The 117,834-nt window shown below is 33.5% G+C and overlaps 4 protein-coding genes and 1 long non-coding RNA gene across 33 annotated transcripts; 2 read left to right on the top strand and 3 right to left on the bottom strand.

Moving 5' to 3' along the window:
• Nucleotides 1-10,459: 10,459 nt before the first annotated feature.
• On the bottom strand, nt 10,460-39,088 carry LOC105331196 (multidrug resistance-associated protein 1). Its single transcript, XM_034449373.2, has 29 exons — nt 38,880-39,088; nt 36,370-36,546; nt 35,492-35,617; nt 34,694-34,822; nt 34,240-34,353; nt 33,597-33,658; nt 30,299-30,436; nt 29,839-30,099; nt 29,267-29,459; nt 28,483-28,803; nt 28,109-28,246; nt 27,642-27,873; nt 27,455-27,521; nt 26,861-26,987; nt 25,945-26,121; nt 25,581-25,748; nt 24,954-25,140; nt 21,631-21,703; nt 21,096-21,237; nt 18,505-18,739; nt 17,856-18,166; nt 17,401-17,600; nt 16,872-16,998; nt 16,564-16,665; nt 14,540-14,686; nt 14,224-14,382; nt 13,780-13,946; nt 13,266-13,460; nt 10,460-12,952 (listed from the first exon to the last, which is right to left on the bottom strand). Exons 1-29 carry the CDS (start codon nt 38,910-38,912, stop codon nt 12,841-12,843), a joined length of 4,620 nt encoding a protein of 1,539 aa, XP_034305264.2. The 5' UTR covers nt 38,913-39,088; the 3' UTR covers nt 10,460-12,840.
• Nucleotides 39,089-46,077: 6,989 nt separating this feature from the next.
• Nucleotides 46,078-46,877, top strand: LOC105344860 (uncharacterized). Its single transcript, XR_902952.4, has 3 exons — nt 46,078-46,211; nt 46,390-46,476; nt 46,658-46,877. It is a non-coding gene; the product is annotated as an uncharacterized lncRNA (long non-coding RNA).
• Nucleotides 46,878-51,880: 5,003 nt separating this feature from the next.
• Nucleotides 51,881-54,803, bottom strand: LOC105344859 (BET1 homolog). Its single transcript, XM_011452768.4, has 4 exons — nt 54,648-54,803; nt 53,718-53,818; nt 53,242-53,298; nt 51,881-53,101 (listed from the first exon to the last, which is right to left on the bottom strand). The coding sequence occupies exons 1-4, from the start codon at nt 54,664-54,666 to the stop codon at nt 52,946-52,948; spliced, it is 333 nt and encodes a 110-aa protein (XP_011451070.1). The 5' UTR covers nt 54,667-54,803; the 3' UTR covers nt 51,881-52,945.
• A 2,132-nt stretch (nt 54,804-56,935) lies between these two features.
• On the top strand, nt 56,936-93,488 carry LOC105344858 (epidermal growth factor receptor kinase substrate 8). 28 transcript variants are annotated; one of them, XM_066085924.1, is made up of 33 exons: nt 56,937-57,257; nt 59,465-59,550; nt 65,293-65,316; nt 65,609-65,686; nt 66,990-67,054; nt 70,258-70,353; nt 70,627-70,760; nt 71,097-71,264; nt 71,850-71,870; nt 72,591-72,652; nt 73,258-73,319; nt 73,658-73,741; nt 74,283-74,384; nt 74,853-74,900; nt 75,606-75,713; nt 77,449-77,561; nt 77,981-78,119; nt 78,272-78,599; nt 79,162-79,339; nt 79,827-80,041; nt 80,320-80,340; nt 80,905-81,000; nt 81,824-81,899; nt 82,120-82,236; nt 83,359-83,379; nt 84,664-84,772; nt 90,578-90,683; nt 91,041-91,294; nt 91,422-91,587; nt 91,678-91,813; nt 91,970-92,084; nt 92,704-92,757; nt 93,285-93,488. In XM_066085924.1, exons 2-32 carry the CDS (start codon nt 59,504-59,506, stop codon nt 92,754-92,756), a joined length of 3,342 nt encoding a protein of 1,113 aa, XP_065941996.1. In that variant the 5' UTR covers nt 56,937-57,257; nt 59,465-59,503; the 3' UTR covers nt 92,757; nt 93,285-93,488. The 28 variants fall into 28 exon arrangements, with proteins under 28 accessions (XP_065941989.1, XP_065942004.1, XP_065941996.1 ...); XM_066085917.1 differs by lacking the exon at nt 92,704-92,757 and having other exon boundaries at nt 56,936-57,257; XM_066085918.1 differs by lacking the exons at nt 56,937-57,257; nt 92,704-92,757 and adding an exon at nt 59,153-59,173.
• A 3,444-nt stretch (nt 93,489-96,932) lies between these two features.
• On the bottom strand, nt 96,933-112,240 carry LOC105319795 (plastin-3). Of its 2 annotated transcripts, none has more exons than XM_066085943.1 (13): nt 112,083-112,240; nt 105,338-105,496; nt 104,195-104,361; nt 103,288-103,383; nt 101,768-101,975; nt 101,377-101,562; nt 101,030-101,107; nt 100,521-100,728; nt 100,061-100,237; nt 99,862-99,963; nt 99,303-99,412; nt 98,858-99,001; nt 96,933-98,140 (listed from the first exon to the last, which is right to left on the bottom strand). In XM_066085943.1, exons 1-13 carry the CDS (start codon nt 112,149-112,151, stop codon nt 97,970-97,972), a joined length of 1,875 nt encoding a protein of 624 aa, XP_065942015.1. In that variant the 5' UTR covers nt 112,152-112,240; the 3' UTR covers nt 96,933-97,969. The 2 variants fall into 2 exon arrangements, with proteins under 2 accessions (XP_065942015.1, XP_065942014.1); XM_066085942.1 differs by lacking the exon at nt 104,195-104,361 and adding an exon at nt 104,411-104,580.
• Nucleotides 112,241-117,834: the final 5,594 nt, after the last annotated feature.

Genomic DNA, 117,834 nt, shown 5'->3' on the forward strand with positions numbered 1-117,834 from the left:
AAATACTCAGCCCTAAATTAGAAAAAAATTAAAACAAAACATGTTTAAAATGAAAAAATGAGATTAAGAGCAATTTATTTTTTATTCTGATATTAACTACTAGTATTGCAAAATGTAGTATATTTGCCGCCTAAAGTACAAATACATGTATGTTCAAGCACTGGTTTTAGGAAGTGGTTCTGTGCTATTTTATAGAATAGAATGTTGACATGAGGTTGCTGTACAGAAAGAGATAGCGGAAGGAGACACTGAATAATTTTCAACCAGAATACGAACCATTACGTTTCAAAACCCTTCTATATACATATTACGATAAAAAAAAATATTATTTTCAAAATATACTAATCAATCTCCCTCTCAAATAATTTGTAGCATGTATTCTCCCACATAACACTATTATACTATTCGATTAATTATATCGGTACTTTCAATTAAACCAACAAAACTATTAAACTTAAACCATCCTTAAGTAAATCAAATCAATTGTTTAATCACAGGGATGTCAGCAGTAGATAATGGTTGTCTAGATCTTATATCACTGCGATATGGTGATGTTTTATTAATTGAACAGTAGATCAAAAGTGAGCGGCTGCTGCCCGAAACAGGCGAGTGCCATTTACTAAACAAGTTCAGTTTTCAAGTGTAGACAATCCTGCAAAAATGATTTGTCCTGAATGGAAAATATTAATCTTGATCTAATAAAAATTCGTTCAGTTAATTTGTTAATTAATTTGTATAGCTTATTTTTAAGATAAAAGTAATACAGAAATTATGATTACAAGTTCTAGGTCTACAGCTGAAATCAAACATGCTATATGGATATAGTACAGTAATATTAGAAAACGCAGCAAAGGTACATTAATAAATGGTGTATGTGTAAAGTATAGATGTTTGTATATAGTCTCAATAAAAACAGAAAGTGACGCAATTCAAATTAAGATAATATTAACTCAACTTGATCAACTTTAAATTCATCGTATAAATCAGAAAACGTTGTTAACTACTATAGTATGTCTCATACTTTGCTCCATATTATCTCAATAATATAATTTGTAATATTTTTGATGTTGGCCATGACTTCTAGTTGGTTTGGCTGATTAATTTGATTTTACAAAAATGCGGTTACCTGCAAAGAGAACCAGTATGCACATAGAATACCTCATCGTCATCATCAGAGGTGATAACAAAATGCTGCTAAAGCGGGGACTATAGATAGATATACATATAGTTATAAAAACAAGGACATAGTATACTGATAAGACATTGCATTGTAAGTCGATCTGCAGTGTCTTACTATTGAATGTTAGGAGTAAAAACAAACCATCATAATTATTGAAAAGAAAAGATATTTATATAGGTACGCAACGAATTTTATATCAAATCATCAATGAGAAATTAAGTTAGGTTATATTCAGGGGTAAATATTTTGTAAATAATTGGTTTTCCTACATTTTTAGCATTGAGAAGTCCCTTTGTATGAATTCTTTGTCTTATAGTTTGTTATTTTTTTGGAGGAGTTGTATGTACAAATTTCGATTACCAAGAAATGCATGTCGTGTAAAAGATTTTTCTTCTATCATTTTTTTCGTGTTCAAAATTGGAGCCTAATTCTTAACAAATCTTTATCTCAATTCGCAAATACTTGTTCATTTCTTGGGGAGGGGATGAATGAGTTTTGCGGTTTTTCTGTTTGTTTATATTTATGTGAAGATATCATTAAGTTTTATTGGGAATTGTTTAATAAACGGGCATCATCATTTAAAAACATTTATTCCACACGAATTAAAAGTTGACACTTAGATATGCAACACCATTCTTTGAACAAATATTAACATCTTGTAAGAAACAAAATGTACAGGCATATGAGTTTTTAGAATAGCTTTACGCAAATCGGGATAAAGGCTCGAATGAACTGCATGCAATCTAAGATTCGTCAAGTTCAGGGCCGTGTTTAATGGGTTATCTACCTGGACATACCTCTAACCTAGAAATGATAAATAGCCCATCTCCTAATTTTCCGTACTTACTTTAAAGTATTCTACTTTTAGAGTTTACGTTTCCAATTTCCATTACGAATATTTAAATGCGCGGTCTCACGATGACATTTTTCATCAGATTCTCAGGTGGCAGGGGATAGTTTTTTTTGGTCGAGGAAATGTGAGGCAGATAGTGCTCATATATTAGATTTAATTTTTCAGTGGGTTTTTAAATTTGCTAAAATTGGTTTGCATGCAGGTGACAAATGGTCCCGACTCTTGAGAATGTTTAAACATTTCAGAATAAAACAAGTACAACTTACATATAGCACTAAAAAGAATAGTCAGGGACGGTCTCAAAATTTTCTGAAAAATTGCACTTTTTTCACATTTTCACGGGTCCAGAACCACGCTCCAGTCCCGAGCAACTGCCATAAACTACAATAGGATTGGTAGCTTAATGTATACCCATGCAAATAATCACCAATTGATGGGGGGTCAATCACCTTCTTTTCGAGTGACATTTCGTGTTCTGAACCCACCCTACTTTTCAAGCACAAAACCGAAAGTGAAAATTTTGGCCACAGTTTCGCATTTTCATTCCATATCTGATGAAAAGTGCTACCAGTATTAAAGTGTCATATATCAATGAAATTGACATGAGCTCCTCTATCCACAAAATGAATGCAATAAATATTCTATCAATTTATACCCCTCAAATAACCAGCCAAACCCCAGGTTCTCCCTTTATTTCAAATTCCTTCGAAACTATCCCCTGCCACCTCATCTTCTGTAGTTACGGAGACAGCTTCTGATTCGCTGTCGACTAAAATCGTACCGAGTCACTACGAAAGTCGGCAGTCAGATTTTCAATCGAATTTCTTACGAAAATCGTAACTTAAATGACTTGACCTGTACAATGTTCATAAATTGTTACAAGTAATAGCTTTCCAAAAAGCTTGCCTGACTATACAAAATTATTCAATGGAAGCATGCATGTATCAATTAGGCTATTTTATCAGAAATTAATTTTAATTTTCGCTGCTGATCATAAATTTATAAATGGAACGTGCACATTTAAGACGAAATGTTAGTCTTTTCTTCAATCTAGAACATGTACACTGTACATATATATCCCTTGAAATTCATTTATTTTATTAATTCAATTTTTAAGGAATGTACACATATCATATAAGTGCATGTAAGCTTGAAAGCTGGAGAGTAAATAGTCGTTTTTTTAAATTGTATTTGTTGTATTAATTGCAAAATCAACTGAAAGGTATTTTTTAAAACTTCCAACCCTATGAAATATGAGAGGGTATACAAACACGTATTGTTTTTTAATGTGTGTGGGCAGCTTTATCAAAATAATCTTGACAAGCAATTATAAAAGGGTGAATTCTCAAATTCATGAAAAAACCCTTACTGTAACTTCAATTCAATTATAATTCCTTATTTGCAGTTTCATTATTGCATGTTCCTACAAAAGTGAAGGGGGGGGGGGGCAAATCCATGATATTTCCATTTATCCTATAAAGTTAAGAAAAGTGCCAGCTGTCAAAAAAGAGGGGAGGGGGAAGCAGCCCCCCTCACCTCAACCCCCGATGCTACGTGCTTGTGATGTAAACACATGGTGTGCTCTGGGGTATTTGCATGATCCCAACGGACTCGTCAACTAATCGGCGCGCAAAAACTATGAATGAGACATTTTGGCGCGAAATCCTGCTTTACCGTTCACGCAACGAATGAACTCATCCATTGGCAGAGATCCAAGGGGGGGGGGTTAGATGAATTTTTTGACATTTGCTTTGTAACAGCTACATACATGTAAATTATACTTTGGATCGGATGTTTTGGAAGAAATCTATCGAATCAAGAAACACACTTGATTAGTAATTGTTAAATGTAGTAATGTACATTTAGTAAGACACGTGGAGTTATGTTCCCTTTTCAAGATCGCCCAACTGAACGAAAATCAGGTCACACTCCGCTTTGGCGATTTACATGTAGTTCCTCCAGTAAACATGTCACTTGTATAAATATATATTTGTTTTAATCCAAATTGATGACTGTCTTGTAATAATGATAATCCAACACTAATTATTACTTACATTGTACCGTAATAGACAATATGTTTCAACTTGTTGCGATGACCCCCTCCCCCTTTTTCACCGTTCAAATATGGTGGAATGCAGATCTATTTTTAAATCAGGATTACACACGTGCTCTGCATGGTGACCGTCCCTTTTACTTGAAAACTCTTGCTCGCTGTTGTTATTACATGCCATATAACATTTTCATCATTTATGAACGTAAATGCTGACATTTTAAACATGCATCGGTTAATCTTTTTTGTGAAATATCATGATATTGCTTGTCCCATTCTCTGCACTGTTTCGGAGATTGTAACTTTTCAACCTTAGATATGCCTGACGTCATGACGTCAGGCAATCAGGCAATAATAAAATCGATTCTTTAATTGTATCGTGTGACCGACTCCAATCAATTTACATGAGTAAAGCGATTGAAAACCAGATGAAAAATCGCATGGTGTGACCTTACGTCGCATATCTATCGAGAAGATTTGGAAACAAGATACATTTAGAATTGAAACGTTGATAGTTACATGTACAAGCTGCAGGTCTGTAGCTCCCGGAACTATAGACCTGAGCCTATCAACACTAAGCAACTTGTGTTGGATTTCTATGCGTACCATCTTGCACCAATGCCCACTTTAATTGAATATGCGTTGAAATGATCATAAATGGCGTACTTTGAAAATTTTGATATAAAAAATGATATTTTGCTTTTTGATAATGACGACGGGGACAATTGAATTGGTCTCATAAAAAATTGAACACTTTATATTTTAACCACGGTAAGTTTTTAGTGTTTTCACACCATATATACGTCAATCCACATTGATTTTAGATTTTCTGAACAGATTCACACGATGGGTTATTAAAATTCTTCAATACATTTAAAAAATTTCTGACAATTTTGAGGTCTGGAAATTAAGTAATTTACCCCAGAAGGAAACAAGATATCTGTGAGCCAATTAATGCTCACTAGTGATACCCCCGCTCTGATGTGAATATGCAAAATAAGCAAAGTTGACAATTAACAGAAAGTTAGCATCTGATTTGTACAAAAATATATCCCACGATAGTGTGTTAAAATGTCAAGCATCTGCGATAAATATTTGCTGAGAAATCTTTCACGGGAACTTGTTTTAAAAGGTCAAGAGCGTACAAGGCCTGACATCCCCCCCCCCGTGCCCAGGATTTTGAAATGGCATATGAACATAAAAAAAAATCTTTACATTTGAAACTGTGCATCAGTACATGTACATGTATAATATAGAACTTCATTCTCTGACAAATAAATAATATATAATAATACATGTACTTGGTACCAGGCTTGGGGCGAATTACATTGTAAAGTAATGCATTACATTACCATTACTTCATGAATTTGAGCATTAAATTACCATTACTTGATTTTCTTAAAGTAATGCATTACATTACCATTACATGAGTAAAGTAATGCATTACCATTACCATTACTTTCAAATTGTTTTAAAAAAGCAAAGCTAATAAAGAGTTTTTGCAAATGTTTCAAATATAAAACACTCTTTAACATATCTACAGGTTCATGCTCAGTATCAGGTTCAAATTCAACGACTATATATGACTATGACTATATAAACAAGAGTCATTCTTTATTTGCTCAATATATAATCATCTTGTGGCATTATGAACAACATGCGTATCAAATAAGTAAAATGATATTTATTGACATTTGGCTTGATACAATGTAGGATACGAAATAGAGACACAGAATTACATGCATAACGAAAAACAATTTATGGAATAATGTTGCGGTTATTAAAAGCTAAATAGGAACATTTCCCCAGATTACACAAATATCTATAATTTTGAACACTTAATTGTATTAATTCATAAACAGATGGTTTTTCCCAGTTATATTTCTTAAGATACAGTGTTTTAATCGTATTTCTTTCTACTGAGGACACTTTAAGACAAAAGATTGCTGTTGCACTTTATGATCGAAGTTTCAAAGGGTTCATCTTTTATTAAACTGCATCCTGTTAGTTTGAAAATCTTCCGAGCTATACTAAATAAATGTTTTACAGGAGCAGTCGAAGCTTGGACTGAAAAGTACTGTTTGACGATCTTTATCTAAGGATAAATTAAGTGCAATAATAGAAAAAATACATGAATCTTGTATTTTCTATCAGTCCAAACTAATGTACAGTGTACTTAAAATTAAGATACAAGAGAGACAGAAGAGAGAGAGAGAGAGAGAGATAATAAGTAAGTAAAATTATTTTCAAACGGGTTATAATATTGGAAGTGATATTTATTTTCATCATGGATGGACATTGCATTTATTTTGCTTTTAAAGGTGCATGTGTCTCCTATTCTATTGGGACATAGCGAAGGGAAGGGGATTGGGGTGTTTAGCACTTCTTATAACAATAGATTGTTTTGATACTTAGATTATCCTGGGGGCATAGTGTGTTGTTGACACATTTCTTATTGAAGTGCAAACTAATTGGAGTAAATTGTTTAAATGAATAAAAACTCTTAATAACAACACTCTTAAAAATGTTATGAAATTGTGCTGTTATATTTAGTAATATTAACAATTCAAATATGAATTTTTTAAAAATCTTTTTTAATAATACCATTAAAACATTTTTATCTCAAGAATTATTTCTTTCTTCATTATAAATAAATTTAATCAAATTCAATTTCAAATATTCATTTTTTCATCACATTTTTAAAAGTGAACATGCATAAATAAGCATAGTAATGCAAAGTAATGCCATGTAATGCCAGCATTACATTAGATTTTGGAAAGTAATTAATTACATTACCATTACTTGTAATGCTAATTTTGTGGCATTACACATTACTAGCATTACTTTGAAAACATGTAATGCATTGCAATGCATTACCATTACATTTAGCATTACCCCAAGCCTGCTTGGTACATATCTCTTAATTTTGTTCTATTTGATGCTTTCTAAGCATTACAGCATGATTTTATATATGTGCTAGAGCTATTTTTATCCTTTATTGTATGTACAGAACATGAACATTACATAATTGTTGTCATTATATAAATGGTATTAGATATTTTTCTCATAATCAATAAAAAAAGTAAAACACGTTTTACTTAAAGGCAAATGAATAAAAAATAAAACGCCGTCTATACGATTCGAACACCCTCTCCTTGGAGAAGCATGGACTTCGAGCCTCCGCCTATCACAGCGAGCTACGTTGACACATTGGAGTGCGAATGAATAAATTTAACTGTTTGACAATAATTAATAAAGTAAAACGTTTTTGGAGAAAATCACAAATTTGACCCATTATGGATCTAGACTCCATTTTAATAAATCAGTAATAAAAATCAAAATCAAAATATTCTTTAAATAAAAGTACTTTTAGGATGGAGTAAGGACCCATTCGTACCTAATTTTGCAATTAAGAACGGCGAATGATCCAAGATTTAGGCAAAAAACGATGTGCAGCTTAATTTGGAAACCAATACCTGTCGTGTTTATAGAATGAACGCACAATATTGACTTTATCATGAAAACAATGCATACAAGTCAAAAATTAATTTCCTAACTTGAATTGAAATTCTTTCGTCTTCATTGCTTCGAGTGGGGGATATGCAACGCCTTGTACGCCCCTGTTCTTTTGGCTAAAAAATAACCAAAGTTGACATTTAACAGGAAGTTGATGTCCCATTGGTACAAAAATATCCCACGATATGGCATGCCTAAACAAATAGTGTGTTAAAATGTCAAGTATCTGCGATGAATTACTGATAAATCTTTGAAAGAAATTTGTGTGAAAATTTAGGCTAAAAATAACCAAAGTCATGATTTAACAGAAAGTTGACGTCCGATTGGTACTATATAAATAGTGCCTGTTTGGGAGGGTAACAGTTGAAATTGACACCCCGAGGAAACCATTGTCAACCGACGCAAAACACCATTATTAAGTGATGCTAATATATAGTTATCAATAATAACACTATGCATAAAGCTTATGACACTTATGGGCTTCCATAGAAATAAAATTTTGCAGCATAACACTTAGAAATAAAGTTAACCACAAATATTAGCTCAAATCTATCAGAAAACATTCAAGATAACATTCAAGATAAACAGTTAAATTTCCAAGGGGTGTCAATTTCAACTTTTACAAAATGTATAAGTTTATGCATGATTCTCAAATTGATGATAATGAAAATATTACATTTTAAAAATTTGTCTTTCCATTTCACTTTTTTTTTATTAAACTGTTAATTTTCATGCATATTTCAAAATCACTGACTGCAGACTCTAAATAATCCATTACATACAAGGTTCTATACATTCATCACTTATTATTGCTAGAAATATCCTGCTTGTTCGCTTTTCTCTGTCCAATTGCTTAAACGCCATAAAAATCTGAAACTTTGTAATATAATAATAAAATTTGAAGTCATATGAAGAGGCAAACTGACGAAATCATATTCCGTGTCATCTCTTCAACAAAACATAAACTATTCTTATATACCTGCAGGCATGTTCACGAAGCTATCTTAGGACTATGGTGCGTCCTAAGTACATCTTAGGACATGACTTAGACTTAAGTCTGTATCTCGAAGCTCTTCTAACTTTAGGAACCGCCGTAACTTTGTCCTAAGACCATCCTAAGGCTGCAAAGTCACGTTTTGGGGGGGAATATTGGGGCAGTTATGAAGATTTTCTTAAGGCCGGTCAAATAAAGTAATATTTTCTACAGTTCCAGCATTTCCGACAAACCTCAAATTCCCGATTCGGGAGGAAGAAGGGGATCAGAGTCATTAATTCTATCTAACAAAATTATGTGGAAAGAGACCCTAACCCCCCCCCCCCTTTCCAGGTTGCTACATGCTACATTTTTTTCGCAAATACTGTCTTTGTTTGGCGAATGAAAATTAGTCACTTATTTTGAATATCTACTGTGTACACTAATTGAGTTACATTCTTTGTTCTGATTACTTTTGGAAATTATTTCAAATGTCCTTTGCTAAAGAGTAAACTTACATTAGTTTATATAGGCCATGCGCGATCATTCCCAATTTTTATCACTTCATTCTAAAACAAATAATCGTTAAAAAATTTGTAATGTTGAATAAACTGTATTAATGTATTTTCAAGATACATCACAACTTATTTCTTATTTAATATGTTCGTGTATTCTATATTTGGCAGATTGAAGGAAAATATTGGTTGTGTTTGTACGCGTGTGTTTTCTACATGTAACGTTAAATTTTAGGGGGGGGAAATAATTTACACTCGAAGAATGCACACGTGTTGTTTAAATTTAGTATTTGTAAATTTTTTAAATTAAATTTACTGGTTTTGGGCATATTGTGTTAACTACCGACACGTACACTTTTCTCTGGCAAACTGTTTAATGATTTATCACCATAAAAGTCTCTCAAAATCGTTATGTATGGATAAATGTGAAAAATAAGAATGGTTGTAAAAGGTCAGGATATTCTAACTTAAGATGTTCATAAGTTACCGTCGAACTACATCTTAAGACGTGTCCTTAGTTGATCTTAGGATGTTCCTAACTTTTTTCCCAGGTGATATCTTAGGAAAGTTTCGTGAACATGCCTGCTGGATCACTTTGAAAAAAGTCGATTCATCTTGAGTCAAATTTAATGCTCACTATTTGAAGTTATTTGAGTTGATTGTTCTTGGTCTTGTTAATTTCTAATTTTTTATAGTATATATTTCTAATTTATTCACGTAATTGTTTCAAAATATACGTATAAATGGCATTTCAACCTTCAAAATTATAACTATTTTTTTTTTTTAAAAAACACGTTTTCTACCAGACAGACAGAATAGGTAAACGTTCATATTTGATATCAAGCTATACAACTTCTAAAAAACAAAAATCTTTATAGAATGTTTAAAATTGTTTCATAATTTGCATATTTCCTGTTATTTCAGTCATTAATCTTTTACCTTTATTTTAAATTTTGACCATAGAAATTTCTACGATCGTGCGAAAATTTTTACTTAAGATTATAGCTTCCAAAAAAGTACAAATTAGCCGTGAAATAGGGTGATACATTAAAATCAAATTCTAGAAGGCACTGTCATCGGATCGCTGTTATCATTGTCGCTCGAATGAATTCAGATCACCGTTATAAAATTTCATTTTAGTTTCAATTTGAAGGAGAAAATCTTTTTTTCTTCAAAATAACTCGGGTGGCGACTGCAGCCCCTGCAAAAATTGTTTTCTTTACTAATTTTTATATTAATCTTTAAAAGATAAATCTTGGTATCTTTAAAATTCTAAACTTTCATTTCGCTTTTACTGAACATTATATTTTGCTATGCTACCTGAAAACCGAAAGAATTCTCTGATGAAAAACAAAATAATGAGAAACATATCTTGATTTTCCATGATTAAAGTTTACTGACAAAAAAAAGTTATAATTGATCAAAATACAGACATGAGACCATGGACGTATATACATGTACGTCCCTGAGGAGATTCAATAATTCTGATCTTGTAACAATATTGTTAGAGAAAATCATTGCTTTAATTCAGTAATGCAAAAGAAAAGCACTAAGATAAATCGTGATATCATTAACATATTTTCAACTCTATGTACACAACAAATGCTTCCGCAGATAAAATAAACCTTTTTACATTATGCTCTATAAAAACCACACGAAAACAAAGAAAATATATACATCCAACAACTTAGCATAAATAATAAAATCACAGGCAAATGACATTTTAAATATTTCTATTTACAGGATAGAAAATCCAGAGCTGGGTTTCACAAAACTATTGAAAGATACATGTATCTTAAGATCTGACTTATGACAATCACAAGATCTATCACTTCCGTTTCACAAAAAAATCTGAAAAGTTAGAAATCTTCTTAAGACAATTCCATATGCTTGCATATACTTTTTTCTGAATTGTAAAAGAGAAGGCTGTTTTCATTTTGCTTATATTATTTTTAATTTTTAGATGGTGTATGTGTTACAAGTTATTATGAGTTATATGCTATGATATAATAATTGATTTTGCACCAATGGACGAGAAAAGGAGAAAGAGCATTACATCGTAGTAACGTCAATTTCAAAAGTTGAAGGGGTGTTGATGTCCTAGACTCAAGCGGTCACAGAAGCACGTACATGTACTTCTTACAAAATCATGAAGTTTTAATACACGTCTCTCTGGACTCCCTGTCAATCAATTATTAGTAAAAATAAATCCACGACCGCCTTCAACATGCGATTGATTCAAACTTTTCTTGGCTTTATGCATAATTTATAATAATTATACTGGAGCACGATGCTGTCTTAAGTGATGTTTCAGTATTTTACCCCACTAATGTCTTAAATCACAATCATTAACACATAGATAATATGAATAATATTGATATTGATTAAAAACACAACTTCACACAAACGACTGCGTGAAAATCAAAGCTTCAGCTTGGTGAATATTGTACTTCTCAGGTACCTAAGTATTGACCTCAAAAATAACAATTTGATAATATTCCTAATGTTAGATGCCTGTGAATGAAATGTATGCATATTCTCTGCTAGCTACATGTATCTACTGTCATCATAAATTACATTCCAGATTCTATACATGTGCATTTCTATAATATGAGAACCCGTAGTGAAATGACTACGGTGTAATATGGCACACCATAAAATAGAGGGAAAAAAATTAATGCACAAATTTTCAAACAAACAAAACTTGGACAACATAAAAAAAGATTTACAAAGAATTTGCAATTAACTGTTATATGTTTCAAATTATCCAAATGGTATTTCTTTGTATATGAAGCAAAAAAATTAACTCTACATGTAACTGTAAACTTATTCCTCAAATTGAAATGATATATAGTATTGCCTGCCTATTAAATGAAAACTTACATAAATATTTTGAAACTTTTACCAAATGCTAAATACTGGTACACATTTGATTAACTTTTAAAGTGTTAAACATCTGTCTATATGCAAACAGAATAAGGCATCTGATTTTCCATCATCTATTTTACTGTACACTGAATAATAAATGCCCTAAAGAATTACTTACTAGACTCAAGTTTTTAAACACACCTCAAATATATAAAATTATATTTGGTAAATGTACCTATGAAATCAATGGATTTTATGTATTCTACAATGTAAACATAAAGATTCATTTAAACAATAAAATGCTTTCTTTGGTGATTCATTCAGGATATGAAGGTAGCGACAGAAAAAATACATGTACAAAACCTGTGTTTGCCGCATATGTAAATTTTTTCTGCAATGATCGCTAGCGTCATAACCCGCATAAATCACCAAAGAAAGCATTTCATTGTTTATATTAACATCTTTCTTTTAACTAATTAATAAATTGATGATGAAAAGTAAGTAAAATTCACTTAATTACTGTTAGCTAAAAGAAACAGCCAAATCATCTCCTGTGAATTTGACATCATTCTGATTATTTCGTGCAGTCTGTGATATTTCTTAGGTCGCAGTAGGTTTTGACCGATCGATAAACAGGGCGTAACAATTTAAGTCCTGTCAGTATCTCGTCAGTTTCAGCCGCTGTAGATTTCGACCAATCGATAAACGGGGGCTTGTAGATTTTAGTCTGGCTGTTCCAATAGAGCTATGAATTAACTGTTTCTGTAATGCTATGAATTAACTGTTTCTGTAAGAAACAGAAGGAATAATCCTTGGTAGATGTAAATATATATGTATGTAGATGGAAGAATGTGTATAGCTTAAGGTATGAAGGGAATGTTGGTTTCATACTATCCCAGCATCCTTTGCTAGCTGATAAAACAAACTATTAGTCCTCTGTAGTAGAACCTGCGGATTGTCAAATTCTTTCACTTCTCCCTGGTCCAAAACCATGATTCTGTAATAAACAGCACATAATCAATGATTGAAAAAGTCTATTAATCTCGTAATACCACCTTTAGTTCCTAACAATCATACAAAAACTACAGAGTACTAAAAATTCCTACTATCTTCTACTAAGATATTTAGGAGAGAATAATAATGATATATCAGTATATATGTAGGTACATGTAATATGCAATTATACAGTTTCTGTTATATTTATCATTTCTTTCTTGCTTTTTTTAATTTTGTTTTGTATGTTTTGATGTTTGAGAACAGAAAAAAACCTTTAAAATAATTTTAAATTGTCTGAAAACCCCTGAGAGTACCTGTCATAGTCTATCACAGTGTTGAGTCGATGGGCAATGGTTAGAACAGTGCAGTCATTGAACTCTTGTTTGATCGTGTTTTGAATGAGCTCATCTGTTTCCATGTCAACAGCTGCAGTGGCTTCATCCAGGATAAGAATTTTGGTTTTTCGAAGAAGTGCTCTCGCCAGACATAGTAACTGCCTCTGTCCCACACTACAATTCAGGAATTATGCAGGTAAAACCTTTGGTAACCTTGCTTTTGAAAATCAAAGTGTTCATAAAAAAAAAAATCAAAATGAAATTAGGCCACTTTCAAAATTATTTTCATCCTTTTGTAGTAAGATAGGAGGAATAAGCAAATAAACAATGAAAATATACCGTGGGACCATATATCGAACCCAGGCATGGGTGGATCAACATTTCTAAATCCACTCATGCCTTGACCCCTGCAACTCTAGACAACAGTTCTATTAGGTACCCAGTCCAATTTTGATGGTCGATATTGCCCTAACTTCTACACATCATTCTGTACCTCAGATTTTGGCCCCCTTCCCCACAGTCATACTCCAGGGCAGAGGGCAGGCCCTCTACAAAGTCCTTGAGGTGGGCGTGCTCCAGGGCCCCCCACAGTGTTTGATCATTGTAGCTATCCATCGGATCCAAGTTCATCCTCAGCGTTCCAGAAAATAGAACTGGGTCCTACAGACAAAACAAGAATGCTACTTTAGGAAAATGCTTACTGACAGGTTATCATCATTTTTCTACAGGAAATGTTTTTCATCATAATTTTGTATTTAGCAATTTTTTCTACATTATTGCATACACATATTCTCAAAGAATACATGTATATATAGTGTAGAACTAAGAATATTTTAATTTTACATGTATTAATCAATACATATTAGAAAAAGACGTATCAAGTACTTGTTTGCTTTAGTTTTTGCTAATACTTGATGTTTTCCAGTTCATGGATTACCTGTGGAAGAATGGTCAGCCTTGACCTTGAATCATGTAGGCCAAGGTGAGACAGGTTTTCATCATCAATTACAATGGACCCAGAGGTCGGTTCAATCAGGCGGAACAATGCCAAGGTCAGTGAAGACTTTCCAGCTCCTGTTCTTCCAACTATACCAACCTTCAGTTCATAAAAGTTTTAAAACAATGATTAAGTCCTTTACAGATTTATCATCTTTTAAATGGGATATTAAAGAAAATTACATTTCAAAGCTTGTGTACATGCATATTCAGTAGAAACATAATATGTTTTACAGTGTGCACACACAATGTATTACCTTTTCAGCTACGTTGACCTTGAAGTTGATATTTTTAAGCACAAGGTCAAGGCCACTCCGATACCTTGTTGAGTAGTTCTTGAATTCAACCACCCCTTTAGAGGGCCAGCCAGGCATTGGGCGTTGAAATTCATTTATAAGGTCAGCCTTAACATACATAGAACAGAAAACAGAAATTTTAAACCTCTAGTATTCACTGTATCCTAAACTCATAGATTTGATAAAGTAAAACAAGAAATCCTTCTTTATATTAAAATGTGACACAATTTCAAATAAAAAAATTATTTTTGATTTTTATGTATTAAATAGTTTACTTTTGTATTTTAAACAATTCACCAAAGTTTGAATGTTAGAAGTTATGTTACAAGTGAGATACAGAGGAAAAAAGTCGTTGTTAAATAAAAAAAAGCTTATATTTGTTTACAAATAATGTAAAGTAAAGAAATTCCCATTTTTTGACAAAATAACTTGTCGAAACAAGATTAATAGAATCATTCATTATTACGAGTGTGGGATAGTGAAATTCTATCGAGGGGACAAGATTCACGGTCTAGGACGATGCTCTGCCAAGTCCTAGACCGTGAATCTTGGCCCCGAGGTAGAATTTCACTATCCCACTCGAGTATATAATGAATGATTATTTTTCTCGCATTATTTTACATAAAAAAAAAACATGTCTGACAACTTTCTGTTATGACGTTATAAGATTACTTTCAGTTTATCCCTCCGCATGCTTCAAATAGGGCAAGTCAAAATGAGAGCACACAGCAGTTTTATCAATAAAAATATGATAAATTGAAATTAACAAAGCAAAACAATTACTTAATGAATAATCTCAATCAATCATTTTGCATTTCCCTACAGCAGATGTTTGTTTTAGTTTTAAAGCGGCTTGGTAATACACAGTGTAAGACAGAAAAATCTCACACTGCTGTCTCACACTGGACAAACCGATCTCACACCAGTGATAATGCGAGAAAAACTGATTCAATGGGTTCATAAAAAAATTTCTCAACATCAAACAGCAACATAAGATTGAGACTTATACCACTACAACACATAGGTAAACATTAACAGAACTTGAGCTTTGCTTACAAAACAAAGAATTCTAACATCTGTAACTCGCTTGTAACTCGATATTTGACTTTCAAATTTTTACAAAGCATTTAAAACGTCTATATTAACAATTCTAGACATAAAAATTGAAAAAATAAAAATAATATTGGAAATATTTGAGCTCAAATCGTGTCTAACTCCCTTTAAGTTAGAAAACTAACTGAATATTGGTCTAAGATTGTTACCTTATAATTTTATTAACTTTTAAAGCTGGTAATATGAAAATGAATCCTAAAAGAATGAGATCAAGATATTTCATCAGACTAGCAATTAAGGTAACTCCGTACCTATAAAATCATGGGTTCAAAGTTAAAAACTTAACTTTTTTTAACTTATTGGACTTGAATTTCATCAAAAAATAAATAAAATATATATGTATCCATACTATTTTAAGATGTAAGGGAATAAAAACCAAAGGCTGAAATTATCATCTTAAAATCACACTTTTTTTTGTTTAAAAATTAAATATAAGTGGATGGATACTTGTTTGTCTATTTAAATATTATTGCTTACTATGCCAGAAAACTAAAATTAATTTAAAAAAAAGAAAAAAATTGTTTACATTGGAAAAATTATAGCATTTAGATATATCACTTAGAGAAAAGTAGAAAAGAGTTATTTCCCTTTGTCATTATTGAATTATGTCGAATATAAGGATGAAAAATGCTTATTAAATATCTCCAAGTAAACAATGATTTGAGCTTTTGATGTGCACCTATGATAACATAGAAATTACAAATCTACTTGAAAGAATTTTAATGAATTCATGGTTTATGTAAATTGTATGACGTCACAGGAGGGTGGATTTACTTTAAGTGGAAAAATTTTAACGATAGCTAACAAAATTTCTAAGTCTAAGATCAAACGGTTGATATCTTGAATTAATTGATTGATATCTAACACCATACCTCAACTGGAGTCTTTGTATACTCAGATACCCTCTCCACAGCTACCACATTGGTCTCCAGTTGGGATATCATCCGCACAAACCAATTCAAGTTCTCTGTGATCTGCAAAAAAAATAAAATATGAGGAGAGTTAACAATTATTCATTACAAATAGGAATATAGTAACACAGTTTAAAAAAAAAACATGACAGATAGATATACATGTGTACATTGATCAAAATAGAAAACAACTTTCTTTACCTTATTAAAATGATGAGAAGTAATAATGCTGTGACAGTAAGGAAACATTCATTTGAAAAAGACTTTACCTGTAAAGCATATGAGATAGAGAGTCCAACGATTCCTCCCTGAATAGAGCCTCTGGCTAAAACAGCAAAAATGGCTGCTGCCAAAACAACAAAGTTTCCTAGGAGTTCCAATCTAAAGCCTAACCACCTACAAATATTCAAATAAATTACTGTCTAGTCTTTATAACAAGTCTTATTTTTTAGAAAAAGGAGTGGTTGATTATAATAGTTACTTTTCTTTTGAATTTTTTTTTTAATCTACAGCATTTATTTCTCTGTTCAGAATTTTGATTTCATTCATTTTTTCCCCAAAATCTTGGCTATTATGGAAATGTACATTATTCCAGCGCTTTTCTACCTTCATAGACAAAAATCGTCCACTTTTGTTAGAGGATAAAAGTTCTTTATAACATGTACACTGTAAAATGAGACTTATCTCACTTTAATAAATTAATGTATCAGAAGGCCAATAAATTTCATATAGCTTTGGAAGGTTTATTTTGCATTTATCTTGGCATGTTCAAGTGAAATGTATTCTCAAATTTGTTACCTATTAGCAGTGTTGCTGGCAAAAGTAAAGACTTGGTTTGTGTCCACTCTTTTCTGAGACTCCAGAATGAACTCTCCCTGTAAACCGAAGGCTCGAATGACACTCGCCCCTGTTACCGTTTCACCAAAATGGCTGTAGATGGGGGAGCGAGTCTTAGACTCAAGCCGCTTGAGTTGTCGAGATGTGGTAATGTAAAATCTCTGAGCAAAATAATTAAGAATATTTTTTACAATAAATCTGGGGGGAAAAAAAAACTTTCTTTGAGATAAATTATCATATTTTTAAATTTTAACAACAGGATTATTGTTTGTGCTTTTTCATTTTTGTAACTTAATTGTCTTTTCATTTAAAGTTCTGAGAGCTAGCATGAATAGATTTTCAAAAACAGGAAAAAAATTAATTTAGATAAATGAAATGAAGGAATTCATATAAATAAGAGACAGAACCATCAATACCTGGACTAAAAAGTAGAGGATCCCGAGCGGTAGAATCACAGTCATAAAAACCGGGGTACTGAATGAGATGACCACTAACGCTCCAATGACCATCAGTAAGCTGTCCATGAACATGAAGAAAGTGTTGGGGAGTTCCCCATCAATGGTGCTGATGTCATCAGAGAATCTGTTCACAATGCGCCCAGTGGGGGTCGTGTCGAAGAATGACATGGGGGAGCGGACAATATTGTGTAGCATTCTCTGGTGAAGCGAGCGGGAGGCTATGATGGTGCGGTACACAAATATCAGCTGTATCAGCACTATCAGGGCAGCTAAAAAAGGTTCCACATCATTTATGTTTCATATCTAACTAAAGTAATAGGAACCCAAACAATCTCAATAAAAATTTGAATGGTAATACAATTAAGTTAAAATAAAAGAATGCCTAGAATTTCACTTAGATAAACTTGAATTGATTAATAAACCTTGGCAGTTTAGCAAAAGACTTTTTAAATAAGATTTTCTACACAATATGTAAAAGATAAAACTCATTTTTCCATATTTCGGCTCATCGTAGATTTTTATTTTAAAGTTTTAAAAGAAATGATACATTGGTGTAAGCTTTGTCAAATGAGTTAAGCTGAGACATTCAATGCCAATAGATACTTGCCTTGAGCTGCACCCAGCCCACCATAAACACCAAAGTAGTAGTCATTCTTCTCCCTCCTGAGTGAACTGTTTCCAAGGACTGTGACATTATTCAAGGTCTGGTCTTCTGTCCAGTAACTTATCCATGTATTGGAGAAAATACTCACACCCATAAACATGATATAAAGTACCATGTAGAGAGCAAAATATGGCATACCAATGGCTCGGGCATAGGTCAAAAACACACCAAGTTTTACCTGCAACATAAAATACACCACACATATACTATTATACATGTATCCTTTTTTAAGCTAAATAAATTCAGATATCAATTCTTATTTTGAAGGGAACATTTAAGTGATTTCCTTAAATACTTTGAGCATTATTCATATATTTTATATGGTTGTAATTTGCAAATCTATTTAACATCAAATCAAACAGTCTCAAATTACATCTTATACATCTTTCATTATACTTTAAAATTGACGTGTTTTACCACCTTCCTTTGCAAAGTTTTAAGCACTTAGCCAAAATAGGGCAAACATACAATATTAAGGATGGTCTTAGCATACTATTTTTCAAAATCAAAAATATTTATGTTTCCATAAAGCTTATGTCCAATATGGTTCATGACAAATATGTGCAACAAAGAGGTACATGTACTCATATAGCTAGCAAATGTCACAAATATTTCACAGACTCAATAAAAAAAGTTTACAGTATCAAATACTAATGGCTTTATTTCAGTGTTTTTAACAAGGACGCTGGATTTAAACATGTTAACAGGAGTCAAGTTCTACTTCATCCTTCATCTATTTAAATTGTTTGTTTAAATAAAGTATGTTTTTCAAATCTAGTGCTCAGCTTGCTCTGATTCCAAGTGTACAAGAAACTTGTCTTGTGGCAATGTCATATTTTAATGACATAGTTTACAAATAAAATATTTGACAATGCTTAATGCACATGTACCGGTACGCCAGGCTTGGGGCGAATTACATTGTAAAGTAATGCATTGCATTACCATTACTTCATGAATTTGGGCATTAAATTACCATTACCATTACTTGATTTTCTTGAAGTAATGCATTACATTACCATTACATGAGTAAAGTAATGCATTACCATTACTTTGTTTTAAAGAAGTAAAGCTAATAAAGAGTTTTTGCAAATGTTTCAAATATAAAACACTCTTTAACATATCTACAGGTTCATGTTCAGTATCAGGTTCAAATTCAATGACTGTACATACAAGAGTCATTCTTTATTTGCTCAATATATAATAATCTTGTGGCATTATGAACAACATATTACATAAGTAAAAAGACATTTGGCATGATACAATGTCAGATATGATATAGAGACACTGAATTCGTGCATAATAGAAACAATTTATGGAATAATGTTGCGGTTATTAAAAAGCTAAATAGAGATATTTCCCCAGATAACACAAATCTTTATAATTTTGGACACTTACCGTAATTGTATTTATTTATAGACAGAGGGTTTTTCACAGTTATATTTCTTATTAATAATATATTTTAATCGAATTCCTTTATGCTGAGGACACTTTAAGACAAAAGATTGCTGTTGCACTTTATGATCAAAGTTTCAAAGGTTTCATCTTTTAACTGCATCCTATTAGTTTGAAAATCTTCCCAGCTATACTAAATAAACGTTATACAGGTGCAGTGGAAGCTGGGACTGAAAGATTGTTTGACAATCTTTATCTTAGGATAAATTAAGTGAAAAGATAGAAAAAATGCATGATTCTTGTATTTTCTGTCAGTCAAAACTAATGTACTTAATATACATGTACAACAGAGAGAGAGAGAGAGAGAGAGAGAGAGAGAGAGAGAGAGAGAGAGAGAGAGAGAGAGAGAGAAATTATTTTCAAATGTGTTATAATATTGGAAGTGATTTTGATTTGCAGTGGACAGTGCATTCATTTTGCCCTTAAAAGTGCATGTCTGTCCCCTATTCTATTGGGACATGGCATAGGGAAGGGGATTGGGGTGTTTAGCACTTCTTATAACAATAGATTGTTTTGATACTTAGGTTATCCTGGGGGCATAGTGTGTTGTTGACACATCTTTATTGAAGTGCAAACTAATTGGGGTAAATTGTTTAAATGATTTAAAACTCTTAAAAACAACACTCATAAAAATGTTATGAAAGTACTGTGTTGTTATATCTAGTAATATAAACAATTAAAAAATGAAATTTTATTTTTAACTTTTATTTTAACTAAAACTTTTTTATTTCAAGAATTATTTCTTTCTTCTTTATAATAAAGTTAATCAAATTCAATTTCAGCTATTCATTTATTCATCACATTTTTTAAAGTGAACATGCATAAATAAGCATAGTAATGCAAAGTAATGCCATGTAATGCCAGCATTACACTAGATTTTTGAAAGTAATTCATTACATTACCATTACTTGTAATGCTAATTTTGTGGCATTACACATTACTAGCATTACTTTGAAAACATGTAATGCATTGCAATGCATTACCATTACATTTAGCATTACCCCAAGCCTGCGGTACGCTGAACAAAATTACAATGGTGATCCTTGAGAACACTTTAATCTGTAGAAACCCAGAAGACTTACATTGCCAATTTCAGCCTTTTCCTCCTCTATCAGCTTATGACTTCCCTTCTGTATTCTGCTTTTATCTTCCGTTTTATCTTCCTTTATTGTAACACTCTTCTGTCGTAGCAATAATCCCTTTTCACTTTCTGATTCAGATATCCTAGTGCGAATAAGAATATTGTTATCATTGCATAGTGAATATAATATACTGTCTAAATAATCTATACACCAGTATGTAAAACACATACCCCTTTCATTTCATCAAGATGTATCATGTATATCTTGAGCAAATAAAGAATGATAAAAAAAAATTAAAATACTCTATTAATAAAAACCATGATTGCATGGGTAAAAATTACAAAGGGAAGAAATCAAACTTTTTAGCCATTGAATACTTAATGTTTAGAGGGGAAATTTAATAATGTAAAATATGTAATACTGAAAATACTTCAAAACGCTTTTATACACCTAGATAAAATTGGCAAAGTTCTGAATTATAATACATGTAAATGCAGTAAACTCCTCAACATTGTGAATACTTTGTGTTTCTAACCTCCTGCCATCCCCGTCCTCATCTGAAGTCACTGACACCAGTCTTTGCAGTATCATTTCTTTGGTTTTTCTCACTTCAAAAAAAAAAAATCTAAGAATCCATGCAAGTACATACTAAAGATCATTATCTGTCCAATTTTAGGAGTGTAAAAGAAAGGGGGATGAAATTTTTCATAAATTCTTAATAAATCTATGAACCTTTCTAAGGGAAAAACAAGAGAATAATCCCCATACAGAATCATACTATTAAAAACTACATTTAAAAAAAAAAAGAAAAGGGATCACATTTAAAAAACATAGGTAATCACAGATTACAAAGCTCACCGAGACGAGACATCACCCTTATGAGACTTCACCTTTATGAGACCACCTTTATCATATTAAATGAAAATCATACTTTATGTTTGATATTCATGGATTCTGTTTTGACACAATATCCTATATCATTAAAAAATTGTATGATAATCATATGTTCATATGTTAATCAATACAATAATATAAAATTAAATATTGCATCCTATCATATCTACAACATATATCATATAAATCAATTAAATACCACAATAAACAATGATGAGATATGATATTGTAACGTATGATATGACATTGTATTGTGTTATACGTTATTGTACATAATACAATATTATAATAAATAAAACAATATAGCATTATATTACAATATCATATTACATAATACATCATAACATTGAAACATATGATATTATATTGTATAATATAGTATGAAAATGTATGATACTGTATCATTTTTGATACATAATATGATATTGTATCATATGATACAATATAATTTGATACAACATTGTATCATATCAAATGATACAATATTATGTGAAAAAGTAAAATATTATATAATACAATATTATATTATACATATTGTATCATATGATACAATAATATACTTTACAATTTCATACAATACAATTTCATGTGATGTGATAATATATCATATTATAAACCAATATCATTTTATACAATATTGTATGATACGATATTATATAATATAACAGTATCATATTATACGATTTCATGTGATATAATTCTATATTACAGAAACTAATATCATATTATACAATATCGTATGATACAATATTATAGAATATACAATATTGTATCATAGGATACAATATAATATTTGGCAATATCTTATGTAATAGTATCATGTGATAAAATAAAAAATTAATAATACAATATAATATCATACAATATTGTATCATAATATACAATACTATACATAACAATATCATGATACAATATCATAACATAAAATATCAAAAAAATTGATACCGTATCATATCGTATCATATAACTTTTTATAATATTACATATGATATTATATTGTATCATATTAAACAATATTGTTTCATACCATACAATACTATATCATAGGAATCATGTTATATTATTTATCAACAAACACATCTAGCTTTCGAGCAGGTTTTTGTGAGGTAGGAGATTTCTTTAGCATCCTTGATAATGGAGATCAGGCTCTGCATCTGAAGCAACCTCTGCATTTCAATTAAATTCTAGTTAAATCAACTATGCAAGCTATCATCTATAAAACATGTGACCTGTTCCAAAAAAACCAAACCTCATTCAGCATCCGAAACCTATGGCTCAGATTCAGCATTCAAGCCTGTCAGGTGCATCAGTATACATGAGACGCATCTCCATGCAAGTTTGGTGAAGTTCAGACCAGTAATAACTAAGATATCATCATCAGAGGGCACTAGCAATTAAAACCTTAACCTGCTCCAGCATCCGCAACCTTTGGCTCAGATTCAACATCCATGCCTGTCAGGTACATCTGTATCATAAGACACACCATCCATTCAAGTTTGGTGAAGTTAGGACCTGTAATAACTAAGATATATATTTTTTAGCATCCTTGATAATGGAGATCAAGCTCTGCATCTGAAGCTTCCTCTGTGATTCATTCATATTACAGTTTAGTCAACTATGCAAGTTTGAAATAGTACTATTATCTATTAAACATGTGACCTGTTCCAAAAAACTTTACCATATCCAGCATCTGAGACCTATGGCTCAGACTCAGCATTCAAGCCTGTCAGGTGCATCAGTATCATAAGACGCACCATCCATGGAAGTCTGGTGAAGTTAGGACAAGTAATAACTAAGATATAATCATCAGAGGGCACCTGTTTCAAAAACTTTATCCAGCTCTAAAAACCTTAACCTCCTCCAGCATCCGAAACCTATGGCTCAGATTCAGCATTCAAGCCTGTCTGGTGCATCAGTATCATAAGACGCACCATCCATGGAAGTCTGGTGAAGTTAGGACAACTAGTAACTAAGATATAATCATCAGAGGGCACCTGCAACAAAAACTTTAACCAGCTCCAAAAACCTTAACCTCCTCCAGCATCCGAAACCTATAGCTCAGATTCAGCACCCATGCCTGCCTGGTGCATCAGTATCATAAGACGCACCATCCATGCAAGTTTGGTGAAGTACGGACCAGCAGTAACTTAGATATTGCTATCAAAGAGCACCTGCAACAAAAACTTTAACCTGCTCCAAAAACCTTAACCTCCTCCAGCATCCGAAACCTATAGCTCAGATTCAGCACTCAAGCCTGTCTGTTCCATCAGTATCATAAGACACACCATCCATGCAAGTTTGGTAAAGTACGGACCTGCAGTAACTTAGATATTGCTATCAAAGGGCACCTGCAACAAAAACTTTAACCTGGTCCAACAACTTTAACCTCCTCCAGCATCTGAAATTTAGGACTCAGATTCAGCATCCAAGTCTTTCAAGTCCATAAGTAGGTCCAGATGCATCATCCATGCAAGTTTGGTGAAGATAGGACAAGTAATAGCTTAGATACAGGACCTGCAACAAAAACTTTAACCAGGTCCGGACACCGACGCCGACGCCGAGGGTATAGCATAAGCTCCCCCTGACTTCGTCTCGGTGAGCTAAAAATTATACTGCATATTCCTAATTAAATGTGAGGAATTAATGTCCATGTAAAATCGCGAGAAGCACGTCACTTCGCAGATTTTAAAATCTAATTTCCATTTTTTTGACAGGTGTGAACTATGTAAAAAGTTAAAACTTTGATCAAATCCTATGTTCAAAATTTTATATTTTTATGTTTTGAAGCAAAACTGTGGAATCTTGGAAATGAGTACTCAAGTAAAATAAGGAATCTAGTCAATCTACTGAAAATGCATTAAATGGAAATAAAAATCAACAGGAGTAATTCATAAAGAGGACATGTATGTCCCAGCCCTCGGAATCAACAGAAGTAATCAGTACAAAGTACAAGTATACCCCTACCTTCAGGGTCCTCATCACTCTCCTCTTTGTCGTTGGTGAGGTATGCGGTCAGGAACTCTGCGAACGGTCCGGCATGATTTAACAGCTCCTCATTAGTCCCCACCTCAGTAATACAGCCATTGGTGAGCACAACAATTTTATCCACTTTTGGTAACCAGTGTATCCCATGAGTGACCAAAACTCTCGTCTACAAATCAAATGTTTTATCAGGCTCGAATTTACCGTAACATGATTTGAAAAGGATGGATTACAAATTTTATTTTTTTGTTCAAGAATTTTTAAAAAATATTTTGTTTTTACTGAAAACTTAAGTCATTGGTTAGAAATACATGTACTGTAAAACTCGTTTAGTATGAACACGGATATTGCGAATTCACGAATATAGCGAAGTCATCTTGGATCCCGGTAGCTATGTAAATTTCATGAATTTCTTATACGGTTATAACGAAATTATGGATATAACGAAGTAATTTCTTAGGTCCCAGTGACTTCGTTATAACCGAGTTTTGCTGTACATGCATAGTATTATTTTTTTCTATTAAAAAGAGGGAGACAACATGAAATGTTTCCTTTCTTTGTTAAAGAAGAGTATACATCTATAAACTACAGCATGCCTAATTAATTTACCTTATTTTTGAGCAGTCCTGTATTTCCTATGACTTGGTCAAACAAATGTTTGCCTACATTAGAATCAACAGCTGACAAAGGATCATCCAAGAGATAAATGTCTGTGTCGTGGTATACAGCTCTGGCTAAACTCACTCTCTGCTTTTGTCCACCACTCAAATTAATGCCCTGCACCCAATGATATACACATTTTAACCAAAAAAAAAATCAAGATTTTAACTCTTAACAATACCAAAATTTACGTTAAAGCATGTCGAACTAAAACTACAGATATCAAGGTTTGTGTCTTCTTTGTAATGGCAGAAAAAAACTCAAGGAAACAAAAATCATGACTCAATATTTCCTGTGATAGATTAAAGCTTACATTTTCTCCTATCTCAGTGGCATCCCCTGACGGCAGCATTTCCAGGTCAGGCTGTAGAGCACAGGCCTTAATGACTTGCTGGTAGTAGTCCGATCGCATTGGTTTGCTGAACAATATATTATTCTGGACGCTGTTGTTCTGTATCCATGCCTGCTGGGGAACATAGGCCACAGAACCCTACACAAAGACAGAGGTCATAATTATACCGTTATACAAAACATGGAAACCCACGGAAGAAAGAGGCTACATGGTGTTCAACACCAAATCACTTCATGATATAAAAACTCTCTTTAAAACAAATTCAAAAAGAGGTGTTTGTAAAACACTTATGCCCTCCCTCAGTTGGAAACATCTGTGTAGAAAATGAACCTAAACTGCAAATAATTGAAATCTCTGCAAAGAAAATGAACGGAAACTGCAAATAATGAAAAAAAAAATTAAGTCAAAGGCACATAACTCTATCAAAAAATGCTTGATTCTTGATTGTACTCAAAATCAAACTTGACTTAGATGTAATTTTGAATAACCTGTATACCAAATTTCATTTCAATATGTGCATCCTCTGCAAAGAAAATGAATGGAAACAGTTGTTTGACCGACAGAGAGACTGACAGACAGCAGCAAAGCAATATGCCCTCTCTTCTTCGAAATATAATGAATTTATAGATATACATATAACATATTAATTTTGTTTCTCATCTCCTTTATGAGATTTTTTAAGGCTTAACAAATTATAGACAATAAAGTAGACAAAAATTATTGTACAGTGTAATCCCAGTATTTCACTACATATATTAATAAGAGTTTACTGTTGATATATGTACTATTTCAGAAAAATATTTACTAAAGCACATGAAGACACAATGAAAGACAACTGGATCATGATATTTAGATGTGCAGGAACAATCAATTTTACCTTGACATTAACTTGACCTTTGACCTTGATCATTTCTCCCAGTATGGCTGACAATATGGAGGATTTCCCTGCCCCCACCTGTCCAACTATAGCCACCAGACTCCCTTCTTCAACTGTCAGGTTGATGCTTCAAATTATAAGGAAATAAAAGTAAATCAATTTGCAAAGCTAGAATTTTTTCAAATGAAACTGATAACTCAGAGAGACTTTTTTAATGAAATAAATACAGGATTTTGAATAAATGACCTCATGTTAACAAGATCATGTCACTTAAACTCTCAGGATATGAACATTTCATACCTTATTGGGTTATATATGAGTAATTTTTTAACCAAGTATGAGCCTAAAATGATTTTTCAACCAGTATGATAAAAATGTTACATGTACTTTGAATGTGCTTTTAGTGAATCTATAGTGAATTTATTATCATTTCCCCAAATCGTAATACCGGTACATCTCATGAACTAATCAGAAGTAATGATTTACGTTTTTGAAGATTATAAATTCTTGTTTGACTTATCACATGCTTTAAGAGTAACTTACAGAAAATATCATTAATTCTTGTGTGCAACAAAATGAAAAAGATGTCCTTACTTTTTCAAACATTCACCAACTTCTGAATCCCACATAAGAGTGCCATCTTTAATGGATATTGTGTCATCTGAAATGAAATGTTTTTTCTTAAAAGTTCATGAATTAGAGGGAAACAAGTAAATCATTCTATATATAGTAAGTTAATACTCTATTTTCAACAAAAGAAAACTTTTGTTATCAAAATTACCTCTTTCAAGATCATGTGATACACAATCCAGATCTATATCATCATTGTTCAGGAATTTATTGAGCCTCTTCAATGACACAAAAGCTTTGACTGCCTCAGACATCATCCATGGCGCCATGTTTACAGCAAAGCGCAGAATATTCAACAAAGAAATTGCAACAAAGGCCACTTCTGGAGAGAGGAAGTGGGTGTCGATCGAATACACGTACACACCGAATGTCAACATTGAGACCTTAAATTAAGAAAACAGAAATTCAACCTATCTAAATCTAAAATGAATCTGTAAAACCTATATCAATAACAATATGGTTAGCTGTAATAACTGAAGTTCAAATTCAAATTTCAAATAGGTAGCTGAAAGTGAGAGCAAAATAAAATATCCTTCAAATTACTAAATCTAAATTGCTTTCATAAACCCGATTTTTTTTATGAATCTTGAATTTTACAAATAAAATCTTTTCAGTTACCATGTATGGTGCTAAAATCCAAGAAAACCAGAAGAATAGGCCAATCATACTTTCTTTCTTTAAAAGACTCAACTCTATGTTGCGAATGGCTTCAATCTTCTCCTTGAAAGACATTTCCCAAGCATACAACTTCAGAATCTGAAAGAAAATGACAAACCCCTATTTACAAAACCTGTTTGCAAAGCAAATTTTTCCAAAACTTAATCATAGGAACACTTAATATTGCCCTCAAATCATCAACAGTTCTAATACTGGCTTAATCACTACATTATCAGCATATGAAGCTTACTCTTAAAGATTGGTCAATACCTTTAAACTGAAAATGCATATATAGCCAATAAACTACCGGTAAATTAAAACAAATGATATAACACCTTGATTCCATTCAGAACTTCTGTTAGCAGTTTTATACGGTTGTCCTTTTCTTTCATCTTGGCTTTTTGTAATTTCTGCATCATATTCATGATCACTCCATTGAATGGAAACAGAAGAATAAGGAACCCAAGTCCAGCAAACATTGCGTATTTGACGGTGTCATACAGGAAGTACAAGCACACCCCTATCTGGAGCACCGAGGACCAGCACGCCCACAGGTAGGGGATCATGTTTTGTATGTTTTCGGTGTCCACCGACATCAGGTTCACTATTTCCCCGACAGTTGCACCTTTTCTTGCTTGGTTGTTCATGGTCAGAGCCTGAAATTGAAAATTAGATAAAAGAGAGTGAAACCATATTAACTCTTTCTGACAAATCCTTCCTAGCTATATCAAGTATCAGTATAAAGTAAGTTTATTTTGGGGGGTGGGGGTGGGTGCGGGGGTCAATGAAAAAAAATTAGAAATTGTTATAACAGCATTATATAAATTCATTTTCTTTTAATTTCCACTATTTAATACAATTTTAATGAGCAATACAAAATTAATTAATTATAGTCTAAACTACAATTATACACAAAATATACAGTATAAACTATTCTACACTTACAATTACATGTTTAAAATACATGTAGAATCTTTTTAAAGTCTCCCTATAACTTTTAGTAATGAAAATAGCACTCTATATGAAATTATTCTGACGCAACAATGTTAACCCCAATAAGATCATGAGAGACTGTTCGATTTCATCACCCTTAACTGCATGTAGTCCATATCTACCCACCTTTTTATACACAGCAGACACCAAGCAGGCCCTGATTCGGAGTCCCACTCCCACCCCCCAGAAGAACAGCTGATGGAAGAAGAAGGACTGGAGTATCACAGTCAGGAAGAAGCCCGCGGCCAGCACATAGCCCTTCCAGTCCTCTCGCCAGGTTGTGTCAGTCGGGTCGTTCTTAGAGAACTGGATCAGGTACCTTAAGGGTTGAACTGTGTGGTTAAATTAACCATTTCATACCACATGTCAATGGTAAAACAGGAAATTTATAGATGATACTTGATCATTTAGCTTAATTTAGATAAATAAATGTACTTAGGGAAGAATTATAACAATAGAAACAAGGTTGAACATTTAGCGCTTCATAAACTGCAAAGAAGTTTATCAAAAGCTTACCAGGTAAACTGCTTCAACCCAGTTTATACATTAACTAAGTGCTCAGTCTTTTTTGCATAATTTTGCCTTTTCTGATGATTGCTTATTTCATGTTAGGTTTGCTTTACTAAAGTAACATGCATATTTTAATGCACATTCCAACTGCCAAAAATTATTACTTTATCAGCAGTAAAAAAACTTACTTGAGAAGCTCCGGAAGAACAAAGACAAGTCCATCATATAAAAGCTTAAAAATCTGAGCATGTAATATCTCCCATCCAAATGTTTTGATGATCACTTTTATCAGGGAAGGTCCGATCACTTCTGGTTCTTTCTCGGACTTCTTAGTTTTATCTCGCTGGAGGAGAGGAGTTTTTTCTGATGTGTCCTCTTGTATACTGGTGTAACAGTTTGGCCGATTCTGATTGGCAGAGCCAGGGGAATCGACCAATACTTTAAGTGACCTACAAGTTATTAGAAAAAAATAGAGAATTAGTCTCTAAACGAAACTGGACCAAAGACCCAAGTTGATCAATTTCTTAATCATGAGCATCAAATTCTGAGGATCATACACTGGCACAAGTTTTCATTTACACTTCCATAATTTAATTGGTGTTAATTGACAAATACATGTACATTAATGAACCCTTCCTTAGAATTCACCTCACTGTCCTATATTTCTCTTTTTCCTTGCTCCAATTAGCTTCAAATCTTGGAATGACTGTTTTGGACTGTTCTCTTGGATTTAATTGGAATATTTCACCTTCTGTCACTGGTTTCTTGTACCCTGAGATCATCAAACTGTAAAGTAATGAAAACATTTTATTAAAGCAATGAAAACATTGTATTAAAGCAATGAGAGCATTGTATTAAGCAATGAGAGCATTAATTGTATTAAAGCAGCGAAAGCATTGTACTAAAGCATCAAAAGCATAGACATAGTACTCATTATTACTGTTTAAAATTTTGAAAACCTAAATTCTCTTATTTCGTATAATTAAGAATGAGCATACAGTTTACTTTCAGGGTTTACTTGGGGTTTACTCTGGGTTTACTTCAATTAAGTTTACAGTTTACTTTCAGGGTTTACTTGGGGTTTACTCCGGGTTTACTTCAATTAGGTTTACTCGTGGTTTGCTTTTGTGAAGCAAACCTCTCTTTTATTCAATTATCTTAATTACTGCCTGTAATTCCCACCCCTCGTATATTCCAAATACACATGTAGCGTCTGCCTCAGGAGTCTACGTCTGATAGGGGTCTACTCTCTGGGTTTACTTGGGGGTTTACTCTGGGTCCACTCTAGAAAACCAGGAGTAAACCCTGAAGTAAACCTGGTGTTTAGACTGGGTTTACTTTCGGTTATGTTGGGTCTGATAGGTAATGTCTTTACTGAAAGAAAATCATTTGTTTCAATAATAATTTAGTTTTCTATAATTACTTTTGGGGCCAAGTGACCATCTTATTATTTATTGCTCACATTGTATCTCTTGAGGGCATTTTATACACCATAATACCACAAAAGTGGGGTTTTTAAAGAACTACAGCCCTGAAATTCTACAGCATGGTAGTGCACCGTCTTACCTACTTGAAAATTTCACACCGAGATCATCTGTATTTTTAAGAAACAAAAGAGCATCTTCAAATGAAGATTTTTTTATTCCTCGAGTCAAGACATGTCAAGCCGACACCTTTTACTATAATGGTATTTCAGACTGGAATTTTTCACCATCACATATTAAATGTACAAATGGAAAGAATGTTTTTAAAACAAAAGTAAAAAGTTTTATTTTACAAAGGGGAATTTTTTTTAACATAATAGTGATATGTTACACTATTACACAAAATATAATTTTACCAAACGCTTATTATCAGTTCAATGTTATCATGTATACTCAGGATGAGTTTATATCGCTGTGTATGGTATAATTAGCACAGTGCCTATATTTTGTACAAACACATATTGTGTTACAGTAAAAACTAAACTAAATAAGTAATGTTTCATATATCATTGAAAGGACCCCATTGGATATATGCTTTCGAGCTTTCATGGGTTACCCTGGTATCATATTTATATGTTTTTCGAACACCACCGTTTGATGAAATTAAAATCATTTAAATACTGAAACATAGTAATATGTACAATACAAGAGGCCCATGGGCCACATCGCTCACCTGAGGAACAATGGGTATGATAAAAGCTTAATGAAGTCATAATACAAACAATCTGGACAATGTACAATAATACATGTAGATCCTGTAAAAATAAAATCCATTTTCCCCCCTGGATATTCTTATGTTTATAATCATTAGTCCCTTTTCTAACAGGATGATTTTATAGTCATATCACATGTTGAGTATTGCAGTCCTCAAAAAGATCCTTTACAATTGTTTATATATGGGATATTAAGCTACATCAAACTCTGAACCTTCTTGTAAGGCCGAAGAATTGTCCTGGAGCCAAAGTCTTAACAATCATAAAGAATCACCTGGCTGATTAGTTTCTGAGAAGAAGATTTTAAAAGATTTACTCTATATATTCCTTTGTAAAACTTTAACACCCAACACCCCCCAATGTGGCCTCACCCTACCCCCAGGGATCATGTTTTCACAACTTTGAATCTACATTACCTGAGGATACTTCAACACAAGTTTCAGCTTTCCTGGCTGATAAGTTTCTGAAAAGAAGATTTCTAAATATTTACTCTATATATTCCTATGTAAAACTTCGACCCCCCATTGTGCCCCACCCTACACCCAGGGATCATGAATTTCACAAATTTGAATCTACACTGCCTGAGGATGCTTCCACACGAGTTTCAGCTTTCCTGGCTGATTAGTTTCTGAGAAGAAGATTTTCAAAGATTTACTCCATATATTCCTATGTAAAACTTCGACCCCCCCCCCATTGTGGCCCCACCCTACCCCTGGGTGTCATGATTTTCACAACTTTGAATCTACACTACCTGAGGATGCTTCCACACAAGTTCCAGCTTTCCTGGCTGATTAGTTTCTGAGAAGAAGATTTTCAAAGATTAACTCTATATTTCTATGTAAAACTTTAACACCCCCCCCCCCAATGTGGCCTCACCCTACATCCAGGGGTCATGAATTTCACAAAATTGAATCTACACTACCTGAGGATGCTTCCACACAAGTTTCAGCTTTCCTGGCTGATTAGTTTCTGAGAAGAAGATTTTTAAAGATTTACTCCATATATTCCTATGTAAAACTTTGACCCCCTATTGTGCCCCGCCCTACCCCTGCGGGTCATGATTTTCACAACTTTGAATCTACACCACCTGAGGATGCTTCCACACGAGTTTCAGCTTTCCTGGCTGATTAGTTTCTGAGAAGAAGATTTTTAAAGATTTACTTGATATATTCCTATGTAAAACATCGACCCCCCATTGTGGCCCCACCCTACCCCGGGGGTCATGAATTTCACAACTTTGAATCTACACTACCTGAGGATACTTCCATACAAGTTTCAGCTTTCCTGGCTTTCTGGTTCTTGAGAAGAAGATTTTTGAAAATTTTCATTAATTTCTAATTATCTCCCCTTGAAAACGAGTGTGGCCCTTTATTTTCACAACTTTGAATCCCCTTTGCCTAAGGATGATTTGTGCCAAGTTTGGTTGAAATTGGCCCAGTAGTTCCTGAGAAGATGTTGAAAATGTGAAAAGTTTACGGACAGACGGACAGATGGACAGACGGACGGACGGACAGACGGACGACAGACAAAATGTGATCAGAATAGCTCACTTGAGCTAATAATTGTTCATATGTATGATCTGACATATGATACCAGAAAATTTATCTACCTATCTTACTTTTAATTATCCTCGGATTACCAAAACATCAACTCAATTCAAATTTACCATACTAAACATTCACTAGCTTGTACACTTTTCTCTCCTCAAAATGATAAAACAGCATTATTATTGAAGAACAATACTGTTACCTGTTCATCCACCAGAAAGTAATTCGAGACAGGAATGAAGCACGCACATCTGGACATTCTTTCTGTTATATAAAATGCAATATACATGAACATATGAATTTTTTTGATTTTTATTATTTTGAAAACAATTGATAATAATTTAGTCATTAAAAAAACCTATATGTTAATTGGACTGGTTGTCTGGCAAGTAATAATTGTCAAGTAATAGATTTGGAAACTACTGTATACAGGGTGATTTTTTCCCCATGTAATTTTCACACTTCAACACTTACAAACAGTGTAGCCGTTTTTGAATTCACACAGACAAAGTTGTGTTTAAGGAAAGATAATTTAAGGCATTGAAATTCAAACAGTCTTAAATTCACCAGCTGTCAATAAGGGTAAAAGGAGCAAAAATATGAGGGGCAAATATTTCCCTGTATACAATAATCAAATACAAACCAATAAAAAAAAATCTGAGATAATTGGAAAGTAATGTTCACCAGGTGAATGTGACATTTTTCTCCCCACAAGTAACACATTTTAAAATCACTCCAATAGTGAATACATGTGATATGGATAGAAATATTTTTGTCATCTACTGCTGAGGTACATGTATAACATCAGTTTTTAACAGGTTAGGACTCATCATAAGAGTTTTTACCTCAATTTCTGGTCTACTAATTTTGTCAGCTGTACAGAAAAGGATCCATTGTATGAGGCAGAGGCCAAAATAGACATTGAAGACAATAAAATTTGGAGGTTTGTCCACATATTCCTAGAAACAAGCGAATGAATTAATAATTAATATAAAGTGGCATAGTTAAATAAAGACTGTGTATTAAATCTTTGTTAATTCACTAAGTGTTCTAAATGATTCCTTAATTTTACATGTTTACGCAAGTATGTTAGGCTTCCCTATTGATTTTACAGCGATGTGTAGAAAGTCACTCGTCTGTATTTGTATGTTGTAATAAATGATTTAAAGAAATAGTCTCTGTCAAAGTATTTTTTCTCTGATTTAAACAATACTGTTCCCCAGCCATATTTTAGCTTTGGGACACCTTAAATATGAACATGCTAAAAAATTTAATTTCATGCAATGACTCTTTAATTACCTTGAGTATAATTTTCCGATAGAATGGAATGATATAAGTAATGTTGGCAATTGTCCAATACATGAATAGAATTCCGGATGTAACAAACCCTTTCTGTCTCTCCAGGAAAATATATACTAAAACAAGCAACTGAAAATAAAGATAATGTGATTAAAAAGTCCAATATGTACTATTATAAAAAAACATCATAATACTTGTCAAACACAAAATCTACATGTTAAACTTTACACTTGCAAACTTTTACACTTATAAATATTACTGTAAATTCCTTAAATTATGTGAGTACTTAAATTCCGCAATTCTGCCGTTTTATATCAAATTGCGATAATATATAATTGTGATCACCAATTCTTTGTTATAATTTTCTATAGTTTAAAACTGTCCGATTTAAAGCCAGATTTTAAAGTTCGCACTGGTTGCTTCTTGCGATTTTACACAGAATTTTATCTCATCGTGTTTGATTAGGAATTATCTACAGTATTTGATCAGAAAATAATGCCTCATCTCATGATCAATGGACATGGGGGTTTTGTTGAAGGAGAAAGGGGAAGGGGTCCTGGGAGGAGAGCTTGATGTCATTGACTTACATTAGCTATTCTCACTGGCTAAACATATCGAATTATCCTGATAACCTTCATTAATCACATAAAACACATTTGACATTTAAGACATTTATTAAACCAGAAGCAATGGTAAATCTTAGACAGGGCAATTCAAGTAATGCAATATTAAAAAAAAAAAGACAAGAGAAGAAATAGTACTCTCGTTTTGAAGTCAAACCATTATACATGTACGTACCAGTGTCAGTGCCTCAATACTTGGACCAATCAACCAGGCTTTCCAGTACGAGTTGATCGCAGACAAATCATGCACAGCTGTCACTATCTCTATGATACATATGGCTAGAAAACACAAGGTCAGCACCTACAGACAAATACAGGCATATCAGCATATTATTTTCAATTTGGAAAAACAAATGGAATAATATTTTATCATAATTCTATCATTGGTCTCTGAATTTATTCCCACTGAATGCTCATGTTCAAGGCATATATGATCTGTATGCACAGGCCATTCTTGCTGATTGAGTAAAATGCAGTGACACCCCTAAGGACTCCAAGACGTCTTTGCAAGCTAGCTCAGTTGACTAGCACTTTGTCCATCCTGAATCATTTTGTAACTAGATTGTGTAAACAGAGATCTTGTGATGCAAAGGCACGAAAAGCGCCGAGCCCTAATGCATCAAATAAAGAAACCATCTTGTTGTGATGACACTATAGGAGACTCTACTGAGCATCTCATGCCATCCTATGGCTCTGGTGAGGAAGTCTAGGTGTTCTATATCTAGGATAATTCGTCTTAACTTTATGTATTTTTTTAATCTAAAAATGGCAATGAATTAACCAGCTATCTCACCTGAATTACCTGTACAATGAAGTGGTTTCTGATAATGGTGAATAGTTATTAACTTACCAAAAGCATTTGAATTGCTCTATACATTAAAAAAAGAAACGGCTGTGGGAAATATGCAGGTGTAGAAAGTCACTTGTCTGTACTTCATACAATATGACATTATAATCAAGGAAATATGCAATGTAACAGCTGACATGAAATATCATATAATACATGTGGTGATAATAACAATTTGTTACAATCACCAAGAAGCTACCACTTACTACTTTGAAGACAAACTTGGTTGTTACGGGGTTGGGGTCATTCCTTTGTCTCATCAGGTATAGCAGATAGAAAGGGGAGGTAACCCAGAGCCAGCCACTTGCCACCCATATAAGAACAGTGTTCTGGAAACATTCTGTAAACTGTGGCCAGCTATTTCTCCAAGTAAGATTGGTATCCTGAAAAATGTACATTTACATATATATGCATTATATTAACTACATGTATATTAACACACACACTCTCTCGTGTGTCATTTTTTGCGATTTAAAAAGTTTCTCATAAAAAATGATACAGTACCGGTATATAATTTCTGCGTATTCAATTATTTGCGATTTAAAGAGATTGCAAAATGAGCAAAATTAGATAATAACGAAAATTTCCGGATATACGGTAAGACCTACCTTGTTCAAAAAAATGTCAAATGAGCAATTTAAGGGAGAAAATGGAGATGGAAAATAAAGAAAATATGGCACACAAAAATGATTCATTCATACGAAGACTTGGAAAGTTATATCTATACAGAAATAAAAAAGAGAGTGAATTCATGTATCAATCTGAGAAAAGCAGGCAATTTTTTTTTCTTTCAAAGTTTCCAGGTCTTCCTAACAGTCATTTTGTGCACAAGAGATGTGGTAGCAAATGGAATGTGTAAAGGGTTGTGCAAAATGCCAGTATGATGACAACCAATGATTCATGACCCCCTGCTCTTTTCAAAAATTCCTGGATTAATATCATTCATGCATCATAACACTTGTCAAAATTAGCAATCAACACCAAAAAACCCCCATAAATTCCTCTTATATCAGCACAATATACAGCAAAATATGATATCTTGAATTTTTTTTTTTATTTACATTCAATCAGCATCTGTTACACAGATTTTATTTTTTTAAATAGCAATATTTAATGTATGGATTTTGAACTTCCAAACAGGAGCCAAGGTCCTAGAATATGGTTGTTAATTATTAAAAGTTTTATTTTGGCAAAATCAGGTGAAACTTCGTTGCAATTTTTTTTTTTCTTTCATCCTTTTTTCAAATTTCTTTTTTTACGACATATGAAGTGTACCAACATGCTTTGATTTTTGTTCTATGATCTATAAATAGTTGTTTTATCATTAGCATACAAATGCATCTGTTATATTCCCATTCTGTTTTCATACTTTAAATTGTTTTGATTTATAAATCAGAAAAAAAGTAAAGAAAATACTATTGTCCACTCAAATTTATTTAAAAAAAATTAGTTTTATTATTTATCAATAATCACTAGCCTATTCATACTTCTTTCATCAGAAATTATATTAAGATGACCTCTGTCTTTTATGATGAGGTATGTGATATTTTCTTATCTGTATAAATACATTAACTACTGTTATAAAAGGTCCAGATATCTACAGGGTTGTCTCTAAAAAAGTGAAGTAGAAGGAAGAAATAAAAAAGTAGAAGGGGGTCTGGGGGTCTAACTTTTAGCTAGATTGTGTTTGAAATGCAAAAATAGCTAGGTAATTACATCAATTAATCAGGGGATTTCCTCCCCCCCCCCCCCCACCCCCCCGAGTCTAAGAGACAACCCTGTATCTACCCTCCCCCCCCCCCCCCCCCCCCCCCACCTCAAATACTCTCTATAGCCATTTAAAAGTTGGCATAAATGCAGGTGTTTCAATTTTTTTTTCAATTAACTCTTGTGACTAATATAAAATAAATGTGTATATAATCTTTTTGGGTTATGCATAATGAAAACCGATTTCACAAAACTTTATCTGGCCATTATCATATCCACAGAGATTCATCATTTATGCATACATCAACCTTTTATAGAGATGTATTAGGTTTCCCACCAAATATCCTAACCTATTTATTGAAGCAAATCCACCAAGCATATCAAAATTTACAAAATTTGTTTAAAGACTAATAACTGTAGTGTCCAATGAAGAGAACCTCAGGGTTCAATGATTGAGGAAACAAGGAATGTAAAATGCATTAGTAATACAAAATGAAATACCACACCAATACATGAAATTACATTTACAGACTTGAATCAAGTAAATCTGATCATGAAATTTATGACTGAATCCAGGTCAATGTTCTCAATATTCAACTACTGTGAGGGTGTAGTTTATACATTGAGCTTGTATAGTTAACTACACTTATGTTGTGTCAATTAAGTTGTGTTTCTCAATATTGTATAGTTTCATATTCCATTAGCAATAGAAACATTTTTTTTCATAATATGAATAATATACATGAATTATAACTGCCCAAGATAAATATATATATTTAATCTGATGCCAACATAATTTGCATTTTTTTTTAAGCTATACACAGACATATATCACGTTGATACCACCAAATAACTCCTTTAAATCAAATTTGATCATTTTTTTTTTTTTTTTGGGGGGGGGGGGGGGGGGTTTACCCTCTACACTTGCTCTATGTTTTACTTCTATTACACGCATAGATTTATGTACATCCGTACTTCGAGAAAAGCTGTGCACCCAATGAAAACTTACCCATACAACTGATCCATTGCAGAAGTCCTCCATTCCGAACCCTCACGGAATTCTGCAGATAATGAAGAATTCAAGTGCCGTCTTTTAAATAACTAGCGTATTGCATAATACAATGTCAATACAAAGGGTTAGAGAACGTGTACTTTTTCCGCTACTTTGCCGACAGTTGTTGCTTCATCGCTAAGAATATACCAAAGAGCGAATTCAGGAAAAGATAACTCTCCCGTACGTTTCCCCCATGTTCCCGTTTTCCAGTCACGTACGTACGTGTACTACATGTACATGGAAACTTAAATCTTTGTGTTACTGTCTGTACATGTATAATACTGATTCAGGCATATATAGTAATCTCTTTTGACAGCTGTTTGAGATGTGGACAGGCATAGTCTAGCATCCACGAATTGGGTGTAGATATCAAACCGGTAATTGTTTTCACTAAAGAGGAAAAAACAGTTTGTATTTACAATTATTGTATCTTAACAATTAAAATATTCGGAGAAAATGATATTTGTCAATATTCTCTTTTGAGAAGTGAACAGGCATGGCCTACATTGTAATGTCCAAACATTTAGAACCGACTCCTGAGATGTGTTTATTTATGTGTTTATATTCAAGCTATTAAGCGCTCTCTGACTGCCCATGTTCTCACGGGTAAATCTATGTACAATCCCGACATCTGTTATCATATGAAATATCACTTCACTTAATAAATAGTTAGCAAACCATACAGACGTGTTTCTTACTCTCTCTCTAATACATTACAATGGCGACGAGGATGCCTTGGTGATACTTGGACATTTAGTACTACCGTGTAGAACACTTGTGGTATATTCATCATGTCATCATTACCAAGTTTCCCACCGTTTTCTGTGCATGAAAATGCACCTGACATTCGTTGGAAAAAGTGGAAGTTAAGACTAGACAATCTTATTCTCGCAATGGGCGTTAAAAACGACAAACCGAGACAAAGAGCGTTACTTCTACACTATGCTGGAGAGGAAGTGAATGAAATTTTTGAAACTCTACCCGACACCGGAGACGACTACGACACCGCTGTAGCCAAACTTACGGAGTACTTTGCGCCAAACAAGAATGCAGAATTCGAAATTTATAAGTTTAGACAGGCGAAACAGGAAGCAGGGGAGAGCATAGATACGTTTCACACTAGGCTTAGGCAATTATCATTAACATGCGAATTCGCCGCAAATGACAAGGAGTTGAAGTCTCAAATCATTCAGGGATGCAACTCAACGAGGTTGAGGAGACGTGCATTAAGGGAAGACATGAGTCTGAACGATTTACTGAAGCTAGCGCGATCTATGGAAATCTCAGACAGACAAGCAAGCGAAATTGAGAAATCGGACAAATCCACAAATGATGTCAATGCGATAAGGAAACGCAGAAACGCACCCAAATTCCTGGAGAAGAAACACAGAACGCCGCATCACAAGGACGCACGACCAAATGACAAGTGCTATTTTTGTGGAGGATCATATCCTCACCGGAATGGAAGATGCCCCGCCCGAGGTAAAACATGCAATTCATGTCATAAGCCTGATCACTATGCTTCAGTGTGTCAATCAAAGAAGAAACCCCATTCTACTTCTAAATCAATCAAACAACTCGATAAAGCCGCCAAGTACAGTGACTCCGAAAGTGAATCTGAAGAATACGTTTTTGGTCTGGGTCAGATTAACTCTGTATATAAGCAACCACAAATAAAAGTTGAAATCAACGGAATCCCCGTGACAGTACTTGTTGACACAGGCTCAAGCATCAACGCAATTGACGAGAAAACATTTGAGAAAATAAGGGGTAAAGTAAAACTGAGGAAAGCCAATAATCCTGTTTTTGCGTATGGATCAAATACAAAGCTTGAAATGATTGGAAAATTCACAGCAACGATTGAAAATGACAAGAAAATCGGAACAGCTGAAGTTTATGTTGCCAAAGGAAATTATGGCTGCATACTAGGATACGATACGTGCATCGAGATGCAGATTGTACCAAGAATTGCGACCACCGTATGCGAAAACAAAATTGAGAAACTGTGTAAAAAGTACCCATCAGTGTTTGATGGAATCGGAAAACTAAAGAATAAACAAATTCAACTCCACATCGACAGAAACATACAACCAGTAACGCAACCTCATAGACGAATACCCTTCCATGTTCGAAAACAGGTAGAACAAGAACTAAAGAAGTTAGAAGCGCTTGACATAATCGAAAAAGTAGAAGGACCAACACCGTGGGTGTCACCAATTGTTGTCGCACCAAAACCCAAAAAGCCTGGTGAAATTAGACTTTGTGTTGACATGCGTAAAGCGAACACAGCCATTCAGCGGGAAAGGCACGTAACCCCAACAATTGACGACATGATCTTGGATCTTAACGGTGCTAAAGTGTTTTCCAAGCTTGATCTTAATGCAGGCTATCATCAACTCGAGTTACATCCGGAATCACGCAATATCACAACATTCTTTACTCATGTAGGATTGCGTCGATACAAGCGACTCAGCTTTGGAATTTCGTCCGCTGCTGAAGTATTTCAGAATACACTCAGTACTGCGTTGGAAGGACTGCGTGGTGTCCGCAACATCAGTGATGATATAATTGTGTTTGGAGAAAATCAGCTCGAGCATGACAAAAACCTGGAAGCTGTATTCAAGAGGCTATCTGAAAGAAATCTAACATTGAATAAGGATAAGTGTGAATTCAACAAGTCACAGCTTGAGTTCTATGGATACGTGTTTAGTGCCAATGGAATATCAGCAGATCCACGGAAGGTTGATGCTATAAAGACAGCGGAAATTCCCAAGAATGTAAGCGAGGTAAGAAGTTTCCTGGGCATGACCAACTATGTCGGGAGATTCATACCAAATTATTCAACCATTACAGCACCATTGAGGGACCTCACCAAAAACAATGTTAATTTTGAGTGGGGAAGGAATCAACAGGAATCGTTTGAGACACTCAAACGTGATCTCACAAGTGACAAAGTAATGGCTTACTTTGATGCAACAAAACAAACTGTAATGATTGTAGACGCTAGTCCCTTAGGATTAGGAGCGTTATTAACTCAAGATGGGAAAGTCATATCATACGGGAGCCGAGCGCTAAATGATGTTGAAACAAGATACTCCCAAACTGAAAGAGAAGCATTAGCTGTTGTTTGGGGCTGTGAACATTTTCATTTATACTTGTTTGGAAACCAATTTAAAATCATTAGTGACCATAAACCGCTAGAGTCCATCTTCAACAACCCAAATTCAAAACCCCCAGCAAGGATCGAACGATGGAGACTAAAGCTTCAACCATACAGCTTTACAGTTCAGTATAAACCGGGGAAATCAAATGCAGCAGATTACATGTCGAGACATCCATGTAAACGATCGACACCAGAACTATCAAGCATTGCAGAAGAGTATGTAAACTACGTTACAGAAAATGCAGTCCCAAAAGCACTCACTTTAGAGAAAATCGCCGAAGAAACACGTAAGGATTCGGCACTTCAACATGTTATTGATGCGATCAAAAATAGAAAACAAATGTCACCATGTTTATTCAAATACAAAGTAATTGACACTTTAATACGCAGAAAAAACGAGATGACCGTTTATCAAGATGGGAACGATTGTGTCCTACTGGTCGAAAACAGGATCATCATCCCAGAAACATTACAACATACCGTAATACAATTAGCGCATGAGGGTCATCAGGGAATCGTGAGAACCAAACAACTCCTCCGCGAAAAGGTTTGGTTTGTCAACATAGACAAAAAGGTTGAAGAATTTTGTAAGCGATGTATCCCGTGCCAAGCATCTGTTCCTGGAAGGCATTGCGAGCCACTGAAAATGTCACCGCTACCAACACGACCATGGTCAGAAGTGAGTATGGACTTCTGTGGACCATTTCCGAATGGATCGTACCTGATGGTTGTGATCGACGATTACTCAAGATATCCTGTCATAGAAATTCTGTCTAAAATCTCTGCAAAAGCAGTGTTACCAAAACTCGATAGCGTATTTGCTTTATTTGGAATCCCAGACGTCGTTAAAACCGACAATGGTCCACCTTTCAATGGATCCGAATTTAAAGAATTTGCTAACCATCTAGGATTCAAGCATCGAAAAATAACCCCGTTGTGGCCTCAAGCGAACGGAGAAGCAGAGAGATTTATGAGGACTATAGGAAAGGCAATAAGAGCAGCACATAGCGAACATCGGAGCTGGAAACAAGAACTTTACAACTTCCTAAGAAATTATAGAGCCACACCTCATTCCACTACCAACGCGACTCCAGCAGAATTGCTGCTAGGACGAAAATTAAAAACTCGTGTTCCAGAGATCATCCCGCCAGCAGTGAATAAGAAAGTAATCCAAGACAATGACTGGAAACGAAAAGAACAAATGAAACAATATGCTGATGAAAAACGAAAGGCAACACAACATAAATTACAGATAGGAGATCAAGTCCTGGTCAAACAACGGAAAACGGATAAATTATCAACTCCGTACAATCCACAGCCGTACACAGTAATTAAACAACATGGGTCCATGATTACTGCGAAAACAGAAGATAAAGAAATAACCAGAGACGCGTCGTTCTATAAGAAGATTAACACGGAATGCGATAAGCCAGCTGAGACCTCAGATGACCTGTGTGAAGACGTCATTAACCCGCAGCCGCCGGCACAGCAGGAACCTAGACGGTCAACACGCGTACGCAAACCACCATCGTACCTAGAAGACTACTTGTGTAAATAGTGCTCTAATAGATGTAAAGGGGCATAATAATCCCCTCAATTATAAACATACTTAGATATGTATTAGTTTTAGTGTAGTATTTAGAAAGGACGGTGATATTCTGAATAAACTTTTGTGTTTCAATCAAACAAGAAAAAATTGCAATACTGAATTAGGTCTAATGAATTTTATTTTAAACATGTGCTCCATTCTGAAGAAAGGGAGGGATGTAATGTCCAAACATTTAGAACCGACTCCTGAGATGTGTTTATTTATGTGTTTATATTCAAGCTATTAAGCGCTCTCTGACTGCCCATGTTCTCACGGGTAAATCTATGTACAATCCCGACATCTGTTATCATATGAAATATCACTTCACTTAATAAATAGTTAGCAAACCATACAGACGTGTTTCTTACTCTCTCTCTAATACATTACATACATCCACGTGGATGTAGGCTATGCCTGTCCACTTCTCAAAAGAGAATAATTTGAAATTGTTACCTATCTCGTCAGCTAACACGTATATATAGGGCATTTTCTCAAAAGTCTCTCCCAAACAGGTTAAATCCATGTGGTTTAACAGACTTGCACACTCCCCACGAAGCTGCTGCATGTGCCATGAAAGAAGTGGTAGAGTGTTCGAACGAAGTAATGTCTGTGGAAAAAGATCATCAGCTAACAATTAGATTACATGAAATGTCCTTCTCAGGGGTACAAAAAAATAAAACTGAGTAAAGGAAAATGTAAAAATGTAGTAAAGAAAAAAAATAATTCTGAAGTATATTCCCCGGGTTTATGTCCGAGAACTACCTGTAGGCTATGCTTGTCCACTTCTCAAAAGAGAATATGGCACATAGCATCGTTTAATTTTGAAAGGGTGAGATAAGATGTCCTCTTTATATATGTTCTGAAAATACGCTTCTTTAAAAAAAAACATACCAATATACTTGTACTATTTCAAACTCAGACATAACTGCAATCTCTTCAGAAGGAATGTGTATCGAGACCTTTATGATTTTTGTTTGTATGTAACAAATATACCTAATGGAGTGTTTTCAAACCCTATATGAACCAAATGTACACATGAAAATTATTATAGACACATAATATTATACTTTTGTGGGGAGATGAATCACTAAATGTCAAACTCAGCAAATGTATCTTTTTATGATTATTATATAAGGGCTGTGGTAGATTTTTTTTAAATACTACTGCCTAGAATTTATAAACTTTTTATTTATACCTGAAATAATTTACTCTAATCCCCCCTTAGAAAGACAACAGTGACCGCATAATGTTTGTCATGATATAGAAATACAGACCGATAAAAATTATGTTAAGAACTATATATGATATATGAGTCCAATTTGGCCTCCATAATTCGCCATTTTTTAAAAAGTGTTTCAGATACAGTAAATTGTTCTGTTACTTTTTAGAAGAGTTGATATAAGATATATTTTTCACCTATTTATTTGATTGATTTGCAGTCACTGGCATTATAATTAGGACGTCAAAAGTTACGTTATTTTCATAATTAAAATCAGTCTAAAATTGACTTTTTTCTTATCTTTTTCGAATGATAAATATGAGCGACATTTTGAGGAAAATTTTTTGGCTACATGTTAGTCTTAGAGAGATACATTTCTGATGAAAAGATTTTGTTTGTTCAAGCATGCTCTCAACGTTTTCTGAAAGAAATACGGCTTGAAAACATGCAAGCTGTTTTATGTTAAAATGGCGGGAAAAGGTTATGACATCATATCTCTAAAATGTGGGCTCTTGAATCAAAATGAAAATTATGAAAAACTTCACACGTATATTTGTACAAAGAATCGCAGTAAAATGATGATGTTCATTTGAAAGGCCATTTAATTTAGGCTCAAATCATAAATATCCCTTTTATGTTACAATTAATTTTAATACATCAAGTTTCTGTAAGTTATTCATGATTTTTTATGAAGCATAAGAGTGCATGGGAGTAGAACTGAAGTTCAAGTATTAATGGTCTCACGTTTCACAATTTAAAAATTATTAAGAATCATAAAAAAATATTCAGCATCTTCTAAAACGTTCTTTAAAGATCTAAATTCAATTTTTTTAATGAAATTCAAAACATTTTAAATCCAGTGAAATATTTTATTCTGCAACTACCTCTTGTATTTTATCCTGCAACTATCCCTTGCATTGACCGAATAAAGGTAACCTAATAAACCAAAGCTATATTCGGTCAATGCTTCGTTATAACCTCGTGCATTTAACCAACGTTTAAATGCCGCATTGTGATGTCATCTTTCTTGCTTCGTTTACGCCATGGCGATATGGTTTCAACTGCAGATATGCAGCGAAATTAGTCGAATAAAGCTCATTTGAGGCGCAAAATGTGATATTATGTTGCAGGATATTTTAATGCCCCAGCCTAGTGTTTATTTAAACTTCACTATTTTACGTCACAATGAGCCCATCGTCGCGACTTTACTGTGACGTCATGTTTTGTCAAACATGTTTAAATACTTATTGTGACGTCACAATTTTTAAGCCGTTATATAAACATTTGATGACAACGTCTTTGGATATTTGTCGATTGGTAAGCCATTACATTTAAATGTTTTATTTGATATTTCATCCATCCTTTTTGAATGTGTTAGATTTATTTTACCCCTTAATTTCTTTCTCTGTACATGTATACCACGGTCTTTACCAAACGAATGCAATTTAAGCTACAAAATATTACAAAATTTCTAATTTGACTTGCGCTTTTTAAGGAGAACTACACAATGATTGGCCTAACACTATTTGTAATGGGGGTCTTTGAGATCTACAGATTGCTGAGTAATTTAAGAGAACTGAAGGTAAATATTAATTTTATTATCGTATGTTAAAAATCATAGACCAGTACAGTCTAACGGATTTTGATAATCATTTACATCTTTATTGTTTTAAGTATTCACTGGTTTTTATATATTGACGATTTTAAATGCACAATGTTTGTAGGAAATTTTTAATTAAAAGCAGTCTTTTATTATTTTCAAGGTAATGAAGTATAAGACTGTGAGATTCCCCCGCAGAAATTAATGTGTCGTCACGTAAATGATGGGCTTGCGACATATGCCAGTTTTTGGGGTTTTTTTTAGACCTACACAGGTTTGAATCTCTCTCGATCGTGATGGCATAAACAACAAGAATAAAATAAATGTACATGGAAAGCGTTCTGAATTAAAATGCATATATAAATAAAATTTTATAAATAATACTAGTTGTCCAATTATTTTCATCTTATTTAATACTGTCTGGATGATTCAAGACATAGAGCAAAATTAATGTGTTTTTTTTTAATGCAGGTTGTTTAGTAAGCATTCGCGAAAATTTGAATTTAAACTTATTTTTACGTATACTTATATACAAGAACCAAATGTCTACCAATATATCCTGCTAATCATCGACAGTAAACGATTTAAGGGTATTTAGTGTAACCTTGACATTCTTTCCACTTAATAATGTTTACTTAGAATGTAAAGAGCATCTAGGATATATTTATATAGAGATGTTTTACATACACTGATGTCCTTTAAAGTATTACTTTAAATTGTTCTAAACATAGATAATACGCTCGTGCGTCGATTAGCTCACTAGTTAATAACGCACCTGTAATTCCAAATCTCAAATTCATTATGCATATATCAAAATGTCTACTCTTGATTGATATGTATTTTGGATGATATTTCCTCGTTAAATAAGTTTTCTGATTCTTTTTTTCCATCATACATACATGTAATTTGCACCTCTCATATTTTCTCTTATTAAAGAGAGGGTTTGTATAAACCTTTTGACTTGTCCCAGTCTAATTGTACACTATGTCAAATATATGTACATGTACCTGCTATTGTGAAATATCAATAAATATTGTTTAAACTAATCTAACTGTTAATTTATTGGACGGTTACACGTAAACTGGAAAAAAAAGAGCAATACATTACAATTACAATGTAGTTTAAAATCTAAGAAATTTGATCTGTATCACAATCCCATACAAAATAAAATGTCACTATCTTATACAATGATGTATTTGATAAGTTTATTTTCATTCTTATACAAGTATCATATCACATAATTAAAATTAATTTCACATAATGTCGTATTATATTTTGATTCAATAACTATCATATACTAGATCTCGTTACGAGTAACGATTAGGTCTTCCGCCCGATTTTATTTTCATATGATACGATGAAATATCGATATTCTCTGCCAAATCTGCTATTTTGGTGAATCTAGGTTTTTTGTCTCGAGACCGAAAACGGACGAACAAAAGAGGTTTATGAAAATAAAAGCTACGTTTTTTTATACATTTGTTTAGTGTACACCACTGTTAATCATGGAAGATGAAACACCAAAGATAATCAGTTAAACTTGTGAAAAAAATAAATTGTTTGAACTCTTCTGGTGAGTACCGGAAGTGACGGTTGACAAAAGAAAACCCGTTAAATATATCTTCAATCGATTGTCTATCATTTATAAAAGTTTGTGTCTCAATCACTTACAGTGACTAAAATCTCGCTGGTATCAATTTTGTAAAAAGGCTAGGTACCAAAGATATTTGAAATCTTGATTGTTTTCAAGTTATCTGTAATACAGTTTACGAGTGTCTTGGTCCCTCATTTAAGGGGCCAGTCCCTTTTTCTTGAGTTCAATCGAAAGGTCTCACGAATACTAACATTTTTTGTTCTTACACCCATCTAAAATTGTTGTTCATTTTTGAGATACAAATGATTGAATATTTTAGGGGCCAGCCCTCTAGATCCTTAATGGGGGCAGACTTTAGAGTTTTGATTAGTGGAATCGATTAGAATCATCAATGCAAACATTTTCTTTTCTACATTGCCTAACAAAATATGTCTCCTTCTCAAGATATATTGCATCAAAGTTTAAGTACTTTGGCCCCTTAAAATCCCTAATTACGTCATAAATGGGTGTGAAAATGATTTTACCTGATAAATATTGCTACAATCAACAACTTTGCTTCTATCTTGCATTACAAAATTTTGATCGTTTTTAAGTTATTTGTAATAGAGTTTACGAGTGTCTTGGCCCCTAATTGAAGGGGCCAGCCCCTTTGTATTGATTTTGTTGGAAAGAACGTTTAATTATCTACTACTTTTGTTATATATGTCTTAACAAAATATCAACTGATAAAAAGATACAGATGAAAACGTATGAAAATTTTGAATGAAAATTCGTACTCAATTTTCGAGCCCAGGCGAGCTCCAAGAAATGGCGCCACTGGCGTAAAACAACATAATAGTGCACAACTTCAAACTATAGACTACCTATCCTGAAAAGTTCATAGTCATATCTCTGATAGTTTCTGAGATCAGCTCTGCACAAAATAGGTCGTGAAAATGTGCAAAATGGCCGATAAATCGGTACCGGAAGTGACGACAGAAAAAATCTCAAAAATGTATGAAGTTTACATCAAGTCCCATCTTCTGTGAAAAAATGATCAAAATCGGTCGAATAGTTTTCGAGAAATCGCGTGCACAAAATTTGTGGAAAAAAATAATAAGAAGAAGAAATCGTACGAAAACTATAAGGTCTTCCGTTGGAAACGGAAGACCTTAATTAATTCATTCATTCATAATTTATTTCCCTCTGTAGAGGATCATGATGAGCAAATTATAACATCACAAACAAAACATCAGTAAATAAATAAATAAATATACGAACATATATATAAAAGAGCATGGGCATGCCAGTAAATAATTCATATTGTCACATACATTGAAATGATAATGCCTTATTGTATAAGGCTACAGTGTTTTTTAGGAGCCTGTAATTCAGCATGCGAAAAGATGTTGCTGCTGAGCTTTCTAGCGGTGTTTCAGTTCGTCGCCCCAAAAGAATAACGAGGAAGTCCGCCGACAGTCTTATGTCATATACATGTAGGTTGATGACCTCCTCCCACCATACATCGCGGATGGTTTCGGTTGCTGCACATGTGCATGAAGCATGCGCAATTAAGTTTTTGAAGGGCCTTTGGCACAGAAGGCAAGTGTATACGTTGATGCACTCTCGGATTTGCATACAAATTTACATAGGTTGATCTCGTAACAGTTTCTGGGTAGTTTCCAGAGTGATGATCGAAGGATCCATGTCGTCGAATATCAGACGATAAGTCAAAAAGTCGAAAGTGATTTTCGAAGCTTCGTTGTTTTTAAAGCCCAAACTGTCCCAAATCATTTTATATTGTATAAAACTAATAAATATTGAATTCATTACTTGTAATTTATTTTTCGTAATTTTTTAGTTGTAGATAAAAACCGTCATTTGTCCTTTACGATGACATCAAATTTTAAAAAATTTAGAAGTAACGTCTTACGGATCGATACGTTTTTGACGTTAAATTAAACAATTTTTAGCCCATCAAAAATCACGTTATAACCAGAATTAAATTATATTGATACAATATAAACTTTTACCAAAGGATTTATGATACAGAATAAAATAATATGATACAATAATGTATTGAATGTTAAATTGCATCATATCGTGAAGCAGTATTATAATGCGGGAAAATTATATGAATCAATTTTGTTTCATTTGATATATTGCATTATATAAAACAGTATCGGTATCATATGATAGTTTTCGAAAATAATAACATATATTATGATGCAATTATATATAAAAACAGGGATCAAATGATATACACGTGTATATCAACAAACATATCCATCAAGCAAGTTTAAAAGAGGTAGAACCAGCTGGGTCCTTGAGTAATGGAGATCAAGTTGTTCATCTGAATCTAACCTTACGTTTCATATCCATTAATTGGTGCATCTGGATAATTAAAATCAAGTTCTGTATCTGAAACTACCTCTATATATTACAAATCAATAGTTTACATATTAACTACATGTGCATGTCTGTATGGGGTGTGGCCACTATTTACTTCAATATAATTTGATATACTCCGATTTTCCCGAAAATCTTTAACCTGTCTAAGCATCTGGATAATCAAGAACACACCCTGTATCTGAAGTTAAATCTGTACTTCATTTACATAATTATAACTCAACAATGCAAGAATGAAAAAGTTTAAGGACCATTATTCACATGGATATGTGACATGTTTCAAACATCTTAACTCCTCAAGCAGCTCCCAAACCTGTGCCTCAGATTCTGCATACATTGAGTCTGTAAAGTGCACTAGTAGCATCAGATGCATCATCCTATGGAGGGTAATCTTGTTAACAAAAATCGAGACATGTAATCTGGTAAATCCGAATATGTAACCGCATTGATGTGTGAGCCTGGGTATGAATGTGTAATTCTGATCGTGTAACTTACAAAACTCGGGAATAACAACCATCCACCTTTGGTGAAGATAGAACAATTAATAACGTCTTAGATATGTTCACCTGCACTGCTTCAAAAACTTTAAGCTGTCCAAAACACCTTATTTTTCCTGGCCTCCAGCATCTAAAACCCATGGCTCAGATTTAGCATCCATACATGTAGTGTACGTCCTTAATTATATCATTATCAACATTATCACCTAAATCCAAATTCAGTAAAGATAGGACCAGTGCATGGTTACTTAGGTATGGTATCAAAGACCATCTGCTCAAAAAACCTTAATCTCCTCTAGCTGGTGGCCCAGATTTAAGCCTGTCAAGTGCATAAGTATCATAAGATGCACCATCCATGAAAGTTTGGTGAAGATAGGGAAATAATTATTAGTAATTAATTTAGATACGTGCATCAAAGGGCACCTGTTCCAAAAATCTTAACCTCCTTTAGCATCCAAAATTTATGGCCCAGATTCAGCATCAAAATCTGTAAAGTCTTTAAATATGCCAAGATGCACTTATCATCCATGCAATTTTGTGAACGTAGAATCAGTGACAACTTAGATATGGGACCTGCTCCAAAAACATTAAGCTGACATTGCAAGTATAGCTTAAGCTCCACCAATTTCTTCTCGGTGAGCTATTAAAAATGCAAAATAAAACAAAGAATTACAGTAAAATGACAATGTTCATTTTAGGGGGCCATTTTAAGCTCAAACCATATATAGTCCTTTAAAAGGTAAAATGTATAAAAATAATAGTTTAGAGCTAAGGGTGGCATTTCCAATGGAATGTGATAGAAAAAAGATGATCTACTAGTGTCATCTATTAATGAAATTTATAAAGTAACCCTGTCACTTGGTCTAAATAAATTTCTGAATGCACCTTGATCTAGTGACTTTGTCTATTTAAATTTCAACTTTATAATGATCATCTCACATTTGATTCTTTGTATTGGTAATACAATATGTTATAATAGAGATCCACTGTATTTAATGACATTACATGTACATTTCACCTGACTAGAGTGTTTTAAACATACACTGGTATACAATGACATGTCAAATGAAAGTACACATCATTTCTTACATGTTGGTGAAAAAGAAATACAAGTGTTCTTCAAGCTTATGAATGTAAACAACTAATAGTTTTTGTTACATTAAAATACTTACATCAAGCAGATTTTTCAGCAAGATATAATTTTTAAAGTTGTTGATCAAAATTCAAATAGTTTTATATACATGTACCTACAATATTAGCAAGCATGCAGTCATGTTACTAATTTAATAAACATTTATCAATGAGAAAAATAAACTTGAAATACATTTACATGTAACTCTAACAATCTTGGCATTGGCTCTATATAGTTTTATCTCTGCTTGGTTATAATTCTGGTAATACAGAATCATTTTACTGATCTCACATAAATCCATGAAACAATTTTGTTTCCCCAATAGCTTATTGATACATCATATGTTACTCTAAAAGCTGATGATATGATAAGAATGAATATGGATTATTAAAATAAAGGAAAACATCAATGAACAGAAAATCAAAAAACCTTCAGAGGCAACTTTTCCTCTCTAATTATTCATACATGACTGTGTATAAAGCAGTATTGGTGAAACAATCAACATCCACAATTTACATATTAATGCACATACAATAAACTAATGGATAAATTTGAAATAAATACATCTACAATATACTATATTGAACCTTTGAATATTGAAAATGCAATGTTCAACTAAATCTCATATCCATATGAGAAATGGCTCAATTCTTAGTACTGATAATAAATAAAATGAAACACCTAAAAAACAACAACCAAAAAATGAATGATTCTGTTCTCTTACAAGATATGGACATGTTAGTGTTTTGTACATCATAAGATGTAAAACTGTTTACACATTTATGTATGTAGATTTGGCAACAATTCTAAACAAGTAACATTATGCTGATGGACTGACTATCATCGAAACCTCACTATCACCCATATCAAGAAGAAGACAAATAAACAAAACAACAGCATGTAACACCAGAGTTTGGGGCCCCCGGACTTTGTGATGGCTTTTAATCGGCCCATTGTGGCCAGCAAAAGATTCCCTGACTTGTCATAATCTTCATCCTACAGGAAATTAAAAATAATATATACATATTTTTTTTAATTTAAAATTTCACTTATATTTTAAAAGAAAAAATAGGATAATTTATATGAAGAATTATCTATTCTATTGATTGTATATAAACATAATAAAATTCAAATACCATTTCACCTAGGAATTTATTTTGCTCTCGCACTTCATTTCCAATGTCAATTGATAACTGAAAAGAAAAAGTTTTCATTGAATTAAATCTTTTTAAAAACAAAACGATTTAAAAATGTTGTAACGGGGTCAAAAATAATTTTCACATACTTACAGTTGTGAAATATTTGTATCTTTTTAATTATAGTATGATTATATATCTTCAAGCACACTCTATCTTTTTATATAAATATCTTGATATATATTAATGCATTTTATTGGGGTTTTTTTTATTACTACTGTAAGTTTTGATAAAATGAATACTGCAGACATTATCTTTAAATAAATGCACAAAATGACATCACAGTTTATTTGATTTTTGCTACTGCATGGCCTTAGCAACTTTTTCTAATACAAATATACAAATATTTACTGATTTGATAGAATTTATAACTTTTCAAACTATTAAATCAAGATGAGGAAGAAGTAGATCATTACAGATTTTAGGGCCTTGACTTTTCCTGATAACTCCTGTTCCATGCGATCATTCTCTGACTCCAGCATCTGTGCAGTGGGTTGGTAATAACCCCCTTCATTGCCTAAAAGATATCAATTTTACATTTTTAAATTACATGATTACGAACAATCACAGCACAAGGGGAGGGGGGGGGGGTAAAAGTTAAAACATTGCTGCACACTGTTAATGAAATAAGAAATTTCTTTATTAACTGTGCACTAAAAATACATAAGTAGGATGACTTCTTATTGCTGTAAATTGTTGCACAGGCACCTGAATTTTTATCAATCAGTCACATAATAAGTCTTATATCGAAAGATTCTACCCCTACTATATATAAATACACAAGGTGTATTTATATATAGTAAGGGAAGAATTTTTCGATATATGACTTATTAAGCGACTGACTGATAAAAATTCATGTGCCTGTGATTGCTGACAAAGAATGAAAGATTATCTTAATTGTTGATCGAGATACATTGTGAACACTTGTAGTAGTCTATTGTAACTGTTAACAACTTTATTGATGAACAAATCTATCAAGCTCTTACATTTTTGTCTGCTAATTCTATCAAAAGACTTCATTTTACTGGGAAATACTATTGATTGCCATATATTTGCAGCTTTATATTCACTCATTGACTTTTCTCAGATTGGCATTGCTTTATATTATTAAAATTCCAAAGGCAGATTTTTTTTGTGTACTCGTGGAATTTTGATTTCTTGGATGCGTCGAGGAGACAAAGTCCAAAAAGGCAAGCCCAGTAACGTTGACATATGTCATCATTTGTGTCAATATGATTGTTGAAAATGAGTTTACGTGCAATATTCAAGGTAAACATAAATATTTTCAAGCTTATATAATGTGAATGAGTCTTTTGTGATTCGCTAAACATTCTAATTATCCTTACCTGCATGTGCTCGTCTCATATTTTCTCTTTTAAGAAAACAAAAATAAATGCCAGACTGTCAAACAAGCATTTCCTGTGTAAAACGTCACGAAACACGTGTAACTAAATCATGGTCACACTGGTGCTTAAAGCTGTTTTAAAAATTTCTAAACGGATATAAACGAACCGACCCCCCACCCCCTCCCCCGCAAAAAACAAAAACCGTGTCAATTTAATCGAAATTCGATCAGTTCTTCAAAGCGTATTATTTTATTTCATATTGAACGGTCATTTATATTCATATGTTAAAATTTAGGTTAAAACTTCATATTCTTTTCTTAAAGTTAAATATGGGCATTCTTTACTAAATAATAGTTAATGAAATCATCTCTAAAGAATGCACTAACTTAAAGACGCTAAGCTATGATGACCAACCGGCACTCTGGTATACCATAAATAAAGAACATGTAATTGTGATACATTTTTTTAAAGACTTACTTAAATGGGGAGCTCTTATCGTGCTCTAAGGAATTCGAGTCGTTTATGATTCATGCCGGTATATATTGTATATACATGTATGTACCTTTCAGTCATGCACAGATCCAGAGAATTCCCCCCCCCCCCCGGGGACAGGGGCCAAGCCCGTTTTAAAATTAATTTCAATGTAACCATGCCGCTCTCGGCGAGGCAGAGCAGCCGTGTACCGCTGGCCGTCCCGAGGTAGCTACGCAGACCCCGCTCCGGCCGAGGCATAGCAGTCGCTTACCGCAGGGAGTCCCGAGGCAGCTACAGAGTCCCCGCTCTCGGCGCATGGTTACATTGAAATTAATGTTAAAACGGGCTTGGTCCCTGTTGGGGGGGGGGGGGGGGGTTCCGATGCCTAATTCGGTAATTACTACATTATCATGTACTGTTTTCCAGGTGGATCTGCGTTAACTGCAATTTTGTATCGTCTCTCGATTTTAATTTATCTTTTTTTTTTGGAGGGGGGGGGGGGGTCAAATTTAAAACAAAAAATCGGAGAGGCCTATATATTAATATAGCTATATCCGCGCATGTGTCAACTGAATATAAATTCAGCTAGGAGAATACGTGTACATGCAATTCTGATGTAAAAGGGAATTATGTAGAAAATAAAACAATATTTTGACATTCTATATTTAATCATGGGAAAAGTAATCCCGATACCTATATTCAATTTGAAATCATTTTATAGAGGAGATCAAGAGCTTGTTTAATGCCCTTTTTGGAGAGACTGTAGGCAGATATATCTAGGTATATTTCATTAGTCAGAAATGAACGAAACTCCGAGAATTTTATCCTTCATATTTTATAGAAAGTGGTTGTTTAAAACATGATTTTTCGTTGTGTTTACCAAAATTTTAAGCCCCGGTACACCCTATGAAACAAAGGTATTGTTATGAAGCATCATTAAAAGAATTTATATCTTGAATTTCATAAACCTGTAGGCACCTTACATTTACTAGATCTTGACCTTAATATGAGATGGTCAATTTTTTTGCAAAATAAGAGGATAAAGAAAGCTAGGGTGAACATGTGTAAAGGTGTTATTCATAAGTAAATAAAAAAATTTAAAGTAATTTTTTAACAGTACAAATGCTAAATTAAGACTGCAAATTTATCACGGAATTAGATGTCGAATACTATATAGAGCTTAATAAACAATGACAATGTGAGATGATGCATGGTTTTAAAATCATACCCTTGTGTAAAGTTACTGACATCTATATATTTTAATGCTATGTATAAATACAATTAAATGAAAAGATATTAAGAATTTAAGAGCTACAAATTAATGATAAAGAATTTTCAAAGCTTTCAATAAGTATATGTTTTCTCTTTCTGTCTCTCAGATAAGACTTGATATATCAGGAATAGTATGACTCTTTATAAAATTCCATTGATATCTTGATACCATATATCAAATAAAAAAAAATGGATTTAGATTTTTTAACTTCATTTATTTAATTAATATTGGGTTAACAAAAAACTACTCTTTTATTGCTTGTTGAAACGTGGAAATCTCTCTCTCTCTCTCTCTCTCTCTCTCTCTCTCTCTCTCTCTCTCTCTCTCTCTCTCTCTCTCTCTCTCTCTCTCTCTCTCTCTCTCTCTCTCTCTCTCTCTGACTTTTCGCCTGAAGTTCGTCTGAAAATTATTTTCAAATGTATATAAACTGATGTTACAAACCACGGTCAGGTATATTATTAAAGTTATAAGGTAAGGGGGAGGAAATGAATGGACGATCACGTGTCCACAGGTAACTTAATTTTTTGGCTGTTCCGATTTGGGAAGGTTGACAGGTGTGGGCCAATAGAAGAAAATAAAAATTCTAATTTTACGTAAACTAATGATCATATTTTGAAATAACGTGCATTTTAAGTTTCACTATGAAGACATTGAATGTTGAATTTCAGCTAAGAAAATCCAAAATTTACAAAAAATAAGCCCTTCAAGGTGAGAAGAGGGCGTGTGTGCATAGATCGGAACAGCGTTAAACAAGCCTCGCCCAAAGCGCATTTAGTTGATCGTGTGTTTTATGTGTACATAACTTTGTGATAATAACTTACTTCACAGAATTTCTGGCGTTGATTAGCACAAGGATATACCGGGTAAGTCGAAAATACAAGGAAGATGGAAAAATTAGCATTTCAACACTTTCGTTTTAGAACCTCGCCCAGGTGCATGATTTGTTTTGGTGTTGGATATGGCGCCATGTTGCATTTTGTATTGACATGTGGGCTCTATATTCGCTGTTTGCATGTGTAAAAACTCGGAATTTGTCGTTGAATTACACACGTTAGGAGTTTTTACAGTAAAAATAGCCTTTTTAGTAAGCAACCGGTGTACACATAACGTCCAAACGTGATTTTTACTACCTGTCAACACTACCTGTACTGTGAAACTATCCCACAAGTCAATGTTACAACTGGTTTTTGTTGTTTGTTTTTTTTAAATATCATAGATTGAAGAAGGAGTTTTTTTTTATGTAAATATCTATCTATTATTCTTAAACTTGCTACAAAGGTGTAAATTAATTGTTATCATTCAAACTGTCATTATTCAAGATGTGCTTTGGGGGCCCCTTCATCCCATCCCACTACCATATAGAATCATGTTACACATGCCCAAGTATACAATCTTAACTATGTTATATAACACCTTAAAAAACTATGCACAACAATTGCAATGGTCACGTGAATTTGCAATTTGCCTTTTCAACCTCAGCAAACTTGCTAAAAACATGTTAAGAACACTTTTAATAGGTTATTATATATCTGACATGGGATATAAGAAAAAAGGGGGAACTTTTGTGCCAAAACTTTTTATTCATGCATAAATCAATTTCAAAAAACATCAAAAGTGACACTTTTGGTAAACAGTTTTCTGTAATCCTACTATTTGGAAGAATGACCTCCCTTAAAACAATGCAGTTGGACAAGTTGGGACATACTACATGTACCCCGAATGGGATATAAATTTAAAGTGCAATCTAGAAAAAAAAATAGTTTACAAATGGTATGGTAAATCCGCATTAGAATAGATACAAAATTTAAGCAAATTTATATCCCATTTGAAGTATTATATCCCAAATTGGCTATATTCCATTTGTATGATTTGTCTCAACCTTTGGGAGATTATGTAAGAAGAGGAAATAAATGTCTCTGCAGCACAAATGTATTCAGTGTGTCACTCAAAGTCTAATGTTAGCAATCAGAATGCATGTGATTTTATGATAATTATTGGAGCAAATTTTTTTATTATAAAAAGTGAGGTTCAAACTTTTATTGGTCTTATAGGATGCAGCTATATTTTTTTTTTCTGATGTTAAAAAGTTAATCTCTAAGTTATACATGTACTTGCATTGAAGCAAAGTGTATACGGTAATATATAACAGATCATGAATACCTACCGGTAATGATAAAATTGATAATTGAGATCTTACTCGTTTTATCTTGAATTTATCAGACAGATACAGACTTTACCACTGAAAATAAGATTACAACATAAATTCAATGATAGTTGTATTGTATCACAGATAACACCCTACATAATTTTTTATGTCTGTTATATATAACGAACATCACTGATGCCAGGTCAGTGTTTTTTCTATGCATACGTATGATAGAATTGTGAAATATTTCTGTCTTAAATTGGTTATGTTTGGGGGTAGGAAATGGTGGCCTTTTAGCTTTCAGCACTTTATGCATCGGTTAGGAAATAACTGATTTACTCAGTCTATAAATCTTATAAGTATATCGGAACATTATAGGAAGGGGTAAGTTAGACACTGACATTCTTGTGTATCTAGAAGTAGTGTAAGCTTCTATGAATTTTGCATGCTCATTTAAAAAACCCATGGTCCTCATGTACTTGTATATATTAAAATATAGATTATTGATTTTCCACTCGTCACCTCTTAGAAATTCTCAAGAATCGAACGAGCCTTTTAACATTGTTGAGTGATTGAGCTGGATTATAATTCACTTCCTGTTTGATGCCGTTACCAATTAGAGAATTTATCTGGGTATATAGTTTCATTCTCAGTATTTTTAAGGTCAGAATGATTGGTTGATTTCTGTTCAAAGTAAATTGTGAGGATCACCATGTATCTTGTGGGTTTGAACTGTTTAAAATGCTCCTCTACTCTTCTGATCCCCACCTATTAACCTATGTGTTCTCCAGAGCAGCTTCATCCGTGAAATTTGATTGAAGAAAATTTCAAACCCAGTTGGACAAGAAATATGAAAGTAGTGCTAACTTATACCCATAGCCAGTATGTTTTTTGGATGCTAAGTTTTATTTGATTAAATTACAGGTGTGTGGAATGCAGTGACTGCATCAAAGAGGCAGGGAAATGAACGGTTACGATCATTACGGACGGAACGGATTTAACCCTGTAAAGTGAGTGTGACACAGGTTTATTAACTCCAAAAATGAATTCTATCGAGTCATGAACACATCAACTAGAGAGTTTTTTTGGTTATTTTAGTTTTAATGTTGATTTGCTTCTTAATCATACAGGAAAGTGAAAGTGAACACCCAAACTAATTGTCTTTGGATGTGATACCTAGTTTAAACAGTCATGCATATCTAAAAACCACACCTGATATTTTTTTTACAAAGAGAGAATCCAAGAATGACACATTAAAAATTTGAGTTACTGGTTGTAGGATTAAGAAATTTAACAAAAGTGATTAAGGTACATGAGCACTTATGGATTTTTTACCAGGGGTCCTGTAATTTGAAACAAAAGTACACACTTTCAATTTGGTACTTAGAGTACAATGTTTTATATTATTGAGATTCAAAACATTAAGTCTATCTCTACCTGTGTATACCTTTGAAGTGGCCTGAAATTAAGTAGGCTGACCTCTCTGTTTGGGATAAACCATATGCATCACAGTGAGATGTTTTGAAGACAAACATTTAAGGATCTAAAGAGAAATGCTGGTGACCTATGAAAGTGATTGAACCCGAGTCCACCTTTCACCTTATAGGAAAATGAGATTTTGGCCCCCTGATTCTTTGTTGGAGTTACTGGCAATGTCTCTTAACACAATTTTATCTGAAATGAGTGCATTATAATATTCACCAACTTTCAAGATTACTGAAATTAAACTCTTGTTTTATATTTTTAAAAAAAATCTATATTGCCATTGCAAATGTATCCAACTGGTCAAAAGAGAGACTTAGATTTTCTTAGAACAAAATTTTTTCCTTTTTATGAAGGGGAAAATGGCAGATATAGCTGACGAATTTAACCATTTTCTTCACAATAATTATCATCTCTTGATGTGGGATGGTTGATGAAAAATTATAGCAACATATTGCTTATTGCCCATAATAAATTGTGATTTATGCTTTTAAATGAATGGAATTCCTTTAATTGTTACCTTAGAAATTGATGTGTCGTAATAAAAAAGGGGGTTTGTTTTCATAGCTGCTTGACAATGCTTGTGTATTCATTACATCCGTCAGTTCAGATGATATGGGAGGTGTTTTCTGGAATGGTTCAACTTAAAACTAGTTTGGTATCACGCATGATTTGCCAAGGGTGACACTTCAGGGATTTAGAGGGATTTAAAGAATGCGAAAGCTCTCCTAGTATACCAAAAGGTCTTGGATGATGATCTGTGATTTGGAACTCTTCGGAAACAGTGCAACTTAGTGCACAAAGAGGAAGTGGTGCATTTGGGAATCAAATTTCACATGTTTTAATTGTATAAAGGATTAATAAGAAGCAAATGCAGTATGAAGTATTACACAGGTGCAGGGCGGTATGTATATAGACATTAAATCTATATTCTACTGACCTAGATTTTTTTCCCTTCAGAAAAGGCTGTCAGTAATTGAAAAGAAAGGTGACACAGGGTGATAGGGGAATGAGAGCTCCAAAGTGGATTTTTCATGCAAATGTGAATTTAATCTGTGGTCAACGAAAGGTGTGTTGACTTTTAAGTTCTGGACAACAAATGAGACCCAAGATAGATTTGAATTTGCTTCCACAGACTGCCTCCACCCATGGGGTTGTGGTCATTCATTTCTAATCCCCAAGGAGAGGTGTAACGAAGGGTTGATATATATAGGGCTTATTTACTGGATCATTAAGCAGCCAAATCTGAGTTCCCATTTCAACATAGGGCTGAGAAATTTTACACCTAGATGGACAATATGAATTTGGAATTAAAATAAATGCTTGCTGATGTGGAAATAAAAACAATCAATAGTGATCGATAGGGAGTGGTTTGCCTCTCGATCATCTTGAAATGGTTTTTAGGAGTGGGTATGAAGGATATCAATTAAAAACAATCCCATGCATTAAATTAGAGAAAACAAAAACAACATCAACACAGCATGCCTTTAATCCCCCCACAAATTTAAACCGCTAAATTGCAATAAATACGGTAAATGTTACATGTATCAGAAATGGTAAAGAAAAATGAAATCTATAACTTCTTGCCAAGGGAGTGGGGGGGGGGGGGGGGGGAATGCCAGACAAGGTATGCACATTAAATGAAGTGAGATGTTTATCGTTCACTATTCAGCGAGTGTGTGACAACATTTGCCCATCGGCAGGGGTGGGAGTCTACAAGAAGGAACACCAAATGTGTAGAATTAAGACGCTTTGTTTCCATAATTAATTATGATGTGTGACAGGGTAATATAATTTGCATGCTATAGAAAGCAATATGAATTCATGCAGCTTTTGGACATCATTTCCATATAAAGTGAGACTAAATGAAAAATATGACTTGTCAATATTTTGATAAAAACATCCTTGAATATTTGCTTATTGCCCTTTCCCGTTTAGGTGTTAAATTTTGGCTCAGTAGGTGGGAGAATTTTTTTTTCATAGTTGTGCAAAATTTAAATTTGAATCCATTTGTTTTGATGAAATGAAAAACTGCTATGCAAAAATTTACTGTATTCAAAATAAAAAGATGATGCTGCTAAAACGCGGAACGGAAAGGAAAGCGGAACGGAATGGAAAATATCATCACGTTTATCGCTTAAAAAGGGTATAGACTGGCCAGAAACGATTTACTTTGTATCTTTTATTTATATCTAATGAATGATTATCAACATGTTGTTATCTTATTAATATTCATATGAATGTCTATCAATTATAGCATTGTATTCATTCGGCTTTAGTTGAGTACGGAAACGGAAAAATCAAATATATACATATTGTGAAACATTAACATGATTAAACGAGCAAATTAGCTATAACTTTTTACTTATTTTTCTTATATGGTATTGCTGGCATATCAGCGTAACATACGCAGTTAGTGAAAGCGTTTTATGCATTTTTTGAGTATTTTTATATTTCAAATATGATGTACATGTATATACTTACATCAAAATTGAATCTTTTATCATACAGACAATACAGTATCATTGAGATGGAAGGAAAAAACCGTAGGACTGATGACATTAAAAATTAAAATACAGTAAACATTAAAATACCCGGTAATTTGTGAAACTAGTAATTTGTGAAACTTGTATTTTTAGCAATGCAATTTTGTTTACGTTTGCATTACTAAGCAGTTGTTTATTCCAGCAGCTATATACATATGATCCGAATAGAGAGCTCTAGACGTTGCCTGGTTTGATTTTCCGATTATATATTGGGACTATAGTCTGTCGATCCCAAAATATTCATGCAGCACATTTTATAATGGAAAATGTTGACATCTTTTCTCCATTTGGAAGTCACTCAGAAGACCTTGCACAATTTTTCAACACTATCACCCGGGTTTGTTGAAATGCAAAACCCCGTAGACATCCTTATTTTTAGCCGTGTATTTATACCGGCTGATAAGCCAGAGAGGACGTTTTAAAGAAAGAATAATGAGAATGTTTAATGCTTCTAAAAGAGAATTGCTTGAACCCTGAGGTATATATAAATATACAGCAAAAAGTGAATCGAGGATATTTTGGGACAAAATATAGTGGTCAATGCATGTACTGTTAATTTTGAGGAAATAAATATTCTTGGATAAATAATCTAATATTGCTAATCTTTCAAAAAAAAATTAAAAAGGTACATAAAGTATATCGTTTTACTTTTAGCATGATTAACAAATCTATGAGGTAAATAACATTAGATAAGATTTTCCGTTTTCCCTTCTGTTCCGCTTTCCGTTCCATTTTCCGTTCCGCGTTTTAGCAACACCCCTTAAAATGTGAGAAAAAGTATTTAAATTGGGTGATTCTTGAAAGGGCAAACTTTCTTTTAAAGATGGCTATTTATTCATTGTTTATATTATATTCAGTGGCCAGGTATCTATACTCTCTATTATAATAATGCTTCCATCTTGATCTAGATGTTTAAATATTAGATAGCTGCTATGTTATGTGAAATTAGGCTTGTTCAGTGATAAAGTTTTGTTTGCATATGGAGTTAACTGACTTCAGTTGGTATGTGATCAGCGATTATTAGATTGATAAAAAAGATATAAGCAAATAAATATTGATATAGATCAGAGAATCAACAACCAGCGAATATGCCGGTTTTCCCCCACGCCCTAATAGAGGAAGTGGACTAGTCTGTCAATTTCTATTATTTTGGGGTGGGAAAAGTGAGCAAGGGAAGGACAGATGTTGAGTTCACTATACATGTAACATGATCAGTTTGAATTAGCTGTATATTTCACATCATATTTCATTAATATTTGAGATTTACTTTGAGTTCTTTTTATGATCAACATTGATACCAGGGGACACATTGATTTCATTATTATTTATTTCCAGAAACAATTTCATGTGTCTGGCTGTATGAGACTGAATGTTGAATGTTGACATGCAGATTGAGTCTGAAAGAGGTTTTAAAATTCACAGTGTCTATTCTTGAACGTATCTTCAATTCTTCATAGTTTTATAGGGGTGGAGGAAATACCTGGCTATAAGAGATGTTTATTCCAATTTATACCTGTGGATACCCTGACCCATATATTTTAAAGACCATGATGAAGATTATTTTTAGGTTTGCAACAATAAAAGAATTTTAATATCAGGCTCTGTAGCTGGCAAAGATTGTGTGATATTTATCTTCAAATGTAGATAATAGTTTAATATGCCCTAAGTTGCTTATTTGGGAGTTTAAAATTCCAATACTTGAAATATATATATTTCAATTTACACAATAAGTTTGAATACATGAATTAATCTAAACTATGTAGGGATATTAATCACTTATAGAACTTTAAATTTGAGTCTTCTGTTTTGGGATATAGAAATCAGGGGTTAATTTCCATAATTACTTGGCTTGGTCAATCAAGTTGAAAGTAGATTATGGTCTGCAAAGACCATTCTTTTTTGTTTGGATTGACTTTCTACTTATGACAGACTGTACCTAATCCTCAATAGAACCATTTTTGTATGGGATTAATTTGCAGATTTTGATGTCACGGATTTGCAAATTGCTATCAAGATTTTTAAACGTTAATTTGGTACATAATGGAGATTGTCCAGAAAGAAGTTGGCAGAGATGTTCATTGATGGTAATACGGGATGGTACTCAAGTACCCGGTATTTATTTATGAGGCTTATTGCTAGGTGGCTAATTGTGGAGATTGGAATTTTTATGAGAATTGCCAATTTCTGCAGACTGCCAGGAGACACAGTGTGAAATGTTGACGATAAGGAAATATAGAGACAGAAAACTGAAGTCAAACTGATGATGGCAATTATTATCAATGAATATAGGTTATATTGCAGTTTATTCTTGCAATTTTTACAAATTGACTAAAAATTATGTTATTAGTACCCAGTAATTTTTTACACCATTATAAACCTGTATAAGCCAATATAGTGTGTTAGGAGGGGATGTTCTTATAAAACTCAAAGAAAATGTGAGCACAATCTTTCAATTAATTTCTCAAGACAGATATCTTGGTTTTTGTTGTAAAAAGCTTTTGAATCAGATTATATCTGAAAGAGATGTAATTGTCCAGGTTAAAGTCTTGATTATGATGATTTACTTGTCAATACCGATTGTATATTGTATTGATAATTAGTTAATTAAGGAATAATTCTTTGTGAACATTTTAACGGGGCTTTTTCTCTTAATGACAGTGCTCTAATGTTTTATGTTACTGCTATATATAAATTTTTATATATATATTTTTTTTCTTTCTTCAGTTCTGTAGATCCGTATAACCACAGGTAAGTTTCTAGTGTGGCACCAACAAGTGCTGCACATCTTTTCTTTCTTGGTTAAAATTTACATAATAGATGTAATATATTAGGTATGTAATCCTTCAAGATATGAGAATGCTTCTTGTATAGAAATCTTTTTGCTGTGCATATACACATTTGTATCTGAAAGTGCATGAACATGTATCAAATATACATCACAAAATTATTGATATGCATGCTTTGTAACCTAATTTGACATGAGTTGGTTTGTGTTTTCTGCATGTCAGTAATGGGAAATTTTATACCGTGTTAACCATAGGGAAATGGACTTTAACAGTCCAAGGCGTTCAATTTATGATGGCTCTGTGTTCGGAATATCCGACATGCCAACCGCAAGGTAAGCTTGGTGACTGGTGAAGGATAACTTCTCAGGTCAAGGTCATTCAGAGACTTTATGCTTGTAGCTTGTGAAATATGAAAACTTGCTAATCAGCTCTTTGGGATTCTATCTAGCTGAAATTCTATGGCCGGGTTGACACTTCTGAATATCAATACACTGTGATCTTAATTTTCTTTCTTTAGAATCATTTACATGCCATTGCATTACTAATTTAAAGGATCTAAGCATTTAAAACATTTATTCAAGTTCAATGATGTTATTGACTTGGAGATTACTGGTTTACTGTATTTGAATTTGCATATGGAAAAAGAATGTAACAGATTTTGTTGTTTATGATATATTATACTATATACACTTGACTGATTTTTCACAATGAATAGAATAATGAACTTTGACACCTTCTACTTTTAGTAATTGTATAGCTCCTATATCCTTATTTTTAGGCAAGAATATGGAATATCTGTTTTCTTTATTCAGTGAAACAGCCTTAAAATCTTTAAAATATGTATATTGACCTGGTTTTTTCCCGCGAGTGAAACATGTATAAGAAAAATGAAAATTTTGCAGTGATTGTGGTGAAATATGAGTGGACTACACCCAAAGTAATTCAAGGGAAAAATCTGATATTCAGGATTACTATTTACATATAATTCTTGAGTATTATATTTCTTGACATTTTTTTTAAAGCCTAGCTCTCACCGAATGCAATAAGTTTTGCTCCATTTCTGTTTGACAATTTGAGTTTTTTCAATGTAATTATTAGGGTCAATAATGTTAAACACATTCCTTTCACAACTTTATCGCTAAAATGACATCTGTGCACGGTATTTGGATGGGAGGCCATTTTCTGAACAACTCTATACCTGTTGCACTAAATCTTTACATTCTCAATTTTTTTGATAAATGTGATAATTTCCTCTTCTGTTACTATTGATATGCAAATTTCAAAAATATAAATATAATTAAAACTTAGTCAGGTTATAAGAAAAAAAAAACAACAGAAAGAGGAATGCAATTCTTGTTGTTTAGAATTGAGGTAGAAAAAAAAAAACCAAAGTCAGTGACAAAGATGTATATTTTTGGTTTTTCTGGGTGTTTTTTTAGGAGGGGGGTAAGGGGTGGGATGGGGGTGAGGTGAGTTGATAAATTTACTTATAATTATGAAATGTCTTGATATTCCATTTAATGATCATGCACAGTATATGTTGGGGAAAAATGTGAAAACACTACCAAATATAAATATATACATACGTGTAATAAAACTGAAGAACGTTATATGCATTTTATTGATATTTTACAGAGATGACTCGTATGAAAGAAATGACTATGGGAGATCGCAGAGGAATGGATTTGGTCACGATTTAGGTAAACAATATATTTCATGGTCAGTTTAACTGCTTTTTCTGTCCTTTTGTTTCTATAGCCAGTAAAGCTTGCATACATTTAGGAGGCTTTCACTTTATGTCCGTACCAATGAGTTAGGTTTCCTATGTCATTTCCTATACTGTGTACAAGGTTATTTTTGCCCCATGTAATTTTTGCCCTTCTACACTTGCAAACAGTTTAGCCGTTTTTGAATTCATCCAGACAAAGTTGTGTTTAAGGAGAGATCATTGGAGACATTGGGATTTACCCAGTCATAAATTGGATTGCTGACAACAGAGGCAAAAGGGGTGAAAATAAAACGTGGGGCAAATATTTCCCTATTTACAACAGTTTTGATATGATGCTGCAGATTTTATAATAACCAGTATATCAGGTAGTACATAGGATCGTTGAAATCGTACAAAATTACAGAACATCGGTGATTTTATTCCAGTTTAAGAAAACTTTTTCTTCTGCACACGAATATACACATTAAGTTTTCTAAAAATTAGAGCAAATTATAATACACATTCCTTAGTGGCAACAAAGATTTATTGGGGGAGAGGGTATCCGATCATTATAGCATTGAACAGAATGGATTGTTCTAGACTTCTGGGTAAGGAGCAGATATCAGAGAAAGAGGTAAAGGTTAGATAGCATTCAGAATAGGAATTTAGATAAGAACTGTCTTATTCTTTAGTTTAATTTGCATATTGCTCAAAAGAACAGAGGAAAGCAAGGAGAGTGCCATGATTCTCATGAATAAGATACAAAATCCACTTTGATAATAGAGTTAGATATTTCAGGAAAGAGGTCAATAAATTATCCTGATCACTTGCAGGGCATTAGTACTACATTAGGTAGGACAGAGGATGTAAAAGTTCAGAAAATATAATGACATTCAAGCAAAAATTGTTAGACTTACAGAATCAGAAATTTAAGAATATTGACACCTATATTTGAGTCACCAAACCTTTTGCTATTAAGTAAATACTTACATGATGATGAGATAGTAATCAAACAAACTTAAGCAATATCTACAGTATTAATACAATTACAAACCATTGGAATAGAAAAGTTTGCAATTAAGTTTTTATTAAAGAGCAAGTTCGCAATTAAGTTTATATAAGTGATGAGCAGACATATTGGGCTGCAGAGTAAAAGGGATATCAATAGGTCCACTGTACTGTGGTTAAGGGATAAGATATATATCCAGGTATGAATGGATAGTATAAATACCCCAAGACTTGCCTACACCAGCGTCAGAAAGACCTTTCTCCATGGGCATGGTAGTGAGAAATGAGGTAAAAGTTCAGTTAGTTAATGGATTTATTTTAGTAATAAGTAGTGTCCTTCTACTGTTGCCCTTATACCAGCAGACTGGGAGAGACTTAATTGATTTCTATTAATATTGTGTCTGTTCCACAGGACATTGGCCACAAGGCCAAGCTAGGGCACCTGCAGGCTTTTGAGATTGTAGAAAAATGATAGGTTTAATATATGTGTAAATTAAGTAAATATTTCTGAAGCTTTCGATGAGTATTGGTTCAAATTTTGTGTCAGAGTAGCGAGTTTTGTGACATAGAATAGCCCCAAAGGTGAGAGAAGGTTTATTGTAATCTTGCAATACCAAACAAGCTGTTTTATAAATGTGTTAAGTAGAGCCCCTGGCAAGTCATTCCAACCTGTGTGTGCGTGTTGTCAAACAACCCTCTCTGACATTCTAATAATTCAGGGACGGCAAAAATTAGATTAATATTTTAAATGAAACAGGATGCAAATGTATGAATAATAAATTATCATGTAGATATTATCATAATGATGTAAAACATTTGCCAAGATTAAAATTGAGGTGCCTACTGTTTTGTTTTAAACAACCGCCAGTATTTTTGTTTTCCTCTTGTATTCGTTCCGTGTGAAATGGCAAATATTTTTATTTGTTTGATTGAAAACATTAATTCATTCAAATGCAGGTTGATATCTCCCTGGGTAAACACTAGATACAGCACTTATATGTTTGTAAACGGACAAGGTTTAAATATTTGGGTCCATGGACATGGTCCACTGACTTATTATCCACAGTTGACTGAGTTCACAAGCCGATTATACTTCCAGCCATTTCGTAATATTGACGTAGCTTTAAATATTTCAAACATTATATGAAGGCTTTCATAGGTCATAGGTGTGTCCAACTACTCCTGCTATTGAAAGAACTCATTCTGTTTTGGTGGTGAATAAAGGAGATGAGTAACAGACAAAAAATACATCCCGCCCCTCGACATGCCACTAGCTAATGTCTACTGACTGGCTTTCATTAATCCGCCCACTATAGTAATACATACTCATGATCATGCACAATTTGATTGAAAAACTCAAAAAGTAAATTTTAATCTCTCTGAGTAACTTATGGTATAGAATTAGACATTGGATATATATGATGTACATGCGTCATATATAAAATCTATTGGTCTTGCTGGTTTAATTGGTTTTGATAGGCCATGTTCTTTTGATTTACAGAAACTGTCCACAAGCAAAAAAAGTACATAATCTCAAATGCATGACAAAACAATGAGAGTGCACTCCTATGAAATTTCAATCATTTTTGGTGACTAGGTTTTTCTATTTTGAGGAGCAATTAAGAATTGATTGGTTACATGTCTGTCTTTTTATGGTCACACAAGTCATCATTGTGCAAGATCAACTTTATCAAAATCAAACATACACTTTAAACAAGTACGCAAATTGGTCTTATTTTGTACCTTAATTCCTGTTCATCATTCCATTTATTGGTGATAGATGAGGATAATTGGGCACCTCTGATTTTTTCATTCAATCCTATATACTTGCTGTCTGTTGTACATTTTATTGTGGAAAATCTTCCATCAAACCTTGAGAAATGCTCAATAATAAATTTTTATTGCAAGCGCAGATCCACATTCAATGGAAGGATAGTAAAACTTTTTAAAGATGCTCAAGTCCACGTTTTCTGTTTTCATTGCATAAATTGTTACTTATTCATGGGAATTTTAAAACCATATACATGCACCTTTATTTCTATTTTGGCAACATACAAACTGAAATAAAGATAAGTGTTTATTACAGTTTGATGTATTCCAGTACTCGGCTGCTTTATCTGTTTATTGTTGTGAAGTACCCTTTTCTTATCACCGTAATTTGATCAACCTGTCAATGACTTTTTGTAGATCGTACAAGCTTTGATGGCCGCTATGATATGAGAGATGATGATCGGAATATACAGTTTGAATTGGACCATCTCGCAACCTTCAGCTCCAGATCAGGTTTCAAATCTAAACATACATCTTTATATAAAATGCAATTCATTGCAAAAACATTGGCGCTTTTTTATTTGTATATTGCACCAATTCTGCTATTTAGAGTTTACTTTTAAAATACATTAGTTTATTGTAAAAGAAGAATAGATCAAATCATTCTCGTCGTCTATAGTAAATATTTGTGCATCATATTATTTTTTAAAAAGATAATTTGGTCCTATTTGTTGGCAACTACTTTCATTGTACCTAGAATGTAATGTTTCCTTCTCTCTCTTTCAGGGACAATGTCCCCGGAGGATGGTTTGCGGAAGCTGCGGCAGATGGAGAGCACCACGGGAATCTGGACCATGCGGTGCACCATGTTTGTGGACAGGGCGTCCAGTAATCTCGTCATAGTAGACAGAAGCAATGGGGTACGTTGATTAAGACGCGATACATATCTTTAGATGTCATTGTTGTTTTGAACAATTTCCTTAATATATCTTTGTTCGTGCATGGGTTTATTTTGAAGAGTGTTAAAAGCTATTTCATCATACATGTATTGGTAATAGACAGGAAACAGGTTATTCTATTAACATGACGTTGATTTGCTAATTATATTTATGAAAGAATGTGCTCTCTGAGTGCACACAAAATATTTTATTAGCTGTCCAAGTACATGTTAAATAGCGTGTATTGATAATTTAAAAACTGAATCAGACAGGCTGATTCACAGAGTGGAAGATGTAAGCTTTTTTTGTTTTATGCAGGATGAACTGGAGAGATTTTCGCTGGACCTTGTTTATGAACCTACAGCCATATTCAAGGATGACAAGAGAGAAATCTACACAAACTTGATCCTGTTCACAGTACTGGACGACCCTCGCAAGAGGAGTGGTCCATCTGACATGCACATCTTCCAGAGCATAGCAAACCCTGTAAGTATTCTAAAGAATGGAGAAGAATCAAAAAGCACTGGACTGACAGAAACAAAGCATCAAGACCTAATATATGCATGGAATCAAGTTAGCTAATTCTCAATATAAGGGATTTATCTGGGTGAATTACTTTAAAATTTTTTAACTGTGAATACTCTCTGTTGATTTTGTAGAGTATGTTTAATTTGAGTATATTTTCATTGTTGCTTTCCGTAGCAAAGAGATTAGTTATTAAACATCTCTAAAATCACCGGTGTTGAAAATATTACCTATCATATAGTCTGCCCTTGATGTATGTGTGTCATAATGGATGTGTAGGCTGGGGACCTGTAGAGAGATAAATCAAGTTCTATGTGGTGTGGGAGAATGAACCAGTATCAGAGAGCTATGTAGATATTAATGAATGAAAAAAGCCCCAGAATTAAGAATGTTTTGGTGAGCGTGATTTACAAATTAACATAGATAATGTGTTAATCACATGCTTAATATGTCTTGAATATGTTAATCACATGCTCATATCTTATTCTTATGGCCGTTTGACTTGTGCCAGTAAGTCTAATTTTCATTGATGCCATTTCATTACAGTTAACTAACCAAGCAACAAAGGCAAGTTTAAAAGGGCTTTTGAAACAAAGTTTTATTTATATCAATATACCGGTAATTTATTTAGAATTTTAAAAAAATAACTTTTATAAAAGAGATAATATTCAGCCTAAAGAAATAACATGAATTATATCACAGTTATCATGAAAAACACAAACAACAAATTGTTTATACCCATCAGCTTTTTTTTACCTCTTCTGCGTCTTTCAAAACCAGTTTACTTTGTTTCTCTGCTTAAGGTTAATTTGCGTATACATTGTTTCATAATTGATGTTTAAGGAAATAAAGTACAGTAATTGAAGAATTTTATTTTTGAGAGGAAAGGTGCTAAATTCCACACATACATTGCATGCTGCATATTATAAAAGCTAAGAAAACATATTGTAAAAAGCTAAGAAAATAACTAATAAGCTAGTCATTATAAATGCATGTTATTTAGCTAGTATCTGAAATCTTCAAAATGATTTAATTTGCGAAGCATTGTTAACTCTTATAAAACTGCATCTCATCTTTGAGGACTCCAAAACAGTAAGCTTGCTAAGTGATGTCCAATGTCTCTTTCAGTAGAGTGCATCCCATCTTAAGGAGCATAAACTGGATCCTCTATCTCAGCTTATGGGTCTCCCAATGCTTTTTTCTCTTGTACCCATGTTCTTAATTACAGAATTGCTTTTTGTGCATGACAGTTGATTTTTTAATTCCACATCTCTATCCATGATTTAGGCACAGGATATTGTGGATGAAATTCAGGCAGCAAAGGAAGGGCGGGGCAGAGCTACTTCAGGGTAAGTAAGCAAGTAATACGCTCACAAGAGTGGAGAGGGTCAGGGAAACCATAATGAAGGTTAATCAGATTCTCGTTTGAGAGTGGAAAGAAGTGGAGAAATTATCATTTGCAAATTTATGTTATTTTTCCAATAAACATGTATCTTTAGAAAAAAACTGAGAGTGCCTTCCTAAAATCTAACAAAAAAGATTACCATTCTCTTTCTAATTGTAAAGTTTCTGAACTGCTCTCCTTCAGAGAGGAGGGTATATTGTTTTACCCTTGTGTGTCTTTTTGTCTGTCAGTTACAAAAATTTGTCGCATTTTTCTCAGCAACTTTTCAATGTAGGTGCTTAAAATTTTAAAACGCTCTTTGTTTAGGCATGCCATATGGTGAGATTTATTTTTGTACCAATCGAACATCAACTTCCGGTTAAATGTCGAGCGGGGTTATTACTATTGAGCGTTGGCTCACAAATATCTTGTTCAAAATACACTGTATTAGCTAGCTTATAAAAAAATGTGTATATAGAAACCTTTTATTTAATGAGATATAATTAACAGGTATTTTGGCATTTAATCTGTTGTTCATGGTTCTAATTTTTCATCATTTGTGATTTACAGACAGAGGATACCTCCTCCACCCTCAGGCCCTGCACCTCAGCCCCCAAGGTTTGGAGATATGGGTAAGAATTTAAAGACAAATATCTTCTACTTTCACAGAGCCCTTAGCTAATTAGTCTTCAGTAGTCTTCTATCTTTGTCATTCTTGATGAGGAAAGTTAATTTTTATAATGACATCACTGACCAGGAGGATTAAGAGAACAATTTTCTCAAGTGCAGTTCAAATTCAAGATGACATCACTGACCAGATCAAACAAGATGATTATGAGGACAATATTCTCATACATAGTTCAATGGTGACATAATTTACAGAGTACAAAATTTTGTTGAAGATCATCATTTCTTTTTTGATAAGGGGACATCATTCATGTACTTGCTTGTATGATCAAAATACTTCTAGGTGTGAACATTATATCACCTGATATAACTGACAGCAATCAAAATATAGAAACTCAGGTCAGAAATCTGGACATTCATGATGCAGGTAAAATCAGAGTTACTTCCCTTTGCACCTGCATCTAGGGGGTAAATCATGGAATGAAACTAACCAATACAGACCAAGTCATCCTCATATTTTTTTTCTAATGTAGTTCAATAATTTTGAAATGCATGTTTCTGAGAGGATTCCATAGATTTTTGACTGCTGAATCATTTGAGGATATAGGTTTTTGTAGAGTTCACACTAGAAATTGACAAAGAATTCAGAGTTATAAAGCATGTTCTAGATTTTGCATGGTCTTGTTTATGAGAATAAACATCTATTCATGATTGACAACTTCTAGCAAATGATCAAGGTATGTTCAATTGTATAGATTATTACTCTGTGTATACCTATGGGACCTTAGTCCAGGGGTTTTCATTTGGTGACATTATGATCAATGACTAGTTTAGGAATTAAATTCCATTTAATGTTCAAGTAACTTTTAAAAAAATGATCACAGGGGGTTTTGACACTAAAAACTTCAAATAAAAAATTACTCAGCCCATTGAATGTGGTGTTTTTTTCTGCTGTTTAATGACTGTAGCCGGTCAATGGTCCTGGCATCCCTCCGTCACACGGCGACAGTTCTCGGCCAGTTCTAGTGATTTTAATCAGGAATTTATCAAATCCAGCCAAAACTACCAAAGTAAGTCAAGAGGCGTACACATTGTAAGTCTGCCTGCCATGTCTCATGTCTGTCAGGATATTCTAACCAAAAGAGACGAGGGTTTCCAAATGTATCATTATACATGTATGGAAGGAAAGGGGTTCTGAATGTTCTCTGTATTTCATATACACATTACATGTATCATATAGTCAAACATATACCACAAAGTTTAGTAATTTTATGGACACGGTTAATTTGATATTTATGATATTCAATTGGTGTTTGGGGTTCAGTTTTAATGTGTAGAATCCTTTGGTTATGGTTTATGGTCATTTAAACTGTTACTTTCTCTGTTGTTTTTTTCAGTGGAATTAATGGAATTAATGAGAAGTCTACTTTTGAAATCTGATTTTTATTATATTCGAATTTTCTTTCTCAAACATGGCCATTTGAGTTGAGAAAATTCTGTTGTCTCCAAATTTACTGGTATTCTCTTTATCCTATCAGCTCTGAACACACCGCTTGACAATTCTGATTCAAGTTTGTTTGACGTGGGTAAGAAAGGCTTCTTCATTGTGAGGGATGATATTCAAACTCTTTCAATTGGTATTAGAAAAGTATGCATGCACTTAGAAACAAAATAACAACAAAATTACTATTCCCTGAAATATTACAAAATAGAACCTACTGTTTATTTATTTCTTGGATTTTCTATATCAAGGTCACCGTACAAAATGACAAACAACATGTTAAAGCATGCCCACGACTCTGATTGGATAAATTGGTGCATGCGTAGATGTAGTGATCTATGTAATAATATTGTGCAGTACTTAGTCTGTCCATACCTGTATAAGTTTATCAATAAAAATTGATGTTATATGAGATTATCAAGTTTAAGGAAAATTGAGTGTCTGGTTTTAAGGCTAATGTGCATGTTTTAGGTAGACAACTTTGAGTGACTCTAGCTATGTAAACTGTATGTAAGGCACATTTGAGCTATTTGCCATGATGTATGAAAGGGGTTTGTATGTAATGTATTAATGTATCATTTAATTTCCCAGTTAATTTGTTAATTTCAATGTGTCAATTAAGCTATGATATCATATCGAGACATGTTAAAATGTTCACAGATATTTCATTTCAGCATTTATTACAAGTTATCGTCTTGACAACTTCTTACAGATGTACAAAGTTTACAGCTATTTCAGACTTTAAAATGGCAGATGCTTGAACCGAGTGTGGAACTTTTGTTATTTCTAGAATCTTACTTGAAAGAGAGTGCAGGTCTGGGTCGCAGTGATTTCTTCACACAGCAGGGCCCTAGAGAACGGGATAATCAGGCCAATAGTATCGTAGATGATGACATTAGTGAGTTTTTCTCTCCCTAGCAGCATGCCATGGCAAATCGCCCTGCCTCACTCTCACCAGCATCGGCAGAGCTAATTTCTTGTGCATGTGTCCTGCGCTTAGATTTTAATAGAATTGATTGCACATTTAATTTTTCAAAATGATTACAGCATGTCATAGAAGGGGTTAAAAATGATTGATACCTTTATTATGGAAATAAATCTTTTATAAATGTATGACAAGAGATTCATTTTAAAAGAATGAAGTATATCAAAGGTTTGAATCGGTAGCTATACAGATCTAAGAATATGAATGGTGTTTGGGGAAAAGGGAAAGTATCAGCATCTCATGATTTAGATGATAGCAGAAAGGGAAAATAGCTTCTATACTAATGCAGAGCTACTAATACAGCTTTAACAGGTAGTTACCTGAGTTTGACTTGTTGCTGTTTGAAAGTCAAGCAAGGTGGCATAGGATTTCCTTGAGAATGAAAGTATGCTTTAAATTTAGCGAATAATATGCATTTAGGTAATTCAAAAGAGACTGCTATTTGATAGTCTTTCAATGAAGATAATTTTTATCAGTACATAGATTGATTCTTACATTTTTTTTAAATATGCACGATTATTTGATATAAGAATTTTAGAGGTTTCAATAAATGCTTCTCTTATCCTTTCATTTGCTTTATCCATAATAATATTACACTATTTTTTTCAAATAAAGCTGCAGTAATGCTCATGTAATGAATTTTGAGAACTAATGAAATTGCAAGTTTGTATTTCTTGACCATCTTTTTTTTTTTTAAGTTTTTTTCTTTGTTAAGAAATTTTATTATCTTGATTAAGTCACATTTTTTAACAATGAGTTGAAATAAAATAGAATTTGAAGAGACGTAGAAATTAGGAGGTAACCTTAGAGAGAACATGGCTCAGTGGTCATGAACCATGGATGAATTTAGTAACTGATACAGTATCCTGGTTCAAACCCTGCATCCTCCATTATTGTGGTGATAAACTTGTTTGACCCGTCTACCCATCTCTGTACCTGGGTATATATGCACTGACTTGGGGTTGGGCTTTTTTAAGGGGAGGGGGGGGGGTCATAATATGTACTGATCTCATCATGGAGAATTGTCCAACGTTTTGCTGCTCAACCACATGCATTAAATAAAAAACTAAACGTCGGTTTTTGAAAACAATGATAGTGCATTTTTATAAGAATATTTATGCTGTAGTATATTTTAGATAAGATTTCTTTTTTATTAACTACAAGGATAAAGTAGAGACAAACCCTGCCTGCAGTAATTATTTGTGAGGTATTGGAGTGTTAAGATAGTATGGTCATGAATTTATAAACTGGAGATAAGTCAACTTATTGCCTTGGTAATGTGTGACTTGATCAGATATCAGTAATGGGCAGGAAATCAAGACCAGTGCAGGCCCCGGGCAAGGTTGTCTTTGTCACCGAAATATTTACCAGGGTAGGTTGGTTTGCTGGTCATCGGCTGAAGTCGAGGAAAAGTATCAGTTGGAAATCCACTATTACTGGATGTACTGCTATACCTTGAATATTTTGGCCAGGAAGTAAATGCAAGAGGATTAATCTGGAAGAATGTTGCACACGTGGTTATAATAAAACATACCCATGGACACATGACAGAGAAATTAATAATTTGTGTGTTTTAGGAAAAATTACCTGCTATGTGTTGGCAATAGGTGGCATTTATTCCAGTGGTTTGTTTGGGGTATACTTTCAGACTACAGACAGAGCCGAGTGGGAGGTCTGGGGGGACTGGGACAAACCAACAGGGCCTCGTACATGCCCACAGAAATGGACAGCCCCCAGAACGAAATTCTAGAGAGGGATGTGGTAAGTTGGTTTCACAAAAGTTGAGAAAGTATTTTAAAAGTTTGCACCTTTTTAAACACATTTCAATGATAGCTATTTAGGCCAGACAGCAAAAATAGCAACTGAAGAGTTAAGAGTCATGTATATTTTAGCTTTTTTTCTTAACAACTTTGCTCAAAAGTGAGAGAAATCTGATTGTTTGAAAGAAAAGATTCAGATAATACAAATTGATATACATGATATGTAGGAATATTAAACAAACATTTCTTCCTTTTTCAATTTTAATATTGCGTTAGTGTTTCCTTATACAAATGATATAAATTTATAGCTGTAAATAACATTGTACAATTAATTTCTTGAAAAATTGAGTATAAGAGCTGAATTGATAAATTTCTGTCTAAAAATACTTATTGAACTTTTTTTATTACCATTTTTTCTAGCAACTGCTAAATGCTTGTTTTGATGACATAGAAAAGTTTGTGTCAAGACTTCAGCAGGCGGCAGAAGCATATAAAGAGTTAGAAAGGCGACGGAAGGACAGGAGCAACAAAAAGTCCAAAAATGGTCGACCCACTGGAGGTATAATAAAATATATAGGGATTCATAACGTAAAATTTCATAAATCAGGGAGAAAGTTGTGTGAAATCATAGGGATGAATGCAGTTGTAGGTAGTGATGATAAATATCTAAAATAAAAGCACTAAATAAAGAAATGATATATTTTCCTACAGATGGGATGCTGAATATGAGAGCAAAGCCCCCACCTGCTGATGATTTCATTGACATTTTTGAAAAGTTCAAATTCGCATTTAACCTATTGGCAAAGCTGAAGGCACACATTCATGATCCTAATGCACCAGAGCTTGTTCACTTCTTGTTCACCCCACTGAGCTTGATATATGAGGCTAGCCGTGACCCAGTGCATGGGGGTCGGGACCTTGCTGAGGGTGCCACAAGGCCAGGCATTACCCAGGATGCTAAGCAATTGTTACTGAACTGTTTAACATCCAAAGAACTTGAACTGTGGCAGTCACTGGGAAAGTCATGGATAAATAGCAGGTACATATGTACTTTCCACTGGGATATCTTATTCATTTACCTTCTTGTTTTGACTTACTCAGGGTAAAAGTCATGAAGGTAAATTTGTTTGTTTATCAAATCTCCAGTTTTTTGTGCTTGAAGTACAAAAACAATATTAAAATTTTGGTAGGAACCTATACTTGGTCTGCCACATGATCATAATCTGTCAGGCCCAAAGGACTTAGATTTTATCATGTACCAACCAGTTTCATGTCTAAAGGAATTATTTAATTTCTTACAAAATGGACTACCACTATATGAATCATGAAACTAAGTTAAACTAATGTTTATTTACATACCATAAATATGAGATAGAATAAACAAACTATTGGCTAATGATCATTTTACTTTTTCATTGGAATCAGATAAAAGGAATATTTGCATTTGTAAATATTCTGGAAATAAATATTTTCTTCTCGTTATATTATACTACATTATAACCAAATTAGTTGATTGAACTGTTTGTATATAAGATACGAGAATTAATTCAGACCTGTAATGGAAAACAGAATCTCATTTAAACTGTGCATGATGTTTACAGAGACAACTATGGAGACACATACATGCCGCGGTTCTACAATGGGTGGGCCCCTGCGATGTCGGCCCCTGCGATGTCGGCCCCAGTAGAAAGGTTAGACAGGACTCGTATTGAGGATGCTCTGATGAACCATGAGAGACAGATTCGGGACCGCAACTATGAGGAGAGAGCAAGGAGAGAGGTAAGGAGCAAAACCATTGGAAAGATGTATTTTTGATAAACCATTCAATGACTGAATATATTTGAACAAATCAAACTATTTAGGCCTTAAAAAGATGTATTTTTGATGGAACAATCAAAGAATCTGAATTTATATGAATGAAACCATTATTCAGAAAATTTTTGAAAGAAAAGTCAAAGAACATCAGCATTTTATATATTATTATACAAGTCATTTCTACTTATTAAAACAACATTTAATGAATTACTGTAGATTCCTTATTTTATGTGTGTACTTCATTCAATAATTCACCTGTTTTCCATCAAATTCCGAGAACATTAAATAGCGAATGCCTATATATGTCCAAAAAATAAATGCGAGATTTTAAAATTCGCAAGATTCACTTCTCACGATTTGAAGTAGATATGAATTCCTTGCGTGTAAATAGGAATCTACAGTAAATAATATTTAGTGTGTAAATATCCGACAATATTTTTATAATTGCCAGGGAGGAGATATGGTGATGCCTTTCCCGTCAGCTCGAGATGACGACAGGAACTACGGTGGGAGATCAACTCGTTACGACCAGTTCAGTAGACCCCCAGAGGAAAATAACTACGCAAGGTCGACCAAGCGTCCCTCCACTCCCCCTCCACAGGGAGTTCCCTATACTAACCCTAGTGTAGCACGGTATCAGGAGCATGTTGAACAGCACATTAATAGGTCTGTTGCACAGACTCTCTCTCATGTCAGCAAACATTCAGTGAATTTCTTTATCATAATCGAAAAAGGCATCAGTAATGAGAACAGTTTGGTGGACAAAGTAGTCTCTTTTGAATGTTATGAATTTTACTGTATGATGTCTTGAACCTAATTGGAATCGATTTCTTTTTGAAATGGGAAAAAATTGCCTTTTATCTGAATGTTTGAGGATTGTTGTGCAATAATTACGTACTCTGTACAATGTCTTACCTGTGATATGTTTTACTGTTTACCTGTAGTGAACGAGACGACATTTACAAGTAATTTACTTTAAAGTGTTTTGTAAGACAATTTTGCATGATGCTAAAAGGTGAAAGGTTAAGTACATCCTCGTCTGAAAACCTCCCAAAACTAACTCGTAACTTGTCAAAAAATGTACCGCTGTCACTAACAGGAATGGCCAATTTTGGTCCATTACAAGGACTTGCATCCATCTGTTCACTACCTTTGTTTCTTCTTAACCCTGTCCTGTGATATCACACTTCAGTTCTTTAATAATAGCAAACTCTGTCAAAGTCTCACTATTTTTAATTCTATTGCTAAAGAACCAAATGAATATTGTAACTATACATTGATTACAATGTTATAGTGCCGGCTTTGTTCTATTGTCAGCTCTGCTAGTTACAGAATATGTCAGTTTTTAAAAATGTTTTACTGGTAACTAAAGGTAAATAACGATGAAATTCAATTTCCCAAGTACATCAAGTTTTGCAAATACTACATTTTTGAAGGATTTTTGTGGGAAAACATGTAATAGAAGTGATTGACTTTGATAAAGAGTTCTGATTTACAATAATGTGTGTGTGTTTATTTGAATTGTTCAGGAACAGGGAAGTTCATGAACCTAGGATGCCAGAGCCCAGAACTAAGCAGGACAAGATAATGGACTTTGTCCAAGAAACTCTGAGGGCTAATGGAAGGTAAGACCAATGATACCTGTACTATTAGTATAGATCTATATCCTATCAGTTTAAATGGAATGTGTTTCTTCCCGTGAAAAATACAGATTTTTTTGTGCATATCAACGTTATTAAAGGCTACTGGTTTATATATGTCATTGTTATATTCAGTAGTATATTCTCACTATATAACTCTATATAGACGAATAGTCAATAATTGTAATATCAGCTCGTCCGAAAAATATTGACCGGTCAATATTTTTTAGATATTGACCGGCTAGGAATAATATCTAGAGAACATTCCCTCTATTTCAAATAATCGCCTCTGATTTGTTGATTCGTAAACGGTGACGTAAATAATTCTTCGCGACTCCAAAACAAGGTGACGTCATAATAGACAGTCAGTCAAGGCCAGTAAACAAAGAACGCGCAATGCAACGGTTTGCTATCATAACGGATATAAGGATTTGCGAATTACTGTGAAGTAAAATCAGGTAGAACACCTGTCTGATAATTCTTACGGTCTGCGGAATATCACAAGTGACCGTTTGATGCTGAGGATATTTTGGAAATGAACTTTGCACAGAATTGAATTCGTGAATTCTTTGATGAGCTGAGAAAATTACGGCGATCTGTTTTCAATTAATTTCTTAAATTTTGGTTTGTTTCTTCATATAACAAAACAAATGTTGACTGTGTTTTCGGGCAACATTGATTATATTAGCCCCCTTGGGACGAAAATATTGCCCTCTGCTTCGCGTCGGGCAATATTTCGTCCCTCGGGGGCTAATATAATCAATGTTGCCCTCAACCCCAGTCAATATTTGTATACTGTCTGTTTCAGAGTGATGGAAGCAGTTCATGATCGCCAGGGAAGAAATGCCAAAGAAATCACTGTGCAGAAAGGGGAACTACTACAGGTCAGAACAAGTCAACATTAAATCAATAAGATACTGTAAATGTACAAGTGTACTGTACATCCTTGTAAAAAGTCAGCATATAGGGGGAAATTTGATCAAAGTTAGCAAGGTTTTGAAAAAAAATATACTTTCCTATTAATAGGGCAGAATTTTATTGGTATTTTTTTCATTTATAATGATATTGTTAACCACGATATCAACAGTAGAAAATTCTTTGCAGGTGTTAGATGATACCAGAAACTGGTGGAAACTGAAGAATCATGAGGGTCACATAGGGTATGCCCCCTACACAATACTTAAGGAGTACGAGGCCAATGGTATGGGAGATTTTGACAAGGTAAATACTCTCGGAACACTCTAAGTGACCTCTGTTGTATTCACACAGGTTAATCTAATCCCCAAAATTGTTCCAGTAGGCAATATTCCCAAAGAACAGCTTGTATTATAACTTAATTAGGTGTCTACTTCTGAAGTCTCTATATAAGCAGCAGAATTTTCTATTGGCACACCTAACAGACTAGATTCACTTCATTATTAAGCTAAAGCTAGTCAAGATTAGATACATGTATTCAGTTTTACTATATGAAGATATTGTTAAAGGGAGTAAAGAATTAGTCTTTTGCACTATTTCATAATGCATGCTTTGAATGATTACTTCAGTAAAGTAGGATAACAGAACATATTTCTTTTACATCTATAAGAGTAAATCTCAAAATGAATTTCGGATGACTATATCTGAATAGAGCATTCGTTCACTCGATGATTTTTTTGCCAGGGGTTGCGATCTAGTAGACAGCATTAAGGGCCGTGTTGGGAGAGTGTTATGAACAGTAAGAATACGTACTACATGTAGTCTATATCGTCACCCAGAGAGTCCATATGTATAACACGCGGCTGTCAGTACCCAGCTTGTCTGATTGACTTCATGTAGTCAGCGGTTGACAATCGCATTATTATTATTATTAACATCTCATTCACTAGATTTATGAGAGTTAGTCGCTTTATTAAAAAAGATTTTCATGTTGTATTCTGTTCTCACAACTGCTCCAATAGACTAACTCAATCACATACATGTAGGAAGTCATTGTTTTTGCACCAGGTTACTAATAGCCATAAATGTATGCTTTTTTGTAAAATTTGGTTTAAAGGTTAAGCATTAGGAGGAAGCTTACTCATGTAAGGAGGTGTAATGTTGGAACTTTGGGGAAGTCACAATAATTCAATGACATGTAACGTTTGCTTGTATATATGAAATCACAAGGTCGATACACAGGGGATTGACCTTCAGCATGAATGTTTAATGAAATCTTAGACCAATCAGTCCATACAGTGTAGTAATTTACCTTGATTTCTCTTACAGTCATAAACCACCTCTGGGTTTGTTTTTTTTTTGGTTTCACCTTTCTTTCAAATCAAAAATTGAAACTTTTTACATTTTAAATTCTTCTTTGACTACCAGAGACCTTGGGAACATTTGATGGTAAATATCACATAGATGTCCATATTTTGCCAGGGTTTTTTTTTGTGTGGACTGTAGTTTTCTATGATTAACAGTTTAGAGATTTGTTGACAATAGATTCTAGTAGTGTTGTTTCTAGGTGAGAAGTATATTTCCTAGCTTATTTTTTTTCAGTTATTTTTAATATTAGAAATGATTTAATTTGTTTTCTGGATTGACACAAAATAACAATGAACTGACATTTTGTTATCTCTCTTTTTCATAGGAAATAAAGTTAACTCTATTCCCTCTTTTAGAATAATTTATTATTACAACCTTTAATTTTATCTCCCTCTTTAACAAAATGTTTTTGTGAAAATGGGAAGACTGGTATTATATATAGCAAGAAGGGGAGTTGATTTCCAATTTTTTGTTTTTCCAGTATTTGCTACCTGTAACCCTTGAGGTTCCTCCTCATTGAAATAGGTCAAGGTGTGATCAAATTAGAACACTTAACTCATGATGTAGCCAGTCTGTTGTATATCAATGCTACGGAGGTCTTGGTTCAGAGCAAAGTACTCCCAAAAGTAGACCTATTTTATCTTCTAGTGTAGACAGTGTACACTACTAAGTATTTATGTATATTTATATATTAATTCGTAAGATGGGACGTAGAAAAAAAAAGCATGTCAACAAATGACATTCATGTATTTTTTTCCTTGAATGAATGTTATTTTGTCTATATTAAAACCTATAAAAAAAACTCTATGGTACTTTCTTATAGATGTGAAATTGGCATATCTTTTGTATTTATACAGAACTTCTTTTAATACTTTTCATATCATAGCTAAGTTTATATTTGATTAAGACAATAGTAATTATCTCATTTAATTCATCCAAATTTGGCTTGTGTGCCTGTTAAGTTAATCCCTGGATATTTGTATTACACAGTAATTTGAATGTATGTAGGAATCTCAATTAGCATAGAGATTTTCAAAACAAATTGCTTAAAACACATACACTTGAAATTTACTTTGTATTCATTCTGGTGTGGAGTTTAATGGCATGTTTTTTCGCTTTGTAAATGGGGTATGCAGTTTTATTACTTTTTAATATAAAAATGTACTGTGTTTTCTTCCAGACATTACTATTATTACTTTATTAAACTGTTTAATACTTTCTGAAATATTTTACGTACTGGTACAAATATATTAAAGTTTTGCCGATTTAACATTTTTGTGATTTAACAACCTATAAATTTCATATTTTGCAATTTTCTTTCCTTTGTTATTGTGATTATTTACAAATTACTTTTGCTCTTTGTAGACGAGGGGTAGAAGATCAAGCGGAGAATACAACAGCCACATTCAGACAAATGGGGCACCTGCCCCACCAGCCCCCCCACCCCCTCCCAACGGGGGCAGTCGTCGCCAAGGTGATTTCAGATACTTTTAATTCTTTGACCTCCTTTTTTTATCATTATCAAGGATATTTCATTTACCCTGCTTAAAAAGAAGCAATACTGTCGAGGATTTTTCAAATTTTTTCATGGCCAAAACCACATTCCATGTAATTGACAACTGCTGAAAAAAAGTTATTTTTAAATATTAAACTTTTTTGTGTCGTTAAGTGCTACGCTAGCTGGGAAATTTGTTTGTCAATGAAGAATAGTTATTAGCTGAATAATAGACTCAAGTTGTTTTAGTTGTTGATTTAAAGTGTATCTGTGATATAGAGTTTATGTTGCTTTTTTTCCAAGAATTTAGATTCCCTTGTGGCTATTGCTTTTGAATTATTTTCCACTGAATCAGACATTTCTTGTTATACGTAGGACAATTTCAACATCATAAAAATCTTTCACAATACCAATCAATCACATTTCCAATTCCATTGACATAATAGTATATTATATTGATTAGTTATTTGTATATGGCTTTATTTATCAAAAGCATTTATAGAAAAAAAGCGTGAATGCATAATCAAGTAGCACCTTACACATGATATTATTATATGTATGGATAGGTGTCGATTTAAATCAAAGTTCTCTGGGACAAGAAGTATGGTCTGTTAAGGGTCCAGAGCTTGCTCTCTTATGATTCATGTTGCCCCCTGCATCCCATACTCATTGATGTTAGAGCCAGAAGTCAAAGAGAAATATATATCACATTTATATGTATACATTTCATAGGTTTTATAAATAGATATATATATATATATATATATGTATATTAAGGTTGTATTAAGCATATTCTCATTTATAAATATCCATATATCATTTTATAATTTTTTGTTGTTGAATGAACTTATTACTTTTCATGTTATATATTTCTTTGATTATTCAGATCTTGATCTGAGGTGTGTTTGGGGAATTAGAATGAACTTTAAAAATTATGCACAAATTATTTGTTTTCTAAAACTTCTTACTATATATCATGATAATTTATAAGGTTTAACATTCTGTAATTTCATAGTGTAAGGGACTGGGTGTTGGTGATATGCAGTTCTTAATTTTGAATATAATGAGACAATATTCAAAATGTATGTTATCTGTTGGTTGTTTTTGTCGTTATGATTTTCTGTCGCCTGATTTCTTGTAATTAGTCTCACCATATGAGGTCATTGCATACAGAGATTTGCAACATTTTCCATTGCAACGAATATGTTAATACAGAACTGTACAAAAGAGAGGTACACAGGAGGGGGCAGGGATTTCCCAGAAGCTGTGCTAATATGTGGGGCCAGTTTGTGGGGCTTTATAGGTGGACATCCAGGGCTGTGTTTGTGTTGCTTTCTCATTGTGTGTGATTTTATTTCCACCATTAACTGTTGACTTGTATAATCTCACCACCCTTAGAAATCAGTGTTACTGGTAGAAATGGTTTAGTCTATGCACCATCTCTTTGAATCAAAGCACCAAACTGACTCTGATGTAGAGAAATTTACATCTGGAATATTTACCATCTGTATTTAATCCTACTAATGAGATGCACAGAATTGAGATCTATAATTAGTCTTTTGTTAAATAACAACTGCACAAGTTTAACATTGTTTGGACGAATGAAGTTTGCATGATTTCAAATAATATCATATATGAAATCTACCATGGAATTTTGGCTCATACTTGCATTCATTTACAGCAATATAATCACCATTGTCATGTAATAAACATATGTGTGACACTGCGCTTTACTAACAACTTACAAGCTGCTTGCATGGCTTTCTAGATTTTTCATGTTTCACTTTCCTCTTAACTTTCACTGCACACGTAATACCTGCATGTTTCTTAGTTTGAAAAGCACAGAAGGTAGTATTTAATTTAGAAATAACAGTTTTCCTGATGAATACCTTTTAGATTTAGAAAGTTTTTCAATTGCTTTTGGTGATGGTAAAGTGCACTTGTTTAACTAATCCATTGTTGTTTTTTTTCTTAAATTTGAATAACATTTAATTTTAAGAAGATAGTGTGTAATTATAGATTTCAATTAGATAACTCGGCCATGGATGTTTACGCCAAAAAAATGCATGCATCAAGATAGTTTTCTTGCTAAAGGTCAAAGTGAAAGAAAAAAAAATGAAAAATTGTGGATGAATAGAAGTTTTTCAGGTGTAAGTTCAAAGACCCTTGCATCAAAGTACTGAAAGCATGTCAGATTATTGCTGGCTTGAATTTAGCGCTACAACTCTGGGTTCCATTCTCACTTCCTGTGCACCTTTCTTTATTTTATCACTATGTTGCTGTAAATGGTTGTGATGTACAATAATGTAAAAAGAAGATGAACACTATGAAATAAACAATGTTTATGTTTATATATTCTAACATGACAATAAAGATACCTGTACCAAAAAAACTTTTTCTATGTGATTTTTATGTGCATGCTCATTCGTTAGATATACAGGTAGGTAAATGGAAATGGTGAACTCCAGCTTTTACAATGACAAAGAAAAAGTCAACCACATTGAAAGAAAAATGAAGTGATGCAAGTTCAAGGGCATTATACATTGTGGTTTATTTTTTGATAAACAAAAATTACATACCTCCACGACCATTTGGAATTGAGATTGAGTACTGAACCAGTTTGGTTTTTGGGTTCCGTCTATTGTTTGCTCACTATTTCATAGTTTCAGTAATATTAATGGAAGTCTTTTTAGTTGATTTACCTGGTAGAGAAATCAATTATGAGAGAATAATTACAGTAATTTGTGGATCAACCAACAACGAAATCACGAAAATGAATGCTTTATGATAATAAAACGAAATACTGTGATTACTGGAATGGTCAGTAAAGGTCATTTTTCTTATTTTTAGGTCAAGGTCACTAGATAATAATTTTTAAATGTGTGTTATATTTCACGAATTACTACAAATCTTTTTCATGACGACTTTTCGTATTAGCTGGTTGCCACTTTGTAATTGAATTTCTTTCTTTTCTCTCAGTTCCCGAAGAGAGCTTTTAGCTTTATGTTGGTTGTGGTTGGTTTGAAGGTTGAGCCATAGTGGTATTATCGCGGAAGTTAGGTCGCTTGTTGCATTACCATTTCTCTTGCAGATATGTGTAATATAAACTGAGATTAAGTTCTTGTTTATTAAAACTAAATTCTCGATAATCTATCCACAAAGAAACATATAGTTTTCAACTGTTCCATTATCGTTCCTTTGTAAAACTTGTACAGTCAGAAAGGAAAGTGAAATGTATTAGTGTTGACAAGTTTCTTGTGAACATGTCTGCAAGGATAGAGATAAAGACAATGTCTCCTCACTTCCAACTGTCATATGTCAAGATTTAAGTTTTTAACCCTGAAAATGTAAACGTTTAGAGCCAGTTGATTATTGTATTTTATTAGTAATAACGAAAGTCAGAATAATCCATTTTTATAGAAGGTTTAATCTTCAAAACGTGATAATTACCTCTAACCTGTCTATGTATCTAGTTGATATCTTTCTTGCGAGTTTGTTTTCTCACTTTAAGGAGGCTGTATTGTCAACAAAATAACGTAGGAGATACCGGTAGATTATAACGTCAATTAATTTCTTAATATTGATTGGCGCAACACTCTTTGTCGGAGACATTCAAATGTTGCGACTTGTATGCACACGTATTTTGTTGGCAAAGTAAGAACTATATATGTAGTAGTAGTTCGTTCGATCATGATTTGTTTTAGATTTTGAGTCACATGAATGGAAAATCCATTCGAATCATTCTATGCATGTTCAACAGTGTTCCTGAAAAGACAGACTAATGTAACTAATCATATGTTTCTATGTGTGTATGAAACATGTTCAGTTAAATTGGAACAATTTATCATTTGCTTGCTATGAGTTGCAAGAACAAAGATGGTATAGAAAGTTTTCAATTTTATTTGCAGACCTATGGGATTTTTGTTCTATATGTTTTACAACCGCGCTAGTCGTTCCAATAGTTTAATGATTATATTATTTCGGACTGAATGCTATTGCTTCCATCAAATTATGAAAGCGTAAATGGAAATGCAAATACAATGTGTGATCATGTAATCATGGTATAACGCACTACAATTGTTCTACTTGTACATTTACCCTGTCAACAGAGCAATTGCGATTGCAAATACTATACGACATATCCGTTGCAATATTTGCAATACACTTTGTTTGAAGATTATGCACGAGATTAATTGATCCGTAATTTATTTAATTGATAAACATATTTCACAAATCAATGGGTGTTTTTAAATCTTACATTGCTTGTACTGAGAAGTCACCAAAGTTTTTTATTTTAAATACTTATAATGCTATATGACGTTTCTGTTACGATTAGGTATCATTAAGTAGTTCTAAATTGTCCATGGATTCTGGCTGCCTCCTTGTTAGTATCATTTATGTGGAAAAAATTCAGAAAGCACGTAACCAAATAAATAAAACTGGTAGACACACAGTAGTATAATGGTAAATAGACTGATGGAGGACACACGTATGACTCATGGCGGTTTACAAACTTGGTTCATTGAGATAAAAACACCAACAGACAATCCTCCTATACTAGTACAAAGATTTAAGCCATTAACGGGCTACTTGAAGGTACACAAAACCTCTCAACATTTTAAAACCAGGTGGCATTTTTGGCGTTTGCCTTAAATGTACTAACACTTTAAAGATCAGCTTGAGTTTAGCCCTAGATTTCTTCCCAACCTTCAACTGTCAACAATTTCTGGAATGGGACTTGTTAAAATTGTCAAGCAATGAAATTGAACAAATATGTGTTTCTATATATGTACAGTGAATTCCGGGAAGTTAATGAATGTTTATGAGGTATAAAGATAATCTGAGTCTTTTTTTTTTTACACATGAAACAATTTGTCAGCAAACACCATGTTTCCTCGCCGTATCAAATCTTGAAAATTTATGTCCGGGCTATAAGAACTTGACTTTTCATTTATGGAAGATGTATCTCGTACCATCTGTCTGTGCAATGCTGATGTTTTGATTGTGAAAAAAAATCTAATCGTCAGTTAATCCAGTTGTTGTGTCTTATATATAGGATAATCCAGTTGTATTACAGACAGGGCACTCCTTCTGTGTCTAAGATGGGACAGTAAAGTTCTGGGGATCCAGTTTTGTCAATGACAGGGCCATCCATTAATTTCATGTAAGGGCGATCCCGTTGTGTCATTTATATATAGAGCGAAATTCTTATATTGTAGATGGAGCCATCTGTTTGTATTACATATATATCGGTCCATCCAAGAACGCCAATCATTGCAAGGGTCACCCAGTTGTGTCAGATAGGTCGATCAAATTGACTCATAGATACTAAGAATAGGTTCATCCATTTTTCTCAGAGATGTCCATCCAGTCATAGATAGGTCGATCTAATTGACTCATAGATAGGTTCATCCAGTTTCCTCATAGATATGTCCATCCAGTCATAGATAGGGCGATCCAGTTGTGCCACAGAACGGTCGATCTAATTGACTTGTAAATTGGTCTATTCAATTTCATTATTTGTGTCATAGATAGGGCGATTTAGTTGTGTTTTAGATAGGGCGATATAGCTGTGTCATAAATGGGCCAATCCAAGTGCGTCTTAGCAAGGGCGACCCACTTGTGTCATAGATAGGGCGATCTAGTTGTGTAATAGAAAGGGTGATTCAGTTGTGTCCAAGAACGATCGTGTCATCTAGATTAACCAGTATAGTTGTTTAAGGCTTCATAAAACATGGATTTAAGAATAATCATATAAACTGTGTGCATTGAAAATGTCTCCAGACGACCGTGATGACAGAAAGCAGCGGAAACCTAGCAACAGACGCCGTAACTATAGCGACGACTACAGCAGCGGGAGTGCCAGTGACGAAGACCGACGATCCTATGGGTGGGTTCAACAAGTTCACACATTATTCATTAAAGTACAGGAACATGTTCAACAGTAGTATAAATGAAAACTAAACATTTATGAAAATACAATTGTGCACAAGAATTATATTTTCAAAACAACCTGTTATTAATCCAACATGTGAACATTATTTAAATAAGCCAAACAGGTCTGTACATTTATGAAGTGCAAACTGTCTTTATACAAATGGTTCAAGATCTCTATAGTATGGTAGGGAAACCTACCCTTGTTTATTCATTGAATCATCATAAATCGATGGGGTATAACGGGACATTCATTTTTCATAGAGTTACTGTATAGAAGATAAGTAAAAGAAAGTTGTGATGTTTTCAACAGACGCAGCAGTGATAGACGGAACAGTCCGCGCAGTCCTCGAGACGATAGTGACGGCTGGAGTCGAGACAGTAGTGACAGGGAAAGGTCAAGGTCAAATCGACAGAAAAGACGAAATTCCCCGCCACCGAAACGTAGTGACCCTCCAGCACCACGCTACGACGACCCGCCATCAAGATACAGCAATAAGTCACCACGGCAGAGAGAACCACCCCCGGTCCCTGCTACAAAACCCCCGCCACTCCGGGGACAAAAAGGTGTGTGTGAGAGAGAGAAAGAGAGAGAGAGAGACACACACACACACACACACACAAACAGGAAAGATGGGACATGGTCAAAAGTATTGAGATATTGACGATGATTTAAGAACCTTATTTGATACAGATAAGAAAAGAGATGACCTTCACGACGAACTCCAACAACGCATGAACATAGGTCCAAAGTCAGGTCAGAAACCACAGAGAGAACGCCAACAGGTCAGGGTCATTACTGCAAGGTCATCCGTGGACGAGGTCGCAGACTGGTTGGATACCAAAGGGTTTTCTGAAAAGTACGCATAAAAGGATGATAAAACAAGATGACTTCATCTTTTCTCTCTTTTAATACTTTTGTGTTTGAGTGTTTTTTCTTTACAATCTAGTTGTATACGAGTGTTTCGGGGTTACAATGGAGAGGATATGTTCCGTCTGAAGAAGAAAGAGATGGATCGGCTTATTGGTCAGCAAGAGGCACAGAGGCTTGAGAGCCAAATATTGGTCCAGAAAAACAAAGAAGGGGTAATTTCAAATCAAGCTGAAATGATGATAGACGCATGTACTTTCGAAATTTACAATTATTTGCGTTGCAGAAGAAAGAAACCATCAAATATAACGATTCAGAAATTTAGAAATGAGATTCCGGAAGATTTTCAAATAATAATTTTTTTTTTTCAGTATAAGACAGCACGCAGTGGCGGGAAGGAGTTACAGGCGATTCTGCACAAAAGGAAAGAAATGGCCGACCGTAAAGACGACTCAGTAGAAGTGGCCGACTACTCCGACTCGGAGAGTAAGTGGTTGATAAAGTATAATCCCATGTAGGGTGCACGCTTCTCTGCTTCTTTAGCATTTGCTATACAAATAAATATAAGAACCAGAGAAAATAACTTGTTACTTGGTTATATCTCAGAATCCCGTCCACTCGTAGCCGTAGAGCCAAACGCCGGTTTGTTTTTCAGCTTTCAGATTGAATTTCAGCAGTTTCTCCCCAGAGTGTCGATCTTTATTACAGTTTACATGTATTTTCATTTCTGTAATAGGTAATGAAGATTACTATTTAAATTAGAGAACGAATTTTTTTTAATCGTCCCATCTGCTAATAACAATTTGTTGATCAAACTGAATGAACTTTACGCGAGAACTTTTTTGTGTGAAGACCTACTATAGTAAACAATCCAAATCGCTTAACAAAATCTCTATTTACCTCGAGAACTATATTGCAATTGAAAAAAAGTATTAGCGCTTCTTCAGAAGACCAAATAATAAATTGGGTTGCTGTGAATGATGCGCGTCGAAATGACATTCATATCCCTCCATATGTCACTAGGGGTCTGTCCAGATTTGGTCTGTTACTAAGATGCTGATTTTGGATTTTGTTGTAATACATGCTGATTCCTGTCCTTTTCCAGTTGTGCAGGAGATCACAGACGCCTTTAATGACATGCTGGAACCATACGAATAAGGTGATATTTTCGCCCTTCATGTATTCAATATTTCAGGGAGTTTTCGTTGAAAATTTTATAGTAAAAAAGTATTTAACATTAATAAGAAAACAAAAATTGTAATTTTTGCTATTTGCTATTACCACGCAGTACTAAGACCCTAAAAAGGTGCAACTACTTTCCTGTTCTTTTTGGCCTGCTTAGCCTGTTTCAATAGCCCAAACACGAGTCTCTTATTGCAGTATTGCATTGTTTTTCTGATGATGCATGCAAGTTATATTTATCTACACTTCTATATTTTAGTGCTAGTGAAAAAGTACCCTCTATTTATTTGAAAATTCTTTTGCAGCCTCATTTTAGAAACACCAATCGGTGTAGAATATTACAATGTACTATTTTATTCTAGCTGCCTTTGTAGTTTGTACTTCTTTGTACAGTAGTTCTATTAGACAACAATATTAAAAAGCTGATGATGTAGAATTATGTCAGAAAATACATACATGCGAACAGTGTTACTCGGTTTCTGTATAAGTTGTGACTTCTTTCAGGTGACGCATCCGATAATTTTGAAAACGCCGGGAAGACGTTGAGAGCAATGTTACGTCATCAGCGGAAGCGGATTTCGAACACCACTTACCGTGATTAACAAGAACAACTCATTACAAGATTCGGATCAAACAGACAGAACAAAACTTCTTGTTTATCTTCTTCATATTCAGTCAAATATCCAGATATGTTTAATGTGTGATTACTCTCAAATAATCAGCTAAAAATGTGATTTCCATTTCTATTTTTTTTTCAACTGTTATTCGGAAGAACATATAATGCAAAAGGTTCTGTGATACTTGCAAATTGTAGGGACATTGAAAACAATCTGCTTTCTTACTAAAAATATAGCAAAGCAGAGCAGAGAATCAAAAGTCACTCGAGATGAAACTGACTTCCATTTACTATAGTGTAGAACTATGTGTTGTCTGTTCCAACACTGTGTAATCGGCTTTTGCAAATGTATTCGTTAATCTTGCCGTTTTGTGTGAAACTTAATCCATGCGCAAATACAATTGATAAGACATGTAGATACATATTCTTATAGATTAAGTTATATTTAAATATATTTACGTGCCATATAGTATTTTAGTATGTGATTTTAACTGGCGTAAAGTTTATTTCATGGTTGTGGGAAATACCAAAGGAGGGTTTAGACTATTTAATAATCATACAATTATATGTCCGAATTTAACAAACTTGGTAGTCTTATAAATGACTCGTGCAATTTAATCTCTAAATCAAAATCATTACTAGTATTTTTTTGGCCACATCTTGCCTATTTATCATGTGCATATATCACTCTTTGTGTAACCAATTTGATTAATACTTTTGTTTGTTGTTTTAATGTTGCTGACCCTAAAAACCCAATAATCTTTTATGTAATCATATATCAATGTAAAATTAATCGTCAAGAAAATGTTTGTCTTTTTCACGTGTGCATTTATATGTAGACTAGTTCTCCGTTAAATCCATTCATTACTTTCCAAATGAAAGCTGAATACTATGATACTAGTAAATAACAACACATTGTGTGGAATTAGCAACGACACGCTGCAGCTATTTAATATTTGGCATATTAAATGTACAGACACATAATTATGGCATAAAGTTGGATCACATGATTTATCTATTTAATAAAACAAATATGAAAATTTAAACTTTCCGCTGTACGTGTCGTCCTAAACTGGTATTTAACACCTGAGCAATTCTTTATATAGCCTTGCTAAGAAACCGGTTCTTAAGAACCAGGTGACACAAACAGGTATTCGAATGAAAACCTTATATATCCGGATAATTAATTCATTATTATACCAAGTAGAAATTGATTTCTGTCTAATTCGTCCCTCAAACGAAAGAAATCATATGTACCTATCTCCTTCCCGGGAAGCCGTATTCTTCAAAGGGACCCGATAGCTCCGCTAAGAAAGGGCGGATAAATCCTTATCTTGTTAGAGTAATTTTTAAGTTATTACTTCATATGATTCCTTAAAATCCAAGCAACACATTTTAATGAAAACTGTAAAAGTAAAAATCAAAAAGGATCCGTTGTTTAAAAATATTAAAACACACAAAGTGCTTCCTATTTTCAATGACTTAATTTGACCAACTTTATTATTCTCTCTGTTATTTTTTTTATGTAGATGACTACAAATCCAATATGGATTATTCATGTATTCTCCATTAATATGCGTGCCAATGTAACCCGTGTGCCATCATACCATGCAATACCCACATGTATATTGTATTACCAAGAAAGATTCATGCATTTCTTTTCTTTTTTGTCAAAACTTGCTTTATACCATTTTTACATACAAAGACAAAGCAGTTCAGCTTTTATATACGCAATTCAAATAACCATATCAGAATTAGCTATATGGAACATATGTTACTCATTAGTCCATGATGTTATCAGAAAATTGTGGTTGATAAATATTCGCAAGAAACTTATTTCTTTGTGAATATTGTCGCGCACTAGAAATGTTAAGATATATAGTATGCATGTAGTATAAAACCATTTGTTTTGTTCATAATAAAATATCATTTTTAATTTTTCCTTTTTTTTTAAATTTTACTTGGTGTGGTGTTGGGGTTTTCATTGATATTTTTATACTTGAAAATGTTATTACAGCTTCAGAATATACAAGTTAACAACATATACATCGGAGAAATTAATGATTTTGTTCATTTATAAGTGAGACTTTGTTTAAAAAGAACCAATTAATGTACATTTTAGTTAATGACGATACATTTATCTGAACAATCACAAAAGCAACATTAAATCCTCAACAACTTGTTCTTTTTATTGGGGGAAACCAAAAAAAAGAAGAAAAAACTGTCGGTAGAAAATGGAGTTCGAGATGTATTTTTTCCTCTGATACATTCAATGTGAGTAGGCCTACTGCTGTGGTCTGCTCAGCTAGATGCGGTTATGTTGATGAGTTCTCCCCATCATAAAATTATATAGTGTCGTTTATTCAGGGATAAAATGTTAGATAAATCTTACAAAAATTATTTTTTAAGCATCCATGGCATCGTTGGATAAATAAATGAAGTTGTCGGAAACTACCTTTCCGGTGTATAATATAGACCAGCAGGCATGTTCAGAAATCTTCACTGAGATGAACTTTAATTTCGTTTCTAAGATTTCACTTAAGAAATTAAAAAAGTTGGGAATAGCTTGATGTAGCTCGACGGTAACTAAGGAACATCTTAAATTAGGATATCCTTACCTACAAAAACATTCTTATTTTTCACATATATTCATATATATACAGATCGAATTAATTTGAGACACTTGTGCAGGGATAAATCCTTAAACATTTTGCCAGAAAAAATTATACGTGTCGGTAGTTAACACGACATGCCTATTAAAAACACACACACACACACACACACAATTTTAGTTTAAAAACCAAAAGAAACAAAACCAGAAATCCAAATAACTGCTATTTTGTGTAAAGAAAATACGTTACAGGACAGCATTGGCTTACAAGCAAATAATTATTTTAAAAACACGTGTGTATTCTTTGAGTGTAAATTAGCGTTTGATAATCTTGTCATTGAAGTACATATATAACATAAACAGGCGAATTTCTTAGAGTTTAAAGTTACATGTACAAACAGAACCAATTTCCCTTTAATCTGCAACTTACAGAATACACGTTCGGTAATATAGCTGTATTGTATCTCAAAATTACATAAATACAGTTTAATCAACATTGCGAATTTTTTTAATTTAAGATTCTTTTCTCAGAATGGGGTGAAAAATATTAAGAATGATCACGCATGGGTCATCTAATGCGATGTAGATTTATTACTTAACCAAGGTCATTCGAATAATATTTTGGCTAAAAGTAGTAATTAAAACAATGAATGTAACTCGAAATTTTACAACTTGAGATGGTCTTGAGACAAGGTACATGTATGTGATGTCCTAAAGTTATAACGGTTCCTAAATTTCCTTTAGTAATTAAAGTATAGCGTTACATTTCAAATTATTGTTTTTCAGTTGAATGAAGGAATAAAACCTATAATATTTAAGAATAGTAGAACTTCCTTTGACTTTGGGGCCCTGTTGAATCAAAGTCAAGCAAAACTAGCTCTTTCTTTCAGAAAAAGTTTTATTATAAATCTAGAATGTACAAATGTTATATTTTTTCAAATATTTATTCATTTATTCAAGCATAATGTAAATAACAGCATTTGTTTAAACAGATAAAAAATATTTGATGGTTTAAAATGAATACTTCATATAAATGATATAAATGAATAGATTCACACATACATTTTTTTTTATTTGTACACAGTAGCATGCCAAACCCTCTGAACATGGTTCAATCAAGCAGTGTCAAAAAATGTCCCAAAAAATATCTCAAGAAGACATCTATTTTCCCAAACTTAACAAATGAATAACATTTCCAACTCTAACAGGAATGTAAATTGGAAGCATTACCATCTGGAACAATCCATTCTGGTGTATCCATTCAGATGTAAATAACTCAGATCTAATCAACAAGTATCTCTACGGGTATACGGCTTTATCTAAACTACAGAGACAGGTATATGCATCACAAAATCTCTCTCTATGATTGCTTTAATATGTCATGATAATTCAGTAATAAAAGAAGGTGATGAAAAATCACAGATAATATTGTACCATAAGTATACCAAGTGTATACTTTCTATTGTTCACACATCGAAACAGAATTATTAACAATTCAAAGAAGTCTGCTTCCCTTAAAGATGTCTATTCAAGCAGTTATGTAGCTGTGAAGATGGTCCCTTTTGCATAGCTTGGGTCATTTTGGTCCACATTTCCCATCATACAACACACCTCCAACAATTAAGTACATGAGCATGTGCTTTTTATTTAGTTTATTGCTAAGATGAATAATTTGCATAAATTAAAAAAAAAGTAGAAAAGAAAAAAAAAATTGATACATGTTCAGTACATAACAGATAAACTAGAACAAAATAATGTCACATGCATGTCCTGTGATAATTCCTCTGGTTTTGTATGATTAACAAACCACCATTCTAAAAAAACTCTCTAGCATTTCCAGATGCATGTATATATCACCTTCCAGAAATCTACTGATTTGAGAGAGAAAAAAAATCTGAAGCTATTTTTTGATGTCTTTTGTACAATCATAAAAATGTGAGTTGATCTTGGGGTGTTAGGTTTCTACGACGTCTCGCCATTCTGTTGACTTCTCATATCCCGAGCCATAAGACAGGCAAATATGGTCATTATCATTTTTTGTTTAACATCAACAATGTCCTCTGGTAGTGCATACACCTTAGCTCCTGCTTTTCTGGCCATGGAGATGGCATACTTGGCATTGGACATCTTCTCCTAAAAATAAATGGAAACGTTGATAATTTTTATTTAAGGCTCATTTGAACGTTCTCATTAAGTTGCAGCACCTTAAGAAGAGAAAAGTGCAAAATAATCACACAGATGGAGTTTCAAACTCCAGGCTGTATTGTTACATATTGTATAACCATGATTTTAAGGAAATCATTTATCACAGTTTCAGGAAATATATGTGATTTGCATAAATTAATACCAAGTAATCTGGAAAATTCTATCGTAGAATTTCTTTTGTAATGTGTAAAAACCCAAAAATGTTAATCAGCTTAATTACAATTTTTTTAAGGAATAAGAAATTCTTCTTTGAGTATTATGATGCGATAATTTTATAAGGGGCGTGATAAAATCCAATAAAGCCCAAAGGACTTTATAGTCGATTTGATCATGCCCCGACCAAAATTATCACCTCATAATATTCAAGGAATGATTCCTTATATTTATATAATTTCTAGCAATTCTACAATTAAATATTTGATTATGAATAAGCAATCCCCACTTGTGTCCCAATTATACATTATTTGAATTTTTTGGACTGTATATTACAAAATCGATACGTGGTGTTATCACAGGCAAAGACACTGAAAAATGTAAATGTTATGCAACATTTTCATTGCACTTTTACAAGATGAATGTGTCTTTTGCATTAGAGAATGATAAATCTTGTGGTTAGTGAACACCTGACTGATCAGACAGACTCACCTCCTCTGATGCCCCATCCTTCACAAGGTCGTAGTTGATCATTCCTCGCCTGATGCAGTCAATCAGATCAATGATGGTTCTGCCGTCAGACAAGGTGCTGTCATTAAATCCACTGAAACTGCTCTTTTTACCTCCCTCTTTTAACTGGAAAATTTTAATTTTAAAACATTTATTACTTACTGAAGTTTTAACTTCCAATGATTTTATACCCTTACTTGACATGTACATTACAAAAACCAATTTTCATAATTCGATACCTGATTACAATCATTGATTTTCATAATTTCCAAAAGAAAAGAAATAAAGACATATACATGTATCTGCAATATGATGAAGAAACAATCAAAGAAAAGAGTGTTATTTCTGAATTGTCTCAGAGAGAGAGAGAGAGAGAGAGAGGAAGAGAAAGAGGAAAAGAGAGAGAGAGAGTGACGTGTTGGTTTACCTTGGCATTGGCCCATTCAATGATAGCTGCATCATTGATCAGGGAGTCGCCTCCAGCCAGCTGTCTCAGGATACTCAGTGTGTAGGCCCTCATCAGCTGCCATACCAACCCTGTAAAAGGAAGAGTCAAACTCAAGCTCCATACAACAAACCCATCAACCATGTATTGGGAAAAGCAACACTGACACTGATTACGTAACAATCTCACAGCTCTACATCACAAGCCCACTAACACTTATCATAACAAGCTATTCTGTTCAAAATATTAAGTGCAATGAGGAAAAGCCCCTTTTTGATAATGAAAACAACTTTATGGTATAGAAGGATTTTAATATGCATTTCATTTTATTTCCCTTATTCATGAAAGACCGCAAGAGCAATACCTGTACAAGGAAATGGTAGGCATCCCTCTTTAACACAAGTATCGGAACATATGTACTTTTGTAAAGCACTTCTCAAAGACTTTAAATTCTCACTTTTTTTCACTCATTTTTCTGACTAAATGATGGATTTTTATCATCACTGGTTTCAAAGCATTAAGCATTAGTACATATACTTACCCAGTGTAAGGGTGGGGTTTCCCTCATTAATATCAGCTCCACTGATTCCGACCAAGGAAAATTTGCATTCTTTTCCTAAGGCTACCACATAATTACAGTTTTCTGCAAACGAACAGTAATATCATATTTACAAGTCTGTTGATGAAATTTTCAATATTTTCATTCCAATGTAAATATCAATTTGGAGATATTTGATTACCTAATTTTTCAAAGTTGATTTTTAATTTGTTGAACTTCTGGATGACTTTCTTCCAGTTGACTACCCCAGGTCTGATTATGTCGTATAATTTAAAGTAGACCAGACCATCTTGTAGGTCGGAGTACAGGTAATGCACATATGGTTGTACCCCCAAACTGTTCATCCAGTTCCTGTATGCTAAATACAATGAAAAAAAATATTTCAAAACATCTCATAGTATATCTGCCTGCAGGCAATAACAGAAAATTCACAAAACTTTCCCAACACTTCATTATCTCCAAGTATGAGGAAGAACCTTATAACTCATCAATAACCTTTTTACCAAAGACTAATTTCAATGTTCATCATAATAAATTGACCCAAAGATACACAATTCAAAATTCAATTACTGCTCAAAAATGATGGAAGTACAACCAATAGGAAGTAACAATGACAGTTGTTTGTCATCCTGAATTTTTACTTTTTTCCTCCCGAGTTTCCTCCACTACATCCATTTCCATATCCTCTGGGGGCTCCAGGGCTGGGTACTGGTTAAATAGGTTAGCCACAAAGGCCATGTTGAGCTTGTAGTTCCCAGATGTGACGTCCTTTGGCGAGACAAAGCTGCGACATCCGATTTTGTCAGCTTCTTGCAACATAAGTTCGGCTCTCTGCTCCAGGTTATGTTCCTGTAAGATAACATTGTATCCATAAACCACTACTAGTACTAAGAATGGATCTGTTAATCTTTTTTTAAAACATCACTTTTTGTCTTCCTGATTTGTTTGCATTAAAATCATGTATCTGTAATATCATTTTATAAGATGTATGTAAGGCTGTTTTTATTTTTAATTCCATTCTTTCTTACACACATCTATTAACATAAATTTAAATTAAAGATTTTGCACAAAAAAATTTGGGTATTGTTCCTCTGTTGGATTTTGACAGTATGCAATGTGTACATTTGATTATATTTTAATCCAAACTTACAGACAGGGGTGGGCCAGACATCACACCATTCTCTCTTGGAGCAATTTGCTCCAATAAGTAGCAGTAAGCCTCAGAGTCCTGAAATAGAAAGTAAAAGTAGTGTGCATAAACTATATCCTGATGGACATTGATCAATTTTAACACCACTTTACCTCAAAAAAGGACTGAAAACTGAAGTCATCCAGATTTTATTATCCTAAAGACAGGTTAAACGATAACTTATATCTGAGCACATCCAAATTTAAAAATTGAATTTTGGTGTATATGTTACTCAAATTCAACAGTTTATTATTGTTGAGCAGGATCACATACAAGAATATTACAAATTTAACCAATTTGAGCAATACCTTGATGTCTTCCTGGAAATTCCTAATTCTGCGATCCACGCCTGCATTACGGAGATGATAGTTGACCCATCGGATCAGGATCTGTTCAGGGGACAGCTTCTTCAGATCCTCGGGGGTTTCTCCATCCTCCAAGAGATTGATGAGACCAGGGTGGTTGGCAAGGTTGATATCGCTCAACAGACCAATCTACCAAACAAGTCATTTCAATCTTACTTTATATCATCAAAAAAGCTTAAAGCAAATACTCTTTGCATCGAAACTTTAGCGACTATTTTTGATTGCAATAAATCCACAAAACAAAACCTTTTAAAAGGAACTGTATTTTTTTAACACATGCCATTACAAGCTTTCCACTTTAGATTTAAGACAATGCATTATCTAGGACACATACCCTGATGACCTGCCATAAAAGTCCCAGGACAAGATGGGGTTTACATTTCTCTAAGTCATCGTCTCCAATGTTGACAATGTTGCAGCCAATAGACTGTGCTGACATCAGAGCCAGATTGTGGTTTTCCGCCCTACGATAAATGCTGAGGTTTGTCTTGTTGATGGCTCGCTCATCAATGGTGTCTGGTACAGATTTGTTGATAAGTTTACTGCAAAAAAATGCCCAAGATCTTTAGTGTGTGTTTGTGTGTGTGAAGGAAAATAAAAAATGGACATCTTGGGTAGCTTGTTTTATAGATAAATTCTGCATCATATTTGTAAGGTGCATTATACAATGATAACTTAGTCGTATTTATGAAGTAAGTTTTTCTATTTTACAGATTTTCCATTTAAAGCCACAGTTGTAGGAGTTCATTCATTGACAAATACTATGGCTGCCATAACACAAAATGTTACCCAACCTCAAACATGGCAAACTGGCCTACAAGCTGACCTGAGGTTTTGTCAAACACAATGGAGCCCAATAGATTTTGTTTCTGGTTACATCTGTTCATTGTTGGGGCTCACAACTCGAATCAATTACCAACAGATGGTTGTACAAGTGTTTTTTTAAGATACCACATGTACTAATATAGGACCAGTACTACAGTATCTGTCCTTTGAGTGTCCCTTTCTTTTTAAGTGCCAAGGACCTTTTTTAGAAAAAAATAAAAATAAAAAGGCCGTACTCAACGTTGGTACATGTATTAGATTCCTTGAAACATGGTGTCTTTAGTTTACCAACAAAAGTATCAGATAACCTTCCTCTTTATGGAATTTTCTATGGCTCTGGGAAGCTCAATCAAAAAAATACAGTTTTTATTTTTTTTAAAGCCCTGCAGATTATGTAATTTATTTGTGACACATGTTGTGTAAGGTGGTGTAAAATGTAATACTTGAGTGAGACTTGAGTGATTAATTAGATTATGTTAATTTAAGACAAATCTCCTTTCCAAAGAATCAACAATTGCATAATATGCATCTATTCACATTTTTATTATGCAACTTTTTCTTCCTTTAAATGCAAGAAAAATATTCTTAAACAAATGGTCCCCCAATGACTGTAAATTTATCTGTTATGATATGAGTATAAAAGGAAAGAGAGCATTTTCCTCATCGAGAGAGTACAACAGTACATTGCAGGAAGAAACCCTGCATGCATAAAATATATGTGCATTGTCTAGATACAAAACTTCCCTTTTAAGGTCAGTTAATGAAAAATGTACATTTCATAAAATCAATGCCACACTGTGTTTCCAGCAGGAAGTATATGCCATTGGTAGCATCTCAAGTCAGTTTTAACTTAATGGAGACAACAACCAATTGTTTTCCTACTTGATAAAATACTTAAAATACAACATCTGCCCTCCTAAGCAATAGAGACATTCAATAATAACATTATAATAGCCAGTGAATGTGGATTTCTTGTGTATCCAATAGCTTTGTTGCTAACATGTCATTTATTAAGCCACTTCTACTCACCACAGAAGGATGCCGTCCTGGGTGTTCTTGTAGAGATCTTCCCCGCTGGAGGATAGGGGGAGATACTTGGCACAGTCTGGGTCATCCGCCAAAGCCCTGACCAAAAAGCCAATCAAAAGCATGAGAATCAACCCAAAATATAAATTTGTTTTGATAAAAAAAAAAACAATTTACAATATTATGAAATTATGTGGTTTAAAATAAGTCCGTCAACAACAATATTCATGATCAGATATTGCTTGCAAAAATCCAATTAAATCATTTTGTGAATATAAATCAGTTTGTGAATATCTACCACACATCTTATTATAAAGCATAATATGGACATTACCCTTTACATTTGTTACTATTCTAATGTTCATTTTTTATCATTATTGCAATATGTATCAAATTTAGCAGCTCTAATTATTCCATGGTCTTTGGCTTGCGTCTGAATTTCCAACATGTCATTTCAAACAGGATAGCTTACAACAATGTGCACTTACCTATTACATCTTAATTTTAATGCACATTAAAAAAATTACCTTGTTGAAGAGATTATAAGTCAAGTTCAAGAGGTAAAATATTTATGAGGCATCTAACGTAAGCTAGAGATGAATCATATGGTCTAGTCTAGCAAAATGTAAACTTGTCATAATTTGACGGACAAAATACTGAACCCATGAATAATGAAAACAAAAACACACAAAGTTATTAATTTGTTCAGGAGCAACACACACTGTGCACAAACCATAAAATACAAAGTGCACTTAAAATATAGTCAACTTTAGTATGGAAAAGGAATAAACAATTTTTAAAATCTAAATATTAAAAGGAGAAAGTTAGCAAGCTGGTGACAAGTTGACGTAGCACAAACAAGAAATCTTTAATGCATGTAGCACAGCACACTGGCACACTCGTGTGCTACCTATTTATCCAGTCCGCAAATGCTAATTGATCTTCTTTTTTTACACTATGTGTGGTGCCCTCTACGGAAGCCTGAGAAAGTCCCCCTAGAGATTCGACATTTTTCCGCGATTTGATCACAGTTTTCCAGTGAATACCGTGATCTGTGCTCTTCAGGTCGGCGTAGATCTGCAAAAGTGGTTTCGGCCATTATTAGACAATTTTTACATTACTCTACCTGTTGATCCAATCAGCGAAGGCCTTCTGTTCTTCCTTGCGCACAGTGTGGGTGGTGCCCTCAACTGAGGCCTGGGAACTCCCCCCCATGGTCTCCACATCTTTTCGCGTTTGAACTTGTTTCTTAAATGTTATTCCAATATCCCTTTCCTCTTTCAAGTCAGCATACATCTATTGTCAGTGCAATACAGCAAGAATTGTCAACAGGTTAGTATAAATGCAAAAATGTCACACATATTGGGTATCAAACAAAACATTTTTGAACACAGAAATGTTCATGCTACAAAATTCAGATGGCAACCCTTCCCTGTTTCCCATATCAAATGAAATGATATATTCGTTTTTACTGTATAACATTAATCTAACTATATGTGATTCATTGAAGGAAAAAAATGTGTTGTGAAATGCAATGTCAATATACTTAAGCAGGACCGAAATAAACTGCCAATGGTGCATAATGGTCATGACATAATTCATAGCCAGATTACAAAAATATTAAGACATTTAAGTTGTGTCAGCTACCAAGAGTGAAAGAAAATTTAAAATTCCTCAGGGTCTGAAATTCTTTATCACTGATGTAGATGAGTGCACATTCATTGTTGAGGACAATAGTATTGATAAGCCTTTATGTCAACAACCAGTGCTTAATTTCATCACATTATGTTACATGTAATTCAAAAAATGCCTGACAAAAATCATAATTTTAAGAGGCTCGACTCGAATGCACAAAATGCATGTGGTGATAGGTAGATAACAGACGTGTGCCTAATCTACCAGTTATCAAGATTACTCTGTTGTAGCCTCTGGGGATAAACAGGCACTGGTTCATGTACAGAATAAATCTTTTCACTCAGCAAATCATCTACATACAGAAGTCACTATCCAGGCTTAATGCATGCATACAAATTACCTAGCTAGATGCTTATACCTGTTTGAATTCTTCGATGTCAATTTGGCCGTCCTTGACCTTCGAGTCATACTTTGCGATGAGGTCACGGACTTGGTAGTTGGGTATTTTGAGCCCACAGAGCTCCAGTGCCTGCTGTAGTTCTGATACATCTATAGTGCCACTGCCATCTTTGTCAATCTGAGAAAGTCAACATCACATAGATAAGTCAACATCACATAGATAAGTCAACATCACTATCATATCAAACATAAACTCTCAATGTTTAACATTGAAAATAAAGAAATCCTAATTTTGTGTAGAGCGTTTAAAGTGTAGAAATTGATGTAATGTTAAAATAAAGCATCTTGTTCTGTCCTAGCTCTTTCAATCATCCAGCTCTTTCCCTCTTGTATATGTTTATTGAATGTTTTATGTACATTGGATGTTGTATGTACAGTCTTCACGTTGCCCCTTGAGGGCCCTTAATTGGTTAATAAAGAAATTGAAATTGAATTGAAATTATATGGCTCAGAGAACAAATTAGGTACAAGTAAATAACATTAATCTATATAGGTACATATATACATATATACATGTACTCATGTTACATGTAATCTAATATAGGTACATATATAATATAGGTACATATATACATGTACTCATGTTACATGTAATCTAATATAGGTACATATATACATGTACTAATGTTACATTTAATCTAATGTTTGTCAGACAACATAAACTGCTGAGTTTACAACATATACATAATTGTCAGGCTAATGGAAGGGAAGTTAAGGCACAGGAAAAACCTGTTTTTGTGACAAAAAAAAATATTAATGAGACCACTTATTAACCAGGATTTACACAAATAGATAATCTAGCTAGAAACTGCTCAAAAACCAATACACATACATATTCTGATATGTAAATGTATATAATTACTGCAGCTTTATTCTATTTTATTTCACTTATCTATTTTTTGTTTTCATCAAAAAAAGCCATTGTTAGGACAGATTTTCCCCTAGTCTAAAACATTCCTGTGGAGCTAGAGAAAGGGGTTCTCAATTCTATACTGGAACATTTTTTCCCCAGCACAGCATTCTTCTCTTATCAGGACCTGAACACCTCAACACAGCTGTCTGTCTACATCTGTCAGTCAAAGTCAAGTTTAAAATGAATAATTTGAGATGACTCACTGGGCCCAGCATCAGGAGCACTGACTCAAGACTTTAAGACATTCACCCCTCATTTGAAAGGACATTAAAAGCCAATTCTTTAATTCAATAGAGCATTAAAACGCTCCTCAGAAACAATTCTTTGCTCTCTAGTTTCAATCTGTCAAATCAGTGTACATGATGTGGAAGTGGATCCTTATGCCTCCACTTGTGAGTCAAATATCTGTCACTTAGCAGCAGCCCCTTCACCAGCTATCTTTTCTTCTTCATACCACTTACATCGTCATTTATGGGTGATCAGCTAGATCCCTGTCCACTTCCCTTCAAGAACAAAGGGCGGCCACTATATACATGGACCAAGCATGCCCCCAGACGATTTTGTTTACAATATGTTTATAGCTACAATACCAATTAGGATACACCATAACTCATAAAGTTAGCCCCCTCTGGCTACAGACATGTGCGTTTATATGATGATGACACTAAAAATGCTGGATAAAACATCTTGAGGACTTCTTGGCTAATAAAAAGGCCCATTTAGAGCTAGTTATGAACATCTGAGGCGAGACCAATATAGTCTTTAGCATGTAATCCAAGCTTTAAAAAGATCATACAGACAAATTAGAGCAATAAGCATCCGTCTTGTCAGAATAAATGTGGTAAATATTGGTGAATTCTCAAATATCTGCAAATCTTGGCTGATTAAGGCACACAACTATATCTTTTGAGATAGTGGACAGGCATAGCCTACATCCAGACTGTCAGTTATGCCCGTCCACTTCTCAAAAAAGAATAGGCACACAACCAGAATGTTTAAAATCAGTAATAGTCGGGTGAAATATTTGAAGTTAGTTTCTCCACTTTTGTGTCTGATAATCTGTTACTGGACAACACAAGGGCCAGTCTTTCTGTGTATTTGCTTAGGTAATTCTTCCATGAATAGAGAGATTAAATGCAGAAGTCCTCTCCTATGTTGACAGCTCTGTAATAGATTGGAGGTTGATCAGTTCTACAAAGTAAACAAGTTTCCCCCAAAATAAACAATGATCTACTATGTGTCTTACGCCAGCCTGCCAACATGCGGTCCTTATGTCCTTTATACAACAAAAGTTTTGTCCTTCGACCCCCCCCCCCCACCCTTTCCGTCCATACTAACTACTTTATAATCGACTCCATTAGATGCGCAATTTCTATAATTAGAATTTTCTCTCTGACCTTGCTAGCTAAACAAACTTACACAAATTGAACACAATATTTTTTTTATTTGCAATGTCAATTTAACACACATTCAATATGTACTAAAAAATATAAAGATTTCCATGATTTGATGGTGATTTTTATACACAAGGGCATCATTCACTTATCTTCATACACTTAGATTATTACCAGTCTTTGAAAAAAGTCGACAAATAAAACTACACCACAAAAGCTAGGTTCTTAGGTTAGTAACCTGAAATGTTTGTAAGGTGCTACCCTCAATTATTCATGAACCTTAAACCTCCCTATTATCACTTGCAAATTCAGCAGTATGGTGCGTTATGGTCTAGGTTTTTAGTACTACGGCAATCAATGAGCTAAAACCTATAACTTAAGATTTACATATCAGCAATCTAGATCTGTTTACTTATTATTTACAATCTTTATGTTGACACATTATCATTCGCCCTGTGCCTAATCCCATACAACCCTCTGTTCATAACTTGCTGGTGTTAAAGTCTAATCAGGGTTATGCATGCAATCTTACGTATGTGTCCTACTTTTCAGCTCAAATAGACAAATCAAAACCAGTTTGACAACTTTTTAAACCTTCAATGGCATCCACACACTATTACACACGGAACACCTTTCCTTCCAAAATATTTTCAAAGCTCAGACTGGTTATGCTACGACAGACTTAATACAAGGTGTAAACTCCTCTGACCTCATAATGTAAATAACAGGGACTTTTGAGGAGTGACAGATGCATAAAACTGTGTTAAGTATTGTAAAACAACTTGTTATACTCTTTCTTATGGAGTTTATCCCCACACTTTTATAAGCTCTTTTACAACAGAGGACCCCATTCCTGATATTTAAATGATATGCTGATTACACCTCCAATACCTGAATGAGCAGGATTACAATTGTCGAGGCTATTTTACTACAGATCTAGCTTACAAGCAATAAACTAAAGGTTGAACCCAGGAACGGCAGTAATGCATGAAGAATGCAGGTGGGGTCCAAATTTTGGGATCAATACAGGGAGATGTGCTTATGAGAAGAAATCAAAGTTATCTCTTATTATAAATTCTCACAATAATCAATCTTATCTGATATGTCATTCGTCAAGGCATGCACACACCTACGTACCACTTTGGTACCTGTTTTACTTGTGTAATACACATGCCTTCCTCACCACATTGTAACTGGAGTTTATATAAAAAAAAGAACTCTGACCAACGCCCAAAATCAACTGACATACAAATGATGCCCTCCATTTTAATCACAGTTCTAAACTATTTACTATACCGTACATGTATTGGGTTTGGCTCACACTAAATCTCTACCCAGTGCTAGGAAATTCCTAAATAAATATCTAATATAACCTGATAAGACTATTCATAAACTCTCAAGTTCAAGTGTCAATATCAGCCGATTTCCACTATTAAAATATGATCTTTGAATTCACACGTGTTTGTCATTTTTCTCCCTTTTACGTAAATCATTGATATTATCATCAACTTTTCCAACCTTTTATTCCTAACTCTTGCTATATATAGAGAGATTCCTTGACTGGCCTAAAAAATGCTAAAAGGGCAAAAAAATTATCTCAATTTGTCATTATATGAAAATAAACCTGATTTGAAAATTTCAAAGTTAATAGACCTCTTATTTTAGTTTTAAATAAATTATCTATCCTTTGAATCTTTCTAAACTTCACAAAAAAAACCATCAACTTAAAAGGAAGTTGCTGTGTGTGGATACAAGGAAAAATCACAGGAGACAACTCAGACCCTTGATAGTCGATAGAAGACAAGCGTATATACATCATCCTTATTTAGCCACTTGACCAGAATAGCGTCAGCGGAAAACCATCAATTGTATAATCTTCCTGTGTCATGTCCTATTGAAGGGTTCCTGATGCTGCATCATGTTCCGCTCAAACTAAATTAGCATTACTAACATGAATTAGGTGAAACAACTATGCTGCACCAGGCATTTTCTACCTAATTTTAAACACTGTTAGTAAAAAAAAATGCACGTTTGGGGATTTAATGCATTAACTAAGTTTGTTACAGATTCAATGTTTTCCATAACTCATCTTCCTTAATATCATAGGACATTTAAAAAAAATAAAAAAAGATACAAATATATCATTCATTAAAATATTTATTTTTCTATGGGAATGTTAAAAACTACATGTATTTTTTCACAGTGCAACTGCCAGAATAGCATCTATTTGTGATCCTGATGTATTTTACCCAGTAAATCTTTTTGCCGTGGACAAATGTCCCACCCTCACTTGAATATCTCCTACTTCCAATACATTCCCTTCAAAAAGCCTCATCTCCCCCGTCACACTACATGTGGATTAACTCCTACACGTAGGAATTTGCCGATTCTCTACAGACAAACACTACAAACCTACAACTCTTTAATGGCCACCAAACCAAACAGATACATTGACTCAGACATCCTCGCTCTTCCCTTCAGTGTATCTAGCCATTGTTTTGTTACAAGGTGTCCGACTACCTGTCGGGCCTCAGACTGCCCCTATATACAGATAACCCTCTCTACCTTGTGTCAATGTTTTTTACTACTTGGAGACCCATATTTGCTGACTGTCTTTTTTCTCTGAGAGCACTTATTCCACCTCACAAGAGTAAAGCTGGAATGATTTATCATATTTTGAGGTTTGAATGAACTTCTGTTCACACCAGATATGCTATAAAAGATATGAGAACTTGCATGGGGCACAATATCTTTTTATTGTTTGATATTTAGTGATCATAAAGATTACATGGACCTCTTAAACAATCCTCTCATATAAGTGATATAGAATCAGATATAGTATGTATCATATTTGAGATATTTGTCGACAAGGTCATGAGAACTTTTATATCAAATTATGAATCCTTTCTGTGAAATATGGTCTTTGCTTAATCTATATGGCTATAGAAGGAAACATTAAAAGATGTAACAAGTAAAAATTGTCCTATACAATTTAAAAACTTTTTTTTCTTTGGAATTCTTTTAATTTAAAAATAAGTGGCAAATTAAATAATGAATTTTGACAAAAATCTACTGTAACATCAACCCCCTCCTCCTTCCTTTCTAAAACTTCCTATAAATTCTTCCTGTCATGTTCTGAATATTTCCTCAAGTTCAATAAGTGATTTTTTTTTTGTGAAAAGCACAAAACACCAGGCTTTTTCTCCTTCTCTTGGCTTGATAATATTTAAACAGATAAGAAGATTAGTCTGTCATTTCCTTGTTGGCTTAAGTAAATGAATAACAATGGGGACCAAGTGAAAAAGGAAATAACTAGAGGGGAAACAGTTTTAAGACTTAGTACGTCTAGTCTGGTTTAAATGATACCATTGTATGATTCATAAATGCGCAAATAAAGAAAACAACTTACTGCCACAAACTTGTTTAAGTTGCATTTCATGCTTACCTCTGTATATACTTATTTTAATGGACAATATAATCATGTTACTTTTGAATATCAACAGGGAATGATTATGGTCAGTTAGTCTTAGGCAGTGTACATTTGCAATGACACCAGGCATGTATTTGTATGGGTCACCTTTACACCTAATGAATGCCTCAAAGTGCATCAATCACCTATGACAGGTCAACTCATTTACACATCTGTAGTATACATATACAGGAAACAGTCCACTCTCTATAGATAAAACATATAAATGTTGCTTGTTCTCTATGATGACATCATATAAGTATGAGTTTGATATATGTACATGATGTAAAACAAATATCTATACACAAGCAGTAATCTTCTTAAAAGATTGTCAGAAGTTATTGTTATTATTAAAAGAGAATATCTTTTTACATAATAGATAGACATGCAACTTAGAATAATGGGCATTTAAATGAATAATAAGTAACAAATCTACATAATGAGTTTATTCATGATGTTAAGCCTACCTTGAATTTTAACTAATTCTAAAGAGTAAATTAACAAATGAAACTTCAGATGTAGTCACCATTTTCCATCATGTTTTGTAAAAAATCAAGTGTATAATACAGTTTTAGTGTTTATATCTTTACGCTGAGAGTATACACTTGCAGCCTGCTGGGATAACAGCTTCTTGAAATGTCTTTTCCACTGTCAATTGAGTAGAAAAAAGGACTGCCATATCCCAGTCGATTTTCATACCGGTTACAATATTAAGATATATCAAAAGCGTGAAAGGTAATACTTGTTTTTTTTTTGCAAACATAACATCAAAACATTTTTGAAGTTTACGGGTGACATCACTAGAATGACAACAAAAAATATGGCTACCCCCTATGACCGGCTTGGAGTGAGTGAATGGAGGGACCCCCAGCGATCGGTCTCTGCGTCTCACACAATCAGACGACATAACACGACAAGCTACACTTACCGAACTAAATGTTTCCATTAATTCACATAGCTGATCGTCTGTAATTGCTAGAGTTTGTCGTACCGACATCTTGATAGTTGGAGGACTGTCTCAGTGTACTTGCTAAGGGTGGGACTGTAAGGTCACGTGACACAAAACGGAAGTCAACTCAGGAGGTTCTAAAAGGGGGAAAGACGTAAATGAATAAACAAAATACATTTATTCCTTAATTGGAAAAATTGTACACTTTAACTAAGGGACTTGTTAAACATTATTTACATATTAGCACAACAAATATTTGTTCTATTTTTATTTCATAATTTTTAAGTAAATCGGGGGTTTTACCATATAAGGTAATATTATAGACAGCTAACGGTATCAAGGTGAATCACCCACCGGTGAAAAAAGAACCAGATTAGGTACTGTTGGTGAAAATAAATGCAGATAAATAATTGTATAATTACACTTACTAAAGTGGTTTGTATTTAATCAATAACGAACCAGAATTAATTAGCAAATCCGATAGGCGGATCTAAACTAACAGATCCATGTACATCTACAGTGTATACGGGATCTGAATTTGATCATATTTACACGCATGTGTATATACACATATTTTAATATATACTAAAGAAAATCAAATTAACTGCCTTCATCATGCACTTGTAACATAGTTACTTATACAATATATACAAAAGAAAATCAAATAACTGCCTTCATCACGCACTTGTAACTTAATAAAATTAGTTACTTAGAGCAACAAGGAAAGTCAAGTCAAGTTAGAACTTCGTGTTATAAAATGCGCTCAACAAATATGTGTAGTTGTCAATATTTCAGTTGGTTCTCAACTAAAATGAAAAACTCTCTCTAAAAAAATAAAAGAAAGAAAACTTCGTGCATTATGATGAAAATAGAGAATGTAATACTCTTCCTTACCCGAAGTTTGAATTGTTCCTCATAGAAGTCGATTGACTTCACTGCCCGTCTGTAGTATATATATATATATATACCACCGTAGAAGCAAGAGTTTGAAAAGTGAGATGAATGAATGAACACATGACTCACTGCTATCTCTGAATCAGTTGACCCTCTCTCTCTCGCTCTCTCTCTCTCTCTCTCTCTCTGCATCTCGGGGGGAAGGGGGGGGGGTATAACTCCCACTTTTTTCTCGCAACAGATATTTTCTTAATATACATATAGAAGATTGAATTACTAGTATCATCGAGTTAAAAAATTTACACCGCTCCCTTGCACTCACGTAAAAATTGAAGTGAAAATAAGGAAATTAAGAGTGAAAGTATAGACAATCACATACGCCCCCACTTTCAAACCTGTTTAAAATGTAGATGTTTAAAGAGAGACAACTCTTTTTAATCAACTATTACCGAATTCATACTGAATAAACTGGACTGGGGCATAAGCTAGAAAATCGATTAATCCATTGTACAATTCAATTTTTAAAAAGTTTGTAAAACTTAAAAGAATGTTTGAACGATTTTTTGAATTTGTTTGGACGTTTTCATAAAGGTTTATTTTAAGATTTAGAAAGTGTTTTGATTGCTATATTGTAACAAAACACCGTCGTTTTGATGACCAACTGAAAAATTTAATATTAAAATGTAGGCCCTGTCAGTGTGGCAACCAAGCTTGTGAATTTATATTCTAGAAGACAAATTTGAAGTCAATACCAGTTAATGCTAATGCTAACTTTCATGTTTTCGCGAGGACTTTATTTCGCGATTCAATATAGAAAAACTATTTTGGGGTGATTGATTGTCGCGATCAAGATGTAAATGATCTGGAAAAAAAATATACCAGAGACATTTATATCTGCTTCGCAGTGAGAAATATTCGTGACGATGAGGCTATCGCGAACCTACGAAAAATTCACGCACATGAATAAAAGTTGGTAAACAGTATTGAAATTGCTTCTGCAAACAAAATTCAAAGCCGCTAGGTCGTAGATATCTAGGTCTATTGAACGGACCGCTAGGTTAGCCGCTAGGTGTCAGATTTAAAACTAAAGACATCGACATGATTTGTTAATTTCAAGCGGAAATTTACATGTTAAAATTCATTATACATGAAAGGATAAATAAAATATCACTAAATAAATAGATTTCATGTTTGTTACAAAGTGGTTACTAGGATGGCCATCTTGAATTTGATGCTTAGCATTAAATATTTAGGCTACGAATATCTACGTAGCGGCTAGGCTAGCTTACGTACGTTCAACTATGTAGCGCTACGTAGCAGCTATGATCTTGAACGCAGCCCAGTCAAGCTTAAGGCTAAGGTATTTTCCTCCTCACCAAATAAATTGATGTAATAGATGGTCACGCAGTTGTAATTTATACGTTTGATTATATAATGAATTTGATTTATAATACCTGGCGATTACTGAATAGGAATACCTGGTGATGTCTGAACCAGACAATACCAAGTGATATCTGAATCAGACCAGTCCCAGTGATATCTAAATCAAACATTTCCCTGTAATATCTGAAGCAGACAATGCCTATTGTCTAGTGACATAAAAAACACATAACTCAGTGATATCTGAATCATATATTACCAAGTGATATCTGAATTGAATAATACTTTTTTATTATACCGTAACTTATTTGAATTACTGAATTACTTATATTGAATTATATTATTATATTATGATTGATATTATATTGAATTACTTATTTCATATTTAAGGCAATAAATAAATATATTTAATAACAAGAGATATCTCAGATAAACAATGCTTAGTTATATCTGAATTTTAAAATACCATGTGATATCTGAATCAGCCATGCAAAAACCAAGTGGTTTATGAATCATATAATACATAGTGATATTAAATCTGATAAAACCAGACACTGCTCGGTTATATCTACCGGTACATGTGACAAAACCAAGTGATAGCTGAATCAGATAATTCTCCACGATATCTAAACCCAATGATATTTACATCAATTAGATTATACAAAGTGATATCATAAACAATGCCCAGTGATATTTTTTTCTGTGATGTTTGAATCAGATAATACCCTGTGATATTTGAATTGAATAACACAGTGGGCATGATAACTGATAATATCAGGTGATATTTGAATAACTTAATACCCCATGATATCTGAATCAGATAAATCCCATTGATATATAAATCAGATCATAACCAGGAATAAATGAATCAGATAAACTCAAGTGATATCTTAATCAGATAATACACAGTGACATCTAAATCAGGAAATACCTAATGTGATCTGAATTAGTTATTATTTGAATTAAATAAAACCTACTGATATTAGATTCAGCTGATACCAGTGATATCTTATTTAAATAAAACTCATTGATATTTGACTTAAATGCCTTGCGATATCTGAATCAGATAAATCCCAGTGATATACCGGAATCAGATTATACCCAGAGATATCAATTTTAAATAAGAGAAACCGAGTGATATCTGAATTTTATAATATCAAGTGATATCTCAATTAGATAACACCCAGTAATATATGAATCTGCCCACACCTCACTTATCCTCTTCCTGCCACAAATGGCTCTGGTTCTCTGCTTCCATCTTCCCTTGGGAAAACTAGATTATAAACAATGATATCTAAATGGCATACCGGTATCTAAAGAGTCATCAAATTCGTAATATCTTAATTAATTATACCAGGTGATACATGTATACAAAGCAGATGCCTGGTAATAGCTGAATAGGATAAAACACATTGATATACAATTCACATGCCCGGTGATATCTGAATCAGATAAAACCCTGTCATAATGAATCGGACCAACAACAGAAAGTGTGGTATAAGCTGGAAATTCATGTCTGCACTAGATGATCTTGACTATGCCGAGAATCCAGTAAATACAGTGACATGCAAAAGCCAAAGGCCAAACCTTGAATTAGTCTGTTGTTGTTCAATTTTCATAACCATTAGCTAGTACATTGTACATCTATCATATATTTTTTTTAACGTTGATATAATTCAGGAATCCCCTAATGTATATCCCATAACCTGTCCCTTATTTTGAATTAAACACGTTTAGAAAATAGAACATTGACCTGTCTCTCAGTGTATAAAAGTACAGCAAAACTCGGTTATAACGAAGTCACTGGGACCTTAGAAATTACTTCGTTATATCCGTAATTCGTTATAACCGTATAATAAATTCATTAAATTTACATAGCTGGGGATCCAAGATGACTTCGCTATATCTGTGAATTCCCAATATCCGTGTTCGTACTAAACGAGTTTTACTGTACTGTTATATTTCTAAAAATAGCAATAATAACATGGTGTTTGCCTCTTTTATTCATATTCTAATAAATACATGCATTATATAAACACATGTTTTTCTTTCATTCAAAGTTTAAGAGATCCAACAATAAATTCATGCAATAACCCAACAACTTTCATTTCTTCAATATTCAACACAACCAGGACATTTCTCTCTTTGAAATGCCAAGATTATTTGTAAGATATGGTTTGAAGGAAAACAAACGTTTAGTACAAAATGTATTAAAACTTGCCTTAAACAGTAGAAAAGTTTACTTAAATCAAATGATACATGCAAAAATGTCCAGTGATCAAAATTGTTTTTCAATAAAAAAAAATTAGGCATACAATCACATACATTCATATGTTGCTTCACAGAATACCCTGCACATTCAAATGGCATACGATTGGGGTAGAATTTTGGCAAAGGCTATAAATGGAATTTTTTTTCATGTAGCTCCAAATAAACAATTAAAAAGAGAAGAAAGTTCAACCATTCACTCCATGAAGAAGCGAGGATGGTCGACCTTATTATGGTTTTGTCATTCAAACACGCTTCAAGTATTTTGTTACTGAATTCTATTTTCACAATGCTATCAAACTTGTCAGATGTTGATTCTTACCATCTCTTTAATATGACAGCAGTTAAAAGAAAAAGTGAGCAAGCCAACATGCCTTTTTTCAACTTTCTTGACAAAGCTACACAAAATGAGTGGCAATGATACTACAATTAATTAGATAAAATGGGTCATAAATCTCAGGAAAAGAATTGGAATAAAACTTTCCTGCATTTAGTAACATCTACAGAGAATGTTCTTGTTAACAACAAAGTTTTATAAAGATCAGAAAAAAGGGTTTTAGAAAAGTTGCTCAAAGAAGAACAGGGCATAAAAAACTTCTAAGTTACAAAGGGACTTGACTCCACAATTCTACATAACATGTCATTACTTACTAAAAATGTTCATGGAAGTCTGTTCAGTAGATTAAAAGGTATTGCCCAATATCAAACTTAGTCAAACTATCTATAAGATTAAAAGGGGCATAATGTCTAAACAAATTACCAATTCAAAATTATGCACTTCACACCTAGCTACCATAAGCATTACATAATTAACAGTCATCTAAAAAGTTTCATAAAATTCTGAATCTGTTGAGTGGTTTGATGGAATGTGCTGACACAAACAGGACAGGTGGATAGACTTACAGTTCCAAATATTGCTGCATGTGTATGATATCATAAGTATAGATGTTTTTCAGCCACACATTAATTATTATACATATGTATTTCATTTGTACTCAACAATACATTGCTTGGGTTACAGGTGAAAATTTGATAACTTTTTGTTATTGTCACTTGAAGTTTCATCTAGAGATCAACTGAAAATGTCCATATTGAAACATATGAAGAAGAAAAAGACTTAAATCAAAACGATAACCCACATGGCAAGTGTTCACCACAAACAGCCAAATCCGAAATTTACTGTTCTCAG

This window comes from Magallana gigas, chromosome 5 (genome assembly GCF_963853765.1).
Source record: "Magallana gigas chromosome 5, xbMagGiga1.1, whole genome shotgun sequence".
NCBI classification, from domain to species: Eukaryota; Metazoa; Mollusca; class Bivalvia; order Ostreida; family Ostreidae; genus Magallana; species Magallana gigas.

Bases quoted from the DNA above. Each gene is read 5' to 3' on its own strand.
- LOC105331196 (XM_034449373.2), bottom strand. From the start codon at position 38,912: ATGGAGGACTTCTGCAATGGATCAGTTGTATGG. The intron at 34,823-35,491 runs GTACGTACATGT...CTTTATTTTCAG, and splicing joins GTATTGAGGCACTGACACTG to TTGCTTGTTTTAGTATATAT. The intron at 26,988-27,454 runs GTAAGGACATCT...TATAATTTGAAG, and splicing joins GTTGGTGAATGTTTGAAAAA to CATCAACCTGACAGTTGAAG.
- LOC105319795 (XM_066085942.1), bottom strand. From the start codon at position 112,151: ATGTCGGTACGACAAACTCTAGCAATTACAGACGATCAGCTATGTGAA. The intron at 100,238-100,520 runs GTAAAAATTCAG...CATTGTATTTAG, and splicing joins GGAAACTCGGGAGGAAAAAA to CATACAGGAACTGGATGAAC. The intron at 98,141-98,857 runs GTGAGTCTGTCT...ATTTATTTTTAG, and splicing joins AGGATGGGGCATCAGAGGAG to GAGAAGATGTCCAATGCCAA.
- LOC105344858 (XM_066085917.1), top strand. From the start codon at position 59,504: ATGAACGGTTACGATCATTACGGACGGAACGGATTTAACCCTGTAAA. The intron at 72,653-73,257 runs GTAAGTAAGCAA...TGTGATTTACAG, and splicing joins CGGGGCAGAGCTACTTCAGG to ACAGAGGATACCTCCTCCAC. The intron at 91,588-91,677 runs GTACGCATAAAA...TTTACAATCTAG, and splicing joins ACCAAAGGGTTTTCTGAAAA to TTGTATACGAGTGTTTCGGG.
- LOC105344859 (XM_011452768.4), bottom strand. The intron at 53,299-53,717 runs GTAATGATCTAC...TTTTCTTTTCAG, and splicing joins AAGTCAAGGCCCTAAAATCT to TTATCAATTGACATTGGAAA. The intron at 53,102-53,241 runs GTATTTGAATTT...AATTTCCTGTAG, and splicing joins ATAAATTCCTAGGTGAAATG to GATGAAGATTATGACAAGTC.